Below are 121,896 nucleotides of genomic sequence, written 5' to 3' on the forward strand. Positions count from 1 at the left end.
TGGCCAATATAATTAAAAGTGCGAATAAAGTTGCAGAGCGTAGAAATAGGTGTCGCTTTGCCGAACTTGCACGGTTCCAATAGAATTATAAGCCTTATGAGCCATTTACTCAAAACATTTCTAAAGGTATTGACTCGTTTAAAATTGAACCATGCTCGCTTTCCATCTCACTTATATAAAATTGGAATACTTAACTCTCCTGTCTGTAGTTGTGACAATATATCCATTGGTGATCTAAATCATATATTTCTAGAATGTTCTCTGAACTCTCAATCTTCTTCAATTCTGTATCAAGAACTAATTCATCACGAGTGTCCATTGCCACTAAATATTACAGCTTTCCTTTCTTCCTCAGATAAAGCGGTACTAGATTCCATCGTTAATTTTATCAGAAATTCAAAAATAGCGGTATAGTTTAGAAATAGACAATATGAAATCATTTAATGTAATTAAGAATTTACATGTTTTGTGGCAAATAGATTTTGTCTGATGCCAGGATCTCTCACACACACATACACATACATTTTGGAGACCCTCAGGAGACCCTTTTTGCTGTGCAAGTGCTATTTAAGAGATGCAGGGATGTAAATTGTGATATATACGTATGCTTTATAGATTACCAGAAAGCATTTGACAGAGTAAAACATGACAAATTATTAACTCTAATGCAAGAAATTGGAATTGACAACAAAGATCTAAGAATTATCGGAAACATTTATTACAATAAAACGCCCAAAATCAAAATAGAAGACCAGTTAACTGATAAAATTGCAATAGAACGAGGGGTACGACAGGGCTGTATTTTATCTCCACTACTATCCAATATTTACTCTGAATGGGTATTTAAGGAAGCTTTAGACGGTTGTGCGAAGGGAGTATTAATAAATAATGAATGGTTGAATAACATTAGATATGCAGATGACACCATAGTTTTTGCCGATAATCTTAATGATTTACAGATATTAACAAATCGTATAACAGAAGTCAGCAACAGATACGGACTAGTTCTTAACATAAAGAAGACCAAATTTATGACAATTAGTAAAAAACCAATATTAAACGCTTAACTTACAGTCAACCAACAGAATATCGAAAGAGTTGAGCAATATACATATCTGGGTACGAATTTAAATAGCCAATGGGACCACTCAACAGAAATTAAACAGCGAATAATAAAAGCGAAAGCAGCATACGTTAGAATGAGACCCATTTTCAACAGTCGAGACATATCATTAAAAACAAAATACCGTCTGTTGAAATGCTACATATTCACAGTTCTGCTCTACGGAATGGAAGCTTTCTCCAACTGATTCTCCAAGGGAAAGTAAATGGTAAAAGAGGACAGTGAAGAAGACGCATTTCCTGGCTTTAAAATTTACGAAAGTGGTATAACAACACTACCACTGAACTGTTCGGCGCTGCGGTAAACAAAGTCAAGATAGCCATGATGATCGCCAAGATCCGGATAGGCACTTTAAGAAGAAGAAGTGCATTTAATTCATTTGTGGCAATTTTTTAATTGTCCTATATATTGGAATTATCTTCAACATGCTTGGTGTGTTTATCATTATGCCCATTTGGTTATCCTTTTTTAGTTCTTACTTTTTTTTATTTCATCCATGATCAGGTTGAACAATAGAGGACTCAGGGAATCCCCCTGTCTTATTCCATTGCCAGCTTCAATAGGGTCAGTTAGTTCATCTTCTACTTTTACTTTTATTGTGTTCTGGTAGATATTTTCGATCATTTTAATTATTCCTAGAGGTATCGAGGTATCTCGTGCGTACAGTAAATGGATAACGTTCTTTGATTTGAGGGGACAATGTTAGTCACCTGTAAATGACCCCTAGATCGGACCTACTAGTAAATACACCGTCGACCATACCTGTTTACCGCTAGCTCAGGCAATAAATAATAGCAGCGTCGTGAAGGATCGAAGCCGTTTTCGACGTTCGAGATGGAATCGCCGAAAAGAATAGAAGCATTAACAGATTTACTGTTGTTGCCTCCAACGAAAATTCCAGAACCGACATCAAATAGTATAAATAAGAGATTTGCATGAAACGGACTCAGTTATTATCTTAATGTCGCTGGTTATAAATGTATTGTAATGTCGAAAAATAGATTGTACAAAATAATAATTGTAGATATAAATTATATGGTTTCGTGAATGTAATAAATTGCATCAGAATGAATGTAATAAATTAAAAAATAATAAGTGAATGTTATAAATTAAATAAAGACAAGTATATTGTATAAAATAAAATAAATTAAGAATATTTCAGTAGTCTGCTATGTTTATTTCGGTTCCATGACATCTCGTAACGCGACAGTTCGTAACCGGACAGTTGGACGGACAATTCGTAACAGCGACAGTTCGTAACGGCGACAGTTCGTAACAGCGACAGTTCGTAACTATACAAATTCGTAACGTCCAAATTGAATTATTCTATTTATTGTTGGTAACGTGGAAACTAACTGTTATTACAGTTATAAATGAAACTATGTTTATCAATTTAACGAATCAGTAGGTATCAGGATAAACATTTTTAAAGTATTTCATATTTCGTGTTTCAGAATATAATAAAAGTATTTAAACCAAGTATTAAAGTAATAAAAGCCATCCCTCTTATCAACTACAGTAAAACCTGTTTTACCGGCCATCTGCCAAAAACGGTCACCTGTACTAACGGCCAGTTTAAAAATTCTCCAAACCAATTATATGTAGACTACAAAAACTGGCAATACCGGCCACCTTTCAATATCGGCCCATAGTTCTTTCATTTTTAGTGGCCGTTACTGACAGGTTTTACTGTATAACCGTTGATTGAATGTCCCAAAGCTATTACCAATCACAAGGTTTATTATAATAAGAGCTAATTATAATCTTTCCTTTACAAAATGTTTATTTAAAAAGTTGAGACTGTCTAAAGACGATTGTCAGATTAAAGATTTCAGGAATTAAGTACTTCATTATTCCTTTGTCTAGGTACAGTAAAACCTGTCAGTAATGGACACTAAAAATAAAAGAACTATTGGCCAGTATAGAAAGGTGGCCGGTATTGCCAGCTTTTGTAGTCTATATATACAGTAAAACCTGTCAGTAACGGCCACTAAGAGCGAAGGAACTACATATTGGCCGATATAGAAAGGTGGCCGGTATTGCCAGTTTTTGTAGTCTACATATAATTGGTTTGGAGAATTTTTAAACTGGTCGTTAGTACAAGTGACCGTTTTTGGCAGGTGGCCGGTAACACATGTTTTATTGTACATAATTGGTTTGGAGAATTTTTAAACTGGCCGTCAGAACAGGTGGCCGTTTTTGGCAAGTGGCCGGTAACACAGGTTTTACTATATGTATATGCAAATTTAAGGAACAATAAGAGGAATAAACTTTTAAGAATATTGTTAAAATTTGTATGTTTTAAAGACTTTTAATATAAGTACTCTAAAACACGAAATATAAAATGTGTTAATCCCCGTACTGATTCGTTAAATTGATAAAGATAACTTCAATTATAACTGTGATAATAGTTAGTTTCCAATAAACAGAATAATTCAATTTGGACGTTACGAATTGTCCGTTACGAATTTGTCTAGTTACGAACTGTCGCTGTTACGAATTGTTCGTTACCAACTGTCCGCTTACGAACTGTCGCGTTATGAGGTGTCTGGCCACGGTTTATTTCTGAATGAGTGTCGTTTTTACTAGTTTATTAATCCCTTTTTTTTCGTCCTCCGATCATTCTCCATATTTTTTTTTGATCCATAGAAGTTGTGTTCCATCTATTTTGAGAAGCTCTGGCAGTGTTTCCTTTTTATTTGTCTGACTAAAGTATTCCTTTCGTTTCAGATTCGTTTATAGTGATTGAATGCCTGTTGTGTTTGTTTTTTTTCTGTATTGTAAAGAGGCTTTCTTCTTTTCTTCACATTTTATATTTACTTCCTCTCTAAACCATGAGGTTTTCTTTTTTAATATGTTAGTATTCGTTACTTTCCTCTCTCCAAGTCATACTATTGCTGCGTTACATTCATCTCTCCAAGTGACACTATTGCTGCGTTAGTTATGTTATCTTTGAGTTTTTCCAGCTTTCGTCGATGTTATCATTTTCTAATATTTCATTCTCAGCAATCTTCTCTGATATATCTGCAATAATGTTCTAAAAATAATAATCATTAAAGCAGTATATAAAACAAATACGTAATTTTTTATTATTACAATTTGTACGATCTAGATTTGACTTATACAATTATACATTATGTATCAAGTACATAGTTGCATTTTAAACATTTAACAAAGGCTTATAATTTTAGGTTTCTCTTGTGAAGATAATATGAAAACTGATGTCAGTAGCCTATTAACAAATCATAATAGAAGTGACAGTAATTTCAACTCATACATAACTTCCACTGCCAATGTGTACACTGGAGGACATTTTATATGTGCAATTTGTAACAAACAATTGTCAACAAAGCGTAATTTAACAATGCATATGAAATTGCATACTGATGAAAACTCATTTAAATGTGAAATTTGCAACAAACAATTGTCAACAAAGGGTAATTTAACAATGCATTTGAACACGCATACTGATGAAAAACGATTTGAATGTGCAATTTGCACCAAACCATTTTCAACAAAGCATTATTTAGCAGTACATATGAAATTGCATACTAGTGAAAAACCATTTAAATGTGAAATTTGCACGAAACAGTTTTCAGTGAAATTATATTTAAAAACGCATATGAGAGTGCATACTGGTGAAAAACCATTTGAATGTGATATCTGCACCAAAAAGTTTTCAGTGAGATTAAGTTTAAAATTGCATATGAGAGAGCATACTGGTGAACAACGGTTTGAATGTGAAATTTGCAATAAACAATTTTCTACAAGAAGTTATTTAAAAATACACATGAACTTGCATACTGATGAAAACTCATTTAAATGTGAAATTTGTACTAAGCAGTTTTCAACAAAGGGATATTTAGCACTACATATGAACTTGCATTCTGGTGAAATACCATTTAAATGTGCAATTTGCAACAAACAATTGTCAACAAAGAGTAATTTAACACTGCATATGAACTCGCATACTGATGAAAAACAATTTGAATGTGAAATTTGCACCAAACCATTTTCAACAAAGCATTATTTGGCACAACATATGAAATTCCATACTAGTGAAAAACCATTTAAATGTAAAATTTGCACTAAACAGTTTTCAACGAAACAAGCTTCAAAATCGCATATGAGAGTGCATACTGGTGAAAAACCATTTGAATGTGAAATTTGCACCAAACAGTTTTCAGTGAAACAAAATTTAAATAGGCATATGAGAGTGCATACTGGTGAAAACCCATTTGAACGTGATTTTTGCACCAAACCGTTTTCAACGAAACAATATTTAAAATTTCATTGAGAGATGAAAAACCATTAATGTCAAGTTTGCATCAAACAATGTTGAACGAAACTACTTTCTAATCCGGCGATTCTTAAATGGTGGTCCGTAGAAGTGACGCAAGGGTTCCGCGTCCGTCGGACAGTTAATAAAACATTCGTAGAAAAGACACATAACTGCACCTAATTACGACTTTTCGCTTAAACCCCAGTATGGTGCGCGGCAAACATACAGTCCGACAAAATACACCGACCAACAAAAAGGCCTGAATCTAAGGAGAGAACTATTTCAAAAAAGAGAAAATGTGATGAATCCTACTTGTCCTTCGGATATATTCCTGTGGGAATTTCTGAGAATCCAGATGGACAGTGCGTTATTTGCAGTAAAATAATGTTATGTGCAATAGCTCTCTTGTACCTGCAAAGCTTAAAGGGCATCTTGACACCAACCATCCGCAACTGAAAGACAAAAGTGTAAGCTTTTTTGAAAGACACAAAGAAGTACATAAAACCGGTATGGCTGCTTTACATAGATATGTTAGGACAGATAATGAAAACGCAACACAACCATCATTCCTGCTAAGTTACAGAATTTCTCGTGCTGAGAGAATTTAATCAAACCATGTATTGCAGACATCGTCAGTTGCGTACTCGGAGAAGATGTAGAAAAAAAAAGTTGCAAAAGGTCAGTGTTCCAATGATATAATATCTGATCGAATTCATACTATTTCAGACCACATTGAAGATTAATTAAATGGTAGGTTAAAAGACAGCGAGATGCTTGCTTAACAACTTAAATAAAGTACAGATATCGCCAGGTTATTAATACTTGTTTTCGTGAGATAGCCCTTCGAAGGATCAATTGAAGATTTGTTTCTCTATACACCCTTGGAGACCAACAAAACAGGAGAAGAAATTTTTAAAGTCATTGGTAATTATATGACTAAACACCATATTGACTGGAACAAATATATTGATGTGTGCAGCGACGGAGCTGTAACTATGGTCGGCCAAATGAAAGGAACTGTACCAAGAATAAAGAATATTGCACCCAATTGTAGTAACAGTTAATGCGTTCTGCATCATCATGCCCTTGTCGCGAAAGAAAATGTCATCGGCTTTAAAGAAAGTTCTCGATCAAGCCGTACAAATTGTTAATTACGTTAAATCACGTCCACTCCAGTCAAGACTGTTTAAAAAGCGTGTGAAGAGTTAGGAAGTCAGCATCAATCACTTTTGCTAGACACGGAAGTAAGATGGCTTTCAAGAGGAAAAGTTTTATCAAGATTATTTGAAAATAAAATAAAAATTTTATTTTTAATTCAGTTGCAATGCGAAGGCAAAACAATCTTACTTTTCAATTAGAATACGGAGCGCAGTCCAGTCCCTTGAATCGCGATTTTCGGCTCTTGGAGCCTCATCGGAAAGAACGTAGGCTTGTTCTCCATATCCCAATTGATCCGCACTGAGAGGGTTTCCCAACCATTGCAACTGAAGTGAAAATATTAGGTGACTAGCGTCATCTGGCAATTAAAAGATGAAGTTTTCGATCCTAATAGCATTATTAATAATATTTAGAAAATATTAAAATATTACTAAAAGATTTTTAAATCGAAAACTTATTGGTCCATTTCCTTGGTAACACCTCCAAGGCTTCTAAAATTTGCAAGCCAAATGGATGCTGAAGCGAAGAAGACAAGAGGGAATTCAAAAAACTTACAATTCACGACCCCGTCTGTTCAGCTGTGAGGATTATTTGAATTCCGCAACGAGCTTACGATATTCTTTGCTGAACAACCCATTTCTGTATCTGTTAGTACGCTTGTTGAACTATTGCATGATGAGCAAGGATTGATGATATTGGCTTACTTAGCTGTTATATTCGATAAACTTAAACGTAATCTGCCAGCCCTTACAAGGAAGAACGGTAACCACATACAAAGACAAAATATCGTCTTTAAAAACAAATTTGCTTATGGATAGAACGTGTGGAACATAAAAATTACTAATGTTTTGCCCTTCCAAGTTACTTCCTGGAAGAGAATAAGTTAGGAGCAATAATTGAACATTTAATTAACCTCGAAAAATCCTTGAAAGATTATCTCCCGGAGAAGTTACAGGACATCTACTGGTTCAGAATCCATTCACAAAACATACCAAGCCATCGATGCTAACTATGCCAAGGTATGAGAATTTATTCGAGATTAAATATTCATCCCTTATAAAAACAAAAATTCGAATTTAGAAGGTTCTAATCTGAATGACTTTTAGATTGCACTTAAAGATGACTATCCCGCAATCGCTCATAAAGCTCTTATGTTTCTACTTCCTTTTGTGACGACTTAACGGTACAAGCTTAGAAATAGACTGGATGCAGCTCCGAATTTTCGTATTCAATTGTCAGACATTAAGCCTAATTCATTATTCACATTGAAATAGTTATAGTTAAATACTTACTTAATTATTGTATTTATCTTTATATAATAAATATTTTGTACTCCTTACAATATTATTTTTCATTCATAATTTTTTCCGTCTTTTAAACTCTCACATGAAAAATATTCAAACTACAAGGTAATTTCTTTATTTATCAAAATAGGGTTCCGCCAAAAAAATATCGTCAATTAGGACTCCGAGACCGAAAAAAAAATTGGGAACCCCTGTTCTAATCCACCAAATTCCACAATTTTTCATTCGGTTTTGTCCTTGACTCGATAAATTGTGAGAACTCATTAATTGCACGTAATCTAAATCTATTAACATTGCCCATGTTCTGGTTCAATCTCTATAAAATGTAAAACACTCACGTTTTCGAATTTTAACACTACTCATCCAGAACTTCTGGATCTTGAGCTGTTGTGCTTTCAGGCATAGGCGCCCATACACACGGACGGGGGGGCCGTGCCCCCCCTAACTTTTCAGGAAAGAACAAAAATTAAATTTATATTACATAAACGTATTTTTGTCAAAAAATTGTTGGATAATTTTGAGAGATAAATTGGAAACAACATATTTATTAATAAAAAAATTCACATATTGGGTAATTAATAGTTTAACAGAAAATCTGTGTGTGCGACAGCGGTCTATATGGAATGTGCATAATACACATTTCGCACAATCACGGTATGCTATTAACGAAAACATTGAAAGAGATTAGAAACGTGGGAACATAATTTATATATGTACTGTAATCGACACCCAAAATTACAAATTAAATGAATAATTTATAATGCTGCAAAGAAAATCATATCAGCAAGAAATCCGATCTCTGACCGATAATCACTATGAGCCATTTGTCTTTGAGAACTGGCACTATAAAGTGTAAAATCTGTGAAGTGATTATATTAAGTTTTGTGTACACCGAATAGAACCATCTTCATAAGCACCATTAGGTATTTAAGTAATTATATTTTAAAATAAATTCATATTAAAAAATAATTTTTAAAATTTATTGAACATAGTCAAATTTTAGTTTGTAAAAGTATTTTTTAGTAAGTAGATTATTTTTAAAGTGTACATTATGATGAACAGAACAATTTTATTTAAATGAAAAACAGGTGATCTTGCATGATGAATGTTATATACAGGGTGTCCCAAAAGTAGCGGAAAGATCGAATAATTCGCGAAATGAACATCGGATCCAAAAACTGAAAAATATGTGTTCTCAAATATTTCTCAAAAATCTATGCAATGACACTAAACAAGTCCCCCACTCCAACCCCTGGGTGTGGAGCGGGGGGTAACTTTAAAATCTTAAATGGAACCCCTAATTTTTGCGAATTGTGGATAGATAGCGCTATAATCGGAAAAAACGATATATCGTGATACCATAGCAAAATTATAGAAACGGCCTAATATCTCGAGAAATATACTTTCAAATGAAAACCTAAAAAACACGTGTTTAATATTTTTCAAAAATCTATAGAATGACACCAAACACGATTTTTCACTCCGCACTCTGGAGATGGGGTGGGAGTTATCTTTAAAATCTTAAATAGGAACCCCCGTTTTTTATTGCAGATTGAGTTTCCTCCTCAAAAAATAAGTAACATTTATTCTAAACTTTTTTTAGAATTGTTGACGGATGGCGCTATAATCTGAAAATGCGATTTATTTGCGCCATCTATCAACGGTTCTTAAAATGTTTGGAATATATGTGACTTATTTTTCATAAGGATTCTAAATCTGCAAAAATAAAGGGGGCTCCTTTTTAAGATTTTAAAGTAAAAACTTGGTTCGACACATACTCATGGTTAGTCTACTCGCCAAAGTTGAAGGCAGGGCTTTGCAAGCATTGTATTCTTTTCAAACCAGTTTTAAAGAGAGGCGCATTTGGATCTTTTATAATAAAAGCTCATCAAGACTACAAACATTTTTACGAAGATTCCCGATCACATGAAAAGAGTAGTTGGCATCTAGAATCTACAAGCATAAGGCCAACAGTTTTTGTGATTCGATCGAAATGAAAAAGAAAAACATTATTGAGCAATTGGATAGTGGGATTAAGAACTTGTGAATATCAATAGGAAAAAACTTAAATAGCGTCTTTAATTTTTTTGTGGTACCCATGACATTTCCATTTAAAAACTTGGTCTAGTATTTATGTAAATGTATGAATAATTTCTCACAATAGGGCTCAAACTAGGTTTTTTAGGTGGTTTAAACTACAGTAGACTCCCTTTATAACGAGAACTGAAATGGTGGACTAATTATCTCGTTATAAGCGGATCTCGTTATATCAACAATAATATTGAAATGTTTTGATGCCTCTTACGTAGTTTATTAGGTGTCGATGGTCAACGCACGAATCAGAATTGGCAGCACCACGTAGGAGGAATTCCTCATTGACACCGGGCTTAGATAAGGAGATCCTCTCGCCCCCCTGCTGTTTAACTTCCCACTGGAACATGCAGTTAGAAAAGCTCAGCCACAACTGACAAACGGATTTGCCGCCCAAGGATCAAAATACTATTGGCCTTTGCGGATGACGGGGACACAATTACACAATCCACCAGAGATGCAAAAGAAGTTTTCACCATATTCGAGAACGGAGCCAAGGAAGTTGGTCTTAAGGTCAACGAGGACAAGACCAAGTACATGGTGGTTACGAAAAACCCAAGACCAAGGGTTAGAAAAAACGTAACAATTAATGAATACAACTTTGAAGTCGTCAAAGAATTTAAGTACCTGGGAGCCATCATAACATCTGAAAATAACTATGAAAACGACGTCGCAGCCAGGATCATTGCAGGAAACAGGGCATATTAAGCTGTAAACATACCAACGCGATCTCGACGCGATGGCGTTCACGATGGCGATTGCGATTCAACTCTTCTACTTGTTTGCTTCAGACGAGTTGGATCGCGATCACCATCGTGAACGCTATCGCGCCGTTATCGCTTCGGTGTGTTTTCCGCTTTACTCATTAATGACCCTTCTTAAATTAAAAATACTCTCAATACCAACAAAAATAATATAGTAGTATATAAGACAATAATTCGTCCCACAATAACGTATGGAAGCGAAACATGGACTCTGAACCAGCGGGAAACGACAAAATTACTGGTACTAGAAAGAAAGATACTGCGGACTATCTATGGGCCTTGCAGAGAAGAGACTCCAAGAGAGTGGAGAAGAAGACACAATCTCCAGACATATATGGAGATGAAAACATAGTACGCTACATTAAAGCAAACCGAATACGATGGGCGGGTCACGTGCTAAGATCGAGTGACGAAAGACTTCTGAACGCCACATTCTGGAAAAGGCCCGATGGCAAAAGATCAGTTGGTCGACCAAGAAAGAGATGGAAAAACGCAGTAGCCAGTGACCTACGCAAAATGGAGGGAAATAGTAAACGCGGCCAAGACTCACATAGAGTTGTAGAGCCAAATGATGATGATGATGATGATGGTCAACCTGAACAGTGAACAATGAGACTTCGCCGTCATAAATTGTAAATTTTTTATAATATTCAATATCGGTCGATAAACAGGCAGAAGATTATTACAGGCGGCTGAGTTTATTACAGCACTAGCCTCGATAATAAGACAGCTGTTGTTAATTTCTATGTACAGGCAGTTGGGACATTTATTTATTTATGACCATTACAACGCTAAAAACAGGTAGACACGTATTTTTCGATTTAAATTTTCCTCGTTATAACCAAATATGCCTCGTTATAGAGCGTTATAGTTCAATAGGAATTTCATGGGACACCTAATGTACCTCGTTATAAGCGAAACCTCGTTATATCCGTGTTCGTTATAGAGAGAGTCTACTGTATATATTGTCATCCAAAATATACGAAATGTAATGTGCAACATCTTAACGTTTGCCCCTCCCTAAAAATTTTTATATGGGCGCCCTTGCTTTCAGGTAAATAGTTTTTACAAAATACGTAGCCAAAATTCAGCTCAAATCTTTAGAAAAGAAAAATTAGAAATGTTATTTTTTAAAAGAAACAAATTCGACTGATACTTTTAACCCTAATATTGTATATTTTCACCTCTGCATCAACGTTCACTGTTCACTGTTTATACCACCATACAACAATGGAGACCATGCACAGGAAAGAGAGCAAGAGGACGACCCCAGGTGAGATAGGAAGACGACATTAAAAAGATAGGAGGAACGCACTGGAAACAGAAAGCACTAAACAGAAGCGAATGGAGGAAACTGGGGGAAGCCTATGTTCAAAATTGGACGAATTAAAAGGCAAAAGAAAAAGAGGAATGTTAGTATTCGTTACTTTCCTCTCTCCAAGTGACACTATTGCTGCGTTACATTCCTCTCTCCAAGTGACACTATTGCTGCGTTAGTTATGTTATCTTTGAGTTTTTCCAGCTTTCGTCGATGTTATCGTTATCTAATATTTCATTCTCAGCAATATTCTCAGATATATCTGCAATAATTTTCTAAAAATAATAATCATTAAAACAGTATATAAAACACAAATATGTACTTAATTTTTTATTACAATTTGTACGATCTAGATTTGACTTCTAGAATTATACATTATTCGTCAAAAACATAGTTGCATTTTAATGATTTAACAAAGGGTTATAATTTTAGGTTTCTCTTGTGAAGATAATATGAAAACTGATGCCAGTAGCCTATTAACAAATCATGATAGAAGTGGCAGTAATTTCAACCCATACATAACTTCCACTGCCAATGTGAACACTGGAGGACAACATTTTATATGTGGAATTTGCAACAAACAATTGTCAACAAAGCGTAATTTAACAGTGCATATGAAATTGCATACTGATGAAAACTCATTTAAATGTGAAATTTGCAACAAACAATTGTCAACAAAGGGTAATTTAACAATGCATATGAACTTGCATACTGATGAAAAACGATTTATATGTGAAATTTGCACCAAACCATTTTCAGCAAGGCATTATTTAACAGTACATATGAAATTGCATACTAGTGAAAAGCCATTTAAATGTGAAATTTGCACCCAACAGTTTTCAGTTAAACAATATTTAAAAACGCATATGAGAGTGCATACTGGTGAAAAATTATTTGAATGTGAAATTTGCACCAAGCAGTTTTCCACGAAACACGTTTTAAAAACACATATGAGAGTGCATACTGGTGAAAAACCATTTGAATGTGATATCTGCACCAAACAGTTTTCAGTGAGATTAAATTTAAAATTGCATATGAGAGAGCATACTGGTGAACAACCATTTGAATGTGAAATTTGCAATAAACAATTTTCGACAATGGCCTATTTAAAAAAACATATGAAATTGCATACTGATGAGAACTCATTTAAATGTGAAATTTGTGCCAAGCAATTTTCAACAAAGAGTTATTTAGCACTACATATGAACTTGCATTTTGGTGAAAAACCATTTAAATGTTCAATTTGCAACAAACAATTGTCAACAAAGAGTAATTTAACATTGCATATGAACTCACATACTGATGAAAAACGATTTGAATGTGGAATTTGCACCAAACCATTTTCAACGAAGCATTATTTAGCACTACATATGAAATTGCATACTAGTGAAAAACCATTTAAATGTAAAATTTGCCCAAAACAGTTTTCAGTGAAACTATATTTAAAAACGCATATGAAAGTGCATACTGGTGAAAAACCATTTGAATGTGAAATTTGCACCAAGCAGTTTTCAGCGAAACAAAATTTAAATAGGCATATGAGAGTGCATGCATACTGCTGAAAAACGATTTGAACGTGATTATTGCACCAAACAGTTTTTAACAAAACAAGATTTAAAATTGCATATGAGAGATGAAAAACCATTTTAATGTCAAGTTTGCATCAAACAATGTTGAACGTAACTACTTTCTAATCCAGCGGTTCCTAAATGGTGGTCCGCGGAACCCCAGTATGGTGCGCGGCAAACCTCTTGAGTTCGACAAAATACACCGACCAACAAAAAAGCTGAATTTAAGGAGAGAACTATTTTAAAAAGAGAAAATATGATGAATCCTACATGTCCTTCGGATATATTCCTGTGGGAATTGCTGATAATCCAGATGGACAATGCGTTATTTGCAGTAAAATTATGTGCACTAGCTCTCTTGTACTTGCAAATCTTCTTGTGTCAAGGGCATCTTGACACCAACCATCCGCAACTGAAAGACAAAAGTGTAAGCTTTTTTCAAATACACAAAGAAGAAGTACATAAAACCGGAATTACTGCTTTACTGAGATATGTCAAAACAGATGACAATATAATGGCTCATATTATCCGTATGCGCGCCAATGGTGAATATTAAATTCTTAATTCTATGTCAAAAAATATGCAATAACCACGTCATAAAACCCACCAAATTGCATTTGCATATCTCAACCGGTTTTAAAGCAATAAATAAATCGTCAGTTTGTCAGAAAAATTTCAACAGCCCCTATCTGGGAAACGAAGCATTTGCGGACATGAGTTTATAAAGCAAACTGTCATTATTTTTTCCTGCAGAATTACCCCTTAAACTTTGCCAAATTTTTTTAAAAACACTCTGTATTGATAAAAAACATGTCTAGTTGTTAAAGCACCTAACTTTAGAGGCATGAGACTTCTAAAGCATGAGGCTATAGTTAGGTTTTAATTTCAGTATTCTACAAATGCTAGAATATTCCACAAGGTGATGCAAACTTTAAGAGAAAAGCACAGTTTGATTCGTACGCCCGGTATACAATGAAAATTTACCTGTTTAGCAACAATATCATTATAACGATATTTTCAAGAAATAAGGCTATAACATTAAAAAAACCACTTAAATCGGACAACAGGTTTAGGAGATATAAGACATCAAAAATGACCCATTTTTAAGGTGGCCGGTTAATTTTGGCAAAGAGTGTAGTTCAAAGATTCCTATTGTTTATAACTTCGTCGTGAATACCGGCAAACTTTGACCGGTGGTATCTCAAAAACTAGTCCTTACAATTCAACTTTTTTACTTTTAAAAGATGCGTCGTATTGAGTTTTTTCTAGTGCCGTCTTTAAAATTTCATTTATTATAATTATAACGTAGATATTCTTTTATTATACGTTTAAAACATTCCCGAGACCGCTTAAATAATGCGATTTTAATTCTGTAAAGTGCCAACTTCTAAATGGTCTACTTTTTGTTCAGAAAATTTTTTAAAAATTTGAACTTTTTTAAAAAAATTTAGATTGCAAACTATTATGCAATATCTATTGCGTCGATTTTAATGAAATTTAGTGCGCGGTTTAAGTATGTTTAAGAATTTTCTAAGCGAATTACGAAGGTTCAAGTGCAGCCAAAGTGGTTGAAAAACATTGAATAAAAACAGGCTTATTTTGCCCCCTTCTTTTGTATTTATTGCTATTTTGCACAAAGGGTAATAATTTAAGACATTTTAACCGGTCGTATATCATACAAAATTCAATTATCTTTATTTTTTTCTTAACGACTTTGTCCCAAAATGAATCGCTTTAAAGTTATAAGCAAAAAAATAGAAAAAAATCGATGTTTTTCGAAATTTTTAAATATTTTAATTTTTTTATTAATGTTCCGGGCATATTTGAGAAGGAACATAAGTCAATTATTATTACTGAAGTTGTCACCTAACTTTACATGCAAAAACCTGAATGCCACCTCTCACATCCAAAAATAGACGTTTTTTCAGAGATCCTCGAATATAAAACACGAATATGTCTATATATAAAACATGAATACCTAATTTTCGATTATTACAATTTGAACGACCTACACAAACATATTTTTTCAACCTACCCTATAGTCTAAGATACGATATAAGGTCGATTTGTACCGATCTGTTTAATGGATAAAACATATTGGATATGTAATTTAGCATGTTAACAATTACAAAAAATAAGGATTGCCCGATCTAATCTTGTTCTAACTATAATTAATTAATAATTAAAAAATGACATTTTTTATAAATAAAAAAATGTTCGACCCGGGCAGATATTATTTCAGATTTTTTAGGTCATTCTAACAAAAAAGGTCTTTTATAATTTTTCTCTAAAGTTGATCGTTTTCTAGTTATAAACAATATAAAACTGAAAAAAGAACGAAACATGACGATTTTCAGGGCTCAAAAACAAGTATAAAATATCATTTTTGAAATTACGAAGTACCTAAATTCAAGTTCAAACCTTATTCTATCAGCTCTTGGTAAGTCTTTTGGACTTGAAACACTGAAACATTGTTTTTTAGTTGTTAATGCCCGTCTCCCCATAAGAAACCTTCCTCAATAACAATTAAAAAAATATGTTTTAGAATAAAACATGGCTAAAATTCTTATCGAGACCTGATAGAAAAAGGTTTGATCTTGAATTTATGTACTTGATGAGTACAAAAATGATATTTTTTACTTGTGTTTTTGAGCCTTGAAAATTGTCATCTCTCGTTCTTTTTTTAGTTTTAAATTGTTTAAAACTTAAAAACGATCAACTTTAGAGAAAAATTACAAAAAACTTTTTTTGTTTAGAATGATCCAAAAATCTGAAATAATATCTGCCCGGGTCGAATTTTTTTTTAATTCATAAAAAAAATGTAATTTTTTAATTATTAATTAATTATCGTTAGAACAAGATTAGATCGGGCAAACCTTGTTTTTTGTAAATTGTTAACATGCTAAATTACATATTATCCAATAATTTTTATCCATTAAACAGATTGGTGCAAATCGACCTTATATCGGATCCTCTACTACTAGATTTGACTTCCATTATACATTTGTCATTTAGTTGCATTTTATTGATTTAACATAGGATTATAATTTTAGGGTTCTCTTGTGAAGATAATATGAAACCTAATTCCAGTAGCCTATTAACAAATCATGATAGACGTGACAGTAATTTCAACCCATGCATAACTTCCATTGCCAATGTGAACACTGGAGGACAACATTTTATTTGTGCAATTTGCAAGAAACAATTGTCATCAAAGCGTAATTTAACAAGGCATATGAAATTGCATAGTGATGAAATATCATTTAAATGCGAAATTTGCAACAAACAATTTTCGTCAATGAGTTATTTAAAAATACATATAAAATTGCATACTGATGAAAACTCATTTAAATGTGAAATTTGCAACAAGCAATTGTCCACAAAGGGTACATTAACACTGCATATGAACTCGCATACTGATGAAAATCTATTTGAATGTGAAATTTGTACCAAGCAGTTTTCTTTGAAACAAAATTTAAATAGGCATATGAGAGTGCATACTGGTGAAAAACCATTTGCATGTGATATTTGCATCGAACAGTTTTCAACGAAACAACGTTTAAAGTCACATATGAGAGTGCATACTGGTGAAAAACCATTTAAATGTGGGATTTGCAACAAACAGTTTTCACAGAAACCAAATTTAAATAGGCATATGAAAGTTCATACTGGTGAAAAATCATTTGAATGTGATATTTGCACCAAGCAGTTTTCAGAGAAACAAAAGTTAAAAATACATATGAGAGTGCATACTGGTGAAAAACCATTTGAATGTGATATTTGCATCAAACGGTTTTCAGTGAAACAAGATTTACAATCGCACATGAGAGTGCATACTGGTGAAAAACCATTTGAGTGTGAAATATGCAACAAACAATTATCAACAAGGAGTGGTTTAAAACTGCATGTGAAATTGCATACTGGTGAAAAACCATTTGAATGCGAAATATGCAACAAACAATTATCAACAAAGGGTTATTTATTACTACATATGAAATTACATACTGCTGAAAACTCATTTCAATGTGAAATTTGCACCAAACCATTTTCAGCAAGACGTTATTTAGCGCTACATATGAAATTGCATACTAGTGAAAACCCATTTAAATGTGAAATTTGCACCAAGAAGTTTTCATCGAATAGAGTTTTAAAAATGCATATGAGAGTGCATACTGGTGAAAACCATTTGAATTTGAAATTTGCACCAAGCAGTTTTCAGAGAAACAAAAGTTAAATAGGCATATGAGAGTGCATACTGGTGAAAAACCATTTTAATGTGAAATTTGCAACAAGTAATTATCAACAAAGAGTGGTTTAACACTACATGTGAAGTTGCCTTCTGATGAAAACTCATTTAAATGTGAAATTTGTACCAAACAATTTTCAACAAAGAGTTATTTATTACTACATATGAAATCACATACTGATAAAAAACTATTTAAGTGTGCAATTTGCAACAAACAGTTTTCAATGAAACTATATTTAAAAAAGCATGAGAGTGCATACTGCTGAAAAAGCCTTTTAATGTGAAGTTTGCATCAAACAATGTTCAACGAAACTACGGTATGCGGCAAAATAAACAGGACTGAAATTCGTGTGCCTCAACTTTGTTACAAATACAGTATGTGTTAGGCGTCGAAACGTACTGAGTGATTTCCGAACGTCGTTATAACGTATGTGAATGTCGTGATACTGTTGGGTGTAAGATTTAGTTAATACTTCTTTAACACTTTATGTGTTGGTGGTTGATTATCGTCACGTTTAGTAAATAGATATCGAAAGTAGTGTTACGTTAGTCACTTGTAAATGACTCCTAGATCGGGCCCTCTAGTAATCACACCATCGACCGTACCTGTTTACTGCTTGCTCAGGTAATAAAAAACAATAGAGGCTTCGTGAAGGATCGAAGCGTTTCTCAACCTTCGAGATGGAATCACCGAAAAGGTTAGTTCCAGAACCGGCATCAAATATTATAAATAATAGAATTTGTATGAAACGGACTGAGTTATTATCTTGATGTCGCGGGTTATAAATGTATTGTAATGTCTAAAAATAGATTGTACAAAATAATTGTAGATATAAATTATATGTTTCAGTGAATATAATAAATTAAATAAATATGAATGTAATAAATTAAATAATAAGTGAATGTAATTAATGAAATAAAGGCAAACAAATTAAGTGTTTTTAAGATAATTAAGTTTTTTTATTCCATGATCACCACTACGATGATGATTATTACAATCTGGTCCTAATTGATCAATGAGCAATTTTAATTTAACCTAAATTACTACTGTTCCCTAAAATTAAGAGCTACCCTATAGCGTCTCTTATCTAATCTAATAAGATACTTCACTATTCTAACATATACACACGCGCACAAGCACTATGCTGTGCTTTTCACTATCACCTATCACTTAAACTAGTTCAAAAGGCTTTGTCCTCTTTAATCTAATTTGCCCAGTAGTATCGAGGAGCTGGATTGCATCAATATTCTCGTGCTTATGAAGTCATTGCTCGTGACCGTCCTGCCATTTTCTTGATGATTATATCCACAGTTTCCATTCCTAGGTCCTTATGGAGGTCACCGTTTCTCACATACTAAGGAGCATCTACAATATTTCTCAGTATTTTGTTCTGGAATCTTTGTATTATTGTTATATTACTTGGTCTAGTACACCCCCATAGTGGGCATCCATAAGTCCATACAGGTCTCAATATTTGTTTATAAAGTAATAACTTATGCATCGACGATGTAGTTTCTTCCAACTAGCCAATACATTTTTTTATATCTTATATTTAGTTCTTCCCTTTTTTTCTTAATGTGAGCCTTCCAGCGTAGTTTTGCATCTAATATTATACCTAAATACTTAGCAGTATCTGCATATGGTACTTGGATATTGTTGATTAAAACTCGTATACAGTATGTCCCTGTAAGTTGTATCCATATGGAAAACTTTTTTATTATTAATTTTACGAAAAAAAGTTATTTTTCATAAAAAGCTCTGCATGGTCCAAAACCTAAGATTTAACCATCAGATATAAAATTTTATGAATATTATACGAGGTATGTCAAAAAGTTTGAATTTCACTCAAGAGTAAAGTATGTAGCTTTATTTTTCACAATATCGAAAATTTCTATTAGGAAAATGTGTTTGGAATTAAAAACTATATTCTAATATGCAATTACATCCTTCTAATTGAAAAATTTTTTTTGAGAAATTATTAATAACTAACATTATTTTCAGTTATTTCAATTCTGATAGCTCTTTTATTATTAATTTTACGAAAAAAAGTGAAAAAAGTTCTGCATGGTCTGAAACCTAAAATACAACCATCTTATGTCAAATTTTATAAATTTTATACAAGGTATGTCAAAAAATATGAATTTGGCTCAAGAGTAAAATACCTTTATTTTTCACAATATCAAAAATTGTTATTATGAAAAGTTATTAAGAATTAAAAACCCTGTTTCAGTATGTAATTACATCCTTCTAATTGAAATATTTGGAACTAGAAAGGTAAATACTTTACTTTTGATCTAAATTTATCTTTTTTGACATACCTCGTATAAAATTGACATAAGATGGTTGTATTTTAGGTTTTAGAGTATTTTAGACCATGCAGAACTTTTTATTAAGAATCACTTTTTTCGTAAATTTAATAATAAAAGAGTTATTAGAATTAAAATTACTGAAAATAATGTTACTATGCATAATTTAAAAAAAAAAATTTTAATTAGAAGGATGTAATTGCATATTAGAATATAGTTTTTATTCCAAACAACTTTTCATAATAGCAATTTTCAATATTGTGAAAAATAAAGCTACTTTACTCTTGAGTGAAATTCAAACTTTTTGACATACCTCGTATAATATTCATAAAATTTGATATCTGATGGTTGAATCTTAGGTTTTGTACCATGCAGAGCTTTTTATGAAGAATAACTTTTTTTCGTAATATTAACAATAAAAAAGTTTTCCATATGGATACAACTTACAGGGACATACTGTATATTGTATTTTTTTGTTGGTGAAATTAACATGGACAGACTTATTAGCTTCATTTTTGTGTCCATTTATGGATTTGGTTAATGTCGTTGTTTTATGTACGATTGTAAAAGTTTTGAGTACTGTTTAGGTAAAAACTTTTGTTTGTATATTAAACCTTCATGCCACACTTTATCAAAAGCCTGTGCAGCATCAAGAAAGCCAGACAAAGTTGAACAGACTTTCTGTTCTTCTAGGGATCTTTTGATAATATTTGTGATTCTTTGCACCTGGTCAATTGTTGAGTGCTTATTTCTAAATCCGAATTGATGTGTCAGAATCAAATTTGTTGCTTCAATAATTGGTTTTATTTTCTTAAGAAGCAGTTTCTCAAACAGCTTCGATGTTATAGGGAGTATATATCGGTATATATATACATATATATATATATATATATATAATCTTGTTAATTTTGAGGTTGCAGTCAATTTAATTAACTGCAATTCAATCAAAATTAACAAGATTTTACATAGTGTCAGTCAATATTACCTAACTGCTTCATATATATATATATATATATATATATATATATATATATATATATATATATATATTTTTTTTTTTTTAAGATAACAGCTGACCTGGTAGATAAAAATGGGGTTGAGGTTTATTGGGTATACAGCTGAATAAAACCAAGTGGTACTCTGTTTAACAAATCGTAAAAATGTGGAACGCTTCACGATGAGGATGACACGCAAAATCGTGAAGCGTTCCACATTTTTACGATTTGTTAAACAGAGTACCACTTGGTTTTATTCAGCTGTATACCCAATAAACCTCAACCCCATTTTTATATATATATATATATATAAAAGAGACCAGAAGGGAAGTCTTTGCTGACAATGTTAGATAACAAGGTTGTATTATTGGGGAATTCAGCAAATTTTATGTGAAAAGAAAACACTTTTTACTTGATCCAAGCTTTCGTAAACTTTAATTAATTGTTTACATCATCAGGGTATACTGCAATAAAAAACGATGGTAGTTTTTTTGGTATAGGACCTTATAAATAAATATACTTACAGTAAGTTGTGGTTGTTCACAAAAAGGTGTTGTAAAAAAGTTAATAAAATTCATAAAATGGTTTGAAGTGTAAAAATGATGGTTAAAATAATTTTTGTTACATTGATTACTACAATTGTTTTTTATATTATAAACAGTTTTTTTAAAAAACAAAAATATCACAGAATATATACTATGACAGATCGGATTATACAAGTATAACTGGCAGGAAATATTAGAATGATTTATCATGAAAAATCAGTTTTTTAAGCTATTCAGCCATGGTCTTGTTAATAAGTATTGAGGCAACTTCAATATGATTTGAACAATTATAATGGTGTAATTAAAGTCATTTGAGATTGGTATTAAGTTATTATTATTAATAATAATACCAATCTCAAATGACTTTAATTACACCATTATAATTGTTCAAATCATATTGAAGTTGCCTCAATACTTATTAACAAGACCATGGCTGAATAGCTTAAAAAACTGATTTTTCATGATAAATCATTCTAATATTTCCTGCCAGTTATACTTGTATAATCCGATCTGTCATAGTATATATTCTGTGATATTTTTGTTTTTTAAAAAAACTGTTTATAATATAAAAAACAATTGTAGTAATCAATGTAACAAAAATTATTTTAACCATCATTTTTACACTTCAAACCATTTTATGAATTTTATTAACTTTTTTACACCTTTTTGTGAACAACCACAACTTACTGTAAGTATATTTATAAGGTCCTATACCAAAAAAACTACCATCGTTTTTTATTGCAGTATACCCTGATGATGTAAACAATTAATTAAAGTTTACGAAAGCTTGGATCAAGTAAAAAGTGTTTTCTTTTCACATAAAAATTTGCTGAATTCGCCAATAATACAACCTTGTTATATATATATATATATATATATATATATATATATATATATATATATATATATGTATATCGGTCTGTATGACAAAACCTCATGTGCTGGTTTTCCAGGTTTAGGAATCATAATGATTTCCGCCATATTCCATATCATTGGTACATATTTTAATCTGAATGTAGCGTTAATGAGATTTATTAATTTTACGATAGCTCTTCGGGGAAGATTTTTCAACAGCTCACCCGTAATTAAATCATAGCCCGGAGCTTTCTGCGGATTAATATTTTCCCCTGTTTCTGCAAGCACTTCTTTTGGTGTAGTTAGCCGAATTTCTTCCTCTAGTTGAACAGGTATCTCCCATATTTCTTCATCCTCTTGATATTCATTTGGTTTGAATGTATTTTCTAGATATGTGGCAAATATCTCTGCTTTTTGTGCACTACTTCTGAAAAATAGGTCTTTTTGGTCTTTTAGTAGCTTTCCATAAGAAATAATCTGCTGTACTACCGTCATCTGTTAACTCCTGCAAGTAAGAATTAATTGAGTCATTATTTAATTATTGTATGAGACTATTCATAGGATGATAGTCCTTTTGAGTTGTCGACTTGCACGATTTAGTTTAGTCTTATCTTGAGAAGACCTTGTTTGTTGCCAAATTCTTCTCAGTTTTCTTTTTTCTATTATCGTGTTCTTTATTTCCTTTGGATAATTGTTTCCTTTTAACCTAGGTTTCAGTGTAGGAGTGTTTTCCCATGATGTTTGCTGGATATTGTTCACCAACAATTTTGCTTCTTTATCTAATCGCTCTGCGTTTTGTAGTGGTACACTTAGATTTATTATATCTTCAAGACTCAGCTTAAAACTTGCCCAATCCGTTTATGTATTTATTAATGTAGGGTTACTTTGTTTTTTTAATAATCCTGTCACTCATGGTTAGTACTGTGGGCTAATGATCAGAATTTAAGTCCCAACAGTCATCAATGTCTAGGAAATTAGCTGAAATATTTTTAATAATAAAGAAGTTTATTACATCAGGGATCTTGTTTTTATCCGTAGGCCAGTAGGTTGGTCTACCAGTTAGTGCTTCGCACCTGTTCTTTAATGGCTAACAAAAGCTCCTTTCCCTTAGTGGTAGTGATTCTAGAGCCCCACTGTGTGTTCTTTGCATTGAAGTCACCTCCAATAATGAACCTTTCCCCTAAGCTATTCAGGAATTCAGTATACTGCTCTTTATTAATAGAATGTTTAGGTGGGCAGTATATTGAACTTACATTTATTTCAAAAGTTTTAGTTTTTATGTGTACTGTAGTGGCTTGAATATATTCAGTTTTATATTCCAACTCTTCATGATGACATTAAATGTATTATATATTATGTATTATATATATATATATATATATATATATATATATATATATATGTATTATAATATATTATATTATCTTTGATGATAATTGCACTGCCTCCTTTGGCCGCATTGTCAGGATATATTGTATAATATACCTTATATCCTTTAAATTGAATGTAGGATTGATTTGTGAAATGCGTTTTAGAGACAAGACACAAATATTTTTTTTCAATATCAAGGATTGCTTGTAGTTCTTGTTGATGATTAAGCAACCCATTGGCATTCCATGCGACAATTCTAAGATCATTAGCCATTTCTTACCGTCGGAATAGCACCTTGAGCTCTATATTCCAGTGAATTGACCCTTTCATTTAATTTTCTTAAATCCTGTAATATCATTTGTAGGGTCTGTTCTGTTTCTTTTTCAATCTGTGTTGTTTTTTGATATTTATCATTATAATTATTTTAATTTTGATATTTATCATTATTTCCATTGCGACCTTTTGTTACCGCACTGTATGTCTTATTACTAGTAACTTTCTGTGCTTGTTTTCTTTCATTAGCATTTGACTTTGTTTCAGTTGACCTTCTGTCTGGAGGGTGTGGCAAATTCGTCTTTTTTATACTTCTGTTTTTTATCTTTTGCATTTCTTTTGCGACGATACATCCTCGGTAGTTAGCAGGATGGCTTTCGCCACAATTAATACATTTGGTTTAACATTTTCAGGTTTGTCGCAATCTTTAGTAAGATGCTTTTTTGTGCATTTAACACACCTTGGCCCTCTAATGCAGAACTTCCATGTGTGACCATATGCTTGACATCGTTTGTATTGCGGTATTAGTTTGGTTTTTTAAATGGCTGAATTTCAACTCTTGTTCCTGGATGTCCGTTATCCCATATAGCCATATATCCCATATACCGATACCCATATATTTTGTTGATGTCTTCGTCTGGTTTGAAGGTTAACATAACCATGTCTAATGGCCACTTTAGCTTCTTAACTGCGTTTATGGCTCTACAGCCTCTTCTTTGCAGATCTTCAACAATTTTTTGGGACGGGCAAGTGTGATGTAATCTCTTTACTATAACTTTTAGCGGTCTTTCCTGTTTGTTTTCGTATGAGTGCTATTGGAGACTTTCCTCTCTTAAAGCTTTTATTAATTTTCTACACTCTTCACCGTCTTGTACATTCATTAACTTTTATCACGTCACTATTTACAAGTTTAGTAGTAAATTTATTTAACTTCGAGTTAAGGAAGTTATATAAGACTTCATATTCTTTGGAACCTTCCACTTCGACAGGTGGAGGCATTTTGGCTTTCCTAGCTGTAGTTTCTTTGGAGCTACGTTTTTATGGTGAGATGTATGGAAAGGTATCGATCTTACGTTTCTTGCTGGTTCTTGATTTAAACCTAATCCACTCCGTCTCCTTAGCGAGCTCTTCTTCATCTGTTACATATTCTATTTTATTTTCTTTTTCAGTTAAATTGGCGTTTGTTGCCAACTCTGTATATTGAGATTTTAACTGTGCTAGTTCTCTCTCAAGTATGCTTACTGTATCATACAATTTAGTTGTGTGGCTCTCGGCAGCTTTCCAAGCATTAAATAAAGTCTGTTCGTTTTGCGACCTTTGATAATTTTCTTCAAAAAGCACCTGGTTCGCTTGCATAATCATATTTTGTTTAGCTCCTGCCATTGGTTACTGTGTATCAAGCACAGGCTGCTGGTTGTAAGCCATATTTACCATAACTAATATAAATAAATTATTTGAATAATTAATAAATAATTATTGTTTAAGGCCTGGCCTATTTTATTTTTATTTATAACACAAACGATAAAAATAGACATAACGATAGCAGGTCTGTCCAGATCAACTCTAAGGCTCTAAGGCACATCAAAGAAACATGAAACGTAAATTACGTTTCATGGAAATAAACCACTGCTAAACAAATATATGTTCGGCCAATTATGAAACTCTCCGAAAATAAAAATGTGTCATGAGCATGAATCACTCTCGTTTCATTGGTAGGCGGACTTTGAGATTTGTTTAGCAGTGTTTCCTTTTCATGAAACATGTTTTTCGTTTCATGTTTTTCGTTTCATGTTTCTTTGGTGTGCGGCTTGGCTTAGGAAACAGACCTGCTCTCAACTTTTGTTGTTATTGTTTTTTTTATTTTATACTAATAATTAAATACTAATAAATTATATTCAATTAAAAGAACGGCTAACCGCTTTTATACTGGTTTCGTTTCACTACAGAACGCAGTCACACACACATACGTGCTTATCTTCCGGCAGTCAGTCGAATACTAAATATAATTAAGTAAGAAGAACATTTCCGTAGTCTGTTTATGTTTCTATGTTTCCTTCTGAGTGAGTTTCGTTCATCTCTTTTCTTTGTCCTCTGATCATTCCCTATATCTCTTTTTGTGTTCCGTAGAAGTCGTGTTCCATCTGTTTTGAGAAGCTCTGCCCATGTTCTCTTTTAATTTGTCTGACTAAAGTATTGTTTCGTTTCATATTTGTTTATAGTGGTTGTACGCCTGTTGTTTGTTTTTTCTGTATTGTAAAAAGTCGTTTTTCTTTTTTGATATGTTAGAATTCGTTACTTTCCTCTCTTCAAGTGACAGTGTTGCTGCGTTAATTATGTTATCTTTGAGTTTTTCCCAGCTTTCGTAGATAATATCGTTTTCTAATATTTCATTCTCAGATATCTTCTCTGATATATCGGCAATTTTTTTCTAAAAATAATAATTAAGAAAATCAGTTTATAAAACACGAATACCTAATTTTTTATTATTACAATTATTTGAATGACCTACACAAACATTATTCTTTAACCCAGCGTCGATTTGACTTCTACAACTATACATTATTTGTTATTTAGTTGCATTTTATTGATTTAACAGAGGATTATAATTTTAGGTTTCTCTTGTGAAGATAATATGAAAACTGATGCCACTAGCCTATTAACAAGTCATGATAGAAATGACAGTAATTTCAACCCATACATAACTTCCACTGCCAATGTGAACACTGGAGGACAACATTTTATATGTGCAATTTGCAACAAACAATTGTCAACAAAACGTAATTTAACAATCCATATGAAATTGCATACTGATGAAAACTCATTTAAATGTGAAATTTGCAACAAACAATTTTCGACAATGAGTTATTTAAAAATACATATGAAATTGCATACTGATGAAAATTCGTTTAAATGTGAAATTTGCAACAAACAGTTGTCAACAAAGGGTAATTTAACAATGCATATGAACTCGCATACTGATGAAAAACGATTTGAATGTGAAATTTGCACCAAACCATTTTCAACAAGGCATTATTTAGCAGTACATATGAAATTGCATACTAGTAAAAAACCATTTGAATGTGAAATTTGCACCAAACAGTTTTCAACGAGACAAGTTTTAAAAGCTCATATGAGAGTGCATACTGGTGAAAAGCCATTTGAATGTAAAATTTGCACCAAGAAGTTTTCAGAGAAACAACAGTTAAATAGGCATATGAGAGCGCATACTGGTGAAAAACCATTTGAATGCGATATTTGCACCAAACAGTTTTCAACGAAACAAGATTTAAAATCGCATATGAGAGTGCATACCGGTGAAAAACCATTTAAATGTGAAATTTGCAACAAACAATTATCAACCAAGAGAGGTTTAACACTACATGTGAAATTGCATACTGGAGAAAAACCATTTAAATGTAAAATTTGTACCAAACAATTTTCAACAAAGGATTATTTAGCACTACATATGAAATTGCATGCTGGTGAAAAACCATTTAAGTGTGCAATTTGCAACAAACAGTTTTCATTGAAACTATATTTAAAAACGCATATGAGAGTGCATACTGGTGAAAAACCATTTAAATGTGAAATTTTCGTCAAGCAGTTTGCGGAGAAACAAAAGTTAAATAGGCATATAAGAGTGCATACTGGTGAAAACCCATTTAAATGTGATATTTGCACCAAACAGTTTTTAACGAAACAAGATTTAAAATCTCATATGAGAGTGCATACTGGTGAAAAACCATTTAAATGTGAAATTTGCAACAAACAATTATCAACAAAGAGTGGTTTAACACTACATGTTAAATTTCATACTGATGAAAACTCATTTAAATGTGAAATTTGTACCAAACAATTTTCAACAAAGAGTTATTTAGCACTACATATGAAATTGCATACTGGTGAAAAACCATTTAAGTGTGCAATTTGCAACAAACAGTTTTCAATGAAACTATATTTAAAAACGCATAGGAGAGTGCATACTGGTGAAAAACCATTTGAATGTGAACTTTGCACCAAGCAATTTGTAACTAAACAAGTTTTAACAAGGCATATGAGAGTGCATACTGGTGAAAAACCATTTTAATGTGAAGTTTATATCAAACAATGTTTAAAAAAACTCCGGTATGCGGCAAAATAAACATACTCTGGGCTAATTAGCAAAATTCATGGAAAAGTTATTTACCAGCAATTTTATTGCTGGAATCGAATTATAAAATCCTATATATTAATAATATAGGTATGCAAAGTCCTCACATAGTGTGCTACTTTTTTTATAAACAAAATGGCGCCGACAAATCGTATTTTTTCAATTATTGCTCTATAACTCCGAAGATTTTAACATTACAACAAAAACACCGACATAAAAATTCACCGCAATTAAATTCTGCATAGAGATATGTTTTTCCCGATTTACTCCGACGAAAATTTTCCTCGGAAAATGCGGGGTTTCCCAACAAAAACTCTAATTTTCAAATAAAGTTTTAGGTAAGTAACTATTAATCAGTAATTAAATAACCTAGTGACATCAAAGCTTTCTTGGTATAGATTGTAATTCCAGAAGCCGCTGAAAATTAAACGAATATTTAAGTAACAATTCAATTGTTACTTAATTGTTAATTAACAATTTACGAAAGCAATAATAACCAAAATAATCATGATACATTGATCAAACTTATAAAAATTATAAAGATGAGATGCTTATTTAATATTTTATCGACAAAATATAAATTTTTCGTTTTTTTTGCATAATTATTAAATTTTGAAAAAAAATAGTTATAATACGCAGGTCTAGTTAGTAAAGTACAAAGAAAGGTTATTTACCAGCAATTTTATTGCTGGAATTGAATATTATGATCCTATATATTAATAATATAGGTATGCAAAGTCCGCAGATAGTGTGCTACTTTTTTATTAACAAAATGGCGCCCCCAAATCTGGTTTTTTTCAATTATTGGTCTATAACTCCGAAGATTTTAAATTTACACCAAAAACACTCAAATAAAGATTCACCCCAATTTAATTCTACAAAAAGGCATGTTTTGCCGATTTGCTCCGACGAAAATTTTACTCGGAAAATGTGGGTTTTCCCAACAAAATCTCGAATTTTCAAATAAATTTTTTGGGCAAGTAATTATTTATCAATAATTAAATAACTTGGTGAAATAAAAGCTTTCTTGGTATAGATTATAACTGCAGAAGCCGGTGAAAATTAAACGTATATTTTAGCAACATACATTAAACTGATAATCGATATTTTTTGTAAGTAATTAGCTTGTACTTTAAACTCACTTTTACGCTTTGAAAGAATTAAAAAATATATCTAAACACCGCAGTAATCGTATGTTTACTTAGCTGTTTCATAACTTTTTTGCAAATGGTTGCAAAAAAGTTTTAAAACATTCATTTTCAAGATATTTTAAATACGCATTTTAACTATTTTTTAAAATTAGAATATAATAAAAACTTTCTGATAAACGTTAATTTGTTTATAACTATTTTTTTAAACATTTAAAGATTATGCAAAAAAATAAAAAATTTATATTTTGTCGACAAAATGTTAAAAAGGCATCTCATCTTTATAATATTTCAAAGTTTGATCAGTGTATCATAATTATTTTGGTTATTATTCCTACCGTAAATTATTAATTAACAATTGAATTGTTGCTAAAATATTTGTTCAATTTTCACCAGCTTCTGGAACTATAATCCAAACCAAGAACGCTTTTAAGTCACCAAATTATTTAATTATTGGTAGATAATTACTTATCTAAAACTTTATTTGAAATTTAAAGATTTTGTTGGGAAAACCCGGATTTTCCGAGGAAAATTTTCGTCAGAGCAGATCGGAAAAAACATATCTCTATGCAGAATTTAATTGCGGTGAATTTTTATTAGAGTGTTTTTGTTGTAAAGTTAAAATCTTCGGAGTTATAGAGCAATAATTGAAAAAAACACGATTTTCGGGCGCCACTTTGTTTATAAAAAAAAGTAGCACACTATCTGCGGACTTTGTATACCTATATTATTAATATATATAATCATAAGTTTCGATTTCAGCAATAAAATTGCTGGTAAATAACTTTTCCCAAAAATGGTCTATTCTCCGATGTTAACGCAATGATGAATTTGATTGTGGACTGTAAATTTTAGGTCTGCTACTGGTATTTCCTTGCACTAACATCCAAAATTCGATATATTATAGATAATAAAGAAAAAAAAATGGGGTTCAAACACACAACTGATATAAAAAAAACTGGGTACCAACCTTTAGTCTCGCTGTCTATGAACCTGGGGCCCCAGAACTGCACTCATTCTTGCATCAAACCAGCCACTTTACGATACTTTATAACAGAGGTCGGCAACGTTTTTAATGTAAAGAGTGAAATACTAAATTAAAAATTCATGGCGGGCGCCAACTATTTTTTGACCTAATAAATATATAAATATAAACGTATAAAAAATACGCTTTGAATTTCTTGTGTAAATTAATAATAGTTTAAGGGCGCACTAAAATTTATTTAAGGGCGCATTGGCGCCCGCGGGCGCCGCGTTGCCGACCTCTGCTTTATAATATCATGCCGATGTTTGACATTGTTTGAATTTTGGTTACACGTGAACGGTGCGATGTTACTTCTTCGCCGGACGCCGGTTTTAGAATATCTCCGTACTCGTACTTCTAGCGCCTATGCGCAGCAATGGTACCCTGCGTAGAACCAGCTGTGTGTTTTTTGAAGCTTTAAATTTAAATATTTAGCGGCAAAGTGTTGGGCTAACATTACCCGCCTCCAAAACACACAAAATTTATTTAGATTTGATAAGATTTCATATTGAATAAAGTTAGAGATTGAATTGATAAGACTAAATTGACGAGATTTGATATTGAATTGATCGGATTGAATTTAGAACATGTAACTTAAAATAATAAATATTAAACTCGGTTTTAAGAACCCAAAAATAATAATAAAAAATTCCAAAGTATAATCTATTAATTTGTTTAGCTGAAAGTCAATAGAGAAGAAGAAAATAATAAAAATTAATTTTCTATAGGTAAGGGACACAGTTTAACTACCGGTCTCGTGTATGTACTCGTAGCTGTTTTTACAGTAGCAACTCGAACGCAGCCATCTTCACCCGAATGCAATTGTAAAACACGACCTAACGGCCATTTAAGTGAATTTTTGATATTGTCACTCGAAATAACGACTAAGTCGTTAACTTTTACTTCTGGACATGAATCATACCATTTATATCTCTGTTGAAGAGTATGTAAATATTCACGCGAATACCTCTTCCAAAAGTCGTTATGAAGTTGTTGTATAAGTTGCCATTTCGAGAGGCGATTAATTGGAACTTCGGATAAGTCAGATTCTGGTGTGACTGAATTTAAAGGTTTGAGGGTTAGAAAATGTGCGGGTGTGAGAGGCTGAAGATCATTAGGATCGGAAGATGCCGCTGAAAGGGGTTGTGAGTTAAGGACAGCCTCGATACGACACATAAGAGTTGACATCTCCATAATGGTTAGTTTTTGCTCTCCTACAACTCTTATGAAATGGTTTTTAAAACTTTTCACGCCGGCCTCCGCTAAACCATGAAGTGAGGGCTAAGTGGAGGTCCCAGATGCCAACGGATAGATAGTTGGTCTGATGCTTCCTTGGCATATTCCAGTAATTGATTATGAAACCCTAAGAAATTGCTACCTCGATCGCTCCAACAGTCGCTCACTCTACCACGACGAGATACAAAACGGTGAAACGCAGCTACGAAACTTTCGGTGGACAACTCCATGGTAAGTTCGAGGTGTATACAGTATGTTGTCGTGCAAACAAATACACAGACATACGACTTAAAAGATTTAGAACCCCTATAACGATGCGGGAGAACATCAAAAGGTCCACAAAAATCTATGGCCACATTTGAAAAAGGTTTAAGTTTATTGATGCGATGAAATGGCAGAGAGCTCATTATTGGAGGGTTGTAAGGTTTAGGGTTGATTCTAAAACAACGCAAACATCTCGATAATGCTCGATTAATTGCATTTCTAGCAGATAAGACCCAGAATTGCTGTAACAATAAATAGTGCATTGTTTTAAAACCTGGATGTAAGTTTTCTTTATGCGTGAAGTCTATGATAAGGGTAGTGATACGATTTTTATTTGGAATTAGTAAGGGATGTTTTGCAGTGAAGGATATAAGATCTGATTTTTGTAATCTACCCCCTACCCTAATGAGGCCATCTTTATCTAAAAAAGGGGAAAGCTTGCGATAGATTTTCGGTATTGGTTTGCTGTTAGATAAAGAGGAATATAGATCTGACAATGAAACAAATTGTACTCGTTTGATTAATAGATGAAGGGTGCTTTGCATTTCATCAGGGGTAGGGTTTTCAATAGACTTCAAGGATGTGTTATTTGAAAAATTAGATTTTTGATGAGAATGATTTTTTGTTTTATAAATAAATCTAACTACATAACAAACAATGCGTTGTATTTTTAATAGAGAAGAATATTTCTCCAATAGACAATCCAAGAAATTAGACGGGTAGTTAGAGACAATTTAGGTTTTTCTTCAAGATCGAAGTCCTCAAATTGCTCCTTTTGTCTCGCTTTATTAAAATCGGGCCATTCATTTTGAGATAACCATAAGAAAGGAGGCGCATTCCACCACATTTCGTGCGAAAGCAATTGCGAAGGAGTTGCACCCCCTAGATGCAATGTCTGCTGCATTCAATGCAGATGGAATGTACCGCGAAGAAGTTGAAGGTATGATTTCTTGGATGTGGTTTACTCGATTGGCCACAAACGTTTTCCAACGACTAGGTGGGGATGATAACCATTTTAAAACCACTTGAGAGTCACAGAACGTAATTATCTCGGTAACTGTTAATTGACTTGAATACGTAGATAAGATAAAATCGATAAGATCACTTAAAAGATAAGCGCCGAGGAGCTCTAATCCCGCTAAGGTTTGTGTTTTGATAGGTGCAACTCTCGATTTTGCACAAGTGAGAGAGATAGATATGTGGTTTTCTTCTTCCACTCGAAAATACACAACGCATGCATATCCTCGGTTGGAAGCGTCACAAAAACCGATTAATTGACAAGATTGATTTTTTGATAATTTGATTTGTCTAGGTAGAGTGCTATTAGATAATAATGGAAACTCTGAGTGAAGATTATTCCAACAATCGATAATAGCTTGGTCTGGAGTGTCATCCCAGCCAATGTTTAAAATCCAAAGCTGTTGAAGAAGAAATTTAGCTAACAAAAGTATTGGACATAAAAAACCCAAAGGATCGAAAATAGTTCCAATGATAGATAAGATAGAGCGTTTTGTAGGAGGCTTGTTTTTCATTTGACAATTATAAGAAAAAATGTCATTTTTGGGGTGCCATTGCAACCCTAGGACCTTGATAAAATGTGGTTCTTCTTTATCAAAGGAAAGAGGCATTTGCCGATCAGATTCTGGCAGGGTACATAATAAATCTGGGCAGTTACTAGCCCAATTTTTAAGTTCAAACCCCCCAGATTTTAATAAGCCAATAAGTTCCTTTTGGACCGTTAACGCATGCGCAATTGAAGGACTGGTTCCTAATATGTCATCACAATAAACTGATGATTTTAAGACCTCACATGCCAAAGGAAAGCTTTCTTGTTCTTGACAAGCCAGTTCATTCAATGTGCGCATGGCCAGATAAGGTGAACATGTCATGCCAAAAGTGACAGTATTGAGCTCATATTCTGAAATAGGATCATTGGGTGAAAAGCGCCATAATATCCTTTGAAAATGACAATGTACAGGATTAACTAAAACTTGCCTGAACATTGCTTTGATGTCTGTAATATAAGCTATTGGATTTAATCGAAAAGTAAGCAATAAAGAACCGATGTCCTTTTGGAGTTTAGGGCCTGATAATAAGGTGTCATTGAGAGAAATGTTTTTGGGGCCTTTCGCTGAACAGTCCCAAACAACACGCAATTTTGTGGATACGCTCTCTGGTTTTAAGACACAATGATGCGGCAAGTAACATGATAAGATAGGTTTTTCCGAATTAGGTAAAACCAAAGACATATGATTTGTGTCTAGATACTCTTTCATGAATTCTGAATATGATGAGTAAAGATCAGGATTTTTGATAAGACGATTTTCGAGAAGAAAAAACCTGCGAAGTGACTGAGAATAGGTATTTCCTAGATCAGGGATAATTTCATTTTTGAAAGGTAAGTCTACCATAAACCTACCTGTCGAAAGACGCTACACAGCCGATTTAAAAATAGATTCTGCTTGTTGATCCTCAGATGATAATATTTGTAAAGAAGGGGTTTTTTCCACCTCCCAGAATTTGGCAATGATATTTTCTATGGACGGTGAGGAGTTAGTGAGATAACAGTTTGTTTGTGATAAACTACCAAGATTTTCGTCAATTTTACCCATGATTACCCAGCCGAAAATTGTCTCAAGGGCAGAAGGTTGGCCTTCTGGACCTTCCAGTTTATCTCCTGTAAGAAAGTTTACAAAATACTCACAGCCAAGGAGGACATCTATAGGTTTAGATTCAAAATAATTAAGAACAGCTAACTTTAAATTTTTTAAATGTTCCCACGGACCGCAAGTATAAGTAAATGAAGGCGCTCTTGCCGAAATGGTATCTACAACAACGGCCTGAAAATTAAATAAGGGACTGATCTGATTTTGAGGCTTAATCTGACACTGAACGAGTCCCTTTGAGATAGATGATGACATTTGATTTATGCCGCCAATTTCAGTGGAATAGTTGTATCTAGGTAAGTTTAGACGATTCAAACACTTCTCAGTGATATAACTTACTTCAGAACAACAGTCCATAATGCCCTTATTGGTTTAAAATTACCATACTTATCTCTGATATCTATGACAGCTGAACCAAGCAAGAATTTTCCAGTTAAGGTAGAAAAAGTGTGATAAGTAGTAGATGTGTGTGGTTGATTATTTTGCACCACATTTTCTGTGCTTGACATCTGAATATATGGATTAGTTTCTGAGATATGTAAAAGTGAGTAATGCCATTTTGACGAACAAGTTTTACAAGAATATTTTGATGAACAGGAATCCACTGTATGAGAATGATGAAGACACGCTAAACAAAGCTGTTTTTGTTTAACGAATGATAAGCGATTAGTTGGGGATAAATCTAGGAATTTTTTGCATTTTGAAAGCACGTGACCCGATTCGCCGCACTGAAAACAGCTGATAGTGTGATTTTTGGTATTTTCAGTGTTAGTCAACGCAGAAAAAGTTTGATTTAATTTGAAAGGTTGTTTTTGAGATTTCTGATAATTGTTTTGATTATTTTGAGAAGAATTTTGATTTGTTGATTTAGATGGTTTGTTAGAATGTAAATGTTGGACTGATTCTAAGGCCTTACATTTATTTTCTAGAAATTTATAGAGTGAATCATAGGTATGAAAGGAAACTGAGGTATGTGCCATTTCAAAATCAGTGCGTGTGTTGACATCCAATTTTTCGGCCAATATAAAGTATTTTATATAATCGTAATAGTCAGGGAGCTGAAGGGAATTTAAGATTTCGATAGATTCTGAATATTTATCTAGCAATGATCATAATTCTTTGGGCGAATCATTTTTTAAACCACTTTTTAGCATAGTACCAATAGAATTATCAGCAATAAGCCTTTTGTTCTGATATCTGTTTACTAATTTATCATAACAAATTTGATAATTATCTGATGTGATTTGAATACCCGAAAGCAATTTTAAGGGCTCCCCTTCAAGGTAAGATAGTAAATATTGCAATTTTCTGACGTTAGATGTAATGTTTTGATTATTGTGAACAAGATTATTAAAGAGCTCAAAAAATGTAGGCCACAGATTTCTATCTCCTCTGAAAGTAGGTATTCCCAATTCCTTCAAATGAGGGGCGGATTCAGCACGCACATAATCCGCATTACTCGAAGAACTGGTATCTGGAAACAGCTTGGAGAACGCTATTTTGCAGGAATAATAGTACTTTTGGACTTCCGACCTTATTTTATCCTGGGCTTTAAATTCGTCCTCCTCCTTTTCGTCTATTTCCATGATGACCTCGTTGTGAGCCTCCCCAAAGCTTTCGTAAATATTTTCCAAGTCAAGAAATCTTACATGAAACTGTTCCTTTGCTTGTGCATCGGTGGAGGCTTGTTGAGAAAAAACATAACACTCTGTAATCGTGTTTGTGTAATTATCCCGTTTTCTTACGGCTTTTTTCAGAGACATTCTGATACGATTTGATTTTAATAGATTTTAAAGATAATAAAAATGATTTTAAAGATAAAGATAATATATTAAAGATAAAATAACGATAAATATTACACTAGATATGAATGATATGTGATAGATAATTGATAATTGTATAATATTTAATCGCTATGATCGAACATTGACTGATTTTATAATTTTAATTAGTTAAATATTACCTACACTAGATGTGATAGATAATTGATATTATAATATTTAACCGCTATGATTGAAAATTAATTGATTTTATGTGATTTTAATGGATATTCGATATAAATGGTCTAATTTACAAAAAACTTGAAAACATTTAATGATAGGCAGATACGATAGATTATTTTTAGAATATAAACAAATATTATAGGTACTAGTGCGATGCTCGATTTGAGTAGTTTGGGCACTTATGATTTTTACTGACCGGCGAATACTAAATATATCGATCGCTAGCGATGAATGGAAAAGTGGCTGATACGAGTTGCTTCTGACTGTATACCCACGTTTGAATTTAAAAATTATTTAATTAAAATTAGAGGGTTGAAAATATACGGTTAGAAGGGCCATAAATATTAACGCAATGATGAATTTGATTGTGGACTGTAAATTTTAGGTCTGCTATTGGTATTTCCTTGCACTAACATCCAAAATTCGATATATATATATATATATATATATATATATATATATATATATATATATATACATATTAACCAGCAATAGGAAGCCAAAATGTGAACATTCTACGGCTTATTCACAGCCCTCCAGCCTTTTCGAAGCCCGATTTTGGGCTTCGTATGGTTTTCTTGTCGTTCTTAGACTTACAGGGGGAAGGGGAAGGAGCTGGTCGAACACACACATGTATTGGGGGGCTACTAATAGCTTGCCGTCTTTAAGTTGCTTAAAGTTCGCATATATAATGAGTAAATACTAGAAAACCTGCAATTTTTCGGGCTTCATAATGATGGAATTTATATCTATATATACACCATTTAGTGCAAGCTTTTGCCGCGGAGTCGCTGTTGTAGTCGGTGTATATGTTTTTATACAGATTTATGTTGTAAGCATTTTACGAAGCCCTAAAAAAGGCAACATCGCAATATCATATGTTTTAATTTTACATCTTAAAGATAACAAATCTGTGATTATACATTGTGTTTGATTGAATACGTTGTGCGGGCCTTATGCGTCCCCAATGAAGTGTTCGCAATGAATAGTAGCAATGGTAAATGCCAGTCATGAAGATGAAATCAGGACAAATGGAAGTGAGGTGAGTATATTTTTTAAATAGATAAATTCAATAAATTTCACATAAACCACCCCTATGACTCCGCTTTACAGTCGAAATTTATAATTAATTACATCTCATAGCCCATCTAATTTAAGTGTACCTGCATAACTATTGCAAAATTTGCTACCACAATTTAAGTGAAAATCAGACTGGTTAACTCGACAAGATTAAATCCACAGGTTTTAAAACTACTTTTTCTAAGATCGATTCGTGGATTTATATCACATTACTTGCACATATTTATACAAATAAGTACTATTTTTAAAAGGATAACAAATATAGGTCCTATTTTGTGTTGTAGAGGCTGGTAAAATCCGAATTGGACAAGCTTTGTTAGAGAAGGTCCCCGTTTTCTTTCAAATTTATGACAGTAGAATAGAAAAATTATATTAAAAATTCAAATATATTTCATTTGCTTTTTTTTATATCAAGATTAATGTAATTAGAGATCGTAAACAGAATATTTTAGTTAGGTCAACCGGAGGATAAACTCACTTAAACATGAGGTTTCAGATTAATGTGTAGGAGTGCTAACATAAGTGCACTTAAGTTAAAAGTTAATCTAATTTTTTATATTTACTTCATAAATGTACATATCTTTTGAAGAAAACACCCGAAACATACCCGAATCTTCATCATGTTTTTGAAAATAAGTTGAAAATATTTGTAATTGAATTCTTTCAAAAATAAGTGAAAATTAAGCACTATCGTTTTATTTTTTTTTCAATCATATAGTTTTGAAAAATTTGACTTTTTAATTCATTTTTTGATGTAGCGGCTAAAAAGCTAAAAATCTGGACGATTTGCATGATCAACATCTTCATTACAAAATAGGAACTAGCTTTTAACTACAAACGTATGTTTTTACAATTATAATTATTATTCATTGGTCTCAAGCACCCAATCTGATTCAATTAAACTAATGGCATTTCTGGAATCAACAAATGATTTTATTTTAAGGCAAGCGGTTTTAAAATCTCTTTTTCTAGTTCTTTAAAACCAGTGTAATAAAAAATATATTAACTAAGCGCGGACCACCGACTTATGCAAGGTATTTGCGGTTTTTTTTATTTATTTAAGGGTTATTGTTTATCAAAAAATAAACTTTCTTGTCTATAGCTGTATCAAATTCTCTTTTCATTTTTCAGATCCGAAAATAACAAGTTTTTTTTAAATATAATGTATTAGAATATTCGAATAAAATTCGGTATGCATTTGTTGCGCAAGCCTCTGTTCTAGCCGGTATATAAACCGGATGTATTACCCAGACCCAGATATATGCTGTACGCATTTTACGAAGCCCTAAATCTGTTACGTAGTAACACAACATGTTTTCATTTTTCTCGATAAAGATCTTAGATCATTTGTTTAATATCACCTTCTAATGAATAGGTTGTGCCGGCATAACGAGATGAAGCGATCTCAAAGAATGGTAGCGATGGCCAAAATAAATGCCAATCAAAACGTCATTAATGAAAATGAGGTACGGACATTTTTTTAGAATTGATCAAAAATTCACTACCTGTGAAATATTCACTGTGAAAAAATCTTAAATTTACTATTATGTTAATATTAAAAAAATAAACGGTGAATGGTAAACTGGTAATGAGATTTTATATAAGTAAGTAGTTGCTAGTAGCAACTAGGCATCTTGTTAATATATAATTTTTATTTCAATTATTTAAAAAATCAAAATAAATAATTAAACGTCTTCTATAAATACATTAATTAATATTGACAATTTAATTAAATAAGTTAATTATTATTTTTATCTATGAATATGATGCAAATAGAAAATTGCACTAAAGTAAAAATACAATAAGAATAAGGTTAATTATTCTATTTTATTATTATATTTGAAGACACAAGTGCATGAAGGGTGTATGTGACAATTTTTTCAAAATATGTTTTTTATGTTAAAAGTACATTGTTCGACCCTAGAAATTTTTCAAACAAGTCAACGTTTTAAAATTAATATTTTCTAGAGTGTATAGGATCTATGTACACAGTAACTTTTTAAAATGTAAGTGGATAAAGGACCTATGTACACAATGTATATACAGTGATGAGCGAGCTAATAACCGGCAAAATAGCGCACAAAATGGAAAACATACTAAATTGTGAGATAAAAAAAATAAAGCTAGTCGAGCTGGGATATTTAGCGATATTAACCTATACATTTACATTATATTGATTGTTTCCAACCTTTACACGTATCAGAGGAGTATGTCAACTAAAACTGTAACTGTGACAGTGACATTTCTCAAACTCGTCCGATACGTTTAAAGGTGGGAAACAATCAATATAATGTCAATCTATAAGTTACTATCGCTAAATTTAACACCTCCATTAGAGTTCGTCTCTTTTTAACTCACAACTTAATATGTTTTTCATCTTTTGCGCTATTTTGCCGGTTATTAGTACGCCCATCACTGTATAAAACATATATAATAAATTATTATTTTAAATATTGTTAACAAATATATTAGTTTTAGGACTACATATTCTATAAATTTAGTATATTTTGATCTGATAGTAAAAAAATTCTAGTATAAAAATTTTAACATCATTTTTCTCAATAACTTAAAAGTGTGACATAGACCCTTCATGCACTTGTGTCTATTTATTTTGATATAGTTATTTAAACACTTTAAAAAGCTATAAGGAAGTTTCCCCAAGAAGTGCATCATTTTTTGGTTATTTCACGTTGAAATATTCGCTTTGACATTTGACGAATATGAACCTATTTTTCATTACCTACAACTTTGCTTCTACTGGGTCTAGAGTCTAGAGAGTTCATACTTTCATAGACCATTTTTTTCAATTATTTATAAGCTTTATTTTTACTAAGAATGTTTTTTCGATGAAATACTTCATTTTTAAGTTATTTGCCAAAAACCGTCTAAAAATGTTATTTTTTTGTTGAACAGTGAACATATTATTTTCTCGCACATAACTCGAAAAGTATTAACTTCGTGAAAAAATGCTATAGAATAGAACAAAAGTTACTTATAATTAGTCAGTTTATCCATTTCTGGATTTATTTTAAACGTATATTTTTCAACCCCGAGAAGAGGTGAAACTCACCCACAGGTCAAAAGCACACATTGGCACAATATACAAAGGAAGTGCTATTTAATATGTTCATGTTCACAATATACAAGGTGTTTTATAAAATAAGTAAACGACTGTTACAATAAAAGTAAAACTCGACAGATTTTTTGAATTATTTTTCGAAATAAAATAATGTTGATGAACACACTATACAAAACATGTAGAACTATAATCAATTTTTTTGTAGAAAAGAAAAGTAACGCTGGGCGTGAACGGTGGTCAAGGCAGAAAAGTCACTAGTATGTCATTATTTTAAGGATCATATTCAGAAGAAAATTGCGCCCAAAACAGGCGAGTGTGCAGAATGCATCCCTAAATATAAGGACTTTCCAAAGAATAAAGACTGGCTGAAAATAAAGACTTTAGTGTATAATACTTTTAGAGCAAAATGACCCATTTTACCATTTTTCATTTTAAATTAGAAATGTTTATTAGTTTAACCGAATGCATTTTTCTTTAATAGTTATGTAATAAGATATTTTACTTTTTCTTTAGTTTATTTCTATTTTTACACACATGTTTGTTCTACCGAATATAACCTTTTTTTTTTAAATAAGATGTGTTAAATTAATAAACCATTTTATCACATTGTCAGACTTTTCAATATGCATTTGATCCTATTACCAGTCGTTCCCAAACTTTTTGTTTCTCATGGCTTTACAGATTAATCCATTGAAGTTAATCACAAATAATACAAATTAACATTGGGATTGAGTTTGTTGACCATTAAGAAGATGGGTATTATTTTCGGCTGCAATGCTCTTCAAATGGGGATTCATTTTTTTTCGAATCCTGAAAAAACTAATAAGTATTTTTGAAAAATTTAAACGCAGAATGAAAGATTACGTTATTAGCGAGGGCAGAAAGTCCCTGAGAACTTCTATAATGTTTATTTTAATAAGTTACAGGGGTAGAAACTAAGAGAAAATTTAGTGTGATTTTTAATTTAAAATATCTCATTCAAAATAAACTTTTTATTTATTCTAAGGGACTTTCGGCCCTCGGTAATAATTCCGTCTTTCATTCTGCATTTAAATTTTTCAAAAATATTTATTGGTTTTTTCAGGATTCGAAAAAAATGAACACAATGTCCGTGGTAATATTTTCCAAATCTATCTTTGTCTTACAACGCACTCAGTCGAATAGAATATTGTCAGCATATTGTTAGTCAGACAGCGACAATCAGTGACAATTTTAAATATTTGACATGGCATCAGGAATATTTTGAGTTGTTGATTAAATAATATTGATATACATATAGTGTATTTGACAAATAAAATTGATTTAAGACGTGAACTTAATAAAAAGTTGTTTATTGTGTATTATTTATGGAAGGACCACTCAGAGAATACATCAGGATAATATATTCTGTGATCCAAGTATTTTGTTGTTGAAGATGTTCAAAATTGTAAGCGTTCCGTAGTAACAATATATTATTAATAAATCACTTTAATATTTTTCCTCTTTTCTCGATTGAGTATTAGTTTTTGTTGTACATATAAATTATTACAATCAGTGAATACATAGTTAGTGAAAAAATTATCACATTTATTAACTGAATTAATAATTTGCAATTATACAAATAGCAGTTATTCAAGAACATTTAAAAGCCATCTCTTTAAAGTTAATCATGACATTGTCAAGTAGAATGACATTCTAGTAATGTTTACATATCCATACCAGTGTGAATTTTAATACACGTAATTTGCCGTGTAAAGACAGAAAAAGTAGGGATAGCCGTAAAATATTTGCGAATTATGTACCGATGGCCTTAAACAATAACTGAAGAGTGGAAATTCAAAATGGTCTAATTCCATTTTAGTCACATTTGACTTGTAACTGTTGTGAATTTCAACTTCCAAAGGACTTCACCAACACTCATTAGGAGTCTCTGCTATAAACTATAGAACCAACAAAACACATATAATGCGTGATCCTATGTAAAGAGCACACAGTCAATTCAAAGCCCGGGTCGTAAAGTAAGTTGGCAACACAGCAGGGCTTCCTAAAATGTATTAAGTATACTTTTTTACACATTTGGGCTTCGATTTGCTGGATTATACTCCGGGCTACTAATAGTCTATTTAGTACATATAAAAAAATAAATGAAAGAAATTATTTCCCCTCTCAGGTTGCTCTTGATAAACTCGTTACCCTGATCATTTTAATAGAAAATACACTCCTATAAGACGAATATTTCACCCGGGGGGTTGTCTGTTAAGTGTTCCGGGCTTCTAATTGTCCGATTGGTATGTATATATATATATATATATATATATATATATATATATATATATATATATATATATATATATATACATATAGAAAACTTGGTTTAATAATAGCTGACTCAATTTAAATTAAATTTTTATGTACCTACCTAATAACCAACATTGTAGCTTTCCCTGATGATGCCCATGAAAATGGGCGAAATATATTGGAATAAGTAAAAAGAGTACACTTTGTCCATATTCAGCTGGTTACCCAATTATTTTCTCCTCCTTAAATATATATATATATATATATATATATATATATATATAAAACAAATGAAATAGAGAATGTGGAAAAATCCCCTTACGAATAACTCACACATCCACTATTTCTGGCTGGGAAAAATTTTTCGAATAGAATCAAGATCCAAACACCAGTTCTTAGAAATGTGTTTCGCCCTCTTCAACCTCCGTGGGCTCATCGGTAAAGATGAGAGGTTGAATATCTTTAGACACATTCCATCAAAAAACAACATCCGAGACATAGACATAACAGGAGCGTAAATCTACGCCCATCCTGAAAATGACAGTCTCAAGTTTTAATTCCCTAATTACTTTAGAGTAAGTAAGATAATGTTTATGAAAAAACAAAAGATGTAGATCTTTGAAACACACTCAGTGATCAAAAGATCCACAGGTACTGGTTTAACGACCACTCGTACGAAATCAAACAAATGAAATAGAGAATGTGGAAAAATCCCCTTACGAATAACTCACACATCCACTATTTCTGGCTGGGAAAAATTTTTCGAATAGAATCAAGATCCAAACACCAGTTCTTAGATATATATATATATATATATATATATATATATATATATATATATATATATATATATATATATATATATATAAATATATAAATAAATATATAAATATATAAATAGTGGATGTGTGAGTTATTCGTAAGGGGATTTTTCCACATTCTCTATTTCATTTGTTTGACTTCGTACGAGTGGTCGTTAAACCAGTACCTGTGGATCTTTTGATCACTGAGTGTGTTTCAAAGATCTACATCTTTTGTTTTTTCATAAACATTATCTTACTTACTCTAAAGTAATTAGGGAATTAAAACTTGAGACTGTCATTTTCAGGATGGGCGTAGATTTACGCTCCTGTTATGTCTATGTCTCGGATGTTGTTTTTTGATGGAATGTGTCTAAAGATATTCAACCTCTCATCTTTACCGATGAGCCCACGGAGGTTGAAGAGGGCGAAACACATTTCTAAGAACTGGTGTTTAGATCTTGATTCTATTCGAAAAATTTTTCCCAGCCAGAAATAGTGGATGTGTGAGTTATTCGTAAGGGGATTTTTCCACATTCTCTATTTCATTTGTTTGATTTCGTACGAGTGGTCGTTAAACCAGTACCTGTGGATCTTTTGATCACTGAGTGTGTTTCAAAGATCTACATCTTTTGTATATATATATATATATATATATATATATATATATATATATATATATATATATACAGGGTGAGTTTTTAGTGCGGGATCGGTCGATAATTCCATTACGGTATAGAATATCGAAAAAAGTTGTTTAGAAAAAATGTAGGCAATGATATTCTCCACGCTTGGAAAATATGTCCATTTCTACAGGGTGATCAGTAACTGCGTGGTATATCAAACATATAATTTTTTAAATGGGACACCCTATATATTTTTTTATATTTATATTCCCCTCATAATTCTTGTTCATATAATATATGGTTTTGCATTACTATACAGAGTATTTAACAAGTTATGACCATTTTTATTTCGAAATCACTATGAGATTAACACCCTGTATATAAAGAAGTAATTCATAGACAATAATTTATTTTATGTAGTAAGATAAACAATATACTGTAGTTTTTAAATTAAGTCCAATTGAAATCATTGACGAATGTTTGTATACAGGGTGAACTACAAAACCAAATTACGATTTTCTCTATTTTTTTAAATGGATCACCCTATATTTTATTTTTTTAAAATATTGTATTTATTATACTCTTTCATTTTTATATAGCATTCCCTATATCTAAACTTATTACTTTCGGAGATATTTTTAGTTTTCTTCAACTTTCGGGAATACATTCAATTTTTCTAGTAGAAATAAGTTGGTATTGAATGATAATTAAACAAAATTATTTTTATTCAATAAATAACTAGCACAAAATATAAACTATGGCAATATGCAATGAATGTATCAATAAATGTGATATTAAGGAATTATCATATTTCCTTAATATACAAGAATCATACAATTCCTACCAAAAAATATAGGTATCTTGTGTATAATAAAATTACAAGATTATTTTTATTTAATAAACAACTCACACAAAATATAAATCAAAACAATATACAACTAATTTAATAGTTTTTAGATTATTATATCAACAGCATTCTAAGCCAAGAAGTTTTTAGTAACACATTCCTAATTGCAGATTGTGACCCGCAGTTATTAATAATATAATTTTCATATTAAATTTTATTAATATGCAACAAGAAATCCCTACTTTGTTAACACTCAAACTAGGTGATCTATAAATGTTTAAGGTAATATTGTTAGAGATTATGTGATTGGTCCACATTTTTTGACGGTTGAGGTTTTTATACGACGGTGCTCCAGTTCTTCCAAAATTGATTGTTTTCAAGTGGGGCTATATAAAAAACCTTGTATACCAGAAGCATCCAACAACGCTTGATGATATGAAAAATAGAATAAAAGCTTTTAATAATATTGACTTACAAAAATGTTAGAAATGTGGCTCGGTCATTTGAATATCGATTACAAAATTGCATAGACGTTGAAAGTGGTCATTTTCAACATTTACTTTAGACTTATATCCTTAACATCACATTAATTGGTACATTCATTAAATTTTGTTATGGTTTATTATTTTTTTGTTAGGTATTTATTGAATGAAAATATTTATTATACAGGGTGTCCAGAAACCCTACCGACAAACGAAGACAGGAGATTCTTCAGATAATTTTAAGATAATTTAACCCAATTTACTTAGTCCGAAAATGCTTCCTAAGGGAGCTAGAGCTCTTTGAAGATGGCGTCTTGTAATTAGTTTTTCTTAAATACCTCCAGAACCCTTCTATTTAGAAAAACAAAAATTGGTACACATATTTATCTTCAAGACATAAATCTAATCCATCTATTACAAATTTCTAGTACCCATCATAGACGTCCGTTTTGGGTAGGGTAACGGTTATTTTATCGCATATCTTTTTTATCTTTAACTTTTATGCATTTCTGATACTGGATTATTAAATTGTGAAGTATTCTAGTTCTAAAAGGTACTCTTGTTTTAAATCGGTAGGACACACCGTTTTCTAGAAAAATCGATTTGAAAATTTTTCGTTTTTTTGAATTAAAAAAAATTTCAAAAAAAAAACTGTTTAGAAAGACGAAAACTGGCACATTTATTTATATTCCAGAAATAAATCGATTTCATTAATTGCGAATTTCTAGTACTGGTCATAGGCGTCCGTTTTGGGTAGGTCAACAGTTATTTTATAGCATAACTTTTTGTCTTGAATTTTTGAGCATTTTTGACACTAGATTATTAAATTATGAGGTATTCGAGTACTAAAAGTTACTCTTACTTTATGTTGGTAAAATACTTCGTTTTTTGTTGAAAAGTTCTTTCAGTTTTTTTTTCAAATTCCAAAAACGAAAACTTTCAAATCGATTTTTCTAGAAAACGGTGTGTCCTATCGACTTAAAGTAAGAGTACCTTTTAGTACTAGAATACCTCACAATTTAATAATCCGGTGTCAAAAATGCATAAAAGTTAAGGACAAAAAAGTTATGCCATAAAATACCCGTTGCTCTACCCAAAACGGACGCCTATGACCGGTACTAGAAATTTGCAATGGATGGAATCGATTCATCTCTGAAAAGTAAATATGCATACCAATTTTCGTTTTTCTAAATAGAAGCGTTCTGGAGGTATTTAAGAAAAACTAATTTCATGACGCCATATTCAAAGAGCTCTAGCTCCCATTTTCGGACTAGGTGAATTGGGTTAAATTGTCTTAAAATTATCTGAGGAATCTCCTGTCTTCGTTTGTCGGTAGAGTTTCTGGACACCCTGTATTATTACATAATACTTATTTGTTAAGTTATTTATATTTATAAGAATTGAATGTATTCCCGGCAAATGATGAAAACTAAAAATATCTCAGAAACTAATAAGTTTAGGTATAGGAGATGCTATATAAAAATGAAAGAGTATCATAAATACAATATTTCAAAAAAAATAAAATATAGGGTGATCTATTAAAAAAAATTTGAGAAAATCCTAATTTTGTTTTGTAGTTTAAAAGTGCTTATAAAAATGAATGTTCTAGAAAACTATAAAACTTCTTGGCTTAGAATGCTGTTGATATACCAATCTAAAAACTGTTACATCAGTTGTATATTGTTTTGATTTATGTTTCATGTAAGTTATTTATTGAATAAAAATAATCTTGTTATTATATTATTATATACAATACAAAGTTTTTTTTGTAGGAATTTTACGATTCTTGTATATTAGGGAAATATGATAATTTCTTAATATCACATTTATTGGTATATTCACTGCATATTGCTATGGTTTATAGTTTGAGTTAGTTATTTATCTAATAAAAATAATTTTGTTTAATTATCACTCAATATAACTTATTTCTATTAGAAAAATTGAATGTATTCCCGAAATTTGAAGAAAACTAAAAATATTTTGGAAAGTAATCAGTTTAGATATAGGGAATGCTATATAAAAATGAAAGAGTATATTAAATACAATAATGTTGAAAAATAAAATATACTGTGATCCATTTAAAAAAAGAGAGAAAATCGTAATTTGGTTTTGTAGTTCACCCTGTATACAAATATTCGTCAATGATGTGAATTGGACTTAATTTAAAAACTACAGTATATTGTTTATCTTATTACATAAAACAAATTATTGTCTACGAATTACTTCTTTATATACAGGGTGTTAATCTCATAGTGATTTCGAAATAAAAATGGTCATAACTTGTTAAATACTCTGTATAGTAATGCAAAACCATATATTATATGAACAAAAATTATGAGGGGAATATAAATATAAAAAAATATATAGGGTGTCCCATTTAAAAAATTATATGTTTGATATACCACGCAGTTACTGATCACCCTGTAGAAATGGACATATTTTCCAAGCGTGGAGAATATAATTGCCTACATTTTTTCTAAATAACTTTTCTCGATATTTTATACCGTAATGGAGTTATCGACCGATCCCGCACTAAAAACTCACCCTGTATATATATATATATATATATATATATATATATATATATATATATATATATATATATATATATATATATATACGTCTTCATATCAAGGCGAGATCCGACTAAATCGAGGACAACCCGAGATCCACCAATAGGAAATTAATTATTGGAGTATATGTTTCATAACTATCTTTATAATTGACATATTAATCATGGCAGACTTAGAGGGGAAAAGATTTTTGTACTTAAATTTTTCTGATAAATTTACAGCGAAACGAGATCCGTAGCTGAAAAGTAAAGTGGGAGGACTTATATACGAAATTTTAGATACTTACCGATCAACGCGAGATCACACACTGATGCCAGCTCTAAAGAGTATTAGTCAAGCGATTGGAGCTCGTGTTGTACTGTATATTTCCCACGATATACAGATATATAGTGGGCGGAGTAAATGACGGCAGCAACAGCGTTGTCTCGAATTCTTTATGTATCTTTTAAATATCGCTTCTTTTGTGTCTTTAACGTCTACGATTTACCTTTCAGAAAGTCCCTTAGTTTTGTTACATACATAAGGGTGTGAAAAAAGAAAAAGAATACTTCACAAATAATAACCATTTAATAATGATAATTATTTGAAATACAATATTTTCAAACTATACATTAATATTCTTAAAAAACACTTACTACGAAACCAAAATGTAATTATTATATTCTTAAATAATACAAATTGTTACAAAATAATTATTTAAATGATTGCTTGTTTTAAAAATATGTACATTACAAGGAAGTAAAAACTTTTATAATTATTATTAAAGTTTAAAAAATAAAATAACTCAATATGTAATTATTATTTGATAGTTAAAAAATGATTTTAAGTAAAATGATTTAAAAGATAAAAAGAAACACACATAATTTTCAGGGTCAACTCCTAATTGCATGAAAATTTGGATTTAGGTTCTACCCATCCCCCACTTCAAAGTTGAATTTGTGCCGTTGATTGCTTTTACTTGGAGGGTGAAAAAATATATGTTTAAAATAAGTCCGGAAACAGATCTGACTAACTTTAAGCAACTTTTGTTCTATAGAGTTTTTTTAACTTAGGTACCTACTAGGTTAATTCAGTAGTAGGTACTAGAGTCACTTGCGACTAAAAATGTTTACTTTTCAACAAAAAAACAGGTTTTTCGGCGGTTTTTCGCAAATACTCAAAAAGAAAGTATTTTATCGAAAAAATATTCTTGGAAAAAATGTAGCATAAAAAAACGAAAAAATGGTATATTCATAGTCTATTGAACCAGTAAAGGTAAATTTGTAGCTCATAAAAAAGACAATCTTATCCTTCAAATTCCAAATCAAATATTTTAACGTGATACATAGTACCAAAAATAGAAGCTCTTTTCGGGGAAAAACCCATTAAAATTTTTTCAAAGTGTTTACAAAAAGCTTGATTATATTTTATAAAAGTTATATACAGGTAGAAAAGACAACGGAACGAATTTTCCAACGTTTAAACAGACGAAATCCCAGATGTACCAATTTCTGGACAATTGATCCAAAGGCTGGATTCTAACAACGAAACAGTTGTGCATTTTCAAGTTTTCAATGAGAGTCAGAATGAAAAAAACATTAGTGGCATCGAGTATGATGGTTTGGAGAATTTGGCTGGTTATATCTGCCATACATTGAAGGACTCCAGTATTCAATCCGAAGATGTTTCAACGTACACGTGGGTTGATCATTTGAGTAAGTGTGGTTTATGTAAACCATCAGACACTCTCTTGTCATATATTAACTGGAGACAATTTTTACTTTCACAGAATGGTGATTCCATTTTGGTAACTAAAAATTATTTAGAAAACCTTATGTCCAAAAGTGTAACTGTAGACTCTTCTAACAAAGCGAACAAGTTATTTTTTAGGTCTCGGATGTACTTCCGAATTAAAGAATTAAACAAGTCTCTTAACAACCTGACATTGCGTAAAAGAAAAATTATGAAAACTGCTACATAGTTGCTGTATGTACGTCTATTTCACATGCACAAAATTTGAATAAAGTGCATGGCATGAAAACTGTAAAACTTATTTTTGTCTTTTCCAAGCGTCTTACTTAAATCTGATGAAATACATTATTTAAAAAGTAAAAAATTTTGTTTTTTTATCAATCCATTAAATTTATGGTTTTATTTTGGGGCTTTTCTTCCCCTTGGTAAAATTAGATTTACTAATGTGTAGGCCAGTAATCAATTTTTGCCAACAAACGAAATATAATAATTTTATTAAATATCGATTATATGAATATTTTTATTTTCCGGATACCAATATAATCAAGAAACTGGGAACTTTACAAATAACTGAAAATCAATTAAAATAAAAGTAAATAGTTTAATAATTTTCCTCTAAACTATAAAAATCACTTAGTTTCTTTTAGTCATAATTCATTCATTTGTACTATTCTCAAATTTCATTCGCGTTCGTATTACGAACGCATAGACGGGATTATGCTTTACTCTGTTGCTGACGTCATGCGCCAATCGGACGAGCTTACGTAACTAGAATATCAGGGTGTGCATATTTCCCGGTCCCGGTGAATTCGTATCTATTTTAATCCCCCATCCTAATTACAGGCCAACTGGCAACTCTGGTGCGCAGTTAATTTTAAGATAACCCATTAACTACCGGTGAATTGGTAACTTCCATTTTTTAAGTATTGTTGATAATCTAATATCGGTATTCCAGGTATTTAGCGCTGCACTCCTAGAAAATGGAAAAAATGGCACAGGAAGTGAAACCGATGATGAAAGGAAACGCAAAAGAGAAAACTTGGATGATTGTTTTAATAGAAGTGAAATTAAAAAAAGGTCACCAAGCAAAACAGGCAACGAAAACAAGGAAGACATGGAAAATGTTATGATTACAATAATGAAAGAGCTAATGAATAAAAACGATGAAATGTTTCAGGAAATAAAACAAATAAGGAAAGAACAACAACAAACCAATAAAGAGTTAATGGATGTAAAAGCAGAGAATCAAAAACTAAAAAAAGAAGTGAAACTGCTACATGAAATAATGGAGCAAATGGAGAAATTTAGCAAAAAGAAAAGCTTGATCGTAACTGGGTTGAAAGTAGAAACAAATGATTATAAGAAATTAAAAGAAGAAATGAAAAATTTCATAGCCCAAGAGTTGCAAACACAAATAAAACTAAGAAGTGCAACAAAAATAGGAGAAACAGTATGCGCAATAGAAACAGAAGCTCTCACGGATAAAATGAAAATTCTAAACAAGAAACGTAAACTAAAACAGCATAAAGATTGGACATCGAAAGAAAAAGAAATACAAAAGGAAATAACTAAAATAGCAAAGGACGAAAGAAGCAAAGGTAAGCAAACGAAAATCAGCTACAAGAAATTAATAGTGAATGGCAAAATCTAGATATGGGACGAAGAGAGAGAACAGCTGATAGAAAATTCAAAAAACTAATAAACGAAGAACAGCGGCTGAAATATGATATTGACATGGCAAAAAAAGACTCGGCAATGCAAACGGTTAACGAAAACAAAATAAAGCACACAAAATAAAGAAAGAATCTCAATAAGAAGGAAAGAACAAAACCCATTAGAATGGGATCTTGGAATATTAGAACCATGCTGGCAGTAGGTGAGATGCAAGAAATAGCTCTTGAAATGAAAAAATACCAACTAGAAATCCTAGCCCTACAGGAAATACGATGGAAGAAAGAAGGAAAAATTGAGAAGAAAAACTTTAGCATGTATTATTCGGGAGAAAACAAACAGGGAACGAATGGTACGGCAGTTAAGGTGAACAAAAAAATGAGGGAAAAAGTGATACAATTCAAAGCAGTTAATGAAAGGATATCTTACATAAGAAAATAAACAAGCCAACATCTCGATAGTCAATTGCTATGCACCCACCGAAGAAGCAAACGAAGAAGATAAAGCAGAATTCTACCACATCTTGGAAGAAACCTGTGAAAATATTCCGAGGAATGACATATTAATAATATTGGGTGATTTCAGTGCAAAGATCGGAAAGGAGTACTATAATCGTAATGTAGCTGGCAAAGAAACCATTCATGAAACTACGAATGATAATGGAGGAGAAATCTGCAACCTAGCAGCAGCAACAAACACATATATATAGTTAGTACTGGGCATAAACATAAAAAAGAACACAAAATAACATAGATGATATCAGGAAGAATGGATGGAAACCAAATAAATCATACTCTAATTTCGAAAAAGTGGACACAAATAGTACAAGACGTAAGGTCATATAGAGGGGCAAATGGAGGCACTGACCACATATTGTTGATAGCAAAACTTAAGATTAAAATAATCAAAGTAAATAATCATAAGGACGGAAAAAGGAGGAAATGGAATATAGCCAATCTGAAAACGAAAGAAACAAAGCAACAATATACAGAACAACTGGAACAGAAATTGGGTCAGTACGAGCACATAGAAATAGAAGGAGAATGGAAAAATCTAAAGAACAGCATAATAGAGACAGCAGAACAAATAATAGGATTCCAAAAAAACAAAGAATCGAAAGAATGGTTTGATGAGGAATGTTCACAATAAAGTCAACTGAAGCACCTCGCAAGAAACAAATGGCTAAAAAGTGCCGAACAGGAACAACTGGACCAATATAGAAAAGAAAAACAAGAAGAATTGAAACTCTATAGAAGAAAGAAGAACACATGGATCTCTGAACAAATGCAAGAATTAGAAACGAATAATAAAGACAAAAAGAAATTGTTCGAATAGATAAAACAACAATACAGTACCAAAAAATCTGTCAGAAAAATAAACAAAAAAGATTGGGAAAAACATTTCACTGACCTATACAAAACGACAATAAGGCATATTCAGAGGATGAGGATATGAGAGATAACAGAGATGAAGAGGAAGGCGCACGTACTTATCAGGAATTCATGGAGGTATTAAAACAACTAAAAGTAAACAAAACGCCAGGGACAGATGAAATCAACAACGAACTGATCATCAACGGAGGAGAGGAGCTCACGAAGCGAATGCACAAGTTAATGGTTAAAATTTGGAAGGACGAAAGCATGCCCATAGAATGGAAAAACGGACACATCGCACCAATATTTAAGAAAGGAGATCCAACTAAGTGCTGCAACTATAGACCAATTATGCTACTAAATACAACGTATAAGATATTGACCACAATTAATTATATTAATTATAAGAAACCCACTAAATCAATACACAGAAAAAATTATAGGACCATACCAACAGGGTTTTAGAAAAGGAAGATCAACAATAGATGCAATACACGTACTGACACAAACAATTGAAAAAAGCTATGAACATGACATATAATTACACATACTATTCATCGACTTCCAACAGGCCTTCGACGGCATATACAGACAACAATTATTAAAAGAAATGAAAAAAATGGAGATACCGGCAAAATTAATAAGACTAATTAGAATGACAATAAAAGACTCAACAGCAAAGTTAAAACAAATGAGGGCGATACAAATGACATCAAAATAGAACTTGAAGTAAGACAAGGAGACAGTCTGTCAACGACAAACGACACTATTTAATATCGCTCTAGAAGGAGTAATTAGGGACACAGGGCTGAAAAAGACAATTATTCAAAGCTCAACACAGATCATAGGATATGAAGATGACCTGGGACTGGTAGCACGAGATAAAAAAAAAGGCTAGAAGAGGCACTTTTAACCCTGGTAAGAGAAGCAAAGACGAGAGGATTAATCAATCAGAATAAAACAAAATATCTTATAAGCACAAGAGACAATGTAAACAGAATAACAGAAATAAAGATAGGTGAAAATACATTCCAGAGAGTAGATTGCTTCAAATACCTGGGGGTGATGGTGGACGGCAAAAACGAAAGGAGTATAGAGATAAACGAAAGAATTAAAGCAGGTAATAGAGTATATTGGAAATATCACCGACTACTCAAGGACAAAAACCTGAGCAAAAAAACAAAATCAAAAATATACATAGCAGCAATCAGATCAATGATAGCCTATGGAGCAGAAGTAATGTGCCTTAAGAAAAAATACGAAGAGAAGTTACGAATAGTTGAGAGAAAAATTATGAAAAGGATACATGGCCCAGTAAAGACAGAAACAGGGGAATATAGAAAGCTGATGAACCATGAAATAATAAATATAAATAAAGGAGAAGATATAGTAAAATTCATTAAAGCACAAAGGCTCAGATGGTTTGGGCACACACAAAGAAGAGGGGTAGAAGAACTGATCAGGAAGATAATGAACTGGAAACCAGTAAAAAATAGACCAAGACGAAGACCAAAAATAAGATGGGAAGATCAACTGCTAGACGATATATCAAACATGGAAATTGCAAACTGGAGAGAAAAGATTCAGGACCGGAGAGAGTGGAAGAAGATAGTAGAGAAGGCAAAAAAACATCACAACCTATAAACTACGACCTAAAGGAAAAGCGGACTAATTTACCGCGTGAAATGGATTAAAAGAGCTCATATTTGAGCGAACTATACTCTAACAAAAATGAACGGTCCATATAATAATTACAGGTATGTACCTGTATAAATTACCCTCCTTGAAGGTGGTGTAAAAGGTACTCATCATTTATGTATTGTCTTTTGGAAGGATTACTAGAGAAAATCCAAATAAATTTTGAAAAAATGGCTGAAATCGCTGAAATTTTTTCGGAAAACAGATTTCGTAATGAGTGAACATGGGTGTAAGTTATTGGTGGTTAATGACTTTAAATTTCACTTAAAAAAGTGCTAAAAAGTGAAAAACATTTATGGTACTGTTCTGCATCTGGTTGCCAGGCAGCCTGTTATACCGACGGTTAGTTTTTTTTTAATATTTTGAGTAGTAACTATGTTGGATATCAACAATTTGATGTCAAAAATGCACATTTTGCCTTTTTTTGTCTACCAGTAAGAAGAAAAACATTCATAACAAAATTTAAGATAACCGCATTATAGACATGTAACACAATTTAAACAAGGTTTTATAAATTTCGCTAAACTTAATTGTTGCTTATAAAACTATAAATTAAGTCAGTTTAACGTTAATATAACTTATGTAAAAATACAACTTATATCTGGATATTACGTGAAATAGCTCAAAGAAATGAGTAAAAATACACGGTTTTTATGACACTCAGTGTAACTACGCAACAATTGTTTTAGTTTCTATATGGACGGAATAACAAAATGTATGTACATCTGACCAATTTTTTCTCATTTTAATAATTTATTGACAATTTAAATGAAAAATAGCCGATTTTAAGAATCTTCGTCTATAAGTTACAATATTTTACCAAAAAACTGAAAAAAAGAACCGATTAGTTTATTGAAATAGCCTTAAAATGAGTTGAAGTAAAATAGAATTGGAGCTTTGTTTATCAATAAACATGAATGAAAAGTATACATTTGCGATAGGCTCTGTGTTGGATTAATCCGTTACTATTCAAATTTATTTCTTACGTTTTAAGCTAACTACCTGAGGTACCCCTAAACCCTAAAAATGTCATCAAAATGACGATTTTGAAGCTCTTCCGATTGTATTAAAGAAGCTATTATCGATTCAAAAAAAAGTTGTGTATTTTAATTCTAAATTTCAACTATTTAATTAAAAATAAAGGGTTTCAGTTGAAAATCCAAAGTTGCTATACCCACCGCTTTTGCAGGCCGAATAAGAACCCTGCTATTGCATAAGTATATAGATTTTGAAAAACCATTAAAAAAGCATTCCAAAGTTTTTTCGATATGCCGTCTAGGTCTCGAGATATTTGACAATCGCCTTTCTGGACAGAGCCCTTAAATAATGTAAATATTCTTATTCAAGCTAGACATAAGCCGAGTGAGAGAGCTGACCGTGAAATGCATGTGCGATGTTTCCAAATTTACCGGATCTCGGGTTGTCTGCTAAATATATATTAACATATACACAACGGATCGCGCGCGCTGCCCTCTACAGCGGATTTAGTGGAACCACTGCAATATAAAATTCACCAAAAGGGGTGCAAAATGAGGTCCAGACAAAAATCGATTTCCTTGTACCCCAACCATTGTTACATTGAGATGTCAATATATACACGTGAATACAAGGTGAGATCCAAAATCGGATCTCTCCTTGCAAAACGGATCTCATCTTGTATAGCTTATGATACAAACGGATCTCGCCTTGATATGAAGACATATATATATATATATATATCTGTATATATATAGATAATAAAGAAAAAAAAATGAGGTTCAAACACACAACTGATATGAAAAAACTGGGTACCAACCTTTAGTCTCGCTGTCTATGAACCTGGGGCCCCAGAACTGCACTCATTCTTGCATCAAACCAGCCACTTTACGATACTTTATAATATCATGCCGATGTTTGACATTGTTTGAATTTTGGTTACACGTGAACGGTGCGATGTTACTTCTTCGCCGGTTTTAGAATATCTCCCTACTCGTACTTCTAGCGCCTATGCGCAGCAATGGTATCCTGCGTAGAACCAGCTGTGTGTTTTTTGAAGCTTTAAATTTAAATATTTAGCGGCAAAGTGTTGCGCTAACATCCGATAATCAGCCCAGACTAACAGGACTGAAATTCGTATGCCTCAAATTTGTATGTGTTAGGCGCCGAAACGTATTGAGTGGTTTCCGAACGTCCATTATAACGTATGTGAATGTCGTGATAATGTTAGGTGTAAGATTTACTTAATACTTCTTTAACACTTTGTGTTGGAGGTTGATTATCGTCACGTTTAGTAAATAGAGATCGAAAGTAGTGTGTTATGTTAGTCACTTGTAAATGACTCCTAGATCGGGCCCTCTAGTAAGCACACTGTCGACCGTACCTGTTTACCGCTAGCTCAGGTAATAAAAAATAATAGAGGCTTCGTGAAGGATCTTAGCCGTTCTTGACCTTCAAGATAGAGTCACCGAAAAGGCTAGAACATTAGGACACTTACTGTTGCCTCCTGCGAAAATTTCAGAACCGGCATCAAATATTATAAATAAGAGAATTTGTATGAAACGGACTGAGTTATTATCTTGATGTCGCGGGTTATAAATGTATTGTAATGTCGAAAAATAGATTGTACAAAATAATTGTAGATATAAATTATATGTTTCAGTAAATATAATAAATTAAATAAAGACAAATAAATTAAGTGTTTTAATAGTTATTTATGATATAAGTGTTAAAAGTACACGTTTAAGGCACGCATGTGAAAGTTTGCAGAACTCGCTTCGCTCATTCTGCAATTCACATGAGTGCCTTAAAAATGTACTTTTTAACACGCATATCATACAATATTTTTTCTACAAACGTAATTACAGGACAATATCTACAAAAACTTTTACTTGAACTTGACTGACATTCCATTTTATATTTTTTTTTGACATTACATCAAAATTGCCTATACGGTCAATACGAACTGCAGTAACATTTTTAACGCTCGTATGGAGTGCTAAAAATTGCATTTTTAACACGGTTGTAGAAAAATATAATTAAGTAAGAACATTTCTGTCCATGTTTCCTTCTGAGTGAGTTTCATTCATGTCTTTTCTTTACTTTGTCCTTTGATTCACTATATTTTTTTTGTGTTCGGTGGAAGTCATGTTCCATATGATTTGAGAAGCTCTGCTCATGTTCTCTTTTTATTTGTATGGCTAAATTATTCGTTTCGTTTCAGATTCGTTTGTAGTCGTTGTATGTCTGTTGTTTTTGTTCTTTTCTGTATTTTAAAAAGCCGTTTTTTTTTGATATTTTAGAATTCGTTACTTTCCTCTCTCCTAGTGACTGTGTTGCTGCGTTAATTACGTTATCTTTAAGTTTTTCCCAGCTTTAGTATATAGGGTGAGGCAGATAACTGGCCTATTAAAAATATTTAGAGAACTAAAGGCAACAGAATAATGAAAATTGGAATGAAGCGGTTTTGAAGGGTGATCTATTTAATGAAAATATTTTCATCAATTTGCCGCTTCCGGTTATACCGGAAGTTGCTTAAAACTTCGTTTTTTTTAAGGACACCCTGTATATTTTTAGATTCTACTCGATGTCTTCTTTCTTAAAACATGCGGTTTTGTAATGTTATACAGCAGTGGTTCCCAACCTTTTATGTCTGGCGACCCACCTTCTGATGTTTTTCCATATTCGCGACCCATCCGTCACACATGATGATATATTATGTACGTTATTCAGCTACTGTAAGAGTCCTGCCGCGACCCACCTGAAATCTGTCCGCGACCCACCGGTTGGGAAACGCTGTCATACAGGGTAGTTTAAAAGCTAATTACGTTTTTCTATTAATTTCGTAGCAACTTTCACACCCTGTAGAATTGTAGTGGTTGGATATCAAAAACTCTATTTATGTTAAAATTATTTTTAATATAGTCTTCTATTATTAAAAATTATTAGTATAGCTAAATGTTAAATTTTAGTATACAGGGTTGGTCGAAACTCGGCATGAGGATTTTCTGAATATTCTTAAATGGAACACCCTGTATTTTAGTATTGTAATGAAAAGACATTTTATGGTACTTTTTTATTTCTTAAGCATTCCCTATACCTAAATGCTTCAATTTGTGCTTAATTGTTAATCGCGCCAAGAATGTTAACTACGTAGGTATTTTGATAGCTCAACCATTATTGGCAATTTTAAAGATCAGTCAAGATTAATATGTATTTATTTCCGAAAAATTATTTGTGATTGAATATTTTCACGGCCAACCTAATAAAAGTTCACGTATATTTTGTTGAAATTAATGTTTGGCTTGAATCACCAATAACTCACAAATTAAAGCAGTTAGGTATAGGGAATGCTTAAGAAATAAAAACGTAGCATAAAATATCATTTCATTGTGATAATAAAATATAGGGTGTTCTATTTAAGAAAACTCAGAAAATACTCTTTCCGAGTTTCAACCAACCCTGTATAGTCCAATTCAACATTTAGCTATACTAACAATTTTGAACAATAGTAGACTACAGGGTGATTGATTAGTAGGGTAAAGCTCAATAGCTCCGCTCTAGTAATAGATAGCAATAAAAGTTAATAACAAAAATGTTAGCCACCTTTGAGCTTCACATTACAAAATTAGTTAGAATGTTACAGGGTGTTCGATAACACAGTGGCAGACCTAACTTATGTTTTTTTAAATGGAACACCCTATATTTTATTTTATATTCGATCTCCTGTTAACTTCTCCATCACAAAAATATAAAGTTTGTAATGTTATACAGGGTATTTACAAAGTTATAACCAATTTTGTATGAAAATCGTAACAAGTTCAACTCCCTGTATAAATAAAAATAAGCACAACAGCAATGGTTTAATAATGCCACATTTTTTTTTATTTATTGTCAAAATTTTTAAGAATTATTGATATTGCTAATTTTCTTTATATCAAATACAGGGTGAGTCAAAACGCAAGTACATTATTTTCTCAGTAATGTTAAATGGAACACCCTGTATTTTATATCATTATTGAAAAGTAACATTAACGTACTTTAATTTTATATAACATTCCCTATGCCCAAATTTATTAGTTTTCGAGATATTTTCATTTTTCAGAGCAAATTATTTTAGGTGTTTAAATTTATCTAAATTTTAAGTAAGCCATGACTGAATTGACAATTGAAGATTACAGATTATCAATCCGGTAATCAGTGTAACACTAGAAAATAAAGAAATAAAAATAATTTATTAGTAATACATTTTACAAACAAAAACATAACCACTACATGCAACATTTTTGAAACAATTAAAAACTATATTTTTATGTAAATGCAACAAATAAACAAAGAAAATTAGTAATAAATTTTACAAAAAAACACACAAACACAAAATACAATATTTTGTGAAGACAATTAAACACTACTTTTGTATGTAAATGTAACAATGTAACAAATAAAGAACGAAACATAATTTATCAGTAATACATTTTGCAAAAAAAAAAACATGTTTGAAAAAATTAGAAGCTACTTTTAATAAAATATTTTTAATATTTAATTACATAAGGCTTTAATTACACCTAAAGGTAGAAAGGCTTAGGACTAAGTAAGTAAGTAATTACATAAGGTGTTCAAAATTATCTCCAGCACATTTATGTACGCCTAAAAACGATCATTGAATGAGCTACTTACTCTACGGAGCATTTGTAAATTAACACATCGAAATACACTTTGTATTTTATTTTTCATCTCATCCCTTGTTTTTGGAGGTATTTTATAAACTTCATTATTAACGTAACCCCAAAAAAATCAGTCCAGTTTAGTAAATTCTGGTGATTTGGGTGGCCACGCTACTGGTCCATTGAAAAATGAAAATATCTCGAAAACTAATAACTTTAGACATAGGGAATGTTATCTAAAAATTAAATTACGGTAATGGTACTTTTCAATAGTGATATAAAATACAGGGTGTTCCATTTAAAATTACTGAGAAAATAATGTACTTGCGTTTTGACTCACCCTGTATTTGATATAAAGAAAATTAGCAATATCGACCATTCTTGAAAATTTTGACAATACATTAAAAAATATGGCATTAATAAACCATTGTTGTTTTGCTTATTTTTATTTATACAGGGAGTTGAACTTTTTACGATTTTCATATAAAATTGGTTATAACTTTGTAAATACCCTGTATAACATAACAAACCTTTATATTTTTGTGATGAAGAAGTTAACAGGATTTCGAATTTAAAATAAAATATAGGGTGTTCCATTTAAAAAAACATAAGTTTGGTCTGCCACTGTGTTATCGAACACCCTGTAACATTCTAACTAATTTTGTAATGTGAAGCTCAAAGGTGGCTAAAATTTTTGTTATTAACTTTTATTGCTATCTATTACTATAGCGGAGCTATTGAGCTTTACCCTACTAATCAATCACCCTGTATATTAAAAATCATTTGAACATAAATAGAGTTTTTGATGTCAAACTACTACAGTTCTACAGGGTGTGAATGTTGCTAGAAAATTAAGAAAAAAAACGTAATTATCTTTTAAACTACCCTGTATAACAGTACAAAACCTCATATTTTAAGAAAGAAGACATCCAGGAGAATCCAAAAATGTAAAAATATACAGGATGTTCCATTTAAAAAAACGAAGTTATAAGCCACTTCCGGTATAACCGGAAGTAGCAAATCGATGAAAATATTTTCATTAAAGAGATCACTCTTCAAAACCCTTTCATTCCAATTTTCATGATTCTGGTTCCTTTAGTTCTCGAGATATTTCTAATAGGACTTTTATCTGCCTCACCCTGTATATTATCGTTTTCTAATATTTCATTCTCAGCCATCTTGTCTAATATATCTGCAAATCTTTTCTAAAAATAATAATTAAGCAAATCAGTTTATAAAACACGAATACCTAATTCCAGAGAATGGAAGTTCTCACCAGTAGCGCACAACCCCCGTACATGCGACACTATACAGGGTGTCCAGAAACTCTACCGACAAACGAATACATGAGATTATTCAGATAATTTTAAGACAATTTAACCCAATTCACTTAGTCCGAAAACGCTTCCTAACATATAGCTCTAGCTCCTAAGGGAGCTAGAGCTATTTGAAGATGGCTTCTGGTAATTAGTTTTTCTTAAATACCTCCGGAACGTTTCGATTTAGAAAAACAAAAATTGGTATCCGTATTTGTCTTCCAGAGATAAATCGATTCCATTCATTGCAAATTTCTAGTACCGGTCATAGGCGTACGTTTGGAGCAGGGCAACAGTTATACTTTATCGCATAACTTTTTTGTCTTTAAGTTTTAAGCATTTTTGACTCTGGATTATATAATTTAATATATTAAATTGTGAGGTATTGTTGTACTAAAAGGTACTCGTGTAAGTCGATAAAATACACAGTTTTCTAAAAAAAAAACGATTTGAAAATTTTTCGTTTTTTAAATTTCAAATAAAAACCCAGGCATCCAAATAACGTTTACAAAACGTTGATAAGACGTGATAATTATCACCAAACCACGTCAGTTTATCACGTTTTTCGACATCGAAAGTCACGTGAATTTATCCCACTATAATTGACGTCATTTTTATCACCTTTTATATCAATACGTGATATCAAAAACATTTTTGTCGTTTTTTTAGATTTATTTTTCATTTTATGGTTTTAAAAATACACAATATTTATTCGTATGGGCATTGTTGGTATTGCAATTTTTTCATTTAACTGTTTTAAATTTAACCCGTAGGCTAAAAGTAAAGCCAAATGGAATACTCTCTAAAATGTATAGAATTACAATACATACCCTCATGTAACATATTACAGTGGAACCCCGATAAGTCGGCCCCCGATAACCCGGAACTCCGGCTAACCCGGACCGATTTTTATCAGACAAATATTTCAACAATAAAAATGTATGTAATATAATATTTGAGAGATAATGGGTATTTGTGTAATTTGAACTACATATACCATAGTAAAAATCACTCATGGCACACCACATTCATTGTCGTGTTATCGAAAACAACAGACACCTGTAGTATCCTTTATTTATTTGAAACTGTCTTAGCATTGTTTAGAAAAGACTATTAAAATTCTTTTTTTAACAATGGTCTTAGTCATCACTGTTATTAAATAACATAACATCAGAGACGGTATTATGTGTAGTAAAGTCGTATTGTTCTCTTCCTTTCTGTAATCGTTCGTAAATCTATTCAGATTTTGTGTTTGCGTGTTTTTTGTCTATAAGGGCAACAAAACGTAAAAATGTTGTAGTGACAATGGAAAAGAAACTAAAAGCATTAAGTAGAATTGATAAAGGCGAATCTTGCAGCATTATATGGTGTCGGTACATCTACAGTATCGGATTGGAAGAAAAATAGAACTAAAATCGAAGAATTTTTTTTCAAAATGATAACAAAAGACAGTTTGGACAATCGGTGCAAAGCTAATAAAGCTAAGAATGAGACTCTTGACGACGCTTTTATGTGTGGTTTTGTGTGGAATGCGAATGTGGTTTACCAGTGTCTGTGTGACAATTATAACGGAGTTTATCTGTAAGCATACCATATTTTATTAATTTTTAGAATTTTCACTTTTTATGTAGGTAGGTATACTTACTGTGTCAGAACTGAAACAAATATAAACTAATAAATAATTTATTAATAAATTATCCAGCATATCTTAGTTTAACGGTATCCACTAAATCAAAAAGAATCATATAACCTCAAAATTTTAAGACGATTTCAAGAAGAATTACTGCATTAAACTAACTTTCTTGAACAAAAACGAATAAAAATCTCCTAATTAACACGTTTCTTCAACTAAATATCTAAATGAAAAGTCTTATTTTACCACACAAAGCACGTAAACAATAAATGAAAAATTTCTTATGACTATTTAACGTTATAAACAAAATTGTTTGGAGTCAATATAAAATTTAAACTTCTCCCAATTGTGTGACGTCGGACTTAGGCTGTCTGAAATAAAAACGTGTTTTAAACTTATTTTAACGTCATTAATCTTACATATTTAAAATCACCTACAAAAGACGTCTATATGACGTAATGTTCAAACACGTGTATATATTCAGCCAAAAACTGACGTTTCCTCGACGTTATTGACGTCACTTGGTTGCCTGGGAACTATTAAGAAGAACAACGAAAACGTGTACGTTTAATCATACTCCAGAGATGAATCGATTTTATTAATTGCGAATTTCTAGTACCGATCATATGCGTCGGTTTTGTGTAGGTCAACGGTTATTTTATCGCATAACTTTTGTCTTTAATTTTTAAGCATTTTTGACATTATATTATTAAATTATGAGGTATTCTAGTAGTAAAAGTTACTCTTGCTGTAAGTTGGTAAAATACACCGTTATTTTTTGAATTTTTTTTTCAATTTTTTTAAATTCAAGAGACAAAAAATTTTCAAATCAATTTTTCTAGAAAACGGTGTGTCTTACCAAATTAAATCAAGAGTACCTTTTAGTACTTAAATACCTCACAATTTAATAATCCAAAGTGAAAAAGGCTTAAAATTTAAAGACAAAAAAGTTATGCGATAAAATATCCGTTGACCTACCCAAAACGGACGCATATGACCGGTACTATAAATTCGAAATAGGTGGAATCGATTTATCTCTGGAAGATAAATATGCGTACCAACTTTCGTTTTTCTAACTAGAAGCGTTCTGGAGATATTTAAGAAAAACTAATTACAAGACGCCATTTTCAAAGAACTCTAACTCCCTTAGGAAGCTTTTTCGGACTATGTGAATTTGGTTAAATTGTCTTAAAAATACGTGAGGAATCTTCTGTCCTCGTTTGTCGGTAGAGTTTCTGGACGGTCGGTAGAGTACCTATAAACGAAATTGTCGATTTTCTAAATCTGACTAAATTGAAAATTAGGCCAAATCCCATCTTAAAGTATAGGAAAAAACTCGTCGATCCATATGTCAATGATCCATTTTGGTCCAAGGGTGTGGATTTTACGGCCCTTCCCATTTAAGACAAGCGTCCACAGACCCGCATCGTACGCAACGGATTTTAGTTTGCCTTACAATTATTGCCGATAATGCGATCCGTACGATGCGGATCAGTGGACGCGATTACATAAGTTTCTGTACAAGGCAAACTAAAATCCGTTGCGTACGATGCGGGTCTGTGGACGCTTGCCTTTAGGGTCTGTTTTTCGTTCTCGTCCCCAAAAATTTAAGTCCGACCTTTGCGGCTTCTGATAGTACTCATCATTACCTTTCCAACGCATGTTAAATTTTGAACATCGGTTATACCATTTAAAAGTTACCGAGCTCAGAAATTTTATTCAATTTCTATTTAAAAAGGGGAAAATATTTGTATGTGCGTGGAAAAGTTACACCGATTTGAATTTTTGTCTGTGTTTCAAGAGGGGGTCAGGGCCGATTCAAAACCGGTGAAGTTTGTAACTTTCGACCAACCATAAGACAGCTATAGGACTGGGTAGGTACAAAACGGCATATTTTGGGGGTATATATCTTAAGTTCAGGGAAAGACAGAAACACCGCAAATACAACAAATCAATAGCGTTGAGTAAAGCTTTCAAATGGTGCCTCAACGGTTAAGATCAGACATACACATCACTCAGTATAGCCAAAAAACTAAACTTTGAAAATTTTGGTTTTTCGACAATTACTCAAAATTTCAACGTACGGATTGCGCCAATAACTGAGCGTTTGTAGGAGGACTCTAAACGGTGTATACCTCATATCTGGTAAAATTCGAATTTTTAAGTTATAGGCTTCATAAGTGTGATCAAATCTATTTCCTATGGAAAAAACGGTTTTTCAATAATTCCTGTAATACCTTCAGTTATCATACTTGACCTTGAATGCATTAGATACTACTTAACACGTTCCAAACTGATGTTTAGTGATCAAAATAGGTTGAAACATTTCGAAGTTATCAAGCTTCAAAGTTTAATCCATTTGACCATTATCGCCGAAATGGTTTATGTAGTTGTAGTGGTTACGACGCTAAATTTGATAGAGCAATTTGAGTTCATTTACCGGCTATCTCAATATTTTTTTTTCAATCTATTTCGAATAGAAAAAAAATCTAGTGCACATTCGAACGAGACTAGATTATTTGAGAGATAATGCTAGAAAGGCGACCATCACTTATACGATACATTTGATTACATTCAACTTCCTACATTTAATTTATAAATAACTTTGAAAAACTCCTGATACAAGAATGAAAAACCGCTAAACGCCGTAAAAATGAGTGGCGCATACAATATTCCAGCTACAAAAGATCTGATATGAATATTACGTGGCGCGAAAATGTATTTTCATTTTGATGGAAAATAAAATTCTAGTTTTATTTTAAAAGTTGTTTCCATAATATTTGCTGCAGAAAAAACGCGCCACAAAAGACCATCAAAATACGATCTCTATCAAAGTTACTCATTTGTTGCACGTTTTACTTCAAATTTAGCAAATATTATGGAAACATCTTTTATAATAAAACTAGAATTTTATTTTCGATCAAAAAAATGAAAAAACATTTTCGCGCCACGTAATATTCATATCAGCTCTTTTGTAGCTGGAATATTGTATGTGCCACTCATTTTACGGCGTTTAGCGGTATTTTATTCTTGCTTTATCATAAAATGCTGGGTCTCAACGAAAATCTTTATAAGACCATGCAGAAAGCTGTACTACTCGCGACGGCCAAAAGTGTACGAAAATTTTTGGGAGATACACCTGCATACCAAGTCACCTAGGGCCACGGGTGCCCATATAAAAATTTTCAGGATGGGGCCAGACGTGAATATATTACACATTATATTTTGTATACTTTGGATAACCATATATAGTTAACAGCACCCGAAAAGCTAGGGGGGGGGCACGGCCCACCCTGCCCATGGGTATGGGCGCCCATGCCTAGGGCTCGATAACATGGAAAGAGTCCCACCAGAGCTCAATCCTTTTGATACCGTAGGTATCTGGGATGAGTCAATTTTCCCCCTAGAGGGAGTGTGAGCCGTATGGCTAAATCGGGCTATTATTCTTTCTTTATTATTATTACAATTATTTGAATGACCCACACAAACATATTTCTTCAACCTAGCCTAGATTTGACTTCTACAATGATACATTATTTATCATTTAGTTACATTTTATTAATTTAACAGAGGATTTTAATTTTAGGTTTTTCTTCTGAAGATAGTATGAAACCTGATGCCAGTAGCCTATTAACAAATTATGATAGAAGTGACAGTAATTTCAACCCATACATAACTTCCACTGCCAATGTAAACACTGGAGGACAACATTTTATATGTGCAATTTGCAACAAACAATTTTCGACACTGACTTATTTAAAGATACATATGAAATTGCATACTGGTGAAAAACTATTTAAATGTGAAATTTGCACAAAACAGTTTTCAGTGAAAGTATATTTAAAAACGCATATGAGAGTGCATACTGATGAAAAACCATTTGAATGTGAAATTTGCACCCAACATTTTTCAGTTAAACGATATTTAAAAACGCATATGAGAGTGCATACTGGTGAAAAACGATTTGAATGTGAAATTTGCCCCAAGCAGTTTTCAACGAAACAAGTTTTAAAAGCGCATATGAGAGCGCATATTGGCGAAAAACCATTTGAATGTGAAATTTGCACCAAGCAGTTTTCAACGAAACAAGTTTTAAAAGCGCATATGAGACTGCATACTGGTGAAAATCCATTTGAATGTGAAATTTGCACCAAGCAGTTTTCAATGAAACAAGTTTTAAAAGCGCATATGAGAGTGCATACTGGTGAAAAACCATTTGTATGTAATATTTGCACCAAACAGTTTTCAACTAAATACGAAGTAAAATCGCATATGAGAGTGCATACTGGTGAAAAATCATTTAAATGTGAAATTTGCACTAAGCAGTTTTCAGCGAAACAAAATTTAAATAGGCATATGACAGTGCATACTGGTGAAAAACCATTTGAATGTGAAATTTGCACCAAGCAGTTTTCAACGAAACAAATTTTAAAAAGGCATATGAGAGTGCATACTGGTGAAAAATCATTCAAATGTGAAATTTGCACCAAGCAGTTTTCAACGAAACAAGTTTTAAAAAAGCACATGAGAGTGCATACTGGTGAAAACTCATTGAAATGTGAAATTTGTACCAAACAGTTTTCAACAAAGGGTTATTTAGTACTACATATGAAATTGCATACTGGTGAAAACCCATTTTAACCCGGAGCAGTCGCTCGTTAGAAAAAGTCCAACATTTTATCCTTTTCCGAGAAAATTTGATGAAACATTTTGCAACATAACTTTCCACTCGTAAGTGCCTCGAGGAAGATTGTAGTAATGCGTGGGATTTTTTGTGTGGAATTTATGGCGCTGGTGAGAACCAATTAGCTTTAAAATTTTTAGAAATATAGATATTTTTAACATAACAAGTAAATAAAAATATTATAAAATAGAAATTTGTTATAATTCGTTTTTATTTAAATTCGTATTTGTTAGATTTTTTCCCATAATGCGACTGCTTATGGGAACATCAAGAAGACAAAATTTATCAGAATATCTAAAACTCAAAGAAATAACGAGAATCTCCTCATAAACGGAACCAACGTCGAACAAGTAGACCAATATGCATATCTTGGAACAATGATCAACTCCACAAATGATTACTTCCAGGAGATTAAAGTTAGAATAGAAAAGGCTAGAGCGAATTTTAACAAAATGAGAAAAGTGCTCTGTACAAGAGATCTAAGGTTAAAGCTAAGAATAAGGTTGGCTAGGTGCTACGTTTTCTCGACTCTGTTTTACGGAATGGAAGCTTGGACCTTGAATGCGGCATCAATGAAAAAACTGGAATCATTCGAGATGTGGGTATATAGAAGAATTCTAAAAATATCATGGACAGAACACGTCGCAAACAGGGAGGTTCTGAGAAAGATGAATAAAGAAATGGAAGTCTTAAATACAATTAAAACCAGAAAATTGGAGTATGACATATTACACGTGGAGAGAGATACAACTTGCTCCAACTCATTATGCAGGGAAAGATTCAAGGAAAAAGAAGCATAGGGGGACGCAGAATATCGTGGCTGCGCAACCTGAGAGAATGGTACGGATGTACATCAAACGAACTTTTCAGAGCAGCCGTCCCCAAGGTCCGAATAGCTATGATGATTGCCGACATCCGTCGCGGAGATGGCACTTGAAGAAGGAGAAGAATCGTTATCAATAATTATTCTCTCTCGTAATTATTGATTCCATTTTACCCTTTCGTAATTGAAATTTTCCCCTTTTTTCACAGCAATGTGAAATAATGTAGCTTGGTTGTGTATGAACTGAAGCCTTTGTGATAAGCCATTTTCAAAAAGAGCTGCAATATACTTGGCAGTTCTTTAAATATTTGCTACAGCTGGCAAAAGAGCCTGTTTTGGTTTCACCAAGAATTCTTTTATATTCGATTTCTGCGCTTTCACAAAAATCCTTTAACCTTTTAAAACGCACAGTACATTATTTTAATTTTCAATATTTTCAACATCAACTGGAAGCAGGTACGTCGAGACTGTCTGAATATCATACTTATTATGTAGAAAAGGCTAGAACATTAGCACACTTTCTGTCGCCTCCTGCGAAAGTTCCAGAACCGGCATGAGGTTATTATCTTGATGTCGCGGGTTATAAATGTATTGTAATGTCGAAAAATAGATTGTACAAAATAATTGTAGATATAAATTATCTATATGTTTCAGTAAATATAATAAATTAAATAAGTATGAATGTAATAAATTAAATAAAGACAAACAAATTAAGTGTTTTAAATATAATTAAGTAATATCATTTTCGTAGTATATCCATGTTTCCTTCCGAGTGAGTTTCGTTCATCTCTTTTCTTTGTCCTCTGATCATTCCCTATATTTCTCCTTGTGTTCCGTAGAAGTCGTGTTCCATCTGTTTTGAGAAGCTGTGCTCTTTTTATTTGTCAGATTCGTTTATAGTCATTGTATGCCTGTTGTTTTTGTTTTTTCTGTATTGCAAAAAGCCTATTCTTTTTTTTCTGCAGTCACTTTCCAAGTGACTGTTGCTGCGTTAATTATGTTATATTTGAGTTTTTCCAGCTTTCGTAGATATTATCATTTTCTAATATTTCATTCTCAGACATTTTCTCTGATATTTCTGCAAATCTTTTCTAAAAATAATTACCTAAGCAAATCAATTTATAAAACACGAATACCTAATTTTTTATTATTACAATTTGAATGACCCACACAAACATATTTCTTCAACCCAGCCTAGATCTGAGTTCTACAATTATACATTATTTGTCATTTAGTTGCATTTTATTGATTTAACACAGGATTATAATTTTAGGTTTCTCTTGTGAAGATAATATGAAACCTGATGCCAGTACCCTATTAACAAATAATTTTAGAAGTGACAGTAATTTCAATCCATACATAACTTCCACTGCCAATGTGGACACTGGAGGACATTTTATATGTGCAATTTGCAACAAACAATTTTCGACACTTATTTAAAAATACAGATGAAATTGCATACTGGTGAAAAACTATTAAAATGTGAAATTTGCACAAAACGTTTTCAGTGACAGTGTATTTAAAAACGCATGTGAGAGTGCATACCTACTGGTGAAAAACCATTTGGATGTGATATTTGCACCAAACTTTTCAACAAAACTACTTTTAAAATTGCATATGACAGTGCGTATCGGTGACAAATCATTTGAATGTGATATTTGCACCAAGCAGTTTTCAAGAAAGCAAGTTTTAAAAATGCATATGAGAGTGCATACTTGTGGAAAACCATTTAAATGCGAAATTTGCAACTTAACGCCGATTATGTTACTGTAAAATAAAATACAAAGCATGCCCACTTTTTTAAAAAACATAAAGCTGCAACATCACATGATAATTTTAAAGGAATTTTAAATTGTGCTGTACAAATTAAGTGCACTAATTTTGATCTACTGCAAAATAAAGTGAAAGTGGCTTCCGCCCTTTCAATTCTAACGCACAGATTTAAAAATGCATATGAGAGTGCATACTGCTGAAAAACCATTTAAATGTGAAATTTGCAACAAACAATTTTCGACAATGAGTTATTTAAAAATACATATGAAATTGCATACTGATGAAAACTCATTTAAATGTGACACTTGCGCAAAGCAATATTCAACAAAGGGTTATTTAGCACTACATATGAAATTGCATTCTGGCGAAAAACCATTTAAATGTGAAATTTGCACCACAGTTTTCATTCAAATTATATTTAAAAATGCATATGAGAGTGCATACTGGTGAAAACCATTTAAATGTGAAATTTGCGCCAAACAGTTTTTAGTGAAACTATATTTAAAAACGCATATGAGAGTCCATACTGATGAAAAACCATTTAAATGTGAAATTTGCACCACAGTTTTCATTCAAATTATATTTAAAAATGCATATGAGAGTGCATACTGGTGAAAAACCATTTAAATGTGAAATTTGCAACAAACAATTTTGGACAATGAGTTATTTAAAAATACATATAAAATTGCATACTGATGAAAACTCATTTAAATGTGACAGTTGCGCAAAGCAATATTCAACAAAGGGTTATTTAGCACTACATATGAAATTGCATTCTGGCGAAAAACCATTTAAATGTGAAATTTGCACCACAGTTTTCATTCAAATTATATTTAAAAATGCATATGAGAGTGCATACTGGTGAAAAACCATTTAAATGTGAAATTTGCGCCAAACAGTTTTTAGTGAAACTATATTTAAGAACGCATATGAGAGTCCATACTGATGAAAAACCATTTAAATGTGAAATTTGCACCACAGTTTTCATTCAAATTATATTTAAAAATGCATATGAGACTGCATACTGGTGAAAAACCATTTAAATGTGAAATTTGCAACAAACAATTTTGGACAATGAGTTATTTAAAAATGCATATAAAATTGCATACTGATGAAAATTCATTTAAATGTGACAGTTGCGCAAAGCAATATTCAACAAAGGGTTATTTAGCACTACATATGAAATTGCATTCTGGCGAAAAACCATTTAAATGTGAAATTTGCACCACAGTTTTCATTCAAATTATATTTAAAAATGCATATGAGAGTGCATACTGGTGAAAAACCATTTAAATGTGAAATTTGCGCCAAACAGTTTTTAGTGAAACTATATTTAAAAACGCATATGAGAGTCCATACTGATGAAAAACCATTTAAATGTGAAATTTGCACCACAGTTTTCATTCAAATTATATTTAAAAATGCATATGAGAGTGCATACTGGTAAAAAAAACCATTTTAATGTGAAATTTGCACCAAACAGTTTTCAGTGAAACTATATTTAAAAACGCATATGAGAGTCCATACTGATGAAAAACCATTTCAATGTGAAATTTGCACCAAACAGTTTTCAGTGAAACTACACTTGAAGGCAAAATAATCGACTCACTCGATAAACTATACATGTTAGATGCCTCAAATTTCCTAAACCTGTTATCCGATTTGTAATAATATTGTTGCTATACCGGTAAATGTCATTTTATACCGGGTGTAACAATCATACTGTGTTTTTTTCCTAAAGTTCGGAACACCCTGTAGAATATTCTAGCATATATAAAATATTTAAATTAAAACTCAATTGTAGTCTTAGGCTTTCTTAACATTTTGTTTTTGATTCATTTGCTTATGTTGGATAACAAAAGAGATATTTACTTTTATATTACAAATGAAGTATGCTATTTGGTCTTGATCAATATCATTTCAAATCTCGAGAGCTACTGTTTTTACCTCTTATAAGGTTTTAGGAGGTGTCAAACGCTGTCGCAGTCTTCTGCCAATTATGTTCCACAAATTTTCGATCCGGTTAAGATCTGGACTATGCGATGGCCAATTCAAAGTCCGAAGATTTACCTGTAGTAAATAATTTACAGTTCGTGAACATGAGCTCTTGCATTATCCTGCATTAGCAAAAAATTGTTACCAGTGTAAGTGGTCGATAGCATGGTAGCTAATTTCTTCGCTGTAAAAGATCACGGCTTGAACACACTCATCGCGGGTGATACTCCTTGTAGCGCGTTCCATTTCCACCAAACAACAAAAAAATACGGACTGAATGGAAACTTTATACGGGACTAAATAATAAATTTTCACAACAAACCAGAAACTTTCTGACTCATACCAATTCGACATCCAATAAATGGTTAATTTCTCATAGCCTACTTTTGGCTTGTTTATTAAACTAAGCAGAAAATGAGGATTTATTGACGAAAATTATCGGTAGTTGTTAACATACATAAATTTTTTATTATCCAACATAAGCCAATGAATTAAAAAAGAAAATGTTAATAAAGTCTAAGGCTACAACTGAGTTTTAATTTTAATATTATATATATATATGCTAGAATATTCCACAGGATGTTTCCAACTTTAAGAAAAAAACACAGTATGATGGTTACACCCGGTATAAAGTGACATTTACATGCCAGGCAACATTATTATCACAGCGATATTGTTAAAAAACAAACTAAAAAATCACTCGAATCGGACAACAGGTTTAGGAAATTCGAGATATTTAACGTGTATAGTTCATCGAGTGAGTCGATTATTTTGCTCTCAAGTGTATATGTATTTAAAAAAGCATATGAGAGTGCATACTGGTAAAAAACCATTTAAATGTGAAATCTACACTAAACAGTTTTCAGTGAAACTATATTTAAAAACGCATATGAGAGTGCATATTGGTGAAACATCATTTAAGTGCGAAATTTGCAACAAAACAATTTTCGACAATGAATTATTTAAAAATTCATATGAAATTGCATACTGATGAAAACTCATTTAAATGCGAAATTTGCAACAATTTTCGAAAATGAGTTATTTAAAAATGCATATGAAATTGCATACTGATGAAAACAGATTTAAATGTGACATGTGTACAAAGCAGTATTCAACAAAGGGATTCTGGTAATAACCATTTAAATGTCAAATTTGTACCAAACAGTTTTCAGTGAAACTATATTTAAAAATGCTTATGAGAGTGTATACTGGTGAAAAACCATTTGAATGTGAAATTTGCACCAGACAGTTTTCAGTGAAACTATATTTAAAAAGGCATGTGAGACTGCATACTGGTGAAAAATCATTTAAATGCGAAATTTGCATATGAGAGTGCATACTTGTGAAACACCATTTGAATGCGAAATTTGCAACACACAGTTTTCGACAATGAGTTATTTAAAAACAGATATGAAATTGCATTCCGATGAAAATTTATTTAAATGTAACATTTGCACAAAGCAATATTCAACAAAGGGTTATTTAGCACTACATATGAAATTGCATACTGGTGAAAAACCATTTAAATGTGAAATCTGCACCAAGCAGTTTTCAACGAAACATGTTTTGAAAACGCATATGAAAGTGTATAGTGGTGAAAAACTATTTGAATGTGATATGTATTGGCACCAAACTTTTTTAAAACAAAACTACTCTTAAAATTACATATCGGTGAAAAATCATTTGAATGTGATATTTGTACCAAGCAGTTTTCAACAAAACAAGTTTTAAAAATGGTACACGACAATTAGACCGAAAGCAGTATACCGAACTCATTAGACCGAAAAGCACTTTACCGAAACCTCACTAGACCGAACAGCATTAGACCGAAATGGTACATAAATTAAAAAATATTGCAGTAAATTATGCTAAGATTTTGTATACCTATATGTCGTTTTGTTTATTGTATTATTTTATATCATCATCATCATCATGGCATCTACATTCCTAGCGGAGTGATTGCCGCCCTCTTTGGGCTCTTCCGATTCGTTTGTCGCGGTGAATCAATCAGCATTAACATTTTGGTTTTACAATTGGTTGTGTAACTTGGCATCTTCTACAATTTTCCTCCATTCGTTCCTGTTTTTGCTTCTGGTTACCCATTCTCTAACTCCCATCTTCTTAAGGTCCTCTACTATCTGGCTCTCCCATCTAGTTTTGGGTCTTCCTAGTGGTCTGCCTGATACAGGTCTCCATTTGGCTAATACCAGGATCAACGGAGGGTAATCAAATCGATCATATTTTGATTTCAAAAAAGTGGAGGAGAACAATTCAAGATGTCAGGTCGTATCGTGGTGCAAATGCAGATTCTGACCGCTTCCTAGTAATAGGAAATATGGAAATGAAAATAATTAAAGACACAAAGAAATTCACGAAAAGAAAAAATTGGAACGTAAGGAAACTAGATACGGATACTGTTCAGAAATATTATTCTAAAGAGTTTGAAGCAAATTTAAAAGTTTATAACCATAATCAAATAGAAGAAACGTGGAAAGAAATAAAAGGTCACATTTCGATAGCAGCAGAAAAAGCAATAGGATACAAAAAATAAAAAGGCAAAAAGAATGGTATGACGAAGACTGCGAAACAGCAACCAGGGAAAAACCTAGCTCGAAAGAAATGGCTGAAGACAGGTAGAGAAGAAAATCTGGAAGAGTATAGGAGAAAAAAGAAATACTCGGACAAATGCTGTAGAAATAAAAAAAGATATGGATTGATGAAGTTATAGAAGTAAATAGCAAAAATAATGTAAAGCTTTACAAATATATAAAATCACAAAACAAGAAGAAACCAACAGTTAAGATTGATGCCAATTATTTAAGGCGAGAGAAAGCTCCCTCGAATATACAGAAGAAACAGACCTTGATGAGGAAATCGAAATAGAAAAGCCGTCATATGAGGACTTTTTACGTGTAATAAGAAATCTAAAACAAAAGAGATTAGCAGGCCCAGATGAAATCCCAAATGAGCTAATAAAACGAGGCGGAGAAAAACTACAACGGAAAATATACGACCTAATAATAAGGATTTGGGAAGAAGAAAGAATTCCCGAAGAATGGAAAACTGGATGGATATTTCCGATTCTTAAAAAAGGGGACACCACAAAATGTAACAACTATAGAGGAGTAACACTGTTAAACAGCTACTACAAAATATTGACATCATTAATCAGACAAAAACTCTCAAAATACATTGAAACTAAAATAGGAGACTACCAGCACGGATTTAGAGAGGGAAGGTCAACACTTGACGCAGTTCACATAATCACACAGTCAATTGAGAAATGTTACGAACATGATATCGACTTACACATCCTTTTCATAGACTTCAAGCAAGCCTTTGACAGCTTAACAAGACCCGACCTAATAGAAGACATGAAAACCCTAGATATACCAATGAAACTTATAAAGCTTACGAAAATGACAATGAAAGGATCGACTGCAGCAATAATTACAGATAACGGAATCACCAAAAATATAGAAATAGCAAATGGAGTACGACAAGGCGACTCTCTATCAACGTCACTATTTAATGTCGCTATAGAAGGAACAAAAAGAGCTACAGAAATAAAAGGTACGATTATAACATCGACGTCGCAACTTGTGGCCTATGCTGACGACATAGCATTAATTAGCAGAAACCTAAACAGTTTAAAGGAAAAATTTGCGAAGTTATGCAAAGAAGCATCCAAAAGGGGTCTAGAAATAAATCAGAACAAAACAAAATACCTAACATGCTCAAGAAAAACCCAGTTAATGTGATAAGCTTAAATATTGGTGAATATGAATTTGAAAAGGTAGAACATTTTAAATATCTTGGAGTCTCAGTTAATGGAACTAACGATAGAAGTATCGAAATTAATGAAAGAATCCAGGCAGGAAACAGAACCTACTGGAAATACAGTAACTTCCTCAAAGATAAGCAGCTTACTCAGAATACAAAACTGAAAATTTACAAAGCAGCAATTAGACCAGTAATCACATATGGTGCTGAAGTAATGTGTCTGATACAGAAAGAGGAAGAAATATTAAGAATCCTAGAAAGGAAAATAATTCGGAGGATGCCAGGACCACTAAACTTAGGTAATAATGAATTTAGAGAGTTATGAAGTAAGAGAATTTCTGAAAGGAGAAGACATCGTCAGATTTATCAAGGCACAGAGACTCAGATGGATGGGACATATAGAAGGGAGGAATCCAGAAGCCGTTATTATTTTATATAGACTGTGTAAATAGTTACTCTGTACAGTGTGATATGAAAAAATTTTCATCTTTTAACAAATTAGTGAAGGTAAAAATAAATTAATTGCACATAACTTTAATTTTTAGTATTGTACATAATAAATAAAAAAAAATAAACGAAAAACAACTAAAAACAAAGCAAAAAAACAACCTCTAAACACGCTAGTACTTTGTGCTGCCAGTCCTAAGCCTGGATAAAAGGTGAAGGGAGGTTGATGTTAGGTACCTTGTTCAGATTACAATCCTGGTTGAGCTTTATGTACCTAATGCTGTTCGGTCTCCTACTGTTCGGTCTACTGAGGTTTAGGTAAAGTGCTTTTCAGTCTAATGAGTTCGGTCTACTGCTTTCGGTCTAATGATTTCGGCCTCTTTGCAGTAAACCTTTAAAAATTTGAATGACAAATTTGCAACAAACAATTTTCGACAATGAGTTATGTAAAAATACATATGAAATTGCATACTGATGAAAATTCATTTAAATGTGAAATTTGCACCAAGCAGTTTTCAACGAAACATATTCTAAAACGCATACGTGAGTGCATACTGATGAAAAAACATTTGAATGTGAAACTGCCACCAAAGAGTTTTCAACAAAACCACTTTTAAAATTGCATATGAGAGTGCATACCGGTGAAAGATCATTATTTGAATGTGATATTTGCTCCAAGCAATTTTCAACGAAACAAGTTTTAACAAGGCATATGAGAATGCATACTTGTGAAAAACCGTTTTATTGTAAAATTTGCAACGAACAATTTTCGACAATGATGTTTCGAGTTTTCACCGATGAAAACTCCTTTATCTATATGAAATTTGCACCGAAGCAATATTCAGCAAGGGGTTATTTAGCACTACATATGAAATTGCATACTGGTGAAAAACCATTTAAATATGAAATTTGTACAAAACAGTTTTCAGTGAAAGTATATTTAAAAACTCATATGAGAGTGCATAGGTACTGGTGAAAAACCATTTGAATTTGAAGTTTGCATCAAACAGATTTAAAATCGCATGTGATAGTGCATACCTACTGATGAAAAATCATTTGAATGTGAAATTTTCCTCAAGCAATTTTCAACAAAGATTAGTGTAACACTACATATATGCACTCACATACTTGTGAAAAACGATTTGAATGTGAAAACATCAAAAAACAATTTTCGGCAATGAGAGAAATTTGTACCAAGCAATTTTCAAAAAAGAGTTATTTAACACTACATGTGAAATTGCACACCTGAATTTCATGATGAAAAATCATTTAAATGTGAATTTGCAACAAACAATTGACATCAAAAAGTAATTTAGCAATGCATATGAACTCGCATAATGATAAAAAACTATTTGAGTGTGGAATTTGCACCAACTCATTTTCCACAAAGCATTTAGCACAACATATGAAATTGCATACTAGTGAAAATCCATTTGAATGTAAAATTGGCACCAAACAGCTTTCAGTGAAACTATATTTACAAACTCATAGAGTGCATACTGACGAAAAATCATTTGAATGTGAAATTTGCACCAAGCAGTTTTCAATGATTCCAGTTTTAAAAACTCATATGAGAGTTGTTACTGGTAAAAAACCATTCTAATGTGAAATTTGCATCAAACAATGTGTAATGAAACTACTTCTAAAGTGCATATGAGGGTGCATAGAGGTGAAAAATGATTGGTAAGTGAAATTTGCATCAACCAGTTGTCAACGAAACAGATTTTAAAATTGCACATGCGAATGCATAGTGGTGAAAAACCGTTTCAATGTAAAATTTGCATCAAACAGTGTTAACAAAGAGTTATTAAAATTTAAAACTAGTGATTTCTGATGATGAATTCGGATGAAAAATTATTTAATGTGAAATTTGCAACAATTTTTCACAAAACAACTTTTAAAATCTTATATGAGTGTGCGTAGGAACTGGTGAAAAACCATTTGAATGTGAAATTTACACCAACCACTTTTCAATGAAATTATATTATATATATATATATATATATATATATATATATATATATATATATATATATATATATATATATATATATATATATATATATATATATATATATATATACCGTTTTTAGGCGTCAACGCCCTTCGGTAGGGATCTATGGAGGAGTATCACCAAGCCGCAAGCCCTTATCACTTGCCGTACCGCAACTCCATAGGTCTATCAGACGCCAGTTTATTCGAGACCAAGTCGTAGACTCTATTGAGTTTTATACTACGACGTTGGCCTTTTATTAATTTCATGACCTAGCTGAGGCTCGAACCAGCGATCGCAAATCGCAAATCCACTAAACTTGTCGATCGACTGCGCCTCAGCTAACTGGACCGTCAAGACCGACTGAAATTATTTTTAAAAAAAACACATATACGAGAGTGCATATTGGTGAAAACCCATTTACTTGTGAAGTTTGTACCAAACAATGTTCAACAAAGAGTCATTTAAAACTACTTATTACTGATGAAAAATCATTTAAATGTGAAATCTGCACCAAACAGTTTTCAAAATATTTATTTTTAAAATCGCATAATATGAGTGTGAATTCTAGTGAAAAACCATTTGAATGTGAACTTTGCACCAAGCAGTTTGCAATGAAACAAGTTTTAAAAAGGCATATGAGAGAGCATACTGGTGAAAAACCCTTTTAATGTGAAGTTTGCATCAAACGATGTTCAACGAAACAAGATTAATTAAAGTTGCATATGAGAGTGCATACTGGTGAAAAATAATTTGAATATGAAATTTACACCAGAGTGTTTTCAATGTTTCAATATTTTAAAGCGCATATGAGAGTGCATACTGCTAAAAAACTATTTGCATGTTTATTTGTAAGAAACGATTTTCAACAAAGAGTTATTTAACACTACATGTGAAATTGTATACTAATGAAACATCATTTAAATGTGAAAGGACCCCGCACACATCTTATGGAAAATGTAATATTACTCAAATGCAATAAAATTTACATGAATAGATTCATCTCGAAATTACAATCATTTCATATCAATGCGCCAAGTCTGAATTTCGATTAGTAACGGCGTAAATTGTTATAAATAAATCTAAAATCAAATCGGTATGTACCTACGTGAGTTAAAAAGAGAAAAGAGATTTTGTGAATGGCCAGTTCATAAATCTCTCTGCAAGTATTAAGTCAGATGCTTAATCTTATCCGATAGATAGTAAAATATAACTTGGTCAGTCGTACCAAAGAGTATAGTTCTTCAAATCGGTTTAGCCCTTGGTGGGTTAAGCTGTTTTCAATAGCGACTAGACTAATAGAATTTATGAATGAAAATTTTATCGACTTCAAAAATGTGATTTCTATAAACTTTAATAACAATCTACGCCGTTATTTATCATAATTAAAAGGTGGCGCAATGATATAAAATGATTGTAATTTCGAGACGAATCTATTTCTGTAAATTTTATTGAATTTGGAACACTTCGATACATTGAATGAATCGCAAATTCCAGTTCGCTACCATGTGTGTAATAAAATCCTCCAGCAACACGCACTCTCCGTATCGTCTCATGGTAATAGCAGAGAACAACAACCACATGTGGTTGTTGTTCTCTGGTAATAGACCGAGAGGCCATCGCATGATACCGATACATCACAACAGTGCATACTGATCAAAATATATTTGGATGTGAAATTTGCACCAAACAGTTTTCAACGAAAACAACTTTTAAAATCGCTTACAAACCTAATTCCGGTTTAAAAGCACATATTTGTGCAAATTCAAACTGACGAGTAGCTCGATTAATATCCGCAGAATTAATGACAGTTGTAAACAGACACACATCGAATATCATCTTTGAAATTGTTTTGAAGCTATTTCTTTGTGGCATTTTTATAATTAACTATTCTAGTCCACAATTTAACTTGAAATAAAATAATTTTATTAACGTTTCGACATCCACATCGGACGTCGTTGTCAAAATACTCAATATTAATAAATTAAACAAAAATGTTGTTGCTTAGTAAAAAATTCTTCTAATAATTTAATTTAATCTGACTCATTTATATCGGCAATTCAGACATATATTATACATTTTAAAGTAGAAGACTTTAAAAATGATATTGCCAATATTTATGAGTTGCATTCCTGGGACGGCTTTATTGAAAGATAGTTCATTTGATTACATGAAATCAACTTTAACTCAAGAATATCCGTCACAAGAAAATCATAGCATGTGATCTGTCTTAAAAAAACAAACACATGCAACGGTGAGAGTAAAATTCTCGAGTTAGTGATTCCATAGTAAATCACGAGGACAAACTAGGAAAAAAACCTCGTGATAAAATACTTATAATGTCGGGATAGTATCAGGTTTTTTCCTGGTTTGTCCTCGTGATTTACTATGGAATCACTATACACGAGAATTTTACTCTCACCGTTGCATGTGGTTGTTTTTTTAAGACAGATCACATGCTATAATTTTTTTGTGACGGATATTCTTGAGTTAAAGTTGATTTCATGTAATCAAATGAACTATCTTTCAATAAAGTCGTCCCAGGAATGCAACTCGTAAATATTGGCAATCTCATTTTTAAAGTCTTCTACTTTAAAATGTATAATATATGTCTGAATTGCCGATATAAATGAGTTAGATTAAATTAAATTATTAGAAGAATTTTTTACTAAGCAACAACATTTTTGTTTAATTTATTAATATTGTGTATTTTGACAACGACGTCCGATGTGGATGTCGAAACGTTAATAAACTTATTTTTTTCAAGTTAAATTGTGGTATATTTTTCAATTATAATAGTTAATCAATCATTTTTGAAGAGTGCTGTATAGTTTAAATCTCGATATTTTATAGATATAATTAAGTTTACATGTACCTGCCGATATAGGTCTGGATCCCGCGTGTGAAAAAAAAGTTGATTAACAGCAAGCTGAAAATTTATTAATAGCTTAAGGGTGTATAGTCGGACAAACTTTGCTATATGGGAACACTGGAACAGGGAAGTTTTAATTGTAGAACAGGTTAAAAATTTGGAACGGTCAGACCACGAAAACGGCACATGTATTTTGTCCGACAGAACAGACAAACTCTCCGAACAGAGATTAAACTCTCATGCAAAAATCAGACTGCTATTTATCACCAAATGGGCGTTTTAATGAGTGGAACATGTAGAATATGTCAAATGACAGCAATTATGACAGGTGATAAATAGCAGTCTGATTTTTGCATGAGAGTTTAATCTCTGTTCTGAGAGTTTAAGTCTGTTCTGTCGGACAAAATAAATGTGCCGTTTTCGTGGTCTGACCGTTCCAAATTTTTAACCTGTTCCACAATTAAAACTGCCCCTGTTACAGTGTTCCCATATATCAAAGTTTATCCGACTAGACACCCTTAAGCTATTAACAAATTTCCAGCTTGTTATTAATCAACTTTTTTTTCATACGCGGGATCCAGACCTAATAGCTCTATTAACACATTGCGTGCCACGCTTTAATTGGGGTAATAGTCTCTGCGGTCTCACAAAATGAATTAACTCAATTTATGGCAGAATAGTTTATTGATAATTATTATTATGATTGATAAATGTAACACTTATAACTATAGAACATTTAGATCAATATTAACATTCATTATAAGTTATCCTAATACCGGTCAAAATTTTACTACACTATAAAACTACTAAGGAAGATGATAGTATCCAAAGATAATGGCAATATCCAAATTTAAATCTCCTGTTAATGATTATCTCTTTGCTTAAAAGTTTTTTGTTTCAATCGTTTCTTCCGATCTGCAACAAAAATATAAGTTACTAAAGAAAATGTAAATATAATTATCATCTAGAAATTTGATTGGATACATATTGTTTTCCTTTCACCCTCGAAAAAATGTGAAATCGTTGAATTATCCATATCCGTTTGTCCCACGTATTCTGTGAACACTATATGGCGAAACCGACATATTAACACTAAAGTGAGCCAAAAAATAAAGTGTAAGACCAATACCAATAATGATATAATGCATCAGAAACAAGACCCAATACGGCGGGAAGAATTAAAGGAAATACGCTAAGAGATCGAAATAGGAGTGAAGACATTAGAAGACAATGTAACGTACAGTGTATAAAAGAATGGACACTAAAAGAAAAAAAAAAGAATGGAAAAACCACATAAGCAAAATGGGGCAGACGGCTTCACTATATTCGTGCACCAGCGACTATCTCTTGCATTAATAAAAAATTTTAAAATCTAATGAAGAAATATCACACCTACTCATTTTATGAAGTGAAATAATTTTTAACCTCAAATTTCTCTAAGAAATAATCTAAGCAACCTTATAATAAAGTAAGAAATGACAAAAAAAAGTCATTTTTAGAATAATTTTAAGAATCACATCCACTAATCCAAGACTAAATTCTATCCATTTGTATCGTTATTCCTAGGTTGTTATGTATGTACTCAACATCTTACCTTCCAATAATTCATTATTAAGATCTCCGAATGATATAACTTGTGATTTTTTATCAGGTGGAGAAACTGTTGCCTCTATTGGCTTGTCTTCACCGTCATGATACGGTTCATCTTCATCATCATCTCCTTCATTATCATCTTCGCTACCTTCTTCGTCGTCTTCTTCACCACCTTCTTCAGTGTCACCTGGTTTACTTGTACCTTAAAACCGTAAGTCTTTAATGCATTTGAAAAGATAATAACATTTGAGATTTAGATGCAAAATTTGGTAAATTGTGGATAATATTTTTATATTATTATTATTTTATTTGAAAGTCGATTAAAATATACATATTGTTCTACAACTATTTTCATGCGTTTTTACACAGATTTCATCAAGAATCCTTTTAACCTTCCAGCAGGTGTGCTGCCGTAAATTATACGAAAAAGCACGTGATCGTACACCTCACTCATAACACAGTCGAGCGTAACGAGCTTCTGGGTTTGTGAGGTTTCATAATATGTACTACTACTACTACTACTACTATTGGTTTACAGCGTTCTCCGACGCCTTCCGACTCCTAACCGCCATTTTTCTCTGCTTAACCATAGATCTGGAGGGATTTCTCTTTCCTCTAGTTCTTTTTCAATCCCTCCCTCCAGCTTCTTCTCGACCTTCCTCTTTTTCTTCTCCCTTGTGGTGTCCATGCCAAAATCTGCTTAGGGATCCTGTCATCTGTCATTCTCTGTACACGGCCGTACCATATTAGTTGTTTTGTTTTTGTGTCATCAATTATTGTATGTGTGACTCCCATCATTTCTCGTATTCTCTCATTTGGTATCCGATCTCTTCTTGATTTGCCTGCTGCTCTTCTCCAGAAGTCCATTTCTGTTACTAGTAGCATTTTCTCCGTTCTTTGTTTCAGTGGCCAAACTTTACTGCCATATGTGATTATACTTTTAAGTATGCTATTGTATATGAGCTGTTTGTTCGCTTTAGATATTGTCTGGTCCCACAGAATGCCGTTCATCATGGATATGGCTTTTCTACCCTGTATGTTTCTGTCTTTTATAGCAGCATCGAGTGTTCCATCTTGAGTTATCTCATGCCAAGGTACCTATATTCATCGCAGTGTTTAATTTCTACCCCATCGTCTAATGTAATGGACTGCTTTGCTCCTCCAATACACATGGCTTCAGTTTTCTTAATGTTGACTTCGAGACCCCATTTGTTATATTCTTCTATTAGCTTCCGGGTCATGTAACTCAGGTCGTCATGATCCTGAGCAATCAGAATTTGGTCATCAGCGAAACATAAGGTGTATAGTTTTGTGTCGTCATTGAGAGGGATTCCCATGTCACTACATTTTCTTTTCCACAGCTTGAGTGCTTGTTCCAGATAAATTTTAAAAAGGGTAGGCGAAATACAACAACCCTGCTTCAATCCTTTCGTGACCTTAAATCCCTCAGACATCCTTGATCCAGTTTTAATTTTTGCAGTCGTTCCATTATACAGACTTTGGACTGCTTTGATAAGACCATGTTTAATGTTGGTTTGATGTAGGGTTGACCATAGTTTGCTGAGGGACACACTGTCATATGCTTTTTGTAAGTCTACATATACCAGGTGAACTTCTTTATTGACGGCTGTTTTTTTCTCAATAACTTGCGTAATCGAGTACAGGTGGTCTACTGTGGACCTCCCAGCTCTAAAGCCAGCTTGCTCCTCTGCTTCGTAATCTCTATAGTCATTTTCTATTTTGTTCTTAATAAGTTTCCCATACATCCTACTTATTGTGCTGTTTAACGCAATGCCTCTGTAATTTTCACATTGATCCTTGCTGCTCTTTTTGTGAATGGTTGACATGATCTAAGTTCTTGGAGTTTGTCTGTACCGGCTTTCACTAATTCTGCAGGGATGTCACCAGGACCAGGGGACTTTTCATTTTTCAGGGATTTGGTTATTTCTTCTATCTCTGATTTACTTATTTGTAATGTAATGTAAAAATAATTTAATTATTTCGATTAAGCAAATGCTCATAATGTTGCCCTCAAATATTGTCAAATAGTCAATGGGCAACATTATGAGCATTTGCTTAATTGAAATAATTAAATTCAATTTTTGATCGATCAAAATCAACGATGCCGTCGTATCTCTAAATTGGGACACCCTGTATACATTATTGTTATTATTTGTTAAAAATGACAATTTGAAATAGGTACTAATCGACGGGTCTGAGCATTTTTCAAAAAAAAAAAACAATTAGTATGTATTTCAATTATTGAATTTATTCCAAATTAAAAACATAACTTTGATATTTTTTATATTATCTTGTAAATGGTAGAGAATAAAAATTTGATATTTTGCAGTGATGTATAACTTTACACACCCTATCTAAATGACAGTGTTTTCATTAGGGAGCGTTCAAGTATTACGTAACGCGATTTTTGAAGATTTTTAACCCCCCCCCTACGTAACCCACTCTTATGGGAGTTTAACTATTGCGTAACGCAATTTTTGAAGATTTTTGACCCCCCCCCCCCCCCAACCTGCGTTACGTAATACTTGAACGGTCCCTTTAACAAAATCAACGACGACGTCATATCTCTAAATTGGGACAACCTGTATACATTATTATTGTATGTCAAAAAGGACAATTTGAAATACTAATCTACGGGTCTGAGCAATTTTCAAAAAAGCAATTAGTATTTGAGATATTGAATTTATTCAAAATTACAGACTCACTCTGTATAGTCGACCCATTTCCTCTGAATTTTTTGTATTAAGGCAGAAACGCATTAGAGAGTGTGAGAGTGACTCGTCACGAACAAGACAATAGACGACTTGCCATTCTCATTTAAAGATTGAATCGTCCTTGTCTCGTTCGCGACTTCCAGATGCGTTCATGAAGATTAAAAATAACGTAAAGAATCTGAGCTGGACTAGTCTACGATGATATGAGTCAATTCACATCCGCGACTCTCTAATGCGTTTCTGCCTTTAAGGTATATACCTACAGGGTGTAACAAAAACGTAAGTTATAAATTAAATGACATATTCTGGGACCAAAAATAGTTCGATTGAACCTAACTTACTTTAATACAAATGTGTACATAAAAAAAGTTACAGTCTTTGGAGTTACAAAATGAAAATAGATTTTTTCATATATGGCAAACTGTTAGAGATTTTATATTAAAAATGAACATGTGGCTTTCTTATGACAGGCACAGGAACATCTTAAAAACAATAACAGTGAAATTTGTGCATCCCGTAAAAATTTTATGAGGGGTTTTGTTCCCTTAAACACCCCAATTTTTTCTGTACGTTCCAATTCAATCATATTTATGGTAATACCATTAGTGAAAGAAAAGAATACACCAACGATACACAATAATTATTGGTTAAACACAATCTTTTTAAAACTTTTTTGCCTTTTAGTACTTGTGATCAGCCAGTTTTATCGAAATATATTTAACATTTGTAAATGGTTAAGTAAGATTATAGAGACTTGGTGATATGAAAATTTATTTATAATTTACATTTTGTTAGATATATTTTGAAACATATTAAAAAGGAAGCCGCATCTCGATCAAAACCGTCTTATCGAAAAAATACTAAGAGGCAATAAAGTTTTAAAAACATCGTGTTTAACTAATGATACCACAATAATAATTTAATTGGAACGTACACAAACATTTGGGGGGTCTAAGGGAACAAAACCCCCATAAGATTTTATAGGATGCAGAAATTTCACTGTTATTTTTTAAAGATGTTCCTGCCATAATGGTGGGGAGCCTAAGCGGGAATTTTTGCATTTATTCGAGCGCGTCACATTATCACATGGGGAGAAACCTTGTACCCTGTAAATGTACCTCTACCATAAATATATTTGCTCGTAATACAGGGGAGTTCCTTAAGGGGGACCGAAAAAAAATGTATCCTTAGAAAACCTTGAAATTGTCAGATTAAGATAAGATAAGTTAAGCACATATGCAAAACAGTGTATATTTAAAAAATCTGACGATTTGAGCGGAACGTAAGGAAATACCAATGACAACATACCAGCTGAAATTCTGAAAATTGGAGGACACACACTGATAGATAGATTCCATAAACTCATAAGAGACGTATGGAATACAGAAGAAATTCCAGGAGACTGGAAAAGAGCAATTATATGTCCAGTCCACAAGAAGGGAGACAAACTGAGCTATAATAATTATAGAGGCATATCCTTACTCTGTGTGAGTTATAAGGTGTTTACGTGGATCATAGACCGAAGATTAAGCCACTTCAGAGAACAAATCATAGGAGAATACCAGGACGGTCTACTATTGACCAGCTGTTCAACGTGAAACAAATATTAGCCAAACCCTAGGAGCACGACATAGATATCTACCAAATCTTTGTAGATTTTCGACAAGCGATTGTGGGAAATGGAAAATTAAATTAAAAAATGGAAAGTCCCCCACTTTATGGAAAACCTTAACTTTTTTTGGTTTAGGACCTACTCGTCACGACCCAATAAGTCCCCATAACGCTCGAGTAACTGCAAATTTAGCATACTTTCCTCCCCTACTATAAGAATATGTCTAATGGTTTTTGATATACTGGAAAAAATCGATTTTTATTTTGTAACTTCAAAGGGATGTAATTTTTTTATATGCACATTTGTACAAAAGTGAGTTAGGTTTAATCGAACTAGGCTTGGTCCCAGAATATGTCATTTAATTTATGACCTACGTTTTTGTTACAACCTGTATAATACGCAAATTGGTAAAAAATATAAAATATGATGTGACTCCTCTTTAAACTTCAAAGTAAATATCTGTAAAATTTATACATGTGTAAAAGCATGAATAACAAAAATGCAATGATGAATGCCAGATATTACATTATTTCACGGTCGTTGCTGTAAATTTTAAAGAACCGCTTGGATTGACATGAAATTTGGCATAGGCATAGCTAACATGTCAAAGAAAAAAAGTGATATGGTGCCGATGTGTGCTTTTGCCCTGGGGGTGATTTTCACCCCATCTCGTGGGTGAAAAAATATATGTCCAAGATAAGTCCCATAATGGATAAACTGACTAATTTTAAGCAACTTTTGTTCCATAGAGTTTTTTCACTAAATCAATACTTTTTAGTTCTTTGCAAGTGAATATGTTCATTTTTCAACAAAATAACCACGTTTTTAGACGGTTTTTCGCAAATAACTCAAAAAGTAAACATTTTGTCGAAAAAAATATTCTTAGTAAAACTATAGTCTATAAAAAAGTGAAAAAAATGGTGCATATTTTAGGCCTCTATACCTAGCAAAGGCAGGGTTATAGCTAATGAAAAATAGGTTCATATTCGAAAAATTCCAAATAAAATAATTCATTGTGAAATATCCAAATAATGAAGCATTTTTGGGGAAAACACATTACAACTTTTTAAAGTATTTAAAAAAGCTTTATTTCTGTTTTTATAAAAAATATTTCTAGCATCAAATGTATGCAAGTTACGTTCAAAATAAAGTTGACCCCTTTTGTTTTGGCAAAAAAAAAATCAGGGAGATCACCCCCCAATTAGCAACTTCAATGAAATTAATCATTGCCGCTTCACAGGTTACTTTACTTATGTTGTGTTTATATGATCTGTAAGTTTCATCTATTCAAAGTGCTTATTTTTGAAAAAAATTGGTTTTAAAGTAAAATTTTTAAAAATTTTAATTTTGAAAAAATGCTTTTTTTGAAATAACTTAAAAATTGTTAGAGATACCAAAAATCTTAAACAATAAAAAAGTCGGCTTTACTTTTCTGAATATTTTGTATTTTTTTGTGTTTCTGTAAGACAAAAATTGGTTAAGATTCGGTGTTTCTAAATTTGCATACACGTGATAAGTGACTCGTTCAAGCCCTTTTAACTACAGCTCTTTCAAAAATAATGACTTTGAACCGATGAAACTTACAGATCATATGATCAATACATACGCGAGTAAAAAACTTGTGAAGTGGTAACAATTAAGTTCATTTGAAATGCTAATTAGGGGGTGATTTTCCCGATTTCTTACCAAAAAAAAAGGGACCAACTTTATTTTGAGCGTAACTTGTTTACTTTTGATGCTAAAATTTTTTTTTAAAAACAAAAATAAGCATTTTTTAAACACTTTAAAAAAGTTAAAATGAGTTTTCCCCAAAAAGTGCTTCGTTTTTTGGTTTTTGGCACGTTAAAATATTCGATTTGGAATTTGACGAATATGAACCTATTTTTCATTAGCTACAACTCTGCTTCTACTAGGTATGGTGACCTAATATATACATCATGTTTTTCACTTTTCAAGGTGCTATATTTTTGGTAAGATTTTTTTTTTCGACCAAATACTTACTTTTTGAGTTATCTGCGAAAAAGCGTCTGAAAACGTGGTTATTTTGTAGAGAAATTAACATATTCACTCGCAAATAACTCGAAAAGTATTAACTTGGTGAAAAAACTTTATAGATAAAAAGTTGCTTAAAATTAGTCATTTTATCCATTTCTGGACTTATTTCGAACATATATTTTTCACCCCCAAAAGGGGGTGAAACTCACCCCTAGGGAAAAAGCACACATCGGCACAATATCAATTTTTTTCTTTGACTTGTTAGCTATGTGTATGCCAAATTTCATGTCAATCCAAGCGGTTCTTTAAAATTTAGAGGTTTTGCAATATTTTACCTTTAAAGAACGTAGGTACTAAGAGTCTTAAATCAATATGTGTTTTACCTGCTGTAGCTATACCAGGATTCAAAGGTCCATAGTTTCCACACTGTATATAACATCCCATTGGACTAAATTCTCTAAATTTGGAACTAGTTCTAGACTTCAGAGTGCCCAATTTTATATGCTTATAAAAAATACGTCGTTGCCTTTTTGTAAGCTTTATTTTTACGGATTTTTTACGCTCTAAAACAGAATATTGTATTATACAACATACAGTATGGTGCAAATCAAAGGAACAAATTCGTTATTTCGCAAGCCGTCGACTTTAAGGAGAAATACTGAAACAGTTCGATTTTTATTTTTAAATTAAGATTCTTTGATATATAGGTAGGTACATACAGTATGGTGCAAATGTCTGAAATAAATTCTATATTTCGTAAACCAGCGACTTTAAGGAAGACTCTCGAAATAGGTCGATTTTTATTTTTAAATTATGATATTTTGACATATCTACATATCATACGAGTGACGTCATCCATATGGGCGTGATGACGTAATCGACGATTTTTTAAATGAGACTTCATTTCACTGTTCAAACTGCCAACAGGCAGGTGGGTGTGAACTGAAAAAAAATATAATGTATGTGGTATTTTTGAAAAGGTAGTTAAACGACCTTTAAAATGGGGTATCACTCAACCCCCTTTCCATTAAATATTTTGGGGGTTGTGTTTGCCCCGCTAGAGGGTTGATGTAATTTAGTTAAAAACAGATCTATAAAATGTCCCCCTCACAAATAAATTTGACGTGTTTCTGTATATTTTTAGATTTTCTGTAGAGATCAATTTATAGAGGGTGGCACCTTTTCAAATTGACACACTGTATATCATACTAGCGACGTCATCTACCTGGGCATGATGACGTAATCGATGATTTTTTTTAAATGACAATAGGGGTCGTGTGCTAGCTCATTTCGAAAGTCGTCCAATTCTTCATTTAATAATATTAACATTAACATAATAATAATGTATACACGGTGGCCAAAAAATTTTTTTGAATTAAATTAATTGACGCAAAAAGAAGAATGTATATAATTTATTTAATTCGAAATATATTTTATTGCTATCAGAAATCAGAAAAACATGCTTATTTGACAAATAAACATTGCTTTTTGCTTAAATTAAATGTTTAAACTGTCGGGAGGTAGGTGGGTAGCAGTTTGAAGTGGGAGATATATTCATAATTTTTTTCTTGTCTCGTTCTAGTATGAACATATTGTCTGCAGTGGCTCTGTTTGGTCTGAATCGAAATAAATTACACACATTTTTTTTTTGCTTCAATTAATTTAATTCAAAAATATTTTTGGTCACCCTGTATAAATAATTAGATATGTTAATGTTTATAGTATTGAATAGCGAATTGAATAACCTTTCAAATGAGCTAGCACACGACCCTTATTCTCATTTAAAAAAATCATCGATTACGTCATCAAGTCAAGTTAGATGACGTCACGAGTATGATATATATGCCAAAAATTATAATTCAAAAATAAAATTCGACCTGTTTCGGGATTTATCTCCAAAATCGTCCATTCTTGAGAAAGTGAATTTATTCCAACCTTTACGTGCTCACTGTATAATGTTAAAAGTTTCACACTGACTGTAAAAAAAGTGTAAAAAGAAAAAATTGTAAAATTAAAAGGGATTTATAATATCACAGAGCAATTTACCTTGGTTTCTATTTCCTCCCGTCCAATCTGATAAACGTCTTCCAAAATATTGATTAAGCCCATTGATTGCCTGAGGTATTAAGCCACCTGGCTACATAAAATAACTAGTTATTATTATGATAAATATATTTGTTTGTTTTACACGAAAATTGATGATTAATATAAACTATCAAAAGGTTATGCTACTATCTAAAAATATGTATTGTTACTTGGCAGAAAAAATTCTTCTAATAATTTAATTTTATATTGACAATTCAGATGTACCTATATTAATAGATGACTTTATCCGGAATATAGAGTTGCGTTACCGGGACGACTTAATTGGAAGATATTTCATTCGATTACATGAAATTAACTTGAACTTATGAATACTCGTCAGAACTTGTTTTCTTTAATTTATGAATTGTCTTTAAAGACAACCACATGCAATAACAGTATGACCCTCCTGTTATACTTTATTTCGCGTTAGCAATAGAACGTTACGCTTATGGAGATCAGTGTTGCCAAACCTCTCGGGCACAGGTGGCTACTCGACTGCCGATATACGATTTATTCTAATCAGTACGGCATGGCATCGGCGCGCTTCTATCGTTCATAAGAAATGCATGGGGCTATCTTCGAAATGTTCTATTCTTAACGTGAAATAAAGTATAGTAATTCCATAGTAAATAAATATGATCTCTTACTGAATATGAGACTCAGGTGTACAGAAAACCAACATATCTAAATTACAAATCAAATCACATCAATATTAAAGAAACATTTGTTAACATCTGTTTTATTAAAAAATTATTATCGGTATTGTCGTTTATAAAAAATAAGAAATTTTCAATGAAAGACCGAATTGAATAGCGAAAATAACACTACTATACCTACATAAAAGCAATATCGGAGAAAATTAAAACGATAGGAAATAAATTAACATTTCAAACACCATTCAAACATAAACCTAATAATGAACAAGAAATAACAAAGAATTTGTATAGTCAGTTCGCTAAACTCAGACGCAACTGGCTAGTGATTTTAGTAGGTAATTTTTTTGTTTTTTGCAAATATTGCCAAAATTGACAAAATACTAACTATTTAGTAATTATTAAGAGTAAACAGTAGCGATCAACAGGTAGCAACAAAATATAACTTTGGGAGATAGTATCATAAACTTTGGCAACATTGGTAACCTTTGACATTATCTCAGATTAATATTTTGACAATATCATAGTCGCGCTAAATGGAAGTAATAGAAAACGATTTTATTATTAATAAATAGATATTTATAAAAATAAACTGAAATGGGTGAAAATTTTATGTTAAGATAGGTATTTAGAAAGGTATTTGCATGAAATATCTAATAATAAAACAATAATAAATAATAATTTTTTGTTGTGAAGCGAAACAAAAATTATTATCGGTATTGTCGTTTATAAAAAATAAGAAATTTTCAATGAAAGACCGAATTGAATAGCGAAAATAACACTACTATACCTACATAAAAGCAATATCGGAGAAAATTAAAACGATAGGAAATAAATTAACATTTCAAACACCATTCAAACATAAACCTAATAATGAACAAGAAATAACAAAGAATTTGTATAGTCAGTTCGCTAAACTCAGACGCAACTGGCTAGTGATTTTAGTAGGTAATTTTTTTGTTTTTTGCAAATATTGCCAAAATTGACAAAATACTAACTATTTAGTAATTATTAAGAGTAAACAGTAGCGATCAACAGGTAGCAACAAAATATAACTTTGGGAGATAGTATCATAAACTTTGGCAACATTGGTAATCTTTGACATTATCTCAGATTAATATTTTGACAATATCATAGTCGCGCTAAATGGAAGTAATAGAAAACGATTTTATTATTAATAAATAGATATTTATAAAAATAAACTGAAATGGGTGAAAATTTTATGTTAAGATAGGTATTTAGAAAGGTATTTGCATGAAATATCTAATAATAAAACAATAATAAATAATAATTTTTTGTTGTGAAGCGAAACAAATTTCGATTTTCGCATAATTTTGGCACGGGTTTTAATGGACTTTTTCTTGGAAGGTTTCACTTTATTTTTCGTTTGATTTTTACTTTTTCCATTTTGTTAAACTATTGATAATATTTTTAGAATAAAAAATCCTCCTAAAACTTTATATACTCGCATTAAAATTCGAAATATTTTTACGTAAAATATACTTATCTACCTACATATTATAACTAAAACTCACAATTAACAACAATCTATTCTTTCAAAGAGCCCAACAACTTATTCAACAACAACAAATATATAATAAATTAACTATCAATAAACACTACTTTCCTATGAAACAACAAAAACGAATTATTAAATTAACACACTACTGCACTGAACAGATAACGATATAGATGACAGAACACATTAGAGAAAATCTGACGCAGGTTTGTCAAAATGACAGTGATAATTTCTCTATGTTGCCTAATTAGTTATTTAGTTATAATATGTTCGATTTCTTGTTAGAAATAAAAAATTTTAGTAGTTCCAAGATTACACAAAATCTAGGCATGGGATAAAAAAGTTTAGTTAAAGAAAGTTTTTCTTTTCTTCTTAATGGCGGTACAGGCTCCTTTTTTCAATATTTTATTTAGTTATAGAGTAATTTCCACGTACTAACATATTTCTGAAATTGGGCTCTGTACCGCCATTCTTTATTATATTACGAATATGTGTGCCAAATATCTCGACAAAATATTCAAAATTAGAGCCGCAATCTTGGAACGCGTTTGTTGCTACCTGTTGATCGCTACTGTAGCCTCTTAACTATTTGGTAATTATTTTTTCGCCAATTTTACCAAATTGGCAAAATTACTTACTAAAACAACTAGCCAGTTGTGTCTGAGTTTAGCGAACCGACTATATTTTAAAAAATACCTTCTAAATGCGAATATTTTGATTTAGTCGCTGACTACAACTTTAGAAGTTCTTTGTCCAGTTCTCCATAGCACAGTTGAACAGTGTAATTCCAAGGTATTTTATTTCCATTACTTATTCAATACGGATGCCATCAATTTCTATTTTACATCTGATTGGTTCTTTAGTTCTATTGTTATAGTTATGAGATCAAATTGTCATATTAAATTTTTTGCTCCACAAACTAGTAATCGCTAGGATGGAATTCCCCTTTATATGGACCAAACAGAAACCGACCTTGGGAGATACTGACGAATCTACGGCTCCGACAATACCTGTCAATTTGTGCTCAATAAAAGAGAATAAATTCAAAATAAACCTATTAGAAGAAGACCCCATAAAAGACTTATATAAACGAAGATTGGACCAAAAGCTAGAAGAGTTTAGGTATTATTTAGAACAGACTTACGAACACATAAAAACCTGCATAAAGACAGCAGTCCTAGAAGCTCTTGGAGACGAAGACCAAACATACATCCACCAGAATACAAAATTAAACGAAGACACACTGAAATGCATAAAAGCATGCATAAAAGAGAAGAAGGAAGTCGATATAAAATATCTATGAGGACCTGGAACTCTACAGGGAAAAAAATAAAGAAGTAAAAAGAAAAGTAGCAAATGAAAAAAATGAAATATGGGAAAAACCATGCACAGAGATAGAACAACACATAGGAGGAACGAGAAATTCAGAGTCATGGCGTATCTTAAAGTCACTCCAAAGAAATAAGACAGAGAAAATCAAGATCGGTCAAATCAAAGAAAACGAGTGGTAAGAATACTATAAAAAATTGCTAACCGAAAATCGCACCCAATTCAAAGAATCAGATAGAAACGGAATAGAAATCTATATACATGACGAAATCGAATTAAGCCTAGCTGGGGTAAAAAGAACGATTAAAACCCTAAAGAACAAAAAAGCAGAAGGCTCCGGCGGAATACCAAATGAATTGATAAAGAACGGATCGGAGAAGCTATTCCGCACGATACACATAGGGGTATTTATTTAATAAAACCGGACAAAAGTCGAAATCGGCAACTTATATAAAACCCTGGCTAAACCTCATTTTCCACTACCTAAGTAACCGACCCATCTAATGGTAGGTATAAATCAACCTCCTGGTGTGCACCTCTCAGCTAGGTCAGTTGGATCTTAGTTCTTGGCGAAATCGATTGCTTTTGATCTCGGCGTTTTTAGTTTCTGTGAATTTTAAATTTAATACTGTGTTTTTCTGTAGAGAAGTTTAGTGGAAAAACTTTGTGAATATGGCAGAAGAAGATATGTACTCTATTTTAAAATTACAATTGAATGAATAATTATTTTTCATATTTAATAGTCATATAATAAAAGTAATTATTTTGGTATATATTTTTACTTAAATTTATCAAACAGCAGTGTTTTTTTTAATGTGTCGGGTCTTGTCGGGCTACAATTTATGCATAGTAGTACTAATAAACTTGTTAGCTAACAAACAACGTTGTTAAATTATCCGCCTACTTCCGCCATTTTGTTTACTCCAACTACATCTCATGAAGAGGATAGCGACGATAATACAGATCAGGAAGAAAATAAAAGCGAAGAAGAAGACGATTAATATTAGCTAAACAAATATTTAAAATATATTATAATGTATGCAAAGTCTAAATACACTTTAAATATGACTATTTGTTGTTACAGTCTTATTAGACTTATTTCAGTAACTCGTTCTTAGTAACACTTAATCCCTAGAATGCATTATGCTATCAACACTTAATCCGATTATTTGCATAAACAATTAAATAAGTTCAAAATTCAAAGCATATTAAACAGGTCATTATATATAAAGTATTTACCTGACCCAAATAGTCCTGTCGCCAGGGGGGGTACAACGGCCTCCTGTATTCAGATGGACTTACCCAAGTTTTTATTATGTATTTTGGCCCGTAGAACACGAATTTTTTGGGTAACAGTTGATCCGGATGTCGATAAGATTGTTATAAACAAAGAAGTTGAGGAATTACATAACAGTGGTTTCTCGCAAAACAAAACATGTTTTTGTATTTTTTGGGCCATTCTAACCAAAAAATGTTCCTACAAGTTTTTTCGTAGGATGCATAGTTTTCGAGATAAACGCGGTTGAACTTTCAAAAAATCGAAAAATTGCAATTTTTGAACCCGAAAAACTTTTGATTAAAAAATAAAATAGCAATTCTGCTTACCGCATTTGAAAGTTCAAGTCAAATTCTATCGGTTTCGAATATATACATTGCTAAAAATTTATGTGTTTATTGCTAAAAAAAGCTATAAACACATAGTGTTTCCCGTGCCTAATACATGCGTTTACATGCATGCTACGTAGAAATAGCCTCGCTTGCACTTGTACCTACTCTACCTACTCGTTCGATTTTAAATGAGAAATCATTGAAAACATCACTCCAGCACTAGGTGTTTATACTTTTGTTTAACAATAAAATAATAAATTTTTAGCAATGCAAATAACTAAAACCGATATACTTTGACTTGAACTTTCAAATGCGGTAAGCAGAATTGCTATTTTATTTTTTAATCAAAAGTTATTCGGGTTCAAAAATTGCAATTTTTCGATTTTTTGAAAGTTCCACCGCGTTTATCTCGAAAACTATGCATCCTACGAAAAAATTTGTAGGAACACTTTTTGGTTAGAATGGCCCAAAAAATACAAAAACATGTTTTGTTTTGCGAGAAATCGCTGTTATGTAATTCCTCAACTTCTTTGTTTATAACAATCTTATCGACATCCGGATCAACTGTTACCCAAAAAATTCGTGTTCTACGGGTCAAAATACATAAAAAAAAACTTGGGTAAGTCCATCTGAATACAGGAGGCCGTTGTACCCCCCTGGCGACAGGACTAAAACCCAGCAATTAGTCTAAATGTACGAAATGGCAGGTAGAATAAATTAAATTTACGTTATTATAGTTTTGTCCGGTTTTGTTTCCCAAATACTCCTATGTGCGATACACAAAATGTTTGCGATAACACTGAATGGGGAAGACTTACCGGCAGAATGGACTCAAGCATATATGACACATATGGCATATATAGAAAAAACTGCGAAAACTATCGAGGAATCAGCATAATGTCATCTATAGACAGACTGTATGGAAAGACCATAAAGAAAAAATTAGTAATATGTATATTTGTATATACAGGATAAAATCGGAGAAGACCAGGCAGAATTCACAGCGGGGAAAGCATGCTTGGTTCACGTTTACACGGTCGAACAACTAATAGAAAAAAATGATGGCCAAAAATAGATCCGTCGATCTGGCTTTTGTAGATCTTAAGAAGGCGTATGACTCGATACCTAGAACCAAGCTATGGGAAGCAATGGAAGACATTGAAGTCCCACGAAGATTAATTACAGCAGTAAAAGCACTCTACAAGAATAACACAGTAGCTATCAAAATGGGCAATCGAATATGCAGATTTAAGACGACAAAAGGACTACTACAGGGCTGCTCCACATCCCCTACCCTGTTCAAAATATTCCTGGAAAAGACCCTGAAACCATGGAAAATAAAATGCGAAGGAATGGGTATACCAGTAAGGAACGAATATCTACAGTAGGAAAAATGAAAGAATACCCATGAACGAACATATAAAACACGCTGTATTTTCCTGTCACCGTGTCATACAAAAAATTTGCCAGCGCAAGTACATGTAATAATAATTATTATTACATGTACTTGCGCTGGGCAATTTTCTTTGTGACACGGTGACAGGAAAATACAGCGTGTTTTATATGTTCGTTCATGGGTATTCTTTCATTTTTCCGACTGTATATACCCTAAGTTTTGCTGACGACTAAATAGTGATCGCACAAGACGAAGATGGCCTCAGTTTTATGATGAGGAAACTGGAGCAGGAATATACAAATAATGGGATGGCAACAAACCTAAGAAAAATGAATACCTAACAACGGAGAATACAGAAATAAAAAACTGGAAATAGACGAAGGTAAACAAATCAGAGGAACAGATAAGTACAAGTATTTAGGTTTCATAATATCAAACAAAGGAACAACTGAGGAAGATATAAAAAATAGAAATGAATTTCGACTCGATTCAAGTTCTCTGTTTACCCAGGTATAACCATACCAACAGGCACCGCTAGGAAAATATTCCACTTTGCAGTTCAGAGAACCCGTACGAAAAGAGTCTGTGTACTCTATACAGAGTATGGCATTAGTAAAATAAATAAGAAAATCTACGGTTTCGTTTTGATTAAAATCTGTCTTCCTCCATCCCCCGATAGTACTATTTCTAGGTCTACCTGTTGTCAAGGAGGCTCTGAAGAAGACAAATTTTTACCATTACGACCGTAGTTTCTCGATATAAATTAAAACAATTTATATCGCAGTATCGTTAGAACGCCTTCTAACGGGGAATAAGGAAATGAATTTCGACTCGATTCAAGTTCTCTGTTTACCCAGGTATAACCATACCAACAGACACCGCTAATCAAATCAAATTTAATCAATTTAATCAAAACGAAACCGTAGATTTTCTTATTTATTTTACTAATGCCATACTCTGTATAGAGTACACAGACTCGTTTCGTACGGGTTCTCTGAACTGCAAAGTGGAATATTTTCCTAGCGGTGCCTGTTGGTATGGTTATACCTAGGTAAACAGAGAACTTGAATCGAGTCGAAATTAATTTCACTTATTCCCGTTGGAGGGCGTTCTAACCATACTGCGATATAAATTGTTTTAATTTATATCGAGAAACTACGGTCGTGTTGGTCTAAATTTGTCTTCTTCAGATCCTCCTTAACAACAGGTAGACCTAGAAATACTACTATCGGGGGATGGAGGGAGACAGATTTAAATCAAAATGAAACCGTAGATTTTCTTATTTTACTAATGCCATACTCTGTATAGAGTACACAGACTCGTTTCGTACGGGTTCTCTGAACTGCAAAGTGGAATGTTTTCCTAGCGGTGCCTGTTGGTATGGTTATACCTAGGTAAACAGAGAACTTGAATCGAGTCGAAATTAATTTCACTTATTCCCGTTGGAGGGCGTTCTAACCATACTGCGATATAAATTGTTTTAATTTATATCGAGAAACTACGGTCGTAATGGTAAAAATCTGTCTTCTTCAGAGCTTCCTTGACAACAGGTAGACCTAGAAATAGTACTATCGGGGGATGGAGGAAGACAGATTTTAATCAAAACGAAACCGTAGATTTTCTTATTTATTTTATATAAAAAATAGACTAGAACAAACAAGAGACTGTATACGAAAATTGAACCCAATACTGTGGGATAAGAGCATCAGCATAAAAACAAAAATAAGAATATATAATACCATGACAAGAAGTATCCTCACTTATGGGTGTGAAAATTGGACAATAAATAAGAAAACCAAAAACAAAATAAGAGCAAGAGAGATGGAATTTCTAAGAAGAAGCTGCAGAGTAACAAGGAGAGATAGAATAAATAACATAGAGATTAAGAGAAGAATGGGAGTGAACTCAGACATAATAGACTACAGTGGAACCCCGATAAGTCGACCTCCGATAACCCGGAAGTCCGGCTAACCCGGATCGATTTTCATCAGATAAAATAAAAATGTTTTCACTTTGACTGAGTTTTTTTACCAAGAAATAAACAATAAGGTATACAACTGTACGTAATTTAGATGTACTGGACATAAGTATTTCATTCTTTTGGCAATTATAATTAAGTTTATCTGTAAAAGTACCGTATTTTATTAATTTTTACCATATTCTCCGGCTAACCCGGATTTTCGATAACCCGGATCGGCCGCGGTCCCGATTAATCCGACTTATCGAGGTTCCAATGTACATAGAACAGAAGAGATTAACCTGGTACGGGAAGGTCAGAAGAGCAGACCAAAATCGTTGGATAAACCGAATAACATAATGGAGCCCGATAGGAAAAAGGAAGAGAGGCAGACCCCGAAGATCCTTCAGAGATGAAGTGGACGAAGCTAGGGAGAGAAGAAATCTACAAGAAGGGGACTGGCAAGACAGAAAGAGCTGGAGAGAACGGTTGAGTGAAGGAATACAGTGAAAACTATGGAAATCCTTAGTATATATAAATTTTTTGCTCTTATGTATCTGTGGACCAATATTTACAGAATATCTTCATCTTGGGCTATCAATACTGCGTCGTCTGCGTAACAGAATATTTTTACTTCTTTGTTTCCCGTTCTGTATACTCTTCCTTTAGTAACGGTTTTGATGATTTCATCCATGATTAAATTGAAGAGAATCGTGCTCAATGAGTCTTCATGTTTTATTCCGCTGCCTATGTCTATAGACTCTGTAAGTTGTCCATCTATTCTGACTTCCATTTTGTTGTTTTGGTAGATGTTTTCAATAGTTCTTATGATATCTAGTGTAACTTCTCTATTACACAGAAGATGAATTACACATTTGAGTCTTACTCTGTCAAATGCTTTCTTCAAGTAAATCAGACATATAAATTCTGATGTTAGTGCAGCCGATATGTGAAACAATTGTGCATTTAATGATAGAAGTATATAATTTGGACCACATATACTGCACATATAAAGGTTCAAATCTAGATATGAGGCCATCTCAGATTTTGCCTTGTACAAAAATGGCGAGGATTCAAAATGGCGACTATACATTGTGACTAATAGCACGATAACTTTTGAACGAGACTTCAGATTTTAATCAAATTTGGTATATAGGTTCCTTCTTTGATGTATAAGATCGAGTTCTCGAACCGGAATGATCGGTTTACCAGAAGTTGTGTTTTTCCTGGTTTTTATGTAAAAATATGCTGTTTTTTTTTCAATTCTTTCACCCTGTATGTATTAATTTTTCAAAAAGTTAATACCACCATTGAAAACAGCGTAAAAATATTTTTTAGGAAATATTTTTAACTTTTTAGTTATGTTAATTACTATTTATTAAGTGCAAAACGTATCTTCACATGTAAGGCTGTTACAAAATCTCGTGAACCTAATTCATTCATTTGGTGACGTCAATATACGAACGAAACGATTGAATCCGACATTACTGAAAATATCAGTGTGCAGATGGGACCCTGTCGCGCAATTCGCAGCAAATAAAATAGTCGTATGTTTTTAGGCTTTATTTTATTTCGGTTATACATACGCATTTTCAAGGTTCACGAGGTTTTGCACCAGCATATACCTATATGCGGCAGATTCGTGCAAATATTAAAAGAATTATTATTGTGCATTTAATGGTAGAAGCATATAATTTGGGCCACATATACTACACATATAAAGGTTTAAATGTAGATACGAGGCCATCTCAGTTTTTGTTTCCTTTACAAAAATGGCGGGCATTCAAAATGGCGACTATACATATGTGACTAATACCACGATAACTTTTAAACGAAACGTCAGATTTCAACCAAATTTGGTATATAGGTTCTTTTCTTGATGAATAATATCGAGATCTTGAACGGGAAGAATCGGTTTACCAAAATTTGTGTTTTTACTGTTTTTTGTATGTAATAATATGTTGTTTCTTTTTCAATTCTTTCACCCTGTATATATAAATTTTTTAAAAAGGTAATAACGCCATTGAAAAGAGTGTAAATATATTTTTTAGGAAATATTTTGAACTTTTCAGTTGTTTTAATTACCATTTAATAAATGCATAACGTATGTTCACATGTTGAATATTGTCTGAGATGGCCTCATATTTAAATTTGAATCTTTGTATGTGTAGTATGAGTAATCTAAAATATATGCTTCTACCATTAGACACAATAATTCTTATATTATTATTTGCACGAATCTGCCGCACATAGGTACTTACATGTGAAGATACGTTATGCATATATTAAATGGTAATCAATATAACTAAAGAGTTCAAAATATTTCCTAAAAAATATTTTTACGCTCTTTTCATCACCTTTTTGAAAAATTAATATATACAGGGTGAAAGAATTGAAAAAGACACAACATATTTTTACATAAAAAAAAAACAGTAAAAACACAAATTCTGGTAAACCGATTTTTCCGATTCAAGACCTCGATATTATTCATCAAAAAAAGAACCTATATACCAAATTTGGTTGAAATCTGACATCTCGTTCAAAAGTTATCGTGCTATCAGTCACATATGTATAGTCGCCATTTTGAAGCCCGCCATTTTTGTAAAAGGAACAAAAACTGAGATCGCCTCGTATTTAAATTTGAACCTCTATATGTGTAGTATATGTGGTCCAAATTATATGCTTCTATCATTAAATGCACAATAATTCTTATAATATTTGCTCGAATCTGCCGCATATAGGTACATGTGAAGATACGTTTTGCACTTAATAAATGGTAATTAACATAACTAAGAAGTTAAAAATATTTCCTAAAAATTATTTTTACGCTCTTTTTAATGGACGTATTAACTATTTAAAAAATTAATACATACAGGGTGAAATATTTGAAAAAAAAACAACATATTTTTACATAAAAACCAGGAAAAACACAACTTCTGGTAAACCGATTCTTCCGGTTCAAGACCTCGATCTTATACATAAAAAAAAGAACCTATAAACCAAATTTGGTTGAAATCTGCAGTCTCGTTCAAAAGTTATCGTGCTATTAGTCACATATGTATAGTCGCCATTTTGAATCCCCACCATTTTTGTAAAAGGCAAAATGTGAGATGGCCTCCTATCTAATTTTGAACCTTTCTATGTGAAGTATATTTGGTCCAAATTATATGCTTCAATCATTAAATGCACAATTCTTATAATATTTGCACGAATCTGCCGCACTATGTATTATACAATACAATACGATATCGAGGGGAACTTCTCTATTATTTAGAATATAGATTACACAGAGTCTTACTCTGTCAAATGCTTTCTTCGAGTCAATCAGACATAGAAATTCTGGCGTATTATACTCTATACTCGCGTGATTTGTAAGTAATTTGCTTTATGACGAATATTGCATCTGTACACGATCTTTCAGTACGAAAACCCTGTTGTTCATCTGCTAAACTTATCGTCTGATTCATTAGTTTTTAATTTAGTATTTAACAAGTTGAGACGTCTGTAGTTTTCTGGCTGTTTTTTATCTCCTTTTTTGAACAGTAGAATTCGTTCTCCATTCTTTCGGTATTGTATCGTATTTTATAATTTTGTTAATTAATGTTGTTAATTGTTCTGCCATTGCTGCTCCACAATATTTCAGCAATTCGTTTGGTATTCCGTCCTTACCTGCAGCTTTTTCTGTTCTCCATCTCTTCAAGTATTTTTCGAACTTCCTGTGTACTTATATTAACTTCTTCATTTATGGTAATTTCTGATGTTTCCGGTTCTAGCATCATTTGTTCTTCCTCTTCATAGAGCCTTTTTAGATAGTTAATCCATGTATCCTTTTCTGTGCATTTTGGTTCTATTCGTTCTTTTACCTCCATTATTTGACTTGACCTCATATAAAGTGCTATATTTCCTTTTGTAGACCATAAAAATCATGTTTCATTTCTTTCAAAAAACGTCCCAAGTGATCATTTTTTATTCTTCTTACAAGTGGATGAGTTTCGTTTCTTACTGTCTTGTAATTATCGTATTCCTGTTGTGTTTTGAATGTGTCCTAGAATGTTATGTGTGGTCTATATTATTGTACGGTTGTGAGACATGGACGTTAAAAACCACAATGCTAAATAAACTAGAAGCATTGTAATTGTGGTGCTATAGACGAATCCTAAAGGTATCGTGGGTTTCGCACACTTCCAATGAAAATATTCTCCAAATGATGAATTCAGAACGTCTGCTCATAAACCAAACAGCATAAAGAGGAGAAAAACAGAATACTTCGGCCATATAATTAGAGGGCCTAAATACCATCTACTTTGCCTTATTTCATGGTTGCGTAATATTAGACAATGGTGTGGTTCCACGGTAGAAGAGTTATTTCGCGCAGCAGCCGATACCCACATAACAATTTCATGTTCTTAGTAGATTCATAGAACATACTTTTCAGAAAAAGTATATACTTAGAATATGCGTAATTACTATTGCGAATGTGCAGAGCATATACTGAGTATATACTACATTACAGTACTTAAACGTTCTATGTATATACTTAGAATGTACTACCGCACTTCTTTTCAGTATATACCAAGAACATACTTTTTAGAAGATTCTAAGGAGGTGCTATAAACCTTCTATTTATATAATTAGAATGTACTATCGCACATATTTTAGTATATGGGAAGAATATTCCAAGGAAGTGCTATATACCTTCTAGTTATATACTTAGAATGTACTATCGCACATATTTTTAGTATATGGGAAGAATATTCCAAGGATGTGCTGTATTTCTCAGAAGTATGTTTTCAACATCACCCAATCTCATCCTATAGGTTCTACCAAAGAATAGTAACACACCCACAGGGTGTGTTAGTATTCTTTGGTTCTACTAATATATTATGTTTACATATTCTAATTGCATATGAGAATGTAGTTATTACATTCTACAATATTACGTGAAAAGTAAGTATAAAATATATAAACTTTAGTTAGTTATATAGGTTCCTATGTATAATAAATATTATATGGGTAAGTAACCTATATATAAAATATAAGTAATATATTTAGTTATTATGTGCACATCAAAATAAAAATGCTGCTTATATAATTATATAATAGCCAAATATATTATAATATGTATGTAAATTACTAAAATTTATAGGTATCTATATACATTATACATACTTTTACTTACTAGGTATTTAGGAAATATTGAAGTACCAATATGAATTTATTATTTTCAAACTGCTTTTTATGTTCTTAAAAATGTTTTAGTCCTTGTAGCTAGAAATACTTAGTCCTTCCTAACAGCGTAGACATAAATGCACTGGAAACTATTTTCATATTTTGCTCTTTTGTTACCTACCCCCTTCCCTTGTGCAGGTATAAAATGCAATGCAAGGGTCAGAATGACAATGAATGGCCGTTTCCGGATTCCCGAAAATTATTTTACTTATGGTATAAACTCAAATCAAAATGGTGTATTCATTTCAACTGAAAACGAAACGAGAATTTCTCATTTTTCTTCACAATAGAATTAAGTTTTAAACTTTTTACCATACAATTAAAACGGTTTAAAAAAAATGAATTCGATAGTTCAGTAGTACCTACTAAAATACATAAATTTTATTAATTATTCTTAACGCGAAGTTGATAATCTATATATAATCACATATTATTCTTCTTCCTATAGGTACGTACATACAGTATATTATTTTTAGATATTTTAAAAGTATATACAAGTAGGTATGTGTTAAGTATATACTTTTGCATATACTTACGCATATACTAAGAATATTCGATTAAGGTATATTCTAAGAATAAACTTTTACGAACATTCCGAGATACTACGTACCCGAATGTGCTCAGTATATTCGGTGCAGGAATATTCTTTGAGGCACATGCAAAGAACATGAAATTTAGAATGTTTTTTATGGTACATGCTATGCTTGTACTACGCATATACTAAAAAGGATATACTTCGACGAATGTTGGTAGGATATGCTTAGAACATGATGCGAACATCATTGTTATGTGGGTAGAGAGAGGTTTCAGGAACTTGTAAACATGATGACGGTCTGAATACGGACACGGCACCTGAAGAAGAAGTTGTGTCTTGGTTGACATGTATTTCAGGTTCAGGTAAACTTTTTATTTTTTTTATATTTTTTTTTCACTTCTGTATAAAACCATATGGAGTTCTTCTCCTTGGAAGCGATTTATTTTTATTAATATTTTTTACCAAGAACGTGGGCGAGGCTAAAGTATTAGACTTAATTTTTGCCCAGCTTTCTTTGACTCCATCACTTTCTGTGATATATTCTAATGTTTCTGTTAGGATGTAATCTTAAAATGTGAAATTGAGGCTTTGGCATTTTTTTAAGATACGCCAGTATTCCATTATAACATGCAATTTATGCCTGGTTGCACCAAGACATCTTAAACTTGAGACGTGTATAAAAATCGCTACAACTCAGCTTAGAAAACATACACGTTGCACCATTGAATTTTAGATCAATTTTCAGCTTGCCACAATGCATTTCCATCTGAGATGCATAGGTAAGAATCTAAAATTATGGTGCAATGTAAGTGAGACTTAATGCAGCCCTAAATTCGAATTAATTTTTTTTTGTAATTAACGTTCAAAACTGTGTATGTGCACAATAGACATAAGCAAGCTTAAAGAACACAACGTAAAAGAATATCTTCAATACGAACTGCATACGAACTGTAGAGAGCTGAACATAGACACCAATGACATTGACGAGCACTGGGAGCAACTAAAACATTGCATACTAGAACCTTGTAAAGATATACTAAAGACTTTCACAAGGAGAAAAGAGAAATGGATGAACGACGAGATACTGAATATGATGGAACAACGGAGACAATATAAGAACAAAGATGACAAGAAATACAGGGAGATTAACCACCAGATAAGGAAGCTGATAAAGCAGGCAAAAGAAAAACACTTTGAAGAGAAATGCAAAGAGATCGAGGACCTCCAAAAAGATACGATCTATTTAACCTTCATAAGAAAGTCAAAGAAATGGCTGGACTAAGAAAGCAAAATCTCACTGGTGCACTTCTGGATAGACACGGGGTTGCTATAACAGAGACCGATGAGAAAGTACAACGTTGGACAGAATACATCGATGAACTGTTCGATGATGAAAGAGGGCACCTGGAACACATAGAACTTATAATAACAGGAAAAGCCCAGGATCTGACATGCTTCCTATCGACCTTTTAAAAATTATAGATGAGCAGCATATTGATGTTTTAGTGGTACTCTTGAACAAAATTTATAGCTCAGGCACATTACCCAAAGAATGGTTGACGTCGATCTTTATTTGCCTCCCTAAAAAGAAAAACGCAAGAGAATGCGGCGACTATCGCACCATTAGTTTGATGTCCCATGTGCTAAAGTTGCTACTGAAAGTCATCCATAACCGAATATATCATAAACTGGACATAGACATTAATGATACGCAGTTTGGGTTTCGCAAAGGCCTGGGAACTCGTTAAGCTCTTTTTTCACTTAACATACTTATACAAAGGTGCCTGGACGTCAATCAAGATATATATGCGTGTTTTATTGACTATAATAAAGCATTTGACAAAATACGACATGAACAATTAATGCATGTCCTGGAATCAAAGAAGTTGGACTACAATGACCTCAGGATTATATCGAATTTATACTATAAACAACGAGCAAAAGTACGTGTTAACGACCAGCTGTCAGAGGAAATTGAAATCAAACGTGGAGTGAGACAGGGATGCGTGTTGTCGCCAATTCTTTTTAATGCCTACTCCGAAAAGATCTTAAAAAAAAAGCTCTTGAGGGTGAAACAGCTGGAATAAAGGTAAATGGAGTTCCCATTAACAACATTAGATATGCGGATGACACTGTCATCTTAGCTGAGAATATTGGGATCTTCAAAGGCTGGTGACCAGACTAGCAGAGTTTGGACAAGAATACGGGCTAACAATGAATGTCAAGAAGACAAAGTTTATGAGAACATCGAAAACTCAAAGAAATAACGAAAATCTCTTCATAAACGGATCCAATATCAAACGAGTCAACCAATATGCATACCTTAGAACAATGATCAACTCCACAGGAGATTACTTACAGGAAATCAAAATCGGAATATAAAAAGCTAGAGCAAATTTTAACAAAATGAGAAAAGTGCTCTGCACAAGAGATGTTGGTTGCGCAAGAGTTAGGTTGGCTAGGTGCTACGTTTTCTCGACTTTGTTTTATGGAATGGAAGCTTGGACCTTGAATGCTGAATCAATGAAAAAACTAGAATCATTCGAGCTGTGGGTGTACAGAAGAATTCTGAAAATATCGTGGACAGAACACGTCACAAACAAAGAGGTTCTGAGAAAGATGAATAAAGAAATGGAAATCCTAAATACCATCAAAACAAGAAGATTGGAATATCTCGGACATATTACACGTGGAGAGAGATACAGCTTGCTGCAATTGATTATGCAGGGAAAGATTCAAGGAAAGAGAAGCATAGGGAGACGCAGAATATCGTGGCTGCGCAACCTGAGAGAGTGGTATGTCTCTAAAATACGAATAGCTATGATGATTGCCGACCTCCGCCGCGGAGATGGCACTTAAAGAAGAAGACTGTGTATGTGATCGCAAAAAGTGATTTCAGATTAATATTAAAATATTAGTAATAAAAACCTATCGGTTGAAATTTTCTATTACTACTGCTTACCTTTTGCGGAGCAGTGGGAGGTGTTATTGGATATCCAGAGGGAGGCTGCAGAGGACAAACAATAATTTAATATATTATAAAAATAAGGACAACCTATTTTAACGTATGTACTAGTACACTTTAGAAAACCAAAAATAAGCATTTTTTCAAGAATTTTTTCTTAGAACCTTTATCAAAAATAAACATAAAACTTTTTACATATTAATATCTAACTCTTAGAGAGTACAAAAATATATCCTTTTTCATTTATGCACGTACACTAATATTGTAGAGAGCGCCAAAGTCGAGGCTTCGAAAAAAAGTAGTTCCGATAGCGGACAGTTCATCTCAGGATTGGGATCACTGAAACAAAAAAATCGTACGGCATTTGAAAAAGGAAGGTTACTTACGTGACAATTTGCCACCGTTAGTAAAAAATTCCGCAAAAACAAATTTTAAGGAAATTTGAAAAATTTTTGTGAAAAAATCGCCGCTTTTTCTTCAGTTTTTCTGGTTAAAAATATTTATTTCTTATTTTTTCGTCAAATTGTGGTAAATTGTTACGTAAGGAACCTTCCTTTTTCAAATGTAGTACGATTTTTTTGTTTCAGATATCCCACTCCTGAGATTAACTGTCCTCCATCATTTTTCGAGGCCTCGACTTTTGCGGTCTCTACAATAGTAGTGTACATGCATAAATGAAAAAAGATATATTTTTTTGTACTCTCTATATAAGAGTTAGATATTAATAAATATATTAAACGTTTTATGTTCATTTTTAATAAAGGTTCTAAGAAAAAATCTTGAAAAAATGCTTATTTTTGGTCTTCTAAAGTGTACTATTAGTACCTTACCTAACTAATTTTCTACTACTACTGCTTACCTTTTGCGGAGCAGTGGGAAGTGTTATTGGAGCTCCAGAGGGAGGCTGCAGATGACAAAAAATAATACGTAAAATATTAGTAACGACAACTCATTAATTAACCTCTCATTAATTAACCTAATTAAATTATTACTAGATTATTAATATTACTTACCTTTTGTGGAGAAGTGGGAGGTTTTATTGGATATCCAGAGAGAGGCTGCAGAGGGCAAACAAGCTGACAATGTTCAGGTAAACACCTTTTATCAGCTTTTTGCTTATATTTTTTTTCTGAAGTATGTTTATCTCTTCTATATATTGTTTCATGTCGTTGTAGATTTTTTTTGGTATGTAACTCTTCTGAAATTACGTTAAGTGATACTCGATTAACAGCACGTTTTTAAAAGTTGTTATTATGTAATATTTCCTTAGTGCATAAATAAGTGTTCCATATATCTTTAAACTGTGTTATTTTAAACAGACTATAAACATTAGATTATACCATTATATTATTCTCGAGGAATATATAGATACCGTGATTTATCATTATAACAAGAACCTGGGCGAGAACAACAATAAGCCTAACTGAGCTAGTAGCAGCAGCAGAACGAATGGGATTATAATATATATTTCAAAAATAAAACCAAATTCATGCCGATCAATATAAACACAAGAGCTGGAAATTTTGACGTAGATCTAATTGTCAATGACCAAAACCTCGAACCAGTCAAAGAGTTAATATATCTAGGGACATCGGCAAGGATGGTCACAAGCTCGATCTTAGCTCGGCTTGGTTCTTGCAAGCTGAGCTTCCAGGGTTGGACAAAAATTAAAAAAAAACAAAAAACATGTTTTTTTCGTTTAAAAACAATGTTTTTTATTTTAAAACAGTTTTTTTTTCATCTAAAAAAAACCACTGTTTTAAAACAAAAACACACTGTTTTAAAACAAAAAAACACTGTTTTAAAACAAAAAAAGAACGATTTAAAATAATTAAGTACTTCACTGGATTTCTAACGGGGATTCCCATAAACTTCAACTGGCACACCTATGGGATTCCCGCGAAGACGCGACCTGCGCGCACATGCAACGAGCGTTTAACTGTTTCGTTTCCTTATACCACGTGATATTATGTAAATCACATTCGCTATTCAGTTTTTCAGGATAAGTCGGAAGCTTTAAGTTCTGCTTTATTATAATATAATTTCATATTTGTATCTTCGGTTCTATTTTAATTTCTAGTGGATAGTTGCAGTGTATACAGTAAATTATATTAAGTTTATAAATATGCGAAGTCAAGGAATGCGGAGAGACCCAATTTGGATAAATTCTAATTTGATTAAAGTGAATATCAATTTTGAGGATGGGAGAGAAAGTAAAAAGACAGTGTCTAAAGCTGAGTGTAAAAAATGGAAGAAGCAATTGTCTATATTAGTTGCAAGAATGAAAAAGCATCATGAAAAATGTGTTTTAACTTTAACGAATGTTGATTTTGAGGAGCCAGAGGAAGCTAATAGTAGGACTGTGTAATAGATGCTGTTGTAATTCAATAATTATTTACTTAATTTCTTAATTTTCTTTTTCTTTCAATACTTTATTAGGTGTATTGGTTTAGTTAATGTTACTACAGCACTCAGCACTGTCTACCAGTACTAGTATGCTTGCTACCTGAACATAAATAAAGTTTAGTCAGTTATTTTTTTTTCAGTTTTACTTTTTACTTCGCACTAATATTGTTATTGCACCTACTTACTCTATAATTTATATTTGCAATTTTGCAAATTAGCAAACACAAATGTCTTATAACACTGTTGTTTAAATAAACAATAACGAAAAAAACTATGTTTTAAAACAGTCTTTTAAAACACAACTGTTTTTTCCAGTGTTTTTAAACATGTTTTAAAACGTTGTTTTAAAAAGCTTTTTTTAAAACAGCCCAACCCTGCGAGCTTCGAGCCGAATCAAATTTTTTTCTAGCCCAGCCGAGCTGAATTCGAAACGAGCCGAGTTTTCTTCACGAGATTGTCAATATTTTAGCTAATACTATAGTACTTTTTCTAATTCATTTATTTCTGCTACGACTGATACTTTTGTCTGATACTAATTAATTCAGACTAAAAATATGTATTTTCAACATACAATGTGACTAAATTATATATTTCCTAAACTAAAAGCCTTTTGAAAAAAATCTAAATCACGTCGATTTTTAATTTTAATGACCTACATTTTACAACCATCTTTAATTACACAGAGTGATGCACATTAAGGTGATGACGCCATAGGAATTTTTGTAAATGTAACACCCTGTATTTTGTGACATTTTTAGATCAATAAAAATATGCTGATACCTGAAAAGGTATAGATAATAGTTGCGATTACGACATCGGTAAACCCAAATAATAACGTACCAGGAGAAAATAAAAAGGCGCATCATAATTGAAAGTAGATATGTTATTAGGTTCTACATAACCTATCATAAACTGATATATCAAAGGATCTAGCTAACAAACGTTTGCCTCAAAAAACTCGTTAAAGACTTCATAGAACACAGACTATAGTCTACGTTCTTACATATGGATCAGAGGCATGGATCCTAACCAAAACAGATGAATCCTCTCTATCGATCTTTTAAAGAAAGGTACTACGCAAAATATTCAGGGCGGTCTGTGAAATCGGAATATGGAGACGTAGATATAATTCTTAACTGCACAAATTGGTTTGGTAAGCCAGTTTTGCTAAGCTAAGTTTAGTGGAAAACATATTACCACTATAATCAAGCGGAACCGTCGGAGAACCAACCCAAGTGGGCAGAACATGTAACCCGGGCACCGAAATTGAATATGATAAAAATGTTTATAACACAGCGGCTGATGGGAGTAAGAAAACGAGGGACACCAAAGTTGAGGTGCATAGACGGGGTAACACAGGATGCTGAGAAGGTCGCTGTTGCTAACTGGAAAATCCAAGTAAGGGACGGAGCAGAATGGCGGCGGGCTAGAAATTATAGAACCTGAAACCAAACTTGAAGTTACAATAGAGCTAACTGAAGCTAATTGTGAGTGCGTTTTCTTTTCTTTCATTACCTAATTACAAAAGGAACATGTGCAAAACAGTCCTCATTTTGATACTAGCTAACAAACATTTCGAAATTTTTTAAGATAAATATATGTCTTCAAGATCAAGATCAATAAACAAAAAACAAAAATTATGATAGTAGATTATTCAAATTCACTTCAGACAACAGGAGCCTTAGACCAGTTTGAAGTGGTTAACGAGTTCAATTATCTAGGATCCTACATCAGTAATACAGGATCTTGTGAAACAGAAATACGTAGGAGAATACTCATAGCGTTTTTGGCATGGCCAAAAACGCTATGAGTCGATTATCGAAAATCTGGAAAGATCGCTCCTTGTCGAAGAACATCAAAATAAGATTAGTACGTGCCTTAATTTTCCCATATTTAATTACGGATCCGAAACATGGACAATGAAATCGGACGACAGAAAAAGGATTGACGCCTTTGAAATGTGGTGCTGGAGAAGAATGCTTCGGATCTCATGGACGGAATACAGAACAAATCACTCAATCCTCCAAGAGCTTAATATTCAGACTCGACTTTCGTCTATTTGCCTCTCCACCGTCTTAAAATTTGTCGGCTATATTGCAAGAAGAAGTGATGATAATCTTAAGAGACTTATAATTTTGGGAAACGTTGAAGGGCGCAGAAGTAGAGGTCGCTCACCTACTCGATGGTCGGATCAAGTACAGAAAGCCAGTGGAAAAAACATTCTCTGAATCCATGAGGGAAGCTCAGGACAGAAGCCGATGGAAAGAGATAGTTGCTCGTATTATAGGGAATCACGACACTCAGCAATGAGGAAACGACTGAGAAGAGAGATATGTCTTCCATAACTCTGTTCCAATTTGAAACGGTACCAACTTTTATAATTTGGTCCCTATAGAAAATCTAAAAATATGCAAAAACACGTCAAATTTATTTGTGAGAGGAACATTTTGTAGAACCGTTTTCAACTAAATTACATAAATCCTCTAGCGGTAACACCTTTTCAAAAATACCACATATATTATATTTCTTTTCAGTACTTTTGGAAAAATCTTGGACCCAATACTCCAAAAAAATTTTAGAGTTCTGAACTAGATACTTAATATCTTTACGATTTTACTTGATTTTTCCAAAAATACTCCAAAAAAATACTCAAAATACTCCAAAACGATTCAGTTTGGAGTTAAATACTAAAAAAAATTGTAGTTCTGAACTCGATACTTAATATTTTTACGGTTTCACTTGATTTTTTCCAAAAGTACTAAAAAGAAATATAATTATATACATTAATGTATGAGGAATTTTTGAAAAGGTGTTTGAACGACCTTTAAAATGAGGTATCACTCAACCCCCTTTTCATTAAAGATTTTGACGGTTGTGTCCGTCTCCGCTAGTAGTGCAGTCACTGAAGATTTTCACCTCCGATTTCGTTGAACCTCCATCGATTTTCATGGAAATTGGTGAGTAATTAGAGGATACCTCAAGGAACAAAGGTGACATGATGCCAACTTGCGCTTTTACCCTGGGGGTGGATGCCACCCCTTCTCGGGGGTGAAAACTATTTTATTAAAAATAATACCATAAGTCGATAGAGGGACAAATTATAAGCAAAATTTGTTATATAAAGTTATTAAAATAAATCAACACTTTTTGAGTTATTAAAGACCCAAGATTTTATTTTTTCGTAAAAAAATGCATGTTTTAAATCGGTTCTTCACGTATAAATCAAAAACTATAAGCTTTTGCAAAAAAGTTATTATTACTGAAATTGAAGATAATAAAAAATTGAATACATTACTCACATAAATAACTAAACTAATGTTAGTTCAAAGTGAGTTATTGGCAATTGAATGTGTATTTTTCTCGACGAGTACTCAAATCTAAGTATTCAAGCTTAAATAACGGAAAAACGATGCAATGTATAAAATATTCCTGCTAAAAATTTGTCAAAGTACTTCGGAATACCTATCAAATGAGCTTCAGAACAAGGTAATAGCGTCAAAATTAGGCAAGTCATAATGAAAATAAAAGAACCGTTTCGAATTTTTTAGGAAAAAGTGAAAAATAAAACATACGCTATTTCCACAAAAACTAAAATTTATAGTAATCCTTAGAAGATCTTCTTTATATTAGCATAAGTAATTGTTTTCGATAATTTTGACCGGTTTAGAATGCATATTTTTGAAAAAAAGATATAATTTAAAAAATCATAATTTTTAAAATTATTGTAATTCTCATATTCTTTTGATAATAATTCCAAAAATACTCAATATACGTAAAAAATTATATATAACCAAATTTTATTTTTTTCTGAGCCAAATATTTTACCTGTTTTACTATTTTTTTAGGGTAAAAAATAACCGAGATAGAAACGCTTAAATTTTAAATTTTGCTGTGGGAATCATGCAACCGGGGTCATTTAACCTTTTATTTTAAAAAAAGTAAGGGGTTTAAGAGATTAGGTTCAGCACTTGGAATTATCTTTTAAACAGTTTTTAGATGAACCTGATATCGTAAACACGAACGGAGTTATTAAAAAAAACAATAACATTTTTTGGAAAAATTTTTAAAAGATAAATTTTGAAAAAATTTTGGAGCATAAATTTTAACGCTATCAACATGTTCGGGGGCTCTTTTGATAGATATTTTTAAAGACTTTGACAAATGTTTAATAAGTTTATGTTATAAAATGCACCAATTTCCCGTTATTTCAGCTTGAATACTTAGACTTTTTTACTCGCCGAAAAAAATATACATTCAATTACCTATTACCTTTTAGTTAACATTAAAAGGTTTTTGTAGTAACGGGTTTATTTAGTTTTTTATTAGCTTCAATTTTGATAATAATAAGTTTTTTGTAAAAACTTACACTTTTTGAGTTATTGATGAAAAATTGGTTAAAAAATGCATTTTTCTCAAGAAAAATTAAAATCTTTGATCTTTAATGACTTAAAAAGTTTTGATTTATTTTAATAACTTTATATAACAAATTTTGCTTGAAATTTGTCCCTCTATCGAATTATGGAGTTAATTTTAATAAAATAATTTTCACCCCCGAGAACGGGTGGCATCCACCCCCAGGGTAAAAGCGCAAGTTGGCACCATGTCACCTTTGTTCCTTGAGATATCCTCTACCAATTTTCATGCAAATCGATGGAGGTTCAACTAAATCGGAGGTAATAGCTCATATCCATCTTCAGTGACTCCACTATAGAGGGTTAATGTAATTTTTGACGTGATTTTGCATATTTTTAGATTTTATATAGGGACCAAACTATAGAGTATAGAGGGTTGGTACCTTCTACTTTTGGAGTTCTGAACACTCATTAATATCTGGCTCATTAATATCTTTACGGTTTTACTTGATTTTTAGAAAACTAATCAAATACTACAAACTCAAAGAAATTCAATTTAGATTTCAATACTCCAAAAAATTCTGAAGTTCTGAACTCGATACTTAATATCTTTACGGCTTCACTTAATTTTTCCAAAAGTATTAAAAAGAAATATCATGTATGTGGTATTTTTGAAAAGGTGTTTGAACGACCTTTAAAGCAGGTATCACTTAACCCCTTTCCATTAAAGATTTTGGGGGTTGTGTCCGCCCATGCTAGAGGGTTGATGTAATTTAGTTGAAAAGTGGTCTTCAAAATATGCCCCTTATAGGGGAGTGCATATAGATTTTCACTTTGTTTAATATGTTAATAAACAACATATCAAAAAGTTCTACTCGAGAAGTGGGTGCTTCATTTTTTATTAAACAAATAAATTGCGAAAATAGATGTTTTTTAAATAACTCCGAAAATATAATTTAAAAAAAAAACTGACTTGGCCATTGAAAAATTCAGAAAACTTTACAAAAAAAAACCTTATATAAAGATTTTTCTAAAATTAAATCTGTAGCTTCTATAATTTTTTATTTATAACGCTAAAGTCACCCTTCTCACAAACATTGGCGCACTGTAAACTAGCGTACGGTGAAGCGCACGGTTGAGTTATTTTAATGTAATTCTTTAACTAATCGATCAAATGAAATTTTACAAATTGAACATGAAAGAAGAATAATTAAGCTATCTTAAAGTTATAATAAAAAGAAGCAAAATGTATGGGCATAAGTACGGTGTGGGCTGAAAGTGAAACTTACACGAATTTTGTTTAAAAATGATTTAAAAATGTGTAACTAATACAATTTTTCTTATAAAACTCTCAATTTTGCACAACTTACCTTTTAATCATCTTACTAAACGATGTTTCATTAAAAAAAATCTCAAAAATTTAATTCAAATGATACGACGTCTCAGAAAATGTAATTTTTGAAAACTTCATAGTTTTACAGAATTAACACCACTTTAAGACGGTATTACTCAATTCTCAACAGATGTATTACAGTTTTATGGTTTTTTTTTAAGCTCAAGATGTAGTCTTTAAAATGCACTAAATTATTTTACTTTAGAAATGAAATAAACTATTTCTTTTCGAGAAAATTAAGGAAGATAACAAAAATGTAATACAAAAACCGAAAATTACCAGCTAAAAAAATGTTTATACAAAGTGATCAAAGCTTTTTTCTGTAAAACTTAATAAATACATTTAATAATAAGCTTCAACAATAATAAATGTTCAACAAAAAATTTTTTTTAGCTCTTATACAGTATGTCTGCGTAACTTGGAACCTATTGACAGGCCCGGCCCTAGGGATTTTGCCGCCCTGGGCAAGATCGGCGACCGCCGCCCCCCAAGGGGGACCTTGGTATACCCAAAAACTCAAAAATTTCACCATGGCTCTTAATTTGCTGAAATCTATCACTTAATGCATTAACGGTTGTGTCTATAATTTTTAAATAGAAGTCAACTTTATATCGTGTCTTTGGAACTAGTTCCATACTTTCATCTTCAGCCTCCTTTTCGGATTCTCAATTTCTAACTTTGATGAGCCCTTTTGCGTCTGTCAAATAGCCCTGGAATTTTAAATCACTTCCGAGAGACTTAAAATGGATTTCTGATTTTTCTAATAAACTGATAGCTTGATCCGCTACCATATCAATACTCTGCATATGCGACTACGTTGATGTGAAGTAAAATGTCATGCCATATTACCACAGAGCAAAGAAAAGTAAAATCACGGATTTGATTTGCCAAACAGCTTGGCTCATGAGCAACCATTTTATCGTTGTTTTTATTCACAGTGATTTCTACAAGAGCATCGTAAATTTCTTCAATTTGGTCTCTAATGGGAGTAATTGCATCAATTATTCTACTTTCCCATATAGTTTCGGACAAAGGTTTCAATGTTAAGCTAGAAATATGATTTTTCAGCATAGTCCAACTATAAATAGATGCTGAGAAAAGTTGTAAATTTTGTCAATAAGGAAAAGAAAGAAACTGCAAACTGTGAGGCTTTAGCAGCATCGTTCACGACTAAGTTAAGTGAATGGCTAGAACATGGGACAAAAAATGCTCTAGGATTCATTTTCAAAATTCTTTTTTGAACTCCCAAGTTCTTCTCTTCCATGCTTGTCCCGTTATCATACACTTGTCCTCTCATATCTTCCAAAGGTATTCCCAGTTCATTCTGGGTCTCTGTAACTCCCAAGCCAGTGGTTTCCACTACAGGCACAAATCCAAGAAAATGTTCTTCAATTTTAACACTTTGTGAACAAGAACCTAAATCGACAAAATGTACAACAATAGCCATCTGTTCCACCCCAGCAATATCAGATATACAATCTAAAAATATGCTGTAATACTTTGCTGATTTCAAAAAGTTTAAAATTTTATTTTTGATTTGGTCATGGAGAAGCTGAATAATTTCGTTTTGAATACGAAATGGATTTCTGATTTTTCTAATAAACTGATAGCTTGATCCGCTACCATATCAATACTCTGCATATGCGACTACGTTGATGTGAAGTAAAATGTCATGCCATATTACCACAGAGCAAAGAAAAGTAAAATCACGGATTTGATTTGCCAAACAGCTTGGCTCATGAGCAACAAGTAGTGATGCTACTTGTTACTCCCATTAGTTATTCTCCTAATGTGCTCTTGTAACACAGAATCAAAATTTTTAAAGAGCTCAAAAAGCTTAAAGAAATTACCATTGTTTTGATGAAAATGTTTATCAGAATCGCCCCTCATTGGATGACACTGATGTGCTAGGAACTGTAATATTTATATAAGTCGTTGTATTACATTTTTCCAATGACCAGTTTCTGAATTTAGAACTTTTTGTGTTTCTTCATCTAATATTTTGCCCGATTCTAGTCTAATTGCTAGTTCTACCCACTGACCCTGTGACTGTAGATGAGCTGGAGACTTAGCGTGGCTGGACAAAGCTTCAGTCATATCTCGTTTCTAATTATTATATCCATTTTCAGTAAAGTTAATTTTAAGTGAATTTCAGTGAATTTAGTTTAGTTCTGATCCTACTATTCTTATGCGATGAAAAAGAAGGCGGTGTTGTCGATTTGCCGTCGAATTGCAATTCCGAACCTTGCATTTATTATTGTTTCACTTACTTAATTCTCGTTTTTACAGTTGCATTTTTGCCGCTCTTGTTCATAATATTGATTTTCTATAATACTAATAACGTAAGTTATTATTTCTTCAATTTAAAAAATTGGCTGTCCTCTAAAATTTGCCGCCCCTGAATTTGCCGCCCTGGGCAGCCGCCCAGTTCGCCCACCCCTGGGGCCGGACCTGCCTATTGATAACTTTTTTATTATCAGTCTTACGAAAAAAAGTTATTCTTTATAAAATACTCTGCATCGTATATTATAATCTAAGATGCAACCATCAAATATAAAATTTTATTAATTTTATACGAGGTATGTCAAAAAATATGAATTTCACTCGAGAGTAAAGTACCTTTATATTTCACAATATCGAAAATTGTTATAAAGGAAAGTTGTTTGGAATTAAAAAATATGTTTCAGTGTTCAACTACATCCTTCTAATTAAAATATTGTGAATAATAAAGGCACTTGACTCTTAACGACGTTCTACACCTTCGTTGCGGGGTATGCCTCTCAGAGGAAAGGGGGGGAAACTTATATGAAAGCGAAACAGTATTTTCGAAACAGTATTTTCACTTTTATTTAATAATGGTAAGGTAAACAATCCTCATTTTTTAATATGTTATTCCTTACAAAAAAACCTTTAATTTAAGCACAAATAATTAAAAATCGTAAATTTGGGTCAAAAGTTATTAACTTTTTAAGAGCGAAACAGTATTTTCACTTTTATTTAATAATGGTACGGTAAACAATCCTCATTTTTTAATATGTTATTCCTTACAAAAAAAACCTTTAATTTAAGCACAAATAATTAAAAATCGTAAATTTGGGTAAAAAGTTATCAACTTTTTAAGAATTCCCATAAGAGCCCATGTTAAAACTTAACTTTGAACCTTAATAGTAATTAAACGGCACGGTAAAACAATTTAAAAAAAATCAAGTCTTAGTTTTTTGAATTAAACTATAACATACTAAAGTTTCATGCAAATCCTTAATTCTTTGCCGAAGGTGTAGAACGTCGTTAAGAAAAATTCATATTTTTTACATACCCCGTAAAAATTTAAAAAGTTTGATATCTGATGGTTGTATCATAGATTTTAGACCAGGTAGAGTATTTTATGAAGAATAACTTTTTTTTGTAAAATTGATAATAAAATAGTTACAATAATTGTAATAAAATAATGATGGGTATCCGTAATTTGAGAAAAATTTAAGAAAAAAAATTTTTTTTTTCGATTAGAATAATGTAATTGTATATTAAAACATAGTTTTTAATTTCAAACAACTTTTCATAATAGCATTTCTTGATATTCTGGAATAAAGCGGTACTTTACTCTTTAAAGAAATTCATATTTTTGACATAACTCGTATAAAATTGATAAAATTTGATATCTGGTGGTTGAGTTTTAGATTTTTGACTATCCCGAGTATTTTATGAAGAATAACTTTTTTTCGTAAAATTGGCAATAAACAAGTTTTCCATGTGGCTCCTAGCTACGCAAACATACTGTATAAGAACTTCTGTATAAGAATTTTCAAATTGTAATGCCATATTCGGATTCAGCATAACCAAAAACAAAATAGAAACATATTTGATCAAAGTAAAATGATGAATTCAACGATATTTTTAAAATTATTTATACAAAACAATTATTATTGTTTAAACAATTAGCGGCCAAATCTGCAGGACTTTTTACTTTAACATGTATATAAACTAATAAAAAAGTTTTAGAAAAATATAAGCTTGTTTGAATTATTCCGAAACAATGCATGTTTTCGTTCCAATTGCACTCCCCTATTACAAATAAATTTGACGTGTTTTTGTATATTTTTAGATTATATTATATACGGACCAAATTATAGAGGGTGGCACCTTTTCAAATTGATACACTGTATACGTATTTCTTGGCGTTTTATTTATAATTTTAAATTTGTTCAATGGTTTAATTTCTACGGAAAGTTGGCTAACGTCTAAATTTTAAAATAAAGGTCTTCTGTAAACTTACCTTTACAAAAAACTGTATATGAAATACAAGTGAACACTATGAATAATATTAATAACGGTATTTTGCTCATTTTGTCAATTCTCTTTTACATACCTACCTGCTTGGTATGGTATACCAATTAAAAATGATAAGGAAAAAACACGAAATATTTCTGCATAAATATTTGAATACTTTGCGTAACTCTATTAAATGTAGAATTTGTTCTAGAATTTTAACTTTACATATTTACTATCATTTCTCTTGAAAAATATTTGCAAATATGTAGTTGCAAATACTGAGACATCGAAAAAAATAGTAAAATTTATGTAGTTTGGGGATTTTACATTTAAATGATCCTTGTTGATAATTCAGTAAATTCGCATATCATAAACATCA

General features: G+C 32.1%; 4 protein-coding genes across 5 annotated transcripts; 2 read left to right on the top strand and 2 right to left on the bottom strand.

Moving 5' to 3' along the window:
* Positions 1 to 12,593: 12,593 nt before the first annotated feature.
* On the top strand, positions 12,594 to 18,794 carry LOC126879581 (gastrula zinc finger protein XlCGF57.1-like). The gene is made up of 2 exons (XM_050642751.1): positions 12,594 to 14,153; positions 16,662 to 18,794. The coding sequence occupies exons 1-2, from the start codon at positions 13,865 to 13,867 to the stop codon at positions 17,840 to 17,842; spliced, it is 1,470 nt and encodes a 489-aa protein (XP_050498708.1). The 5' UTR covers positions 12,594 to 13,864; the 3' UTR covers positions 17,843 to 18,794.
* A 9,493-nt stretch (positions 18,795 to 28,287) lies between these two features.
* Positions 28,288 to 68,383, top strand: LOC126879582 (gastrula zinc finger protein xLCGF3.1-like). Its single transcript, XM_050642752.1, has 2 exons — positions 28,288 to 28,688; positions 67,103 to 68,383. Exon 2 carries the CDS (start codon positions 67,123 to 67,125, stop codon positions 68,155 to 68,157), a length of 1,035 nt encoding a protein of 344 aa, XP_050498709.1. The 5' UTR covers positions 28,288 to 28,688; positions 67,103 to 67,122; the 3' UTR covers positions 68,158 to 68,383.
* LOC126880766 (uncharacterized) lies at positions 34,455 to 35,045 on the bottom strand. The gene has a single exon (XM_050644818.1). It carries the CDS (start codon positions 35,043 to 35,045, stop codon positions 34,455 to 34,457), a length of 591 nt encoding a protein of 196 aa, XP_050500775.1.
* Positions 68,384 to 82,551: 14,168 nt separating the features above from the next.
* On the bottom strand, positions 82,552 to 121,649 carry LOC114324508 (proline-, glutamic acid- and leucine-rich protein 1-like). 2 transcript variants are annotated; one of them, XM_028272363.2, is made up of 8 exons: positions 121,522 to 121,649; positions 110,111 to 110,295; positions 109,957 to 110,001; positions 109,095 to 109,139; positions 91,868 to 91,958; positions 90,205 to 90,384; positions 83,481 to 83,681; positions 82,552 to 82,801 (listed from the first exon to the last, which is right to left on the bottom strand). In XM_028272363.2, exons 1-8 carry the CDS (start codon positions 121,589 to 121,591, stop codon positions 82,749 to 82,751), a joined length of 870 nt encoding a protein of 289 aa, XP_028128164.1. In that variant the 5' UTR covers positions 121,592 to 121,649; the 3' UTR covers positions 82,552 to 82,748. The 2 variants fall into 2 exon arrangements, with proteins under 2 accessions (XP_028128164.1, XP_028128167.1); XM_028272366.2 differs by lacking the exon at positions 90,205 to 90,384 and having other exon boundaries at positions 121,522 to 121,606.
* Between the last annotated feature and the right edge of the window lie 247 nt (positions 121,650 to 121,896).

Source organism: Diabrotica virgifera, chromosome 2 (genome assembly GCF_917563875.1).
Source record: "Diabrotica virgifera virgifera chromosome 2, PGI_DIABVI_V3a".
Classification (NCBI taxonomy): domain Eukaryota; kingdom Metazoa; phylum Arthropoda; class Insecta; order Coleoptera; family Chrysomelidae; genus Diabrotica; species Diabrotica virgifera.

Excerpts from the sequence above, each read along its gene's own strand:
- LOC126879582 (XM_050642752.1), top strand. The coding sequence starts at position 67,123 with ATGAAACCTGATGCCAGTAGCCTATTAACAAATTATGATAGAAGTGAC.
- LOC126879581 (XM_050642751.1), top strand. The coding sequence starts at position 13,865 with ATGATGAATCCTACATGTCCTTCGGATATATTCCTGTGGGAATTGCTG. Across the intron at positions 14,154-16,661 it reads TATCCGTATGCGCGCCAATG|GGTTCTCTTGTGAAGATAAT; the intron begins GTGAATATTAAA and ends TTATAATTTTAG.
- LOC126880766 (XM_050644818.1), bottom strand. The coding sequence starts at position 35,045 with ATGGACTGTTGTTCTGAAGTAAGTTATATCACTGAGAAGTGTTTGAAT.
- LOC114324508 (XM_028272363.2), bottom strand. The coding sequence starts at position 121,591 with ATGAGCAAAATACCGTTATTAATATTATTCATAGTGTTCACTTGTATT. Across the intron at positions 90,385-91,867 it reads GGGAGGAAATAGAAACCAAG|AGCGTAAAAAATCCGTAAAA; the intron begins GTAAATTGCTCT and ends ATTCTGTTTTAG. Across the intron at positions 83,682-90,204 it reads TCCTGGTATAGCTACAGCAG|GTACAAGTAAACCAGGTGAC; the intron begins GTAAAACACATA and ends TACGGTTTTAAG.